Here is a 144,179-nt window from a genome sequence, read left to right as displayed (position 1 = left end):
GAGGTTCAGAAGGGCGCCTCAGTCCAAGCTTTGAGCTAGCAGGTCAGAGCCCATGTACTGTGCACATGTAAAATAAAGACAGACTTGGTGATGGGGTACCGGTGTCTCTGCAGTTATTTCAGTGGCGATAAGAGTGGGACCACTCCTCGACAACTACAGGGATAATTCCAGCAGAGTTGCTGATGGAGAGAAGACTCCGCACCAGGTTAGACACGATATTTCTGGACTGGTGCGGCTGAAATGGCAGCAGGAATACCAATGCAAGCCACATGAGTCCTCTAAGCAAGAGAAAGAGTTTATGCCAGGAGATTAGGTTTGCCAGAACCATGGAAATGGCCTGGCATGGGCACGAGGTGAGGTCAATACCTGTACCATAGGTGAGGTGGCCCTGAACAAACGTGTGGATCATCTGAAAGCTGCTACCGTGCAAACGAGGCAGGAGCAAAACACACTAGGTTCCCCAGAAAAGCTAGAAGGCCTGTCAGAAACCATAACTACAACCTGTCATAAACTACAACCACTCTAGTGTTGAGGACACCTCTGCGTCTGAGATGGATGCAGTCTCGATATTGTTACAGGCAGATGGAGAAGAGGAAAGTTGCCCGAGACGCTCTGGGCACAAGAGATGGAATACAATCTGGTGCAAGTTGCACACGTCTGAGTCAGCAGAAGTGGACCTGGGCTGAAAGTGTCCCAGGAACAGCTACAAGAGAAAAAACAAGCCGACATCCCCGGACTTAGGAGGGGAGTAGTGATTGGCACCTGGGCTAGGTGGATCACATTGACTGTGAGATCCTTGATTGGCCCTGGGTAACAACCCCAATCTGGGAGCCCTGGCTGACAGATACAAACAGGAGATTCAGAAGGTCTCCTCAGTCTAGGGACTGACTCTGAGCTGGCAGGTCAGAGCTCATGTACTCTGCACATATAAATAAAGGGTGACTTGGTGACAGGATACCTGCCTCTTGTGCAGTTATTTCAGTATGGGGAATCAAGGGTTATGGGTAAAAAGCAAGAACATGCAGTTGAGGACGATCAGATCAGCCATGAGCTCAATGAATGATGGAGCAGACACGATGGGCTGAATAACTTGGTTTTATAACCTACAGCTGTAGTTTTATATTAAAATAACCAATATTTATGACTAAATCTTTCCTTTTAGTTATTTTTACATTATAACACTCAAAAACTAGAAGTGGGCTATATACAAGCTTATTCAAATTTTTAGTTAACGGACCATTGAAGACACACCTGACAGTCAATGACACCATTTGTTCATGTTTAGTTTGAATAGTTTTGATTTGTGTGAAGTAAAAGCAACAAAAGTGGACTCTTGTTGGTAATTTATTAATTTGGGGCTGATTCAGTAAATTAATTAATGTAGTTACTAACACACCAATGATAAATAACTCTCAGAAATTTGCAAACCCTGATACATAGAATACAAACAGCAAAAGGATACTCAGCCCTTTGAGCATACTCTGCTATTCACTAAAACCATGCCTGACCTGATTGTGACTTTAACTTCACTTTCCTGTCTGTTCTCCATAACCCATGACTCCTTTTGTCAATCAAAAATCTGTTCGCCTCATCCTTGAAGATATTCAATTGCCCAACTTCCACAGTCTCCATGGAAGAGAATGCCAGAGATCAAAAACCCCAAGGGAGAAAAAAAAGCCTTCTTCTCAATCTTGAAATACAAAAAAGTTTTCTTATTCAGTTTGTGGATGTATGTACTTACTAGAGAAGGAGCAAAACTTGACCTTCCCTTGGGAAATAAGGCAGGACAACTGACTGAGATGTCATTGGGGGTGCACTTTGGGGCCGGTGATCATAATTCTATTAGTTTTAAAATAGTCATGGAAAAGAGTAATACTGATCTAAAAGTTAAAATTCTACATTGGAGGAAGGCCAATTTTGACAGTGTTAGGCAAGAACTTTCAAAAGTTGATTGGGGTGATTATTCACCGGTAAAGGGATGGCTGGAAAATGGGAAGCCTTAAAAAATGAGGTAACGAGAATCCAGAGACAGTATGTTCCTGTAAATTCGAAAAAGTAAGGCTGGTAGGTATAGGCAACCCTGGATGACTAGAAAAATTGATGTTCTGGTCAAGAAAAAAAAAAGAAGCATATGTCCTGTATTGACAGGAGAAATTGAGTGAATCCCTAGAAGATGTAAGGGCAGTAATAGTATACTCAAGAGGGAAATCAGGAGGGCAAAAAAGGGACATGAGATAGCTTTGGCAAATAGGGTTAAGGAGAATCCAAAGGGATTCTACAAATACATTAAGGAGAAAGGGGAAAGAATAGGGCCTCTTAATGATCAGCAAGGCTGCCTATGTGTGGAACCACAGGGTGAGATACGAAATTAACTTGGGGAATAAATAGCAATATCTTGAAAAGTGTCCATATTACAGAGGAGGTGGTGCTGGACATCTTAAATTGTATAAAGGTGCATAAGTCCCCAGGAACTGGTCGGGGGTGTACCCCAGAACTTCATGGGAAGCTAGGAATGTAATTACTGGACCCCTTGCTTAGATATTTGTATCATCAATAACTATGGGTGACGAGCTGGAGGTTGGCTAACGTGGTGCCACCATTTAAGAAAGTTGGTAAGGAACAGCCAGGGAACTATAAACTGGTGAGCCTGACATCAATGGTGGGCAAGTTGTTGGAGGGGATTCTGAGGGACAGGATTTGCATGCATTTGGAAAGGCAAGGACTGATTAAAGATAGTCGACATGGCTTTGAGAGTGGGAAAATCATGATTCACTAACTTTGAGGAAGTGACGAAGAGCATTGATAAAGGCAGAGCAGGGTGGACATAGTCTATATAGACTTCAGTAAGGCATTTAACAAGGTTCTGCATGGTAGACTGGCTTTAACAAGGTTAGATCATATGAATGCAGGGGGAACTAGCCATGTGATTACACAACTGGCTCCAAGGTTGGAGACAGAGGGTAGTGGTGGAGGGTTGTTTTTCAGACTGGAGGCCTGACACAACAGTGTGCCACAAGGATTGTTGCTGGATCTACTGCTTTTTGTCAATTATATCAATGATTTGGATGCGAATATAGAAGGAATGGTTAGTAAGTTTGCAGATGACACCAGAACTGGTGGTGTAGTGGGCAGCCAAGAAAGTTACCTCAGAGTACAAAGGCACCTTGATCAGATGGGCTGAGGAGTGGCAGATGGAGTTTAATTTAGTTTAGATAAACGTGGGGCGAATCAGGGCAGGGTATATACACTGAATGGTAAGATGCTGGGTGGTGTTGCCAAACAGAGACCTTGGGCTGCAGGTTGATAGTTCCTTGAAAGTAGAGTCACAGATAGACAGGATAGTGAAGAAGGTATTTGGTACACTTGCCTTTGTTCGTCAATGCATTGAGTGTAGGAGTTGGGAGGTCACGTTAAGTCTGTACAGGATATTGGTTAGGCCACCTTTGGAATGCTGTATTCAATTCCAGTGTCCCAGCTATAGGAAAGATATTGTGAAACTTGAAAGGGTTCAGAAGATATTTAGAAGGCTATTGCCAGAGTTGGAGGGTTTGAGCTATAGGGAGAGGCTGAATAGGCTGTGGCTGTTTTCCTTTGAGCTATAGAAGCTGAGGGGTAACCTTATAGAGGTTTATAAAATCATGAGGGGCATGGATATGGCGAACAGCCAAGGTCTTTTCCCCAGGGTAGGGGAGTCTAAAACTAGAGGGCATAGGTTTAAGATAATAGGGAAAGATATAGAAGGGAACTGAGGGGCAACGTTTTCACACAGAGGGTGGTGCATGGCTAGAATGAGCTGCCAGAGGAAGTGGTGGAGGCTGGTACAATTACAGCATTTGAACAGCATCTGGATGGGTACATGAATAGGAATGGTTGAGAGCAATATGGGCCAAATAGTAGCAAATGGGACTAGATTAATTTAGGATATCTGGTTGGCATGGACGAGTTGGACTGAAGGGTTTGTTTCCATGATGTACTTCTATAAGACTCTAAGTGATGAAAGTCCTGTTTTTTAAATGAGTTCCCTGGATCCAGACTGTCAAACCCCACGCAATGTTATGTTTCTCATTCTGCTAAATTCCAATGAGTTTAGGCTGATTCTGAGAAAGTCTATAGTCTTAAAACTTGTCTTTAAACCTTTAGACTAAAATATAATGCAGAATTAAAGGACACATTTACTGCACTAGAAAATAGACAGGCAGAAAGGCTCAGAAAAAGGCGGGGAGTCTCAAGGAATGCAGAAGATAGGGACATCTGGGCTCACCAAGTGATAACATTCACAGTTGTTCCCTTGTGAAATTAATGACCGTGTTTGATTCTGACCCTGAAATGAAACTCTGTGCCATCAAAAGCTTTGTAATTGACGGTCAGATGCTGTTAATTATAATGGATTCTTAATACCCCTTGCAAGTGGGGCACAGAGAGAGAGAAAAAAATCTTTGCTGTTACAAAACCCTGACTTGAGAGTTCAAAAGGACACTAGAGAGAGAGAGAGAGAGAGACCATTTTGGTGCTGAGGCTGTTGGAGCCAGTAGAAAATTAACTCTTGGTGCTTATCTGCTATGGATTGAAGTTAAATGCATTTTGGGACTTTATGATGATACTGAGTAACCATTAATTATTATTAAATACAAACTCTGCAAAAGGTAATATTGATGAAGCCTTAACTTACTTGCTGTTCTTGCAGACCACTCTACAGACCTTACTGACTGCCCCAGTACCAATTCTAACTAATCAGATCTTGTGTCTTATTTGAATTTGAATCACAACCCTGAAAACAAAGCATGTTTAATTCAAAGACTAATGAATCAGTTTGAATGCAACGTTATGGTAACATTCTCAGCCTCAGGTACAGAATGATTCAGTGCTTAAAAGGCAGGAGTTTGCTCCTACCTTAGAAATTATTCTTGGCCTAACATTGAAGAGGTTCCGGCACAATGTGTCAGAAAGCCATTTTGTGGTCAAAAGTTTGCCCTCCTTGCTAAGAAGCCGTTTTATAAAACAACTGTATCTGACATGTGAGCTGTGCAAGGTTACCTTACGAACTCTCCAATTAGCTCAGGCTGGTACCTCTTTATGATAGGAGTTTGTCTCACTAGCAGGCACCTAACTCGGCTGGGTGTGTTTTTCCCACCTGATGAATTGCTTAGGGCCTGTAGGAGTGATTAGTCAAGCACACACAGACCTGTCAATTAACTTTTCTTCCTCACGTGTTATCTGTGTAATTAAGAACATGCAATGTTTTTTTAAACTTTTGTATAAAGGAAGCCACTTTGTATCAGTACCTCGGAGTAGCCTGCTGGGGCACTTAAAGAGCTGGTACCCTACTCTCCTGGGTTATTAGAACCTAGTTAGTTTAGCTTATAAGTATCAGTGTTATGTTGTAACAGTGATGCTATTGGTAAATAAAGGGGATGACTAAAATTAAACTAATCAGTGTGTAAGAGGGATTTTTATTCCAGACTTGCAAAGAGTATGATCTCCGGGACGAACCTAGAGAGAGGCTTACAGGTCTGAGTCCATAAGGGATTCCATGGGCCCTCTCAAATCTGTACTTTAACAATCCTGTTTAACATTTCCTCATACATTAACTCTACATCTCAGCAATCATTTGAATGAATATTCTCTGAACTGTTTCCAGTACAAATAAATAGACTGAATGTTGCACAGTACGGCTTCACAAAGGCTCAACAGAGCCACATTCTGGAATAGTGGTGCTGGAAAAGCACAATAGTTCAGGCAGCATCCGAGAAGCAGCAAAATCGACGTTTTGGGCAAAAGCCCTTCATCAGGAATACAGGCCAAGTGCCTGAAGGGTGGAGACTCGGCCTGTATTCCTGATGAAGGGCTTTTGCCCGAAACATCGATTTTACTGCTCCTTGGATGCTGCCAGAACTGCTGTGCTTTTCCAGCACCACTCTCATCCAGAATCTGGTTTCCAGCATCTGCAGTCATTGTTTTTACTTCAACACTGCCACAGCAACACCTCTCTAATTTTACATTCAATTCTGTTCCAGTCAAGATCAACATTCCATTTCTGTTCAAAATATCTTGCTGTACCTATCTTGTGATTCATTTACCACAATAACTAAATCCCTCTGTTCCTCAGAGTTCTGCAAATTCTGTCCATTTAAAATAATTTGCTACATTGCTATTCTTCCTGTCAAATGGACAAGTGCATATATTTGAACATAAAATTGCAGTTGATTTTTTTTCTCAACTCTTGTAACATATCCCAATAGTCTCTTTATGTCCTCTTGACAATTTATTTTCCTACCTATCTTTGTGCCTTCAGCAAATGTAGTAGAACTACATTCTGTGCCTTCATATGTTCATTTATGAATACTTGAAACCTCAACATCGAATCCTGAGGCACTCCACAAGTTCGTTTGTCAACATGAAAATGGCCAATTTATCTCTATCCCCTCCCCCTTGTTAGCTAACCAATTATATCTCACCAGTACCTCAGCCCTCCCCAATCCTTGATTAACACCCAGTTCCTGACCCATTCCTTAGGCCTTGACCCCCCTCAATTCCTGACCTTTATTCCAATCTCTGGTCCCATCCCCTGACACCCTCCCCAGTCCCTGAACCCATTCTGATCAGCTGCAGTCCCAGACCCCATTCCCAGTCCCTGATACCCCTCCCTAATCCTTGACCCCCCCTCCTCCCAGGCCTTGATCCCCACCCCAGTCCTCAACCTCATTCCCAGTCCTGACTCCATTCCCCAGCCCCTGACATCATTATCAGTCCCTGACCACCTCCCTAATCCTTGACCTCCTCCTTCCAGGCCTTGACCCTCTTCCCCAGTCCTTGACCCTATTCCCAGTTCTGACTCCATTCTCCAGTCCCTGAGCCCCTCCCTAATCCATGACAACACTCCAAGGCTTGGAGTCGCCTCCCTAGTCCCTGGCACCATTCCCAATCTCCGATAGCATTCCCAGTCATGACTCTACTCCCCAGTCCCTGACAGCATTCCAAGTACCTAACCCTATTCCGAATTCCTGACCCCATTCCCAGACCCTGGCCTGCTCTCTAACCCTTAATCTCCAGTTCCTGACTCCTTAGTCCCAGACATCACTTTCCAGACCATTCCCAGTCCCAAACACCATCCCTAATCCTTGAGCCCCCCCCCCACCAGTCTCTGACACCATTCCTAGTCCCTGACAGCTTTCCCAGTCCTGAATCCATTCCCCAACCCCGACACCATTCCCAGTCCCTAACCGCATTCCCATACCCTGTCCTGCTCCCTAATCCTTAACTCTCCAGTTCCTGACTCCTTTGTCCCAGACATCATTTTCCAGACCTTGCCACCATTCCCAGTCTCAAACAGTAGCCCTAATCCTTGAGCCCCCACCACTAGTCCCTGGCACCATTCCTAGTCCCTGACAGCATTCCCAGTTCTAAATCCACTTCCCAGCCCGACACCATTCCCAGTCCGAAACAACACCATTCATAATCCTTGACGGCCCCACCAGTCTCCGATTCCATTCCCCAGTCCCTGAGAGCATGCCCAGTCCCTGACCCCATTCCCAGACACAATCCTGCTCCCTAATCCTTCACGGAGAAAGTGAGGTCTGCAGATGCTGGAGATCAGAGCTGAAAATGTGTTGCTGGAAAAGCGCAGCAGGTCAGGCAGCATCCAGGGATCAGGAGAATCGACGTTTCGGGCACGAGCCTTCCTGAAGAAGAGCTCATGCCCGAAACATCGATTCTCCTGCTCCTTGGATGCTGCCTGACCTGCTGCGCTTTTCCAGCAACACATTTTCAGCCCTAATCCTTCACACCCCAGTTCCTGTCTCCTTAGTCACTGACATAATTTTCCAGACCCTGACACCCTTCTCGTGCCCTGACCATCACTCATGTTTTGATATTCTGGTCCTTGATCACCCCACTCAGTCAATGGATCAGTGGTGCTGGAAGAGCACAGCAATTCAGGCAGCATCCAAGGACAGGCAAAATCAATGTTTCGGGCAAAAGCCTTTCATCAGGAATAAAGGCAGAGAGCCTGAAGCGTGGAGAGATAAGCTAGTGGAGGGTGGGGCTGGGGATAGAGTAGCATATAGTACAATGGGTGAGTGGGGGAGGAGATGAAGGTGATAGGTCAGGGAGGAGAGGGTGGAGTGGATAGGTGGAAAAGGAGCTGGGCAGGTCGGACAAGTCCGGACAAGTCAAGGGGACAGTGTTGAGCTGGAGGTTAGAAACTAGGATGAGGTGGGGGAAGGGGAAATGAGGAAGCTGTTGAAGTCCACATTGATGCCCTGGGGTTGAAGTGTTCCGAGGCGGAAGATGAGGCGTTCTTCTTCCATGCGTCTGTTGGTGAGGGAGCGGCGGTGAAGGAGGCCCAGGACCTCCATGTCCTCGGCAGAGTGGGAGGGGGAGTTGAAATGTTGGGCCACGGGGTGGTTTGGTTGATTGGTGCGGGTGTCTCGGAGATGTTCCCTAAAGCCCTCTGCTAGGAGGCGCCCAGTCTCCCCAATGTAGAGGAGACCGCATCGGGAGCAACGGATACAATAAATGATATTAATGGATGTGCAGGTAAAACTTTGATGGATGTGGAAGGCTCCTTTAGGGCCTTGGATGGAGGTGAGGGAGGAGGTGTGGGCACAGGTTTTACAGTTCCTGCGGTGGCAGGGGAAAGTGCCAGAATGGGAGGGTGGGTCGTAGGGGGGCGTGGATCTGACCAGGTAGTCACGGAGGGAACGGTCTTTGCGGAAGGCGGAGAGGGGTGGGGAGGGAAATATATCCCTGGTGGTGGGGTCTGTTTGGAGGTGCTGAGCCTCCTTCACCGCCGCTCCCTCACCACCAGACGCCTGGAGGAAGAACGCCTCATCTTCCGCCTCGGAACACTTCAACCCCAGGGCATCAATGTGGACTTCAACAGTTTCCTCATTTCCCCTTCCCCCACCTCATCCTAGTTTCTAACCTCCAGCTCAACACTGTCCCCTTGACTTGTCCGGACTTGTCCGACCTGCCGAGCTCCTTTTCCACCTATCCACTCCACCCTCTCCTCCCTGACCTATCACCTTCATCCCCTCCCCCACTCACCCATTGTACTCTATGCTACTCTATCCCCACCCCCACCCTCCCCTAGCTTATCTCTCCACGCTTCAGGCTCTCTGCCTTTATTCCTGATGAAGGGCTTTTGCCCGAAACGTCGATTTCGCTGCTTGTTGGATGCTGCCTGAATTGCTGTGCTCTTCCAGCACCACTAATCCAGAATCTGGTTTCCAGCGTCTGCAGTCATTGTTTTTACCACCACTCAGTCACTGACCCCTCCCCAGTCACTGACCCCTCCCCAGACCCTGACCCCTCCCCAGTCACTGGCCCCTCCCCAGACCCTGTGGCCCTCCCCAGACCCTGTGGCCCTCCCCAGTCCCTGACCCCTCCCCAGACCCTGACCCCCCCCAGTCACTGACCCCTCCCCAGACCCTGACCCCTCCCCAGTCACTGACCCCTCCCCAGTCCCTGACCCCTCCCCAGACCCTGACCCCTCCCCAGTCACTGGCCCCTCCCCAGACCCTGACCCCTCCCCAGACCCTGTGGCCCTCCCCAGTCCCTGACCCCTCCCCAGTCCCTGACCCCTCCCCAGTCACTGACCCCTCCCCAGTCCCTGACCCCTCCCCAGACCCTGACCCCTCCCCAGTCCCTGACCCCTCCCCAGACCCTGACCCCTCCCCAGTCACTGACCCCTCCCCAGTCCCTGACCCCTCCCCAGACCCTGTGGCCCTCCCCAGTCCCTGACCCCTCCCCAGACCCTGACCCCTCCCCAGACCCTGACCCCTCCCCAGTCCCTGACCCCTCCCCAGACCCTGTGGCCCTCCCCAGACCCTGACCCCTCCCCAGTCACTGACCCCTCCCCAGTCCCTGACCCCTCCCCAGACCCTGACCCCCCCCCCCAGACCCTGACCCCCCCCCCAGACCCTGACCCCCCCCCCCAGACCCTGACCCCCCCCCGGGTAACCCAGGTGTTGGGTTGTTTTCTGCCCCCCCGGGGTAGTGTCTGTCCTCTTGCCCCAGAGGCCCGGCCTGGAGAGACTCCTCCTCCTCCCCGACGATATCCGGACCCATCGGCGCGTCAGTTCCGGTTGACCTTCAGTGTTTCCGGGTCAGTGGCGGCAGTGTCCAGGGAAACGGCGAAACCGGAGTCAGGCTTGGGGCCTTGGGACGGGGATCAGCCGCCGTCCGCCGGGGAGGGAGGGACAGAGGGAGAGGGAGCCCGAGCCCGGTCCGTCTGAGGGGGGGAGGAGCGGGGACACCGCCCGGGGAGAGGGGACAACCCTGACTCGGGGCCCGGGGCAAGCCCGGATCGGGCCGGGCTCTGACGGACCGAGCACCGGCTCCATGAACGCAGAGCGGCGCCCGGCGCGGCGGAGTGATGCGGGGGAGGTGCACCCGGGGTCGGCCATGAACCGCCCGCTGTCCGCCGCCCACCGGCCGGGCCGTGGGAGCGCGGGGATGGGCCGGGGCCGGGGCCTGGGCCTGGGCCTGGGCCTGGGCCTCGGCCTGAACTCGCTGTTGCAGCAGCCCCTGAACCGGCAGCAGCTGAAGCGCCTGGAGGAGCACCGGTACCGGAGCGCCGGCTCTTCGCTGCTGGAGCCCGCCATGCAGGCCTGGTGGGAGTGGCTGGTCGGCCGCCTCCCGCTCTGGGTCGCTCCCAATCTCATCACCATCACCGGCCTGGCGCTCAATGTCTGCACCACCCTCATCCTCATGATGTACTGCCCGACCGCCACTGAACAGGTACGTACTGCAGACTCCACCACAAATGGCATACGCCGCTGCCTGCCTGCTAACCAATATCCAGGTGACCCTGCCAAACAGGTAAACCAATAGATGTAGCCCACTGCCTGATGACTGGGTTAGTAAGTGTGTACAATACTTGGAACTGGCTGTCAGAAACATAGATATCGAAGAGATACTTTAGCTCCTATAACCCATTTAGAATGTGGCTGATGTATATCCCATTCTAAATTAGTGGGTGGCACAGTGGTTAGCACTGCTGCCTCACAGCGCCAGAGACCCGGGTTCAATTCCCGCCTCAGGCGACTGACTGTGTGGAGTTTGCACGTTCTCCCCGTGTCTGCGTGGGTTTCCTCCGGGTGCTCCGGTTTCCTCCCACAGTCCAAACATGTGCAGGTCAGGTGAATTGGCCATGCTAAATTGCCCGTAGTGTTAGGTAAGGGGTAAATGTAGGGGTATGGGTGGGTTTCGCTTCGGCGGGTCGGTGTGGACTTGTTGGGCCAAAGGGCCTGTTTCCACACTGTAATGTAATGTAATCTAATATATCCTGTCATCCTTGGATCTATTTCCCTTTTGTACAGTAGGTTTGGTTAGTATAAACGTATCAAGATTCTAAAAATGAACCACAGATGTTGGAAATCTGAAGGTCAAATAGAAAATGCTGGAGAAACTCCGCAGGTTTGGCACCATCTGTAGTGAGAAAAAAAATGAATAGTTCAAGTCCAATGACCTATCAGCAGAAAGCAGAACTGAAAATGCTTGGAGTTGGGGCGGGAATAGAAGAATATATGAAGATGATGCCTGGAGAGAGAAAATAGGATATTCAAATATACATTGCTGATGAGAAACTGAGGAGGGATAATTGCTAGGAGGGTTCTGACGAGAAGCATAAATGGTTGAAAATTGGTTGGTGTGCTAGGCCCAGCCCGTTCATAGCAAGACTTAGTGGCTTGGGGAAAGTAACAAACAAGCAAGTGGGTGTGTGTATGTTCAGACGTTGTGAAACTCAATGTTGAGTCCTGAAGGCTTTAAAGTGCCTAGATGGAAGATGAGGTGGTGTTTCTCTAGCTTGTGCTGAGTCTCACTTGAGCACGAGTACATCTGCAGTAGGCCTGAGCTGGAAATGTTAGCTTGGAATACGGTGGTGTGTATCAGGCAACTGGAAGCTCAGGGTCATTTATACAGATAGTGCAGATGTTCTGCAAAGATGTCACCCAGGCAGCAATTCCAGAATGAAGTGCAGGTAAATGGCTGCTTCACTTGGGAGGTGTGTATGGGGCCTTGGTGATGAGGGAGGGGGTAAATAGGCAAGTGTTAGCCTTTCTGTGGTTGCATGGGAAGATGCCATGGAGGTGTTGGGAGTGGTTGAGGAATGGACCAGTGTCCAGATTGGAACAGTCTCCGTGCAATGTTGATAAGGGAGGGGAATGTTTGTCTGGTGGTAGCACACTGCTGGAGGTGGCAGAAATGGCAACTTTTATAATCCTTTCGATGCTAATAGGGTCGAAACTGAGGACTTGGGGGATCATTCAAACCGAGAAGGAAGAGATGAAGTGTGGGAATGCATTGATCAGCTGAAGAAATCCTTGATTGAAGAAAAATGGATATTTTTAAGGACTCAAATAGGAAAGGTTTGGAGGGATGTAGGTCAGGAGCAGGCAGATTGGACTAGTTTAGTTTGGGATTATGTTTAACACAGACTGGTTGCACTGAAGGGTCTGTTTCTGCTGTATGACTATGATTTTATGACTCTGTGGCGCCTTCAGAAGGTGGCTTCATCAGAATAGAAGCAACAGAGAAACTGGGAGAATGGAATGGAGTTGTTTCAGAAAGTTGTGTTGAGGATGTATTGTCAAGATAACTGTGGGAGTCATTGGGTTTGTAGTGGATATCAGTGGCCAGTCTATCCCTGGAAATGGAAACAGATATTGAGCGAGGGAAGGAAGGAGTTAGAAATAGTGCATGTGAAGGTAAGAATGGGGTGGAAATTAGAAGCAAGGTTGATAAATTGTTTCCAATTCCAGACAGGAGAGGGAAGCAGTACTGATGATGGTATCGATGCTGGAGATAGTGTTGTGAATGGGAGCCTGAGTAGGACTGGAACAAGGAATGTTCGATGATGCCCACAAAGAGGCAGGCACACCTGGGGCCCATGCAGGTATCCATGGCCACATCTTGATCAGGAGGAAGTGAGAGAAGTTAAAGGAGAAGTTGTTCAAAGTGAGGGTGTGCTCAGCCAAGCAGAGGAGGGTGGTGATGGATGAGAAAGTTCAAGCCTCCTGTCATGAAAACAGCAAAGAGCCCTCAGACTGTCCTGGACTTGTAGAGGGATTGCACTTCCATAATAAAGAGATGACGGCTGGTGCCAACAAACTGAAAATTTTGAATGCACGTAGAACGTTAGAAGGATCACAGATATAAGTTGGAATAGACTTGTTGAGGGGGACAACAATCGAGTCACAGTAGGAAAAAATAAGTTCTGTGGGGCAAGGACAGACTGAAACAATGATCAGTCCTGCTTGTTGATTTTGGGAAGGGGAGAATTGGGTTTTATGGGGCTGGGAGACTACATGGTGTGAAGCTCTGGGAGAAGAGGGAGGAGATTCCCAGATGAAGTGAGGTTAGTTGGCAATGGTCTCTTATCTGCAGTTAACCGGTTCATTGAGAACTGTCAATGTTACATCAGTCACTTTAATTTCTCTGCTCCCCTGACCCATTCAGTGGGTTGTGGACACATCTGTCTGATGTCACATGAAGGGATCGTGGTCGGGGAGGGGGCAGCAGGAGAGAGAAGGATTGTGCTCAGCCATCACAGATAGAGGTCAGTACACAACACCGCCCTTGTTAGCAGGCTTGGTAATAACGTCAGGGTTAGGTCTGAGAGTGCAGTAACTTTGGAGGGACATAGGTTAGAATGGATGAGGAATGCAAAGAAATTGAGGTCACTGTCTCAGTGAATAGTTTGAGTGAAGTTAAGCGACCATCTCCTATTTTTCATTCTGATGAAGGTTCGCTGGACTTGAAACTTTAGCTCTGATTCTCTGACTACAGATGCTGCCAGATGTGCTGAATTTCTCCAGCATTCTCTGGTTGTTTACAAATGATTAATTGGGCTCACAGTTTGAGATAGTGTGACCCACATTTCTGCTACACTTTGTGAAGGGAGTATTTCTTAATAACTTTCCTGAGTGACCAAACAAATTTTTATACCACTATTATCTGGTCATTATCACATTGTTGTTTGTGGGACCTTGCTGTATACACACCAATTCCTAAATGGTTTAATGTAAAAAGAAAAGTCAACTGCAGAGGTGTTTCAGTGACACTGTAAACTATTTTGAGATGCACAGTAATGGTGAAAAGTGCTGTGTGACTGTAATAATTAATCCTGTGCTGCATTCCTCCCAAATCTATTATTATCCTTTCACAATCATACACCAGCTGTAGTCTAACCAGGACTTTGTATAGCTGTACCAAAGTGACGACTTCTTTTGTTATAGCTATCTCAATTCTCCTTGAAGCATACTGAGTACTTGGCTTTGTGTCTCTTTTCTCCTAGTCTCCTGAGCATCCTATTATTAAATTCCTTCCAATTTATAATAATTCAAATCCTTTGAACCCAGTGCAGAAGGCGGTGATTTGTCCCATCGTGTGTGTACCAGCTCTTCAATGAACACTATGACCTCGTGCTAATCTCCTGCCTTTGCCCCATCAGTACATTTTAATTAGGGTGTAGGTGGATCCTTAAATACAATTTAACAATATTCCAATTAAGCTGCTTGATTCAAAATATATATGGTAAAATATATTGCTTGGCAGTGACAAAACAAATATGTGGCTCAGTGCTACTTATTCTGTTACATATGGCATTAATTTCATCACTTACAATCCTACCATTGAGCAGTTTACTGGACAGCATATTTAATTTTTAAGATCAGATGAAACATGTGTATGTCCTGTTAGATTTCATAATGTGTTTAATATAATTCTTGTTAATGAATAGATTGTGATAAATTATAAATGACTGACTCCTACTAAACTGTTTGGTAAAATATAAACTAAAGTACAGAGCTGTTGCCATTGAATCGGTTTGCTTTCACTTTCAAAGTGGTTTCATGTGTAGTGATTGGAGCTGTTAACCTGGTCCAATCAGGGAGCTGTGGCTGACAGACATAAACAGGAGTGTCAAAAGAACAAAAAGTGTCAGAGGTTCTGTTCTGTCTGAGAACTGGCATTGAGGGAGCTGGATCAGTGTCAAGTACTATACACTGTAAATAAAGGGTGACTTGGTGACAGGAAAGCAGTTTCTGTGGAGTTTTTTTCCATTCGGATCATCATTGGATTCTTAATTCCATATCTGTTTTGAATACATATTTCACCATCTGTAGTGGTGGGATTTGAACTTGGGATCCTGGTACTTTAGCTAAGGATTACTAGTCCAGTGATAATACCACTTGGTCATTGCCTTTCCTTTGTTAGAAATTACCTGGCGTTTATGTGTACTTGTGGATGCCACATTATAGGGAAGATATGAATGCATTGTTATGGACTAGGCCCGACCACTCAAAACATTCTTAAGCAGGCAGCCCAGACCATAACTTTGCAATTTGTTTCAGGAAGTACACAGTAAAAATTATCCGGAGTGAGCTAGCTGAGTTGACTACGAGATTTTAACACAGACAAAAATTAATTCACAAAATTACCCAATGAAACACAAAGAACAGAATAAAGAATCCCTACAGAACTCAGTCTATCCAAACTAGAGTTAAATGTGCTGTTCCAAATATGCACAACAGTCCCAGTCCCATAAACACAGTATAAAAAAGGGTCAGATGCTTACAGGTTGAAGTTTAGAAAGGCAGAAGAGAGAGTTTTCACACAGCTCACTGTTGAAGTCCCAACCAGTTCTGCACTGAACTAAACTGCTCACCTGGAGAGCTGATCCCTCTCCTTTCATTCTACAGGTCACTTTGAAAGCATGACCACTTTGGCCTGAAGTCTCATCTGTTTACATATAAACAAAAAGGCCCCTCAATGCCCTTTAATCTCTGTACCAAATAAGACTAATCGGCACCGAGAACAGTTTATTACCATTCTGAAAAAACCCAAGGGCACTGCATTCTTGAGAAAAGGAACCAGCTTTGTGACAGCATTCGAGAGAGAGTGCAAGTATGGTATGCAAGAATGCCTTCAGGAATGAGAAACTTCAGCTATGAGAATAGATTGAAGAGGCTGGGACTGTTCTCCTTGAGAGAAAGGAGGCTGACAGGAGGTTTGATCAAGGTTTTCAAAATCATGAACAGGCTGGATAGTGTAGGTAGGGAGAAGCTGCTCCCGTAAATAAAATGAACAAGAATGAGAGGCATAGGTTTAATGTGAAGTGCAAAAGAAGCTAGGGCGATGAGAAAAAAAACTTAGTCACATGACAGGTAGTTCAGGAATGGAATGCGCTGCCTGCAAGTGTGATGTAGCAGGTTCAATTAGGTATTCGAGACTGCATTGGAGAATTGTTGGGATAGAAATATTGTGTAAGGATGCCTGATTTGTACCTGGTGGATTTATATCCTTTCTTATTTTTGGACAGTGATAGGATTATTATAGAATCTCTGCAGTGTGGAAACAGGCTGTATGGCCCAACAAGTCCACACTGACTCTCAGAGCATTCCACCAGCTTCACTCTCTTCCCTATCCCTGTAACCCTGCATTTCCTTTAGCTAATTCACCTATCCTACACATCCCTACACAGTACAGGCAATTGAGCATGGCCAGTTCCCCATAACTTGCACATCTTTGGACTATGGGAGAAACCTGGAAGAAACCCACATAGACACGGAGAATGTGCAAACTCCACACAGACAGTCATCCGAGGCTGGAATTGGACCAGGGTCCTTGGTGCTGTGAGGCAGCAGTGATAACCGCTGAGCCACAATGCTCGAGTATTCCAGTCTTCCAGAATCTGCCTCCAGATTGGGATGGGAAGTTTGTTTTAGAGCCTCTGTTTACTTCCCTCTGTATATGGCTCATCCAGACTAAGTGACTTTTCTATTGATTTTATGACAAACCTTTTAACCACATCTATTTTATAGAATCCAATTGCCTTTCTACCAACCCCTAGCAATGATACTGACTGCATCCTCTTCTTTATTGACAATGAAGGCAGCTTTGTGAAGGCAGAGGCTCTAAATAGTTTGCTATTTAGATTTGTAATGAGCACAACCTTTTTGACTACCTTTTGTGTACAAGTTCATCAGAGATTTTTGGGTTCCCTACAAATTTCATCCTTCAATACATCGATGGAACACTCTGCTGACAGCATTGGGTTCTACCTGCAGCAAAATGGATCGCATCAATTCAAGAAAGCAGCTCACAACTGTCTTCTCGAGGGCAACTAGGGCAGGCAATAAATTCTGGCCCAGCCAGCAATGTCTATGTCCCATGAGTGAATAAACACATTATTCAGAACAACTAAAGAGAACACCATGATTAACAATACCAGCAGCACTCCATACAATGCTAGCATAAGGATTGTTGCATATGTATTAACCTATTAACATGCACAGTAATCTGTTAGTACAGACCTTATCATAAAGGTTAGTCAACTTAGCTCAGTATATCTCTGCAGGAGTTCTTCAGGGCAGTGTCCTAGGTTCAACCATCTTCTCCTTCAACTATCTCCTTCCATAAGGTCAGAAGTGGGGCTGTTCACTGTGCACTGTTCAGCAATATTCACCAATCCTCACGCTGAAGCACTCCATGTTCAAATGCAACAAAATGTAGGTAATATGCAGGCTTGGGCTGAAAACTGGCAAATAACAAATTGACAGCACACGAATAGCAGACCATCTCCAATAAGAGGCAATCTACCACCCCCCAACATTCAATATTGTTACCGTCACTAAAATTCCAGCACTGTCAACATCTGGAGGTTACCATTGACCAGAAATTTAACTGTACAAATTAAACACTGTAGTTACAAGAGCAGGTCGGTGGCTAGGAATGGTGTCTAGTGGCTCACCCCCTGCCTCCCCAAAGCCTGTTCACCACTACAAGGCACAAGTCAGGAGTGTGATGGAATACCTTTCACTTGCTTGGATGAGTGCAGCTCCAACAACACTCAAAAGAAACTTGATACTATCCAGGGTAATATAGCCCACTTGTTTGAGAGCACATCCTCAAACATGCACTCCTTCCACCACTGCAGAAATTCACCAAAGATCCTTTGACGGCATCTTCAAAACCCACAACTCCTTCCATCTAGAAAGATAAGGGCAGGAAATGCATGGAAGTATCATCACCTGTAGGTTCCTTTCCAAGCCACCCTGACTTGAAACTCTCTGACCATTCCTTCATTGTCACTGTGTCAAAATCCTGGAAGTCCCTGATATTGTGGATCTATCTATGGCAAATGGATTGCAGCGGTTCAAGTTACTTGCCATCACCTTCTGAAGGCCAACTAGATACTGGCAACAAATGCTGGTGCAGCTAGTGATGTCCATTTTTCATGAATGAATACTAAGTGTCTTGTACATCACCCCTCTGTTCTAACACCCCTATTAATAAAACCAAGAGTACTGCATGCTATATTTCTGTCTCCACATGTCTTGTCACCTTCAATGATCTGTGCTCAGACACACCCAGATCTCTCTGCTCTTGCAATTCTACCTTTCAGAATTCCTGCTTTTGGAATTCTACCTTTTATTTTGTGTTATCTTTCAATGTTCTTTCAGTCAAAGTCTATCACTTCTTGCATTAATCCTTACTGCCCACCCTGCCAAATTGTCAGCATCATTTTAGAGTTCCACACTGTGGACCTCATGTTTCACAACTCTTCCAAGTTTCATCTGCAAATTTTGTAATTGTCCCTTCGAAGCCCAGGTTAAGATCTTTAATATATGTCAGGAAAAGCAAATGCTCCAATACCAGATCCCCGGGGGAACTCCTCTACAAATCTCCCTCAAACCCATAAAATACCCAGTTTCTCCATTTCCTATCCCTCAGCCAATTTTACATCCATGTTGCTCCTGTCCCTTTTCTACTATATTGCGTAATCCTCAGAAGTATGTAGTGCACACTGTATCAGGTTAATCGATTTTATCTTCTAGCCATTATATAGACACGGTTATAAGGAGATCAGGCTTAGAACTAAATATTCAGGGGTATGAGAATTTCCCAAAGGAAGGGAAATGTATTAGGTTATGTTAGTACATGATAGAATGAGTACAATAGAGAGAAATAATTTAGGACTGGAAGGTATACAATCCATATGATTGAACATCAGAAATAATGAGGGGAAGAAGACACTGGTGGGAGTGGTCTATAGGTCTATGAGATGTGAGAAAAAGACAGTACTTTAATGATGCAGGACTAATCTTGTAAACTGGGAAAATTAGATTGGCAGAGAAAGCCGTACAGAAGAATTCATAGTTTTCTTGGGAGAGTATCCTGGAACAGTGTGTGTTTTGGGTTAAGCGAGGATTCAGGCTATTCTGGATCTGGCAATGTGTAACGAGGTCGGTTTAATAAATTATCTCGGTCAGAAATTCCCCAGGGAACAGTGACCGTAGCACTTGAGAGTGAGAAATCTTGGCCTGAAATAATTGTGCTAAACGTAGATGTTTAAGAAAATAGTCCATACCGAGAAACATATAAAATTATAAAAGAGATAGATAAGATAGAGGCAGGCAGGTTGTTTCCACTGGTGGGTGAGACTAGGACTGGGGACATGGCCTCAAGATTAGGGGGAGTAGATTTAGGACTGCTTTAGTAGAAGAGTAATGAACGTATAGAATTCTCTGCCCAAGGAAGTAGAGACCGCTTCATTAAATATATTCAAGACACAGTTGGATGGGGTTTGCATGGTAGGGGAATTAAGGGTTATGGGGATAATGGAGGTAGGAGGAGTTGAGATGATGGATAGATCAGCCATAATCTTAGTGAATGGTGGAGTAGGCTCGATGGGCCAAATGGAAACTTGTGCTTCTGTTACTACGAAACTATGAAATAACCCAGTGAGGAATATAGACCCTAGGAATGGGCCAAACTGGCAATTATTAACTAAGAAAGTTAAGGATAGTGTCGAACTGAATGAAAAGGCATACTTCAAGGCACAGTTTAGTGGCAACCAGAGAATTGGAAAAGCTTTAAATCCAACAAAGATAACCAAAAACAAAATGAGAAAAAACAAACCATGTAAACAGTTAAGTAAAAAAATGGGCAGTGAGCACTTTAAATATATAAAAAGGAAGAATGAGGCCAAAGTGAGCGGGAACCCCTTGGAAAATGAGACTGAGAAGCAATAATAGATTAGATTAGAGGACGGCACGGTGGCACAGTGGTTAGCACTGCTGCCTCACAGCGCCAGAGACCCGGGTTCAATTCCCGCCTCAGGCGACTGACTGTGTGGAGTTTGCACGTTCTCCCCGTGTCTGCGTGGGTTTCCTCCGGGTGCTCCGGTTTCCTCCCACAGTCCAAAGATGTGCAGGGCCAGGTGAATTGGCTGTGCTAAATTGCCCGTAGTGTTAGGTAAGGGGTAAATGTAGGGGTATGGGTGGGTTTCGCTTCGGCGGGTCGGTGTGGACTTGTTGGGCCGAAGGGCCTGTTTCCACACTGTAATGTAATCTAATCTAATAATCTAATAGGGAACCAGTAAATAGCAGAGGGGTTGATAAATACTTTGCGTCATTTTTCACCATAGTGGACATTGACAACATTCTTAAAAATGTTCTTAAAGAAGCTAAAGCGAAGGGGAGGAAATAAATATAGCTATCACTAGGAAAAAGTACCAAGGAAGTTAATGGGACTAATGGGTTGAGTCCTAAGATTTTAAAGGAAGTGGCTGCAAAAATAATAGATGCTCATCTTCCAAAAATGTTAGATGTGTGAAAAATTCCCAATCAACATCTTTATTCAAAAAATGAGACAAAAATCAGTAACTATAGACCAGTTAACTTCCCATCTGACATTGGAAATATGTCAGAGTCTGTTATGAAGGATGTAAAGTAAATTTAATGGAATCATGAGGGGGAAATGATGCCTGACAGATTTAATATCGTTCTTTTGAAGTAACAAGCAGGGTAGATAAAATAGAACAAGTTGGTGCAACATTTGGATTTCCAAAAGGCACTTGATGCGGTACCACATATAAGGCTATTTAATAAGTTAAGAACCCATAGTGTTATGGGTGGTTTGTTAGCATGGATAGAGGATTGGCTAACCAATGAAGAGTTGGGATAAGGGAGCATTTTCAAGATGACCGCTCCCATCCATGGACTCAATTTACACGTCTCATAGCCCTGGAAAGGCCGACAACAGGCAGAAGATACAGAAACTTGAGCATGTACCAGCAGGTTCAAGAATGGCTTCTTCTCTGTCATTATTAGACTGAGGAATGGACTGTCTAACTTCAAATAATGCTGATCTTGTTAATGTTGATCTTGCCTGGCGCACATCCTGTGCAGTGAAACCTGTATGCCTTACCCTATCCAAGTTGTTTTTTCACCTTATGATCTTTATGTCCTTGTTATGATCTGTCAACCCTGCTTTTCACTGTACTTGGTACATGTGGCAATAAATCAAATCAAAGTTTGGTCACCTGATCTAAGGACAGGTACAGGTCCAAGTAAACATCTGGGTGTGGAGGGACTTTGTTTAAAGTTGAGACTGAGTATGTTGGGCTTGGAGTTTAGAAGAATGGGAGAAGCTCTTATTGAAACCTACAATGTTTTAGGGGGTTTGAAAGGGAAGATGGATTGAAAAATATGCTGAGTGATCAGACATAGTAATTATCAATGGATATTTTTTGATTGGAGTAAAGTTGGTAGCAAGGTTTTCCAGGAGTTGGGATTGGGCCCTTGTTTTTACCAATATATTTTAATGATCAAATTGGTGAGCAAACATTTCGGTGCAGTCAAGTGAAAGGTGATGGTGTTTTTGTACCAAGGACATTGAAAAGCAATACAAAATAATGTAGGGGAATGGGTCTGGGTGGGTTGCGCTTCGGCGGGTCAGAGTGGACTTGTTGGGCCGAAGGGCCTGTTTCCACACTAAGTAATCTAAAAACAAATAGGGGGAACAGTTCTAAAAGGGGTGCAGGAGCACAGAGATCTGGGTGTATATGTACACAGATCATTGCAAGTTTTGAGAGAAAGCAGTAAGTAAAGCATACAGTATCCTTGGCTTTATTAATAGGGGCACAGAGTACAGACCTCAGCTGGAATATTATGTGCTGTTATGGGTACCACATAACAGGAAGGATATGAACATGTTGGAGAGAGTGCAGAAGCGGTTCACAGGAATGCTTCCAGAAATTAGGAGGTTCAGCTATGCAGATAGATTGAAGAAGTTGGAACTATTTTCCATGGAGAGTTCCTTGCCAGTCTCTCTATGACAACGAGACGTGTAAATTGAGACCATGGATGGAAGGTGTCTTCCTTGAAGAGCAGAAGGCTAAGATGAGATCTGGGGTTGAAAAATGTGATGCTGGAAAAACACGGCAGACCAGGCAGCATCCGAGGAGCAGGAGAATCGACGTTTCAGGCATAAGCCCTTCTTCAGGAATGGGCTCCTTCCTGAAGAAGGGGTTATACCCGAAACATCGATTCTCCTGCTCCTCGGATACTGCCTAGTCTGCTGTGTTTTTCCAGCATCACATTTTTCAACTCTAGTCTCCAGCGTCTGCAGTCCTCACTTTCTCCTAAGATGAGATCTGGTAAAAGTTTTCAAAATTATGAATGGGCTGAATAAAGTAGATAGGGAGAAACTGTTCCTGCTCATAAAAGGAGCAAGGGGGCATTGATTTGAAGTGATGTGCAAAAGAAGAAAGGGCGAAGATGTGTATTTGCTCTGGTGTGGGCAGGTTCGATTGTGACATTCAAGAGGGCGTTGGATGGTTATTTGGTTAGAAGTAGTATGCAGGGGTATGCAGTATGCAGGGGGGTGGGGGGAGTGATGTCAGGAGGTTGGCTCGAGCTATTGATCATTTAGATTAGATTAGATTACTTACAGTGTGGAAACAGGCCCTTCGGCCCAACAAGTCCACACCGACCCGCCGAAGCGCAACCCACCCATACCCCTACATTTACCCCTTACCTAACACTACGGACAATTTAGCATGGCCAATTCACCTGACTCTGCACATCTTTGGACTGTGGGAGGAAACCGGAGCACCCGGAGGAAACCCACGCAGACACGGGGAGAACATGCAAACTCCACACAGTCAGTCGCCTGTGCGACTGGAGCGGGTGGAGGCAAAAACACTTGTCATTCGGAGAGATATTGAGAGGTGGTTTCCCCTTGTGGGAGAGTCTAAGTAACTAATCTCAGTATGGGGTCACCCATTTAGGACAGATGATTATTTTCTAAGGGTAGTGAATTTTGAATTCTTTCCTGCTGAGGCCAAACTAGGCTAGGTCATCAAGTGTAATCAAAGTTCAGAGATTTTTGATCAATCAGGCCATCTAGACTATGGGAAAAAGGGATGGAAGCAGAGTTAAGATTAATCAGCCATGATCTTGTTAAATGGCAAGGCATATGCAATGGGCTGAATGACCTATGTCTGTCTTATGTTATATGATCTTCAAGGGCAGTCACTCTTCCTTTACCTGAATTCAGTTCTTCTGTCCTTTTTGCTATTAAATCTAATGAAGTCTGATGCTAGTGGTCTGTGCAGAATCCAGACTGAACATCAGTGAGAAGGTTGTTGGGAGAGCAAGTTTTCACCACTTTGCTGAGGTGATCAAGAGTAGACTGGAATAGTAATTGGCTAAATTTGCTTTTGTTGTCATGTGGATAAGACACGCTTCCCTGTTGTCATCTCCATGCGAACTGACTAGTTCGGCTAAGCGTGCTGCTATTTCTGAGTACATGTATTCCAATAATATCTCAGAATCACATAAATGTAGCTGGAATATTGTCAGGACTTGTAGGCTCTCTATGTCTAGAATGTCCTGACATGCTTTCAAATGTGGTGTGAATTAAATTGGTCCAAAACTGGCTTTTGTTATGGGGACTTCGGGAAGATGGTGAGGTAGACCTCCTTCCTGACAGTTGTAGCCACAGATGGTTCTGAAAGCTTCTGCCTTGTTATGTGGACTAATGCCAGATTTAGTTTTTACCACAATCCAATAACTCCACTTCTGATGCTAGCTTTTTACTCCAGATTAATTTAGCTAAACTTAAGGCTTCCCTGGTGTAATTTTCTGTCTCTGGTCCACAGGTCTGGGCAGACAATCACTGTGTTAGCCTATCTGCAAAGGGCAGATTGTTTTAGCTATCTAGGTTAGACTTGAATTGTAGGTGCTGAGATGGCTCAGGAGTGAAGGGTGTCCCCCAGCTTCTGTTAGAAGCAGCAGTCCTGCCCATTACTGTGGGAATATTGTTTGATTAGAGTTGGTTGGAGTCCTGCATAATAGACTTATCTGCATTTAACCCTCCAACAGAACTACAGGGTTTGACATTGCCAATGCAAATAGCTCTGACGGTACAGAGGAAACATCTTAATATAATCCATTACTCTTTTGAGCTGGTGGCATATCTGAGCCCAAGTATATTGTTGAGTGAAATTGTTTATTAAAAGACTGACCTACATCTCTGTAGCATCTGTCAGGACCATGACACATCCCAATGTGTTTCAATGCGATATGATCACTATCATAATAAGTTGTTATTTCTGTACATGGTGCTACTTGTGATCCAATGTGGTGTTCAGTTGATGCGACTTCACACTTGTCAGTGTGCTTGTTCTATGTGATTCTCTTCATCTATTCCTTGATTTTGTTCCTGGTGTGTGAGAGTGTCTGGTGTTGTGTTTGGGCTCATTTGATATTTTCTATGTTCTACAGGCACCTTTGTGGGCATACTTGGCCTGTGCTTTAGGCCTTTTCATCTACCAGTCTCTTGATGCTATAGATGGGAAGCAGGCGAGAAGAACCAATAGCAGTAGTCCTCTTGGAGAACTGTTTGACCATGGCTGTGATTCACTTTCCACAGGTAGGACCCCGCTTAACTGGTGGGTATCTTATCAGCTGAATATACCGAAACCTCTCCTGTGTGATTATTCCGGTTATTGTAACCAATGGCTTTAGAAGGCCATTTAATGCAGGCCCAGAAGTGGAATGGGAGTAGAAGGCATGAGCATAAAGTTGGTTGAGTGACTGGAAGTAGTAGTAGTGAACAGTTATTTTTCAGACTGGAGGAAGGTTTACAAGGGCTTCCCTAGGAATCGAGACTAGTGATACAGGAAACTAAGGAAAGAATAGTGATAGACCTTAAGGGGACATGGACTGGTGAAATGAGCAGACACTGGCAGATCAAATTTAATACAAGGAGGACTGAAGTGAAACATTTAGTAGGAAAAATGAAGGGCAATAAAGTAGTGGTTACAATTCTAAAAGGGACGCAGGAGCCAAGGGACCTGGGAGGGTATGTGCACAAGGTGCTAGAAGAAATTCAGAAGGATCTCTATCATTTTGTATCTTGGGCTTTATAACTAGAGGATATGTCCTTGAAGGAATAATGCTAAGAATCTAGGACGGATAGACATTATCAATCAATGAGTTCAAAAGAAACATATTAAGTGCAAAAGAGAAGAAAAACTCGTTTACTGGTATGAATAAAAGAAAATATAGAAACACATTGCAATGATTAGAGGAAGCATTGCAAGACCTGGGAAAAGTTCAGCAGTGTGGGATAAACAAAAGAGTAAACCGTCCCTGCAAAAGGGAAGAAATAGAAGCAGTCAAACCCATGAGCGATACAATTGTACTCGGAGGACAGGAACAAGCTGGCAAACACTTCAAATAATTGCCTACTTCATGCATTCAAAGGTGAAACTGTGAACTATCTCTTTTCCAAGCAGAGGACTTAGAATCCCAGACAAGCTCAAAACAGGATTGGCAATATTATATAGGATGTCTGACAGAATTACAAAAATTAAAAACACCGGAATTGTTAGTGTAGAAGGAGACCTTTAGCCTGTCATGCTTGCACTAACTCTTGGGGCATTTTGACTTGGTATCATTCTCCAGTTTTTACCCCATATCCTTGCACGTAGATAATTATTTGATTAGAAACAAATGCCCTTTAACTACCTCAGTTGAACCTGCCTCCAGGTATTGGATTCCCAGGCTCTAACTACTCACTGTGTGCAAAGATTTTCTCTCACAACACGATTGTTTCCTTTGCAGATTACTTGAAAACTGTACTTGCTCATTTCTTGATCCTTTTAAGAGTGGAAACTGTTTCTCCCTATTGACTCTGTCCAGACCCTTCATGAGTTTAGCTTAATGAATATATGAACAAGGAAAAAGAGTAGGCCACTTGGCCTTTTGAGTCTGCTCTGCAATTCAGTCAGATCGTGACAATCTGATTTTAGCCTCTGCTCTACATTCCTGCATACCCCTCAACGATCTTTTGTTCTCTTGGTCATAAAGAATCTATCAAACTCTGCTTTAAATATTTAAAGATTCAGCATCCACTGCCTCTTTGAGGAAAGGAATTCCAAAGCTCCTAAACCCTCAGATTTATTTTTCTTCATCTGTCTTAAAATGATCCTTCATTTTAAATTATGACTCTTTATTCTAGATTCTCTCACAAGAGGGATCACCTTATCCACATCCACCTGGTTAAGTCCACTCTGGATCCTATATATTTCAATTAAGTCACCTCTGACGTGTCTAAATTCAAGGGTACAGAAATTTTCTCAAAGCAAGCCACTTATTCTAGGTTTTATGAACTGCTTTCAACATATTAATGTATCGTGGTCTGTACACAATACAGCTTCCAAACTTCCATCAAATCTCCCCTCTGCCATCTCCACTCCAAGATAAACAGTCCCAACTTCTCCAGTTTATCTTCACAACTGAAGTTTCTCCGGAACCATTATTGACAACTTCATTCTGTCTAACGCATTCACGCCCAGAAGAGTGTTGTCCATAACTCTGCACTTACTCCAGTTGATGTAAAACTAATGTCCTATACATGCTCAGCATGATCTCTGTACATTTGTAATCTTTGCCCCTTAATAAAACTTAGAATAACATATACTCCAACTGTGTTCCCTACGGTGTGCTCCATACTTTACACACTCCAATTAGTTTTCTACCAAAATGCATCACTTCACCCCTATCTGCCCATTCAGCCAACTTGTCAATACCCTTTAGTTATAAACTCTCATCCTCCCAATCTACAATGCTTCCAAGTTTTGTATCATCTGCAAACTTTGAAGTTGTCTTCTGTGCACCAAGGATTAGATGATTCCTATTAACAGAAAAAACTAAGGTACCAATAATGATTCCAGTCCAGCTCTGTTCTTAGCTGAAAAATGTGTTGCTGGAAAAGCGCAGCAGGTCAGGCAGCATCCAAGGAACAGGAGAATCGATGTTTCAGGCATAAGCCCTTTTTCAGAAATGCCTGAAACGGTGATTCTCCTGCTCCTTGGATGCTGCCTGACCTGCTGCGCTTTTCCAGCAACACATTTTTCAGCTCTGATCTCCAGCATCTGCAGCCCTCACTTTTTCTCCCAGCTCTGTTTTTAACTCAGTCAGCTCCCTCACTTCATTATTGAATGTTCTTTTCTGCCATCTTTTCTAAACCTTATTTAAACCAATGATCTCTGTTTCCTAAATGTTCCACCATCGATACTTTATCTAATGGGTCCACCTTATTCCCAAGAACCAGGTCGAGCAATGCCTCCTTTCTCATTAGACTGGAAACAAATTGTTGTGGAAAATTCTCCTAGACTGGAAGTGCCATTGCTATGGGTTGTCATGTCTGGCTAACTTGGGTGAATATTTCTTTTCTTACTATTGCATTCCCAGTCAATATTTGGTTAATTAAAGTTCTTGATTATGACTACACTATAAGTTTGCAGTTCTGTTATTTCCTTACATACAAGTTGGTCACCTAACCAACAATGTAATTGCTTGTTATTTTTTTCTTAGCACTAGTCAAATCAGTTCTCTCTGGGGTATTCTCTTTCTCCAGCATTGCAATGTTCTCCTTAACCAGTAGTCACTTACCTTATCATTCCTGAACACCTCGTATTCAGGAAGGCAGTGTTTGCTGATACCAGCAACTCCTGGCAACTATGCAGGTGTGCTTGTTGGGAAATCACTGACATCATTGGGTGAGCTTTGTGTGATAGCATGTCAAAGTGCATTCCTGCTCATGCACAGGTAAGCATGTACATTTTTGAACTACGCTTCAGTGGTGGATAGGATGGGATCACCCCTGGAGTAAGGAAAGGAAGAGAGTCCAGAAACCAAGTTTGGCAGAGCAATAAGAAGGGCCCATGAACCAGGAGGTCATCTCTCCTTCTCCTGCCTTCCATGCTCCCTCACAATCTTTCTCTGTCTCTCACATACTCACTCTTATTTCTTCTCTCTTTTCTAATACAAATCGTTTCATCCATTATTTTGTGCACCCTGATATTTCTTCCTAATATTCACTTCTAGTTCTCACACTATTGCCAGTTTAATGTGAACTGTCTCTAATCGCGCTGACAAAAGTTTGGTCCTAACTTGTATTCATTTGCAACCCATCTAGTTTGTACAGGTTCCATTTCCCACCCTGCCCAGAGCTAGTTCCAGGATTTTGAAACCCTCTCTCCTGTACTATCTTTTCAGCCACAAATTCATCCATCTTGTGTTCCTCCTTTCTGTATTTAGTAGCATGTTGGAGTTTTTTATTTACTTGTGGGGTATGGGAATTGTTAGTTGGGCAAATAGTTATTGCCTATTCCTAATTGCCATGGGGTAGATGGTGTTGACTGTCATCTTGAACCACTAGAGTCCACAATGCCAAAAAGGAGGGAATTCCAGGATTTTGATCCAAAGCCCTGTTTTGCACCAAATCGGAGGAGCAGAAGAATGGAAGGACTGGACAATGCACCATGATGTTGAAATGGTCAAGGCTGTGTCTCACTGTCTTGGAATCAATGATCAATATGCCGAACCAGTGCAATGCTTGACACAGCCAAAACACTTCTTATTCTACTGCTATAGATTTATAAATTGGAGAAATTCTGATCACATAGAAATGACCCATACTGAACTCTGGTCATGTCTGGGCTGGTGTCAAGCCAAGTTGGGGGCTAGTGTCTGGTAGTCAGCCTTGTGTAGGGAGGTTACCCATTCCTCATTTAGTGTGCCTTTCATCCTTGTAAACTTGAAGGAATGTAAACCCAGTGGACATAATCACTCCTCATTGGGCAATTCTCTGATCTTGGGAGTCAGTCAAGTGAACATTGGTTAAGATCCCTATGGAGCAGGTACATTCTTCCTTATATAGAAATCAACACTGCACACGCTAATCGAGGCGTAACCCCGCCATTTATACACCAAAACATATAATTTCTTTACAAAACATATAAGTTCATTTGTAACAAAAGTGAGCCATTCACCTTCCTAATTGCTTGCTGTGTATGCATGTTTCATTTGTCTCTAGCTATTCAGAAGTAAATCTGCTTCATTATTTTTGCTGTCAGTGTGGATAATTTCACACTTTGTCCCGTTGTATTCTGTCTGGCATGTTCTTACCAATGCTCAACTGATCTGTCTCTACCTTCAGCCTGCTTGTAAACTATTGCAGTATCCAGTGATGTTATCAATGTCTCCATTTTCCCCCTTTACTGCAATGTTCCGAATTAACCTTTTTCATAGCACAGTGCTCCATTACAAAATCCCATATTCACTCAGTGGTTCCTTGGTATACTGATCAAGAAAACCATTTTGTGCGCATTCTATTAAGTGTTCTTAGTGCAACTGTGAGGCAAATTTATTTTATGTGGCTAATGATTAAAATCCTGTGATTACTTTTATTGCCTCTAATTTACTGAGTTTTACGCTCTGCCGTCCATGCGATTACTGTTTGGGGATTTTTACTGTACAGTTGTATATGGTAGAAATGACTAATAAAAGCTACTCTCCTCTACTCTAATAAACCGCTCCCACCAATGTCTCACGCCCATTGCTTAGGAGAGGCATGATTTTACCTTTTGATCTTACAACTGTCTTTATCATTTAATTTATTAGAGCAATTTCCTCTTATTTTGCCCAGCCTAAGTTAGTTGGAATATTTAGTTCTCAATCTTGGTCACTTTGCAAACTTTACTTTGAGATGTCTATTGGTCAAACCTTTCAATTTCAATATTTGTTATTAATTCATCTTATTTGTAGTGAATGCTTTGTATTTAGAGGGAAATGATTCTAGTCTAGGGTGGCACAGTGGTTAGCACTGCTGCCTCTCAGCGCCAGGGACCCGTGTTCACTTCCTGCCTCAGGCGACTGTGTGGAGTTTGCACGTTCTCCCCGTGTCTGCGTGGGTTTCCTCCGGGTGCTCCGGTTTCCACCCACAGTCCAAAGATGTGCAGGTCAGGTGAATTGGCCATGCTAACTTGCCCATAGTGTTAGGTGCATTAGTCAGGGGTAAATATAGGACAGGGGAACGGGTCTGGGTGGGTTAGTCTTTGGAGTATCAGTGTGGACTTGTTGGGCTGAAGGGCCTATTTTCCATTCTTTCTTTTTTCTGTTTAGCCCTGATGTGACTTTAATCTCTAATGCCTTAGTGTTCTTTTTATTTTTCTGTATTTTTAATTGTGAACTGCAATGCCTAACTTCAAGCCTAATGAGGCTGCCCTTTATACTCTGCATCATCTTGCTACATTGTCATCTTTATCTAACCTCTTCAAATCATCCATACTGTGAAGCACATTAGTGTCTAACATCAAGACCTCTGACTGTTCCTTGCACTCTGAGTGTTAAACCTTTGTGGGTGAAGGTCAGGTCAGGGAAGAACCTGCTTGATATCTTCACATCCATTCAGCTAACCCTAGTGGTCAAATTAAACAAAGATAATTAGATGGGCTGGAAGGTAAACTTTATTCCTTGCTGCTCCTCAATAGGTCTTACTTTAATCCTCGACTCTTTAACAGAACTGTTTGCGAGGCTGCCAGGCTGAGGAGCATTTTGCTGGACCATTTCTAGCTGCGGAAGATAGGTTTGATTCTCTGGTGCGTGATTTCAGAATAAGTAAACTTTGTTTACTTCCTTTCTCCAGTTTTTGTGGTTCTGGGGATCTGCATCGCTGTGCAGCTGGGAACAAACCCAGACTGGATGTTCTTCTGCTGTTTTGCTGGGGTCTTCATGTTCTACTGTGCACATTGGCAGACATACGTCTCCGGGACACTGCGCTTTGGGATGTGAGTATTAAAGGGGCATTCGGGAGATGATGAAGCACAACACCAGTGGGCGGCACGGTGGCACAGTGGTTAGCACTGCTGCCTCGCAGCACCAGAGACCCGGGTTCAATTCCCGCCTCAGGCGACTGACTGTGTGGAGTTTGCACGTTCTCCCCGTATCTGCGTGGGTTTCCTCCGGGTGCTCCGGTTTCCTCCCACACTCCAAAGATGTGCAGGTTAGGTGAATTGGCCATGTTAAATTGTCCGTAGTGTTAGGTAAGGGGTAAATGTAGGGGTATGGGTGGTTTGCGCTTCGGCGGGTCGGTGTGGACTTGTTGGGCCGAAGGGCCTGTTTCCACACTGTAAAGTAATCTAATCTAAAAAAACCTTAGTAAAGGATGAAAATGCAGTTCAACAAGAACGCTCTCCCTGTGGTGCCCTGTGGGAATGCACAGGCGGTCGGGTGGAGCGTGATGTGGTCTAATGGTCAGTGCCTGTGCTGCATATATAAACAATATTATCTCAGTTATCTTTTCGCATTTGTTCAGGTATGTAAAATCAGTTCACCGATCTTGAAGCAATGAATATGTACAAACACACATGAGCTTCAGCATGGGTGTAATTTTTAACTGTAGTAACCAGGTGATCTGATTTCTTTATTTCTAAGGAACCCAAGATTAAGGTTCAAAATCATTGTTTTAGATTCTGTCTCTGGTGGAGCTATTAGCTGCAGCCATTGTTAAGAACAAAGAAAACTTACAGCCCAGGAACAGGCCCTTCGGCCCTTCAAGCCTGTGCCAATCTAAATCCACTGTCTAAACCTATCGCCCTATTGCTAAGGATCTGTATCCTTGTGCTCCCCACATACTCATGCATTTGTCCACTTGCACCTTAAATTAATCTATCGTGCCTGCCTCTACCACCTCTGCTGGCAACGTGTTCCTGGCACTTACTGTCCTCTGTGTAAAGTATTTTCCGCATGTATCCCCCTTAAACTTTTCACCTCTCACCTTGAACGCATGACCTCTTATTATTGAATCCCTCACTCTGGGGGAAAAAGCTTATCTCTATCTACCCTGTCTATACCCTTCATGATTTTGTAGACCTCAATCAGGTCCCCCTTCAATCTCCTTTTTTCTAATGAAAACAATTCTAATCTACTCAACTTCTCTTCATAGCTAGCACCTTCCATACCAGGCAACATCCTCGTAAACCTTCTCTGCATCCTCTCCAAAGCATCCACATCCTTTTGGTAATGTGGCGACCAGAACTGTACACAGTATTCTAAATGTGGCCGAACCAATGTCTTGTACAATTTTAACATGACCTGCCTGCTCTTATTCTCAATACCCCATCTGATGAAGGCAAGCATACTATATGCCTCCTTGACCACTCTATCCACCTGTGCAGCCACCTTCAGGGTACAATGGACCTGAACTCCCAGATCTCTCTGCTCATCAACTTTTCCCAAGGCTCTTCCATTTACAGTCTAGTTCACTCTAGAATTAATTTCCCAAAACTCATCACCTCACATTTGCCTGGATTGAACTCCATCTGCCACTTCTCCGCCCAACCCTCCAGTCTGTCTATATTCTCCTGTATTATTTGAGTCTCCTATGCTTTCTGCTACTCCACCAATCTTTGTATCATCTGCAAACTTACTGATCAGGCCACCAGTGCCCTGTTCCAGATCATTTATGTATATTACAAACAACAGTAGCCCCAGCACTGACCCCTGTGGAACACCACTGGTCACCTTTCTCCATTTCGAGAAACTCCCTTCAACTACTACTCTCTGTGTCCTGTTGCTCAACCAGTTCTTTATCCACCTTGTTCCTTGAATAAGGACCTTCTGACAAGGAAATGAGTCTGCCTTGGAGAATTGTTCCACTGAGTGAAGTTAGTCTCAAACAGTACCTCTTTGCTACTTTGTTTTTGCCCTGTTTCTAGTATTTCATTGTTCTACAATTATTCTCTGACAGATGCGATGTCACAGAAGCTCAGCTGTGTATTATAGTTGCACAAGTTGTGACAGTGATTGTGGGGCCTTCACTGTGGAATATTATGGTAAACACTAGCTGTCTGGATGACTGCATGTGGACTACAACCAATCAGACTGCTGCTCTATCATGCACTTTAGCCAAGTAGAACCCTTAGACTTCTATCATTCGACAACAAACCATTAATCATTGAAAGTGCTGCAACGTCTACAGTGCAGAACAAGCATGCACATTCCTAAAGCTGCACTACATAACCAATCTTCGAATTGGCTGCTTTATATGAAGCACCATATTATACTGTCATTGGTCACTGTGCAGAGGGGAGGTAGTCTAGAATTTAGTAGGTTGTGGGATACCTATTTAAATGATAACATAAAAGCTAAAATGGATGGTTTCCCTTTATCACTGGTAGTGATGATCCTAGTTGGGATATTGTCTGTGAAGTGGTGACCATCACCAGGTTTTCAGTGACAGCAGCTACAGTTCAGGCAGGGTCTGGGGGAAAAAAACCTGCCTCACCCAGGAGTCACCTTCACAATTAGAGTCTGGTTAACTGGAAAGGTTTTGTAATATTGTCGCTGGACTAGTAATTCTATACTGTAGGGACCTAATTAATTGAGACCTCAGTAAAGTTCAGGGGCTGTGGGTTCAAATACAGCCATGGCAGATGGTGGAATTCGAATTCAATAAAATCTGGAATTAAAATTCTACTCAATTGTCATGAAACAATTGAGTATTCAGTATTAAAGTGATGGAAGGTGTTGTCAGCAGTGTGGAGAAAGTGGGGACTTGCAGATGCTGGAGACCAGAGTCAAACAGTGAGGTGTGGGAAAAGCGGAGCAGGGTGATCGACGTTTCAGGCATAAGCCCTTACGGAGGCTTGTCGGCCAAGTGGGCTGAGAGATAAATGAGAGGAGGCTGGGGCTGAGGGGATGGTAGCTGGAAAAGTGATAGGTATCTGAATGTGGGGATGAAAGTGATAGGATGGAGCAGATAGATGGGAAGGAAGATGGACAGGTTGGACTGTTCAAGAGGGTGGTGCTAAATAGGAAGATTGGGACTGGGATAAGGTGGGGGAGGAGAGGAACTGGGGAATCTGGTGAAATCCACATTGATCCCATATGGTTGGGGGATCCCAAGGCAGAAGATGAGGCGTTCTTCCCCCAGGTGTCGGGTGGTTAGAATTTGGCGATGGAAGAGGCCCAGGACCTGCATGTCTTTGGCAGAGGGAGTTAGTGTTGAGCCACACTGGTATTGATTGGTGAAGTTGTCCCAGAGATGTTCTCTGAAATGATCCACAAATTGGCATCCCCTCTACCCAATGTAGAGGAGACCACGTGGGTGCAACCGATGCAGTAGATGAGGTGTGTGGAAGTACAGGTGGATTTCTCAAGGATGTGGAAGGAGCCTTTAGGGCCTTGGACAGAAGTGTGAGTGCAGGTTTTGCTCTTGCGATGGCAGGGGAAGGTGAAGGGTGGGCTGGTGGAGCTGTGGATCTGATCAGGGAGTTGTGGAGGAATGCTCTCTCCAAAACACAGATGGGGTGGGGACGAAAACTGTCAGGTCCATGCCCCCCACCAACCCACAGGTGACAGTGACTGCCCTTGTTAGCAAGGATGCATTTGACCGAATGTGGCATCAAGGAGTCTTAGCAAAGTTGGGACCTAAGAACTGAGGTTGTGGGGAATTCTCCACAGTTTGCAGTCATGCCTGGCAGAAAGGAACTTAGTTATGGTTGTTGGAGGTCAGTCAACTTGGCTCCAAGTGTTCCTCAGTGTACTGCCTGAGGCCCAATCATCATCAGCTGCTTTGTCAATGACCTTCCCTCCATCATAAGGTTACATTGGGATGTTCAGTGATTGGGAGGTAGTGAGGACTGGAGAAGTCAGTGTCGATAAAGTGTGGCGCTGGAAAAAGCACAGCAGGTCAGGCAGCATCTGAGGAGCAAGAGAGTTGACTGGGGAGGGGGAAGGGGGCTTAGAAATAAATAGGGAGTTGGTGGGCTTGGGGGAAGGTAGTTGGGATGGTGGTAGGTGGGCGAGGGTAGGAGATCATTATGTTAGATCATTGGGAAGTGTGGAGCAGATAGGTGGGAAGGGAGATGGGCAGGAAGGTTGACCTGGCTGACCTTCCTATCCATCTTCTTTTCCGCCTGTCTGTTCCACACTGACCCATCACAATTACCTCCTACTTTCGCCCACCTATCGCGATCCCAGCTACTACTCTCCTAGCCCCACCACTCCCTATTTATTTCTCAGCCCTTTTTCCCCCTCCCCTGTACTGATGAAGAGTTAAGACCAAGACATCAGCTCTGTTGGTGCTCTGTTGCTGCCTGATCTGCTGTATTTTTTCCAGCACTATGCTTTGTTGACTCATGTTCACTGCACAGTTTTCAGCATCATTCTCCATTTTGCAGATACTGAAGCAATCAGTGTTCAAATGCAGTAAGACCTGGACAATATCCAGGTTTGGGTTACCAAATAGCAAGTAACATTCATGCCACACAAGTGTCAGGCAATCGCCATCTGCAACAAGAGAGAATCTAACCATTGTCCATGACATACAATGGCATCATCTCTGAACTCACTATCAACATCCTGAGTGTTACCATTGACCAGGAACTGAACTTGACTGGCCATATAAATAGCAGCTGTAAGAGCAGATCAGAGGTTAGGAATCTTGTAGCGAGTTACTTACATCCCAACTCCTTGTTTACCATCTACAAAGCACAAGTCAATAGTATGATGGAATATTCCCCACTTGTCTGGATGGGTGTCTCTCCAACAACACTCAAGAAGTTGACACCATCCAGAACAAAGCAGCCTGCTGGTTTGGAACAATATCTACATATATCCACTCCCTCCACCATGGACGCTCACTAGCTGCAGTGTGTGCCATCTCCAAGATGCACTGCAAAAGTTTACCAAGGCTCCTGAGAACCTTCCAAACCCACAATCACTTCATCTGCAAATAGAAGAGCACCATCGGTAAGTTCTCAAAGCCAATCATTATTCTGACTTGGAATTATATCACCGTTTCTTTATTGTTACTGGGTCAAAATCCTGGAACTTTGTCCCTAATGGTATTGTGGGTCTATCCACAGCAAGTGGACAGCAGCAGTTCAAAAAGACAGCTTTACCACCATCTTCTCAAGGACTGTTAAGAGATGGGCAATGAAATGCTAGGCTGAAGTGGGTACTGCAGATGCTTGAGATTAGAGTCCAGATTAGACTGGTGCTGGAAAAGCACAGCAGGTCAGGCAGCATCCAAGGAGCAGGCGAATCCATGTTTCAGGCAAAAGCCCTTCAGGAGTAAAATGCTAGCCCATTGATGCCTCCAACCGGTGAATGGATTAAAATAAATGAAAATTGACTTCAGCCTAAAAATTTAAAGATTGCTGCCACTACCCCAAGCTGAGTGTGCATCTCGTTAGTCAGAAGGTCAGAAGTCACATGATACCGGATTATAGTCCAACAGGTTTATATGAAATCACAAGATTTTGGAGTGCTGGTCCTTCCTCTGGTGAAGTAGAGGGAAGCGCACAGGCACAGAATTTATAGGTGGGGCGATCATTGCAAGATAAATTCTAGGTAATTAAGAGTGTTAAACAATAGTACAAGTGGTGTGAGTGAAGTGTCAACAGGCTGAATAACAAGTGAAGGAATGACCTATGATCTGAGTAATTAAGGCAGAGAGATAATTACAACAAATAAAAACTAACATGGTGCTAGGAGAAACCAAATAGGTACAACATGATAGGTATCAGAGTCATATGACGAGGGTCTAACCAAAGCAAAAAGATGGCCTCAACAGTGATCTTGGATTCGTGTTGTGCTACATGTAACCCCAGCATACTGTGTGGTGTTTGTAAAATCTTCCTTACTGATCCGTTTGGACACCATATCCTTTATAACCTCTCTACCTTTATTAGAGTGTAGAGTTTTGGAGTACTTGTTGCTTTGGTTAGACCCTCGTCATATGACTCTGATACCTATCATGTTGTACCTATTTGGTTTCTCCTAGCACCATGTTGGTTTTTATTTGTTGTAATTATCTCTCTGCCTTAATTACTCAAATCATAGGTCATTCCTTCACTTGTTATTCAGCCTGTTGACACTTCACTCACACCACTTGTACTATTGTTTAACACTCTTAATTACCTAGAATTTATATTGCAATGATCGCCCCACCTATAAATTCTATGCCTGTGCGCTTCTGTCCAGTTCACCCGGGGAAGCAGCAGTGCTCTGAGAGCTTACGATTTCATATAAACCTGGTGTCGTGTGATGTACGACTTTGTTCACCCTGCCCTACGCAGGCACTTCCACATAATGAGCTGCTCTTTGTGGTCAAAGAGAGGTCACACCAATAAATTGTAAATAAAGTTCTGAGAAAATAGAGCATTAGAGCGAGTACAAAGGGGTGTAGTGGAATGAGGTACTCTGCTGCTTTGGTGCATGATTGAACTGCAGTTTCATTGCTTGGCAATATGCTAATTACCAATGAGTGGCTCTAATACTGATTTCTGCTTTTCTCATCCAATCAGAATTGATGTGACTGAAGTGCAAATCTTCATAATTATCCTGTTTTTATTGGCTGCGAGTGGAGGAACTGCATTTTGGGAATCTATGGTAATTAATAGCATAATTGAATTCTTACCCTGGTTAACCAGGGTGTTGCAGGGGACAGAGGAGTTTGCCCTATCTAAGGGCTGTCCTATTCTTTCTCCTGTAGAGAATGCAAAGGGCATAAACTAAAGTTTGAAAAGCTGCTGTTTGCCCTCTAGTATCTGAATAATTGTCTCCTTAATGATCAAAATTTACCTGCAAATTCTTGCTAGTGTGTTCAATTACATTTTGTGGAGATTTATTTAAGACCTTTGTCCTGGATTCACTTAGACATAATTGATTGTTATAATTCCTTTTAGCATGCTCCATTTTAAGCAGTGTGTGTGTGTGCTCTGAACAGGTCGTCAAACTCTGCACAGTTCCTTCAAGGCATTGAGCCATGTGCCACTGTATCCTGTTCCTAGCGAGGCAAACCAAGGTAGCTCAAAAACTCCAGCTGAGATTGACTGACTGGTTCTTCTGGCTGGCATCCTGGTCCAGGCCAGCTTGTGGTTCTGGTGGGACTGTTTACGTTCCATAATGGGGCTAAATACTGTTCTATGTAATAAGATTACTGTTGCTAATCTTGGTATAAAACCTATTAAAAGAGGGTGTGAGTGACTCTTGGACCTGGGTCAACGCACGGCAAAACTAAAAATATTTAATGTCATAAACATGCCAGTCTCTGAGCTGACAGTGGAAGTGGTGGCGGTATGGAGTGCTGCTGGATTGAGGTCTCCCATCCTGTACAACCATTGTAACTATCCAGTACCAAAACTCTGAAAATGCCAAGGTACTTCTCAGTATGTTATCCGATAATTTGATGGAGTTACACAAGTGGGGTTAAGAGAAAGGGCTTACTGTCACCCCAGCCACTGCTTCATTGACCGACCTTCCTTTTTAAGTTTACAAGTGCGTGTACTTGTTGATGATTGGACAATACTCAAATTTCTCATTGAAAGGTGGAATAAGCTTTGGGGTTGAATGCCCTCCTCATTATTTGTTCCTATGCTCTGAGTCCTTGTGCTTTTCCCAGTTGAGCAATTTGCAGGTTCCTGTTATTTCTAGGTTAACGATTATCTTTGGTGACAGGCCTAACTCTGAAAGTACGCATAGTACCCAATGAATGTCCACTTTGAGTAAAACATTTAAGACTTGACTTATCCGTATATAGATCGTGCAGTGCAGTGTAAAGATTGATATGTTGGAAGCCTGGTTTCTCATGTGAAATCGTCAAATGAGTAGCATCAAGTACATTGAGCATGCTCATACAAGAACACAGAAGTCTTTGTCCTGTTCTGTTCATTAGACCTCTGTCAGGGGCTTATTGTGGAACTGCAAATCAAGACAGTTTTGACCCCAGACTCAATAACGCCTGGTTGGTGGGTCTGAGCTTCACATAGAGTAAGGCATACTGCAACTGATTACTTAACCTCTGTTAAAGATTAAAGATTTAAAGAAATCCTAAGGCAGGTGTGGTGTCATTGGAAATTATTTGCAAAGGAGCCATTGCCTTGAGAAAGCTAAGGGAAAGTGGGCTGTGGGGGTCAGCATCTACAGTTCCATCTGTTAGTGGTTTGTTCTGGATTTTGGCCCTGTCTCAGCTGCTGCATTGTGCAGTGGAAAGCTTTCACCTTCTCTCTGGCGAGCACTAGGCGGCACGGTGGCACAGTGGTTAGCACTGCTGCCTCACAGCGCCAGAGACCCGGGTTCAATTCCTGCCTCGGGCGACTGACTGTGTGGAGTTTGCACGTTCTCCCCATGTCTGCGTGGGTTTCCTCCGGGTGCTCTGGTTTCCTCCCACAGTCCAAAGATGTGCAGGGTCAGGTGAATTGGCCATGCTAAATTGCCCGTAGTGTTAGGTAAGGGGTAAATGTAGGGGTATGGGTGGGTTGCGCTTCGGCGGGGCGGTGTGGACTTGTTGGGCCGAAGGGCCTGTTTCCACACTGTAAGTAATCTAATCTAATCTAATCACTCAACCAGTATCATCCAATGTTCTCAAATCCTGGTTGCAGCAGTGTCCAGTGATTTGTACCATTTAATTCTACACACCCGAGTCTTTCAGCTGAAAAGGCACTAGAAGTTAGATGTCCATTGGTGCCACTAATACCTAGTTCTGAATCTATTGCTAAATGCATTCACTGAACCAATCTGATTACAACAACTATCAGTTAAAGGTTATAACTGGGGATAGCCAGGGTTCTGTCATCAGATGTTCAGTTAATAAACTTAACAGTTCGGTTCTGCACCTGGACTTGCTCCGATCTCATCCCTGACTCTCCTACCTCCTTGCTGTTCAATGGTACATGGAGGGTATCTAAAGCCTTAAGACATTATAGCTTTTGTTCAATGGCAGAAGGTTTCCTTCAGGCACTGAATGTGCATTCACTTTATTCCTCATATAAAGCACCTCCTGCTTGATGTTGTCCAGTCATGACCATGAGAAACGTGGGTATTTTAGTCTGGAAAAGAGGCATTCAGGAGGTGCTGTTAGAGGGTATTGAAAAGGCTGACATGGACTTTTCTCAATTAGACAAGGGAACCCTGGCTCCAACTAGCCAAGGTCAACTCTAGGAGTGGTCCCACAATATTTTTCTTCAAACAGAATGAGGACTGAGTAGTGGAAACAAAAGTCTTTGAAATAACTGGAGAGTTTGGCTTCTGTCAGTGGCCGAAACGGTTTGTTTAGCCTTCCGGTTGAAAGGGCTATGAGGGGGTTTGATGAGGCTTCTCGCATTGTTCTCTATTGCAGTCTGGGCAGTGAATCCCAGAAATGTTTTTGTCGTTCTTATTTTCTCTCTTTAATCTTTTTCTTTCTCTGAGAAGATCCCAGTGCTGGAAATTCAAGTTAAAATTGTGCCTGCTCTCCTTGTGGTAGCAGGTGGAATCTTCTCCTGCACTAACTACTTCACTGTCATCTTCACTGGCGGCATTGGCAAGAATGGCTCCACCATCGCTGTAAGTGACTGCAGCTCTCTGGGTGATTTGAGGGGTTGGGGTGGTTGTAAGAGGGGTGAAGGGTGTCAGACCAGCATGAGGTGATGTGTGAATAGGCTCGCTGACGCAGTGTCCCAACAGACAGATGACAAATCAGAAGACAGATTCAAGAGGGAAGGCTGTATTAGGGTGTGGATGTCAAGTGTATTTGGACTGTCCAGAAGGCCTTTGATAAGGTTTTAAGGTTTTAAAGTTTTAAAGCACATGAGATAGGCAGTAACATATAAACATTGATTGGAGTTGATTAGTGGAAAAGAAACAGTGTCTTTCAGAGTGATTAGTGGAATACCACAAGGGTCAGAACTTGGGGCCCATATATGAAGCAACCAAATGTAACATTTCCAAGTTTGCTGAAAGCATAAAACCAGGCAGGGTTGTGAGGTGGAAGCGAGGAGGCTTCAAACTGAGTTAGACAAGTTGAGTGAGTGGGCAAACTCATGGCAGATGCGGTACAACGTGCCAAATAAGTTATATACTTTGGTGTGGACATCCAAAAGACAGTATTATTCAAATAGTGATCTGTTGTGAAGTGTGACTGTATAAAGGGAACTGGGTGTCCTTGTACCTCAATCAATGAAAGTAGACTGGCAGGTGCAGCAAACAATTAGGAAGGCAAATGGTATATTGGTAGTCATGGTAAGAGGATTTCAGTTCAGAATTACAGGTGTTTTTCTGTAGTTTTCCATTGCTGTGACTGCGTCGGGATTATTACATGCAGTTTATGAAGGGGAAATCATGCTTGACTAATCTTCTGGAATATTTTGAGGATGTAACTCTGAAGATAGACAAGGGAGATCCAGTGGATGATGTAGTATACCTGGACTTTCAGAAAGCCTTTGATAAAATCCCACATAGGAGGTTAGTGAGCAAAATTAGGGCACATGGTATTAGGGGCAAAATACTGACATGAATTGAAAATTGGTTGGCTGACAGGAAACAGAGTAGTGATAAACGGCTCCCTTTCGGAATGGCAGGCGGTGACCAGTGGTGTGCTGTAGGGAACAGTGCTGGGACCGCAGCTTTTTACAATGGACATTAATGAAATAGATGAAGGTATTAAAAGTAATATTAGCAAATTTGCTGATGATACAAAGCTGGGTGGGAGGGTGAAATGTGAGGAGGATGTTAGGAGAATACAGGGTGACCTGGACAGGTTAGATGAGTGGACGGATGCATGGCAGATGCAGCTTAATGTGGATAAATGTGTGGTTATCCACTTTGGTGGCAAGAACAGGAAGGCAGATTACTACCTAAATGGAGTTAGGTTAGGTAAAGGGACAGTACAACGAGATCTAGGTGTTCTTGTACATCAGTCAATGAAAGCAAGCATGCAGGTACAGCAGGCAGTGAAGAAAGCTAATAGCATGCTGGCCTTCATAACAAGAGGAATTGAGTATAGAAGCAAAGAGGTCCTTCTGCAGCTGTACAGGGCCCTGGTGAGACCGCACCTGGAGTATTGTGTGCAGTTCTGGTCTCCAAATTTGAGGAAAGACATTCTGGCTATTGAGGGAGTGCAGCGTAGGTTCACGAGGTCAATTCCCGGAATGGCGGGACTATCTTACGCTGAAAGATTGGAGCGACTGGGCTTGTATACCCTTGAGTTTAGAAGGCTGAGAGGGGATCTGATTGAGACGTACAAGATTATTAAAGGATTGAACACTCTGGAGGCAGGAAGCATGTTTCCGCTGATGGGTGAGTCCCGAACCAGAGGACACAGTTTAAAAATAAGAGGTGGGCCACTTAGAACAGAGTTGAGGAGAAACGTCTTCACCCAGAGTGTGGTGGGTGTATGGAATGCTGTGCCCCAGAAGGCTGTGGAGGCCAAGTCTCTGGATACTTTCAAGAAAGAGTTGGATAGAGCTCTTAAGGATAGCGGAATCAAGGGTAATGGGGATAAGGCAGGAACAGGATACTGACTGAGGATGATCAGCCATGATCATAATGAATGGTGGTGCTGGCTCGAAGGGCAGAATGGCCTACTCCTGCACCTATTGTCTATTGGTGCCCACACCTAAGAGGGAGTGCAGCAGAGGTTCACCAGGCTGATTCTGGGGATGGGGGGAGAAGAAAGTTGAAATATGGCATTGAGATTGAGAATCAGCCATTGTCTTATTGAATTGTGGAACTGGCTTGAACGCTGAGTGGCCTATTGTTGCGATAATTTCTGTTTCTGTGACAGAAATGAGAGGGGGAAGAGCATTTGAGAAGATATTAATGAGTTGTTGGATCCATCAGAAGGTGAGATCAGACAGACCTAACTGATTCTGACGACTTCAGCAGGAGCACTGAGTGGCTGCTCTGTGGCTGTTTTATAATCAAGCAGTTCAGAGATAGAGTCGAGATTGTGGTGCTGGAAAAGCACAGCAGGTCAGGCAGCATCCGGGGAGCAGGAAAATGGGCTTTTCGGGCATAAGCCCTTCATCAGGAATCTGATGCTCAAGAAATGTTGATTCTTCTGCTCCTCGGATGCTGCCTGACTTGCTGTGCCTTCCCAGCACCACACGACTCTGATCTCCAGCATCTGCAGTCCTCACTTTTTCCTGGTTCGGAGGTGGGTGCCTCTGGAGCCAGTCGAACGTAAACCGGGGCCTTATGGTTGTGTCCCTACCTCTGAACCACGTTGTCTGGGTTCAAGTCCCACTTGCTCCAAAGATATGTAATAACATGACTGAACAGGTTGATTAGAAAATATATATTTATGAATTCCCTGCAAACCTGCAATGTTGTTTTGACCTACATCAAGTCATGAAATGGTCAGGGCTCCATTAAGCTTGGAACAGTGGCATTGTTACACCAAAGCATGACCAGGGTGAAGGAGGTGCAGAATGTGACATTTAGTGCTGCTATTATTCCTGTTTGGATTACAGAATCATACTGGAGAGAGACCCTGAAGAAAAAGGAGCTAAATTAGATAGAGCTGTACAGTTGTGAAGGAGCAGTGATGGAGGGCCAGAAAATGCTGGGAATGACAAAGTTAGTGGACGTCCGGAAGTGGTCTGTTCAAAATTTCTGACTGCACAATTAGTTCATTTCCTCAGTTATGTTTTACTGCAATGTCTAGATGTCTGATTGGAGTGTATCTTGTGTATTGAATAATTGTATCTGCTCTCTGCACAGGTATTTATATAGGATATGCAATGACACTGTTAGTAATGTATCATTGTATTTTACAGGGTACAAGTGTGCTGTCACCATTCCTACATATAGGCGCAGTTATAATACTGGCATTGATGATCTACAAGAAATCTACCAGCCGGCTTTTTGAGAATAATCCCTGCCTCTACATTCTTGCTTTTGGCTTTGTGTCTGCAAAAATAACCAATAAATTAGTGGTATGTATTCTTCACTGGAGGCAGTTGCTGTCCTCCCCCCACACACACCTTGACCTTAGTCTGCCTGACCAAATGAACTGATGCTCAAGAAGGCAATCCTGAATAATCACTGAAATGTTATCTATTGCTGATAGACTGCACATGGGCAGCTACTGTACTACTGTAAGGCAGTTGACCTATCCTCATTAACACCACTTCCCTACTCCCATGCCCCTGTCCCCCACCCCACCCAACATCTTAGAAATTGATTGCTTGGTAAAGGATCCAAGAACCTATTCCAATTGCCTGATGCTGAAGAAGTTGTGCTTAATTAATGGATGTATCAACAGCATCTTATTTGATGGTATTCTCAAAAGATTGTGGGTTCAGATTCCACTCCAGAGACTTAATGATTTAATCTAGGCTAACCCTCGAGTGCAGTACTTTCTGGGGTGCAGAATTTCAACTCTCCAGTGAATTTAAAGATCATGTGGAACCTACCTCAGAGTGGGGTGTTCTTCCAATATCCTGATTGATACTTATTCCTTAAACCAGGTAGTTTTCATTACCGCATTGTGACAGCTTCCCATGCACAAACTGCTAGATCTCCTACATTATAACACAATAATTGACTACACTTCAAAAGCATTTTACTGACTGTGAAGCACTTTGGTGAATTCTGAAAGGAAAGTTTTATAAGGTGCTGATCTGCGCCCCTTCATTTTGTACACTGGTCTCACTGACATATTATGAGTGGCTCAGTAGAAGTACAGGTGTTTACTTGTTCATCTCATGATGTTGCATTGCTAATGTTGGAACCAGCAACTGTTATTTTAAAGCCACTGCAGATCAAGTGAATAGATCCTTGCTTCTGATTTCAGGTGGCTCACATGACAAAAAGTGAGATGCATTTGCAGGACACAGCCTTTGTCGGGCCAGGACTCCTCTTCTTGGACCAGTACTTCAACAGTTTTATAAATGAGTACTTGGTGCTCTGGATTGCGTTGGTAAGTGAGCAGAGCCTCCTGACTAAACTGGAATTTCATTTCTCACTTCCAGATGCTTCTAAACTGGCTATAGATTCAAATTAGTACCACTGATTATCGCTATTTTCATCCTTCGTGTGATTTTCCACAGTAAATATAAAGTTTACTATTGAAGTCTGTGACGATCTTGTGACATTTGGATTGCCCCAGTTGTTAAATTGCTATTTAAAAATCGGCTAGAATAGCAATGATATAATCCGTTACGCAGTATAAGAATGGGCAACGGTTTGAAAAAAATATTACCAAGGCTATGATTTGGAAGGTCTGTGCTGTCTGGACTTGAGTGTGAAGCTTGAGAGAAGGATCAGCCAAAACAAAGTTGTGAAAAATCATCCTGGAGATAGGTGGATAGGGTCAGTTGGAGAGACCAAGGGAACCAATGAGCATTGACTTGGGGAATCTGGTGTCAGTGGGATATCTCTGCTCAGTATTTCTTGTTATAGGAAGCCCGATTCTGACTTAAACTTCAAAACTGTGCTTGCTGCTGTGTCAAGGAGATCTGGATTTACAAATGTATTTATGTTTTACGTTGCACCTGGGTCTGTATTCTTTTTCCAAGTGCCCAGAAAGCAGTTTGGCAAATGCTTACCTTCATTCAAAGAATAGGGATTCACGATTCGAAGGATGTTTCATAAAAGGAATATACAGGCTGATGTTTAGAATTTAGAATTTAGAAAGGGTGTTTAGAATTTCCATGCGACTGCAGGTTAGCAGATCCCAGAGTGCCTCAAGGCTTTTCTTCCTTTATTGTACAGTCGCATCATCCATAGTTGAGTGATGAGCAGTGTCACCAGCCAGCATGTGGCAGTGGATCAACCAACAATTAATGCTGTGGTAGTAGAACTCCGCATACTGTCATCCCTCAGTCTGACCCCAGACTCGCAAGACTCCTCACCTTGCATTTGAAGCAGTTATAGAACAGTACAGTACAGCACAGAGTCATAGAGATGTACAGCATGGAAACAGACCCTTCGGTCCAACCTGTCCATGCTGACCAGATATCCCAACCCAATCTAGTCCATTGAATCTGTTCCCTGCCTCTTCTCCATAAACCATAACAGTAATTGCCCTTGTTTAATCTATGCTAACCCGATACCAAAATTAACCACGAGAGATCAATAGCCTGGAGCACATTGACCAAAGTTCCCAGCTGACTCCCAGAACAAACCTCCGTCTCAGTCATCGGGCCTTCCTGCAGTCTCATTTGGGTGTGGGGTGGGATTGGTGGTTGATTGGACAGTGCCTGTGATGACCAGCTGGTCTGACGACAAAGTCTGTTTACTCTAGCTGTTGAGCTTGAACATATGTACGTTTTCTGTTGACCAGACCTTGTTAAAGATGCAACACAGCCAGCAGCTGCATGAAAATGCAGCCTCTCATCTGACAGACTCTAGTAATGCAGCATGCTTTAGGTTAAGTTCTGTTAGAGGCCCTCTCCATAACCTACCTGCATCATATAAAATGGAACTGCAGCTCTGTGCTGCTGGTTTGGCTGATGGTACTGAAGGTCAGGGTTTAGATCAGAGTGATGCTGGAAAAGCACAGCAGGCTTTTGCCCGAAACGTCGATTTTCCTGCTCCTCGGATGCTGCCTGACCTACTGTGCTTTTCCAGCATCACTCTGATCTAAACTCTGGTTTCTAGCATCTGTAGCCCTCACTTTCGCCTGGTACTGAAGGTCAGCATGGTGACATTTTTCCATGGGGCTGCTGAATAGACATTGAACCTAGTGAAGGGATGTTCCTTGATACCTCTATGATTACTGTTCTGCAAGATTCCTTTGTACTTGGCTTTTTTTAATGTCACAAGATTGTAGGTTCACACTTGTAGTCGTATCGATGAGGATCCTTGCTCTCAGCCATTTGGAACAGCATAGGGAGGCTGATCGAGGTACTGTCCAGTGACTAAGGAACCTCTGCTTTCATTTTCTCACTAATTTTTTTTCTCTCTTCTTTGGCCCGCAGGTCTGGTCTCTCTTTGACTTAATCCGCTACTCAGTGGGTGTTTGCAATCAGATCGCTTCCCACCTTCACATTAATATCTTCAAAATCAGCCCCTCCTCCTTCCCACCAGCCAACTTACAGGAACAGAATCATCACAAGTGACTTAACCATTGTGCTTGATATGAGAGACTGCAGCACATGATTGAGGGAATGTCCATAGAAAGATATGGAATTGGGAGAAAAAGTGAACAAGTTATTAACTTATGATTCAATCATTGTGTGCACTTTTTTATTTTGTTTTGGCCTCAGTTTCTGAATTAAGCCTAACACTCCTAAACTTAGACTGTGATGGGAAGGACTGACTTGCTACAGCATACATGTCTCCCTGTAACATTGGCAGCTCAGCAACAAACAGTATGTGTGTCTCCTTTGTACGGACTTGAACAAACACAAGATGCACTGTTGTGTTCAGTCTTTTCTTCAGGCCTTTTGGTCTGATGAAACCACTGACTGTCCACAGGTCTGTGGACAATGTTCCTGGTTTGGGAATGAGTTTAATTGTTCTCCTGGAACCTAACTATGTTTTGGAAAAGTCAGACAAGCCATATTGCAGGTGAGGCACTGCAGAAAGGGATTTTGTGCCAAGCTGGAACCTGACAGCAACGATCAGGTAATTGGACTACTGTGGAAATGGGAACTACGAAAACTTGGTTGTCTCAACTTTTACAGCCTAACAGGGTCATCTTGAAATTTAAAGGATGCGAATGAGGTGCAGAAATCTGTGATGCCCGAGGATTGAAAAGATTTTGCAATGCATTATTTATAATGTGCGTCCCAAATTCACCAATAACGCTGTCTTTGAGATGCTGCTGTTAACTGCTCCAACTGGACAGGGGTGAGTGATTGAAAGGAAGGGCCTAATTTTGGGCTGAACTGGCACTTTAAGGAGCAGAACCTTTGTAACATGTTTACTTTTTCCACTGTGCTTTATTGCTATGTTTTTTCACAATCTTTGTGTGTCAATTTTCATAAAAATAATGCTTTCAGTTTCAAAACTGGTTAACTGGATGATCCAGTAATCCTGTAACCTTCCACCCTGCCCTGAATAGATATGTTGCTCTAAAGGTCTGCCTACATGTTGATAACTAGTGATCAGAGCCCAAAGTACATTTCTGCTTTGAAATTCCATCAAAGGAATTAATTCATTACATTCACAGAGGAGCCTGCACTGAGCAGTCTTAACTTTTGAGGAATTCTTCAATAAATCAAATATTCTCATTCCTTGAAAGTAAGCGTAACATTTTAACCCCTGCAAACAGTTTTTGTGGTTGTATTGTTTTGTTTTTATTGTGGCTAAATATCACTGAAACTTGGACAATAACAAGCTGCCAGTGGACACTGAGCAGACACTTAAAATAACCTGGTCCTCTTCAACTGCTTATCCTAAGTCCTGTAGAATTATTCTTCATGTCAGTGAGCTTAAATGAAGGATATTTACCGTGTGAGATAAGTTAGTGCTTTTTGAAAAAAGTGACCCTCCATGATGTGAAGGTTTGTGGCAAGGAAGATTTTATCTATCTCAATATAAAAATGAGCTTGTCAGTCTTTACCTCACAGGTGGGTATATTAAGGCCTCAGTGCTTGACTATCAATTTGAAGGTAGCTCTGCAGATCCCAGTGCTGTGCCTCTGACACATGCTAGAATGGTATGAGGATAAGTGATGACAAGCTAAAGCCTGCAGTGAGATTCCAGGGCAATACCCAGGCTTTCCAGCCAATGAGAGGAAAACGTAGCAGCTGAAAGGCTTCAAATATTTAATCAGTGAAAGCTTCAACATTGTTTCTCACCTTCATTACACAGACAACAATGTGCAGCTCCTACAACCTGGCATGAGTAACTTGGTGTTTGCTTACTTCCAGAGTACTTCACACTTGTTTTGCTAATGAAGTGTGATGGGTTCTTATGTCAGTTGTCTGGACCTGCTGTTGTATAAGAGGACATTGCCACCCGTGCTTCAGTGCACAGCTAACGTTTTGTTTTCATCAGCATTGGTGCTGGAGTTTGCAGGTTTTAGTGTGTGAGCACTTTAGAAGAAACTGTGGGTTTGCCTATGTCAGCACAGATCGTTGCCTGTCGGCCACAGTATAGACGAAAGGTGCAATAAAGTTAACTTGTTTCTGCACATGCCTATGCTCAGTAAGAGCTTTGCCATATACCTGCTCTTGTGCTGATGAATCAGACCAGGAAAACTGGCAAGAGGTAGAAGCAAAATTACATTGCATCTCTGATCTAAACTTGCCAAGCTTTTGATATCAGTGAGTTTTGGTTGAACTAGAAAATTATGTAAACTCTTCATAACTACCACACAGTAACTGGAGAACACAAGTTTGTTCTTCCTGAATCCCCTGTGGACATTGATCCACACGAGTTTGATTTTTCCAGTAAGTACCTTCTGAGTTTAAACTAGATGGCTATATTTTCTCATGAAATAATTTTGATAAATGTGCATTTGCAAAGCATATACTTTTTTGCTTTTTGAGCTTTTGTTTGAGCATTTACTGCTCCCAGTATTGTGAATCATACAGGGCTGTGGCTGATTGATAGTATATGGTGTTGCATTAACCTGTGACTCTGAAGTTAAATGACTTGAGTTATCTTAGACATTTAAGATTTTCTGTTATTATGTGAATTAACATCTTAATACAGTCTAGATGCTGGGCACACAGCCAGTTCGTGTCAGTGTAAAGGTCCAAACTTGGCAAGAAACTAACATGAGTACCATTTACAATGGGTTGTCTTGAAATAACATTGAGCAGTTGCCAAGTAAGTATTATGGTTGGATTTCTGTCAGTATTTTGTAAACCCTGTGTGCAATGTGCCTGTGTCCTGAATTGTGTTCACATATATAGATGGGGATACAAGGGAGACAAATCTCTCTAAATGTGATAGGGTTCACTTTAATTAGTTGTTAGTAGTGAAACTGCACTCCTGACATCACAAACCCAGCCACAGCCTTGTGTCTCACCATATTTAATGTCAGATAAGAGTCATAAAATTTACCAAAGCATTTCTCTTTCCCTTGCTCTCTTTCTTGGGCTTAACTGTTCATGCATAAAGTATTGTAATTCAAAGAATCTGAGCTCTTATGCAACAGGAATGATTTAATGAAATGTTGTGTGACCGGTCCTGCAATACACCAGTTCGTTCACTTGGAGCAACTGAATATAATGGAAAATTAATTTGTTTTTGCAGAAATCTTGTTTGTTTTGTGAACAGATGGTTCTCATCTAATTTTGCCTTTTAGTGTAACTCTTGATTTTACTCCATGCTTAACTGTAATTTTCTGTTCTTTCTAAATAAAAGTAAATGCCAAGTGCTGGTGTAAATAAAAATTGTTCTATTCATGTTAAATGTATCTTGTGGCTACATTCTTTGCATTGTTATCTATCCCTAATCCACTTTCTGTTTCATCTTCCTCACTGATAAACTGCTTCTCTAACTCTGGGCTTGTGATGATTTCTCTCTCTGCAGTCATTGGCCAAGCTGGTGAGTTGTCAATTTTTTCTTTATTCCCTCCCCCCTCAATCACTACCAGAAATGTGTCTGAAATACAGTTTGGAATCTACAACCTGAACCTGATCTGGCTTCTAGATGACTCCAGTCCCACAGAAAGTGTTGAAAACGTAATGCCGTCAGTGGTGCTGGATATGGCTTTGCCAACACTGTAAATAATGTGGGTGGGCGAAATTAAACTGTTTGAAGCAATTGTCAGTTGGTTAAACTGCTTGATGGTACAAAAATATTTGGTGTGCCAACAGAGGATCTGTTTCCAGTGGACATCAACACGTCAGGTTGGCAATATAAATGAAGCCCCACAAATTTTGATATGGCCAAGCTGAAAAGGTTTGGAAACAGTTTCAGTGAAAATCAAAGTAGTGAGCCTGTTTTTTTCTTGTTTCATCATCCTGTCTCATTGCATCATCTTCAATATATTTCCACCTAGTTTTGTCATCTACAAAATTTGGATATATTACATCTTTCCCTGACACCCAAATTATTGATTTGTGAGCACAGAGTTTTGATCTTTGCAGTTCCCTCACAACCTGCCAACCTCCGCATGAGCCATTTACTCTCCATACTAAAACGAAGAACTGGGAATGCTGGAGGTTCATAACACAACCAAAATTGCTGGAGAAACTCAGCAGATCTCACAGCAGCTGGGGAGAGAAAACCCTTCCTGTAGTATAGATGTTGAATGTGGATTTGGTGATGGGGAGGTGGGATGGAGATGAGGAAAGGAGCAAATGGAGTGGGACCCCAGAGAGAAAGAAAATGTTAGGCAGACCGTGAAATGAGGCTCTAAACCAGGGAAGATCCAAACCTAGACAGGTGAGAGTGGGTGAAAGTGCCTTAGCTTACTGAAAACAGCTCTTGTCATGAAGGGACATTTGTGGTGGGGGTAGGGGGTTGGGGTCAGGAGGAGGGGGTTAATATAACTGCAAGGAGATGTTCACGTTCTAAAATTATTAAACTTAATGTGTTGCCAAACTCCTGAAGGTTGTAATGTCCCCAAGCACAAGGTGAGGTATTGCTTTTCTAGTGTCACTGACATACTGCAGCAGGCTGAGGCAAAAATAAATACATCAAAGTTAGGAGCAGGAGTAGTGCATTTGGCACCTTGACTCTGCTGCTGCTGCATTCAGTATGATCATAGTTAATCATTGACTTTAGTACCCTAATCCTGCCATTCCCCCATATCCCTTGTTTTGACTTCAATTACTTTCCATGACACTAAATTCACAATTCATCATTCTTTGGGTGAAGAAATTTTTTCTCAAAACATTTAGGGACAAGAGGTAAACCTCTGACTCCAGTTCTGGAATCTCTTCCCCCTCACCCCACAATCACGAACATCCTTCCTGCTCCAATCTGTTAAGTCTAGTAACAATTTTATCAGTCTCATGAGACCTCTCCTCCATCTTTCTAAATTCCAACGAATACAATCCTAATCAACTCCATCTGTCCTCATGTGGCAGTCCTGCTAACCCAGGAATACATTTCGTAAACTTGACTGCACTCCCTCAATAGCAATGACATCCTCAAGACAAGGAGACAGAAACTGCACACAATATTGCAGGTGGATGCAGTTTATTTGGACTTTCGGAAGAAATTAATGTGTAAAAATAAATTGCATGGGATTGGGGATAATTTACTGAGATGGAGAGAAAACTGGTTGGCAGACACGAAAGAAAGTGTTGGAATAAGTGGGTCTTTTTCCAAATGACAACCCTCCATGACTAGTGGGCACCATATGAATTGGTACTAGGATTCCAGCTATTCACAATATATGTTAATAATTTACATGAAGGATCTAAATGCAAGATCTCACCACTGTCTTGATTGCAGCAAAGCATCTTTGTTACTGAACTCGAATCCTCTCCCTATGAAGGCCAACATACGGCTGGCTGCCTTTACTGCCTGCTGCACCTGCGTGCTTACTTTCAGTGTCGAAAAGTGTGGCACTGGAAAAGCACAGCCTTTGCTGATGAAGGGCTTATGCCAAAAATGCTGATTCTCCTGCTCTTCGGATGCTGCCAGATGTGCTGTGCTTTTCCAGTGCTACACGTTTTGACCTTGACCTCCAGCATCTGCAGTCCTCTCTGTCTCCCGCTTATTTTCAGCGACAGACGTAAGAGGACATTTAAATAATAATCCGCCTTCCTATTTTTGCTACCAAAGTGGATGACCGCCCATTATACTCATTTCCCCACTCATTCAGCCTGTACAAATCACATTACGACATCCCTGCTGCGTCCTTGCACCCAGCTTTTGTGTCATTTACAAGTTTTGAGATCTTGCATTTAGATCCTTCATGTAAATCATTAACATATATTGTGAATAGCTGGAATCCTAGTACCAATTCATATGGTGCCCACTAGTCATGGAGGGTTGTCATTTGGAAAAAGACCCATTTATTCCAACACTTTCTTTCGTGTCTGCCAACCAGTTTTCTCTCCATCTCAGTAAATTATCCCCAATCCCATGCAATTTATTTTTACACATTAATTTCTTCCGAAAGTCCAAATAAACTGCATCCACTGGCTCCCCAGATCATCTCTACTGCTTAGATTCTCAAAGAATTCAAGTAGATTTGTTAAGTATGTCCCTTTTGTAAATCCATGCTGGCTGTGTCTGATTGTACCATTGTTTTCTAAGTGCTCTGCTATAAAATCCTTGATCATGGACTCCAGCATCCTCCCCACCACTGATGTCAAACTCATTAAAATTCCCTGTCTTTTTGTCTTTACCTTCCTTCTCAAATAATGGGGTTCTATTATCTACCTTCAGATCTGTAGGAACTATTCCAGAGTCAAAAGAATCTGAGATAATCATTTCCTATTCCTATAGTGCTCTGGTTTGTCGATTTTCAGGCTCTTGGGATTTATCAGCGTTTTGTCGCATTAATTTCTCCAACACCATTTCTCTACTAAAACAGATTTGATTCTGTTCCTCCCATAACTAAATCCTATGCATCATTTTGAATATATTGTGTTCTGCTTTGTGAAGACAAGCAAAATATGAATTTAGTTGATCTGCCATTTCTTTGTTTCCCATCATATATTATCCTGTTTCTGACTTAAGGGACTTACGTTTTCACCAATCTTTACCTCTTTACATACCTATAGAAACTTTTAGTCAGTTCTTCCCTGCAAACTTATTTATTCTCTTTTTTTATTTTTCTTAATCAACCCTTTGGTTCTCCTTTGGCTTCTCAACTGTTCTCAAATCTCCAGGTGCATTTTTTTCTTCGTGCTAATTTGGATGCCTCTCTTTGGTATCTAATCCCATCTCTAACTTCCCTTGTAAACCATTGTTTGACCACTGTTTCCTCTGAATTATTGTACCAGACAGAAAGAAACAAATTTTGTAGTTCACCCATTTGTTCTTGAATGTTTGTCAAGGAATACAGCAGTGTGTTGACTTGGCAGGCAAATGGAAGCTTGGGATTATTTTTATGTATAGAGCATAGGTGTTCGTCAAATGCCCAACCTGTGTTTCATCTTACCAATGCAGAGGCCAAGTTGTGAGCAGTGAATATTGTAGGCACGTATTGAGTGATGTTCAGGTAAGTCACTGCTTCACCTGGAAGCTGTGTCCGGGGCCTTGGATAGTGAGGAGGGAGGAGATGAATGGGCTAAATTGCACCTTCTGTGGTTGCGTGGGAAGGTGTTGGAGTGGAGGAGTAGAACAGGAATTTTCCAGAGTGATCGCTTGGCAATTGTAACAGGGCAGTGGAAGAGAAAATGTGTCCAGTGGTAGTATTCCTCCAGAGGTAGTTGCAAAGATGGCTAAGATGCTTTGAATGTGGATGCTGGCAGGGTGGAAAGTGAGGACAAGGGCAATCCTATTGTTGATATGCAAGTGAAGGAAGAAGTGTGGGAAATGATTTGGACTATGGCTAAGGGCCCTGTCAACCACGGTAGCAGGGAATCCTCAGTTGAGGGAAAAGGTGGACATTCCTGAGGCCCCTGTGCAGAAGGTGGTGTCATCATTGCAACACAATAACTCCGAAAATGGAATAAAGTCTTTACAGGACACAGTGTGAGGACGTGTAGTCCAGGTAACTGTGGGAGTCAGTGGGTTTATAGTGGATATTAGTGGCCAGCCTATCTCCAGAAATGGAAACAGAGATATCAAGGAAGGAGTCAAAGATGGACCGGATGAAGATGAGAGCAGGGTGGAAATTGGAAATGCAATTGATAACGTTTTCCATAATCCGAACAGGGTAGCGGTACTGATGATGTCATTAACGTAGTGGCGAAAGAGTTGCCGGGGAACCGCATTCTGACTGGAACGTGGAATGTTCCACGTACCCTCCAAAGAGACAGGTATAACTGGGGCCCATACAGATCCCCAAGGCCACACCTTTGACCTGAAATAATATTATAGGAGTTAAAGTAGAAATTGTTCAAGTAAGGATGAGCTTAGTCAGAAGGAGGAGGCGGCTGGTGGTGGTTGGGGACAGTTGAAGGAAGAAACAGGGAGTTCTGAGACCATCCTGATGGGGGAATGGATGTGTAAAGCAATCCACGGAGGAGGTGGATGGTGCTCGCAGGCCAGGGATTTTGAAATTGAGATAAAGCTTGAGAAGAATCCTAGATCTAGGTGGGAAAAGACTGGGCAAGGGCAGAAAAAAAGATCAAGTCGAGGTAGGAAGGAATGAGTTCTGTGGGGCAGGAACAGGCTGAAACAAACAGCACTACCTTTGAAATCATAGTCAAAAATGGATCTGAGAGCACGGAGTGCTGTCAGTTTAGATGGAGATAGGTTCGAATTGGTGAAGGAAGCAGAGTAATTAAGGTGACTTATCTCACATCGCCAGTTCTCAATGAACAAGGCGTAAGTGAGGACTGCAGATGCTGGAGATCAGAGTCAAGATTAGAGTGGTGCTGGGAAAGCACAGCCGGTCAGGCAGCATCCGAGGAGCAGGAAAATTTACGTTTTGGGCAAAAGCCTTTCATCAAGAACAAGGCTGGGAGCCTCTGGGGTGGAGAGATAAATGGGAGGGGAGTGGGGCTGGGGGGGAATGTAGCTGAGAGTGCGATAGGTGGATGGAGGTGAGGGTGAAGGTGATAGGTCGGAGAGGAGGGAGGAACAGATAGGTGGGGAGGAAGATTGACAGCAGGGAGGGTCATGAGTCCACTGATGCCATGGGGTTAATGGCTGAAGAGCTTCAGGGCAGAGGAGATGACCTGGGATTGTAGAGAGAGAGAGAAAGACCCAATGGCATCAATGTGAACTTCACCAGTTTCCTCATTTCCCCATCCCCCATCTTACCTGTTCCAACCTTCCAGCTCAGCACTGTCCACTTGATCTGTCCCACCTGTCTATCTTCCTTCCCACCTATCTGCTCCTCCCTCTTCTCTGACCTATCATCTTTACCCCTACCTCCATCCACGTACTGCATTCTCAGCGACCTTCTCCCCAGCCTCACCCCCCTCCCATTTCTCTCTCCATCCCCGATGCCCCAGCCTCATTCCTGATGAAGGACTTTTGCCTGAAACGTCGACTTTCCTGCTGCCTGATCTGCTGTGCCTTTCCAGCACCACTCTAATCTTGACTGAGTTCTCAATGAACAGTTGAGTGCAGGTGAAAAGCCAGGTAAAAGGAAGAGTGTGTCGGAGGTGGGTGAAGAGGTTTGTGGGACAGGGGGAGTATTCTTATCCAAATATTAGCTGGTCAAAGGGATAATACAAAGTGCTGAGTTTAGCATCAGACAGTGGAAGGTCAGAGAGACAAGTAAATAGTTAGCAAGAGATGGGTTTAGAAGGGACGGAATCAGAGGGAAGGGGAGAAGAGGAAGGTTCCTTTGGGCCATTTATTCTTTCTTTCTGTTGTCTTTCCATTTATCAGTCTTTAAATTAATCACTCACTACCAGTATGTTACTCTGTATCCCACATGCTGTAATTTTGTGGAATAACCTGTCTGAGACCTTTTTTAAAAGTGTTCAGAAAATCCAAATATACTGGTTTCCAGCACCGCCCCACCATTTCCACTCTGCTGGTCCAGAAGTGCTCTTATATACAACTGAATGCTTTTGTTCCATCACCAAATCACATGCAATTTTTCATCTTTTAACCCATCACCAGTAAATCAGCCAATGTTTCCAATTGAATAATCTATGTGCAAAGCCCTTTAGGGGCAATGCAAATAATCAAAGCTGAGGGAAAGGGGGAGGTGCCAAATCAAAATGGAGTTGGAAAGGGTCTACTCTGCTAGTAACATGCTCAAAATTCATAACAGGTTTGTTAAACCTAATTGATCTCCCCTTCCTAAATCCATTGCCCAATTGGATTATTATTAAACTATTATTCTAATATTTTCCCTCCTACTAAAGGCAGGCTAACAGTTCCCCATTCACACCCTCCTTTTAAATAGTCAGGTCATTTTGAACACGACTAAACTGCAGGTAGCATTCCAAAACTATGGATTTATTAGATAACACCAATGCATCAATTATTTCCATCACCATATCTTTCAACATTCTGGATGCAGAGGAGTCCTGAGGAGTAACATAATAAAATGGCTTCTAGGCTGCAATTAACACTGTGTTTAAAATGGATTTTCACCCTGCTAAAAGCTGTATTCCTGAGCTAAGTGAATTGAAGATTAGCAGACAATGCTCCCTTCACAGTATGGAGTTAACCAAGCTAGATTGGACATTACTAATCATCCTAGCTGGCCTTGTAGACGCAAGTGCAGAGATAAAACATGCAAAACAAATTTGGTTCCCAGGAAATACCATTGGGTTAACCTGCTGTCCATAAAGTCCGCTCTGTAATTTAGGCTGTACTGTTTCTTAAGAATCATATAAAAATGTCTTTGTTTTAAGCTTTTTTGTGCAGTTTATACAGCATACACAGAGGTGCTTAACCTCTGTGTTGCTGGGTAACCTATGCCCGGCGTCGTAATAAATTGTGAAATCTTGCTGAATCAGACCGAGCTGCTAGTGTTTATTTGACCGATCACGGAGCCGAGGGGCCCCTCCTGTGGTCCAGATTTACAGGGAGAAGAAGGATAGGTGGAAATAGAGCCCAGAGAGAGAGCGAGACTGTTAGACAAAGGGTTGAATAATAGTTAACCGAATAGTAAGGAGTAAATCTGACAGTGGGGACCACCAAATAACTGAAAATGGGTTGGCAGTGCTGAAAGCAGCCCATGTAATGATAGGCCTGGGGTATGACAAGTACACAGAACAAGGTGTCCAGGTTCCAAAATTATTGGACTCAATATTGAATCCTGAAGGTTGTAGGGTTCCAAAGCGGAAAATGAGATGGTGTTCTTCCAGCTTGTGCTGGGTTTCACTGGTGCACTGCAAACATACCCAAAACAGAAACTTGGGCCAAGGAACACGTGTCAAACAAAAATGACCCTAAGCTTCCTGTTGCTGCAATGCTCCCGTGAGGCTCAATGAAATCTGGAAGAACAGCATCTTCCTCTTGGGAATTCTGCAGTCTTCAGGTCTCAATCTCAAGTACAATAATTTTCCAACCTGAGCCACTTATTCCATGTCCTTGATCCACCCCACACCCTGTCATCACATTCTTTCAGCACAGCAATTAACTCATTTTCCACAGAACTCCATACAGTGTGGAAATAGGACATTAGGCCCAACGAGTCTATACCAACTCTCCGAAGAGCATCCCACCTCGACCCATTCCCTTACCCTGTAACCCTGCATTTCCCATGGCTAGTACACCTAACCTACATATCCTTGGACAGTATGGGTAATTTACCATGGCCAATCCACCTAACTTGCACATTCTTTGGACTGTGGGAGGAAACTACAGCACCAGGAGGAAAGGGAAGGTCCTCAATGAAAACTTTGCTTCAGTATTCACTAAGAGGGACATTGTCGTTTGTGAAATCAGTGTGAAACAGGATGATACGCTCGAACAGATTGAAGTTAAGAAGGAGGATGTGCTGGAAATATTGAAAAATATGAGGATAGGTAAGTCCCCTGGGCCAGACTGGATACCAGACAGGATTAGATTAGATTACAGTGTGGAAACAGGCCCTTCGGCCCAACAAATCCACACCGACCCGCCGAAGCGAAACCCACGCATACCCCTACATTTACCCCTTACCTAACACTACGGGCAATTTAGTATGGCCAATTCACCAGACCCTGCACATCTTTGGACTGTGGGAGGAAACCCACGCAGACACGGGGAGAACGTGCAAACTCCACACAGTCAGTCGCCTGAGGCAGGAATTGAACCCGGGTCTTTGGCGCTGTGAGGCAGCAGTGCTAACCACTGTGCCACCGTGCTGCCCACAGGATGCGAGGGAAGGGATTACTGCATCTTTGGTGATGATTTTTGCGTTCTCACTGTCCAATTGATCGGAGGGAGACAAATGTTACTCCTTTGTTCAAAAGGAATAGAGATAACCCTGAGAATTACAGACCAGTCAGTCTTACGTCAGTGGTGGACAAATTATTGGAGAGGATTCTGAGACAGGATTTATGATTACTTGGAAAAGCATAGTTTGATGAGAGATAGTCAGCATAACTTTGTGAGGGAAAGGTCATACCTCACAAGCCTTATTGGATTCTTTGAGGATGTCATAAAACACATTGATGAAGGTACAGCAGTAGATATAAATGGATTTTAGCAAGGTGTTTGATAAGGTTCCCCATGACAGACACATTCAAAAAGTAAGAAGGCATGGGATACAGGGTAATTTTGGCTTTCTGGATACAGAATTGGCTGGTTCATAGAAGACAGAGGGTAGTAGTGGATGGAAAGTATTCAGCCTGGAGCTTGGTGATCAGTGGTGTCCCACGGGGATCTGTTCTGGAACCTCTGCTCTTTGTGCTTTTTATAAATGACTTGGATGAGGAAGGATGGCTTAGTAAGTTTACAGATGATACAAAGGTTGGTGGAGTTGTGGATAGTGTCAAGGGCTGTTGTAGACTGCAACGGGACATTTACAGAATGCAGAACTGGGCTGAGAAGTAGCAGATGGAATTCAACCTGGAAAAGAGTGAAGTGATTCATTCTTGAAGATTGAATGGAATGCAGATTACAGGGTTAAAGCCATGATTCTTGACAGTGTGGGGGAACAGAGGGATCTTCGGGTCCACATCCATAGATCCCTCAAAGTTGCCACCCAAATCGATAAGATTATGAAGAAGGTGTATGATGTGCTGGCTTTCATTAGCGGGGGGGATTGAGTTTAAGAGCCACGAGGTTATGCTGCAGCTCTATAAAGCCCTGGTAAGACCACACTTGGAATATTGTGTTCAGTTCTGATTACCTCATTATAGGAAGGATGTGGAAGCTTTAGAGAGGGTGTAGAGGAGATTTACCAGGATGCTACATGGACTGGAGGGAATGTCTAATGAAGAAAGGCTGAGGGAGCTAGAGCTTTTCTCATTGGAGCGAAGAAGGATGAGAGGTGACTTGATTGTGGTATATAAGATGTTCAGAAGCATAGTTAAAGCGGATAGCCAGAGACTTTTCCCCAGGGTAAAAGGAGGAGGCATAACTTTAAGGTGATTAGAGGAAGGTTTAGGGGAGATGTCAGAGGTTGGTTCTTTACACAGAGAGTGGTGGATGCATGGAATTCACTGCCAGCAATGTAGTAGAGTCAGCGACATTCGGGACTTTTAAGTGACACTTGCATAGGCACACGGATGATAGTAAAATGTAGGGTATGTAGGTTAGTTTGATCTTACTGTAAGATAATAGATCAGCACAACATCAAGGACCAAAGGGCCTTTACTGTGCTGTAGTGTTCAATGTTCTGGTAGTGTGCCTCAGGGGTCGGTGCTGGGCCCATTGCTATTTGTTCTCTATATCAATGACTTGGATGAGAATGTACAAGGTATGATTAGTAAGTTTGCAGATGACACTAAAAGAGGTGGTATCGTGGACAGTGAGGAAGGTTCTCAGAAACTGCAGCAGGATCTGCAGCACGGTGGCACAGTGGTTAGCAGAGACCCGGGTTCAATTCCTGACTCAGGCGACTGACTGTGTGGAGTTTGCACATTCTCCCCGTGTCTGCGTGGGTTTCCTCTGGGTGCTCCGGTTTCCTCCCACAGTCCAAAGATGTGCAGGCCAGGTGAATTGGCCATGCTAAATTGTCCGTAGTGTTAGGTAAGGGGTAAACGTAGGGTTATGGGTGGGTTGCACTTCGGCGGGTCGGTGTGGACTTGTTGGGCCGAAGGGCCTGTTTCCACACTGTAAAGTAATATAATCTAATCTAAAGCTGGGGAAGTGGGCCGAGAAATGGCAAACGTAGTTTAATATCAATAAATGTGAGGCCTTGCATTTTGGAAAGTCAAACCAACATAAGGGTTTCATGGTGAATGATAGGGCCTTAAGGAGTGTACTGGAACAGAGGGACCTTGGAGTTCAGGTGTACAGTTCTCTGAAAGAGGAATCACAGGTAGACAGGGTAGTGAAGAAGGCTTTTGGCCCACTGGCCTTCATCAGTCAGGGCATTGAGTATAGAGATTGGGAAGTATGTTGGATATTGATGAGGCCGCACTTGGATATTGTGTTCACTTTTGATCACCTTGCTACAGGAAGGATGTTATTAAACTGGAAAGAATGAGAAGAAATTTACATGGATCTTTCCAGGACTCAAGGGTCTGAGTTATAGGGAGAGATTGGACAAGCTAGGACATTTTCTTTAGAGCATAGGAAACTGAGGGGGATCTTATAGAAGTGTATAAGATCATGAGAGGCATGGATAGGGTGAATGCACTCAGACATTTTCCCAGGGTTGGGGAATCGAGGACTAGAGGGCATCAGTTTAAGCTTAGAAGGGAAAGAATAAAAGGGAACCTGAGGGATGTTTTTACACAGAAGGTGATACACGTATGGAATGAGCTGCCAGTGGAAGTGGTTGAGGTGGGTACATTAACAACATTTAAAAGGCGTTTGGACAAAACAAGGATAGGAAAGGATTAGAAGGATATGGACCAAGTGCAGGGAAATGGGATTAGTATGGATGGACATTTTGGTCGGCATGGACTGGTTTGGACCAAAGGGTCTGTCTCTGTGCTGAAGGGGCTCTATGACTCTAAGGTAAGTATTCCTTGGGGAAAGGAAGCTGAGGGGACATCTAATAGAGATATTCAAAATCATGAAGGGTCTGGTCAGAATAGGTAAGGAGAAACTGTTCCTACTTATGTTGGGATCAACAGTGAGGAGGAATAGTGTTGAAGTAATTAGTAAAAGAAATGAAAGGGATACAGCCAAAAATGTTTCAATGCAATGAGTGGTTACGGTTTGGAATATCTTGCCAGATTGTGGAGACTGCTTCAATCAGAACACACAGAAGGGAATGGGCAGTACTGTGGTTCAGTGGTTAGCGCTCCTACCTCAGCACCAAGGACCCAGATTCGATTCCACCCTCGGGTGACTGTGTACAGAGTTTGCACATTCTTCCCATGTCTGCGTGGGTTTCCTCCGGGTACTCTAGTTTCTTTCCACAGTCCAAAGACATGTAAGTTATGTGGATTGTCTATGCTAAATTACTCAATGAGTTCAGCGTTGTGTAGGTTAGGTGGGTTAGCCATGGTAAATGCATAGTTACAGTGCTGGGGAATGGGGATGGATCTGGGTGGGATTCCCTTCAGAGGGCCAGTGTAGACTTGTTGGGCTGAATGGCCTGTTTCCTTACTGTAAGGATTCTATGGAATTAGGTTCTTATATGGAAAGAAGTGCAGGAATACAGGGAAAATACAGAGTATAGCACTAGGTGAATAGCTCATTCAATGAAGTGGTGCCACACCTGAATGGCTGAATGGCCTCTTGCACTGTAACAATTGAGACTTATACCTCATGATTTTTTGTAGATATAAAATAGTGTTGCATGTGATACAAGTGTGATAATATAGATGGAATGTAAAGATAGAATTACTAACAAGATGGCAAAATTAAATTGAGTTAGTTTTAATTTGATTAACAACTTCACCAACCAAATGGGCAAGCACAGAAAAGCTTAATCTTTACTGCTACAATTAACATGAAAGTAGATTTAAAATTAACCAGCATTTTAAAATATCAACTATAAACTCAGCTACTGTTACAAAGCCACATTTCGTAGAATGGTTTCCAAGCAGTGTATCTCCTGAATGCTGTCACATTAGCATAGATTGTAGAGATTTCCGTACTGTAGCCATCTCCTGTTGTTGCTATGTGGTGGGACAGAAAGACAACACATTACTGATCAATTGGAATACAAGCCACCCGTCTAAGATTCAATTATACTTCTCCCTGAAAGGACTGTTTGTAGACAACTCTATCCAGATCAATTAACTGGATTTACATTAGGTGCCTCAATGTTAGAAATTTTAGAATTAGAATTAGATTTTATTGTCACGCACACTCAAGTACAGGTCGACACAAGTACAGTGAATAGTGCACCTCCCATGTTTGCTTGTGAAGGATGTGACTGATCTACTTGTAAACCATCACAAGCAAATTCAGATTGTTAATCTGGTATTACGCACATGGAAGTTCTGCATTTGTAATGCAGCCAAGAAGTCACATCATAACTGTTTGGGGAGTAACAAACACGAGGTACAAAATTAAGAGTCATAATCTCAAAATTACTGCCCGAGCCACATGCAAATTAGCTTAGGGATAAGAGAGTTAGGGAAGTAAACACCTGGCTGAGGGAGTGGTGTGGGAAAGAGGGGTTCCATTTCATTGTGGCATTGACAGCGGTTTTGGAACTGGGGAAATATGTAATGGTGGGACAGTCTACACCTGAGGTTCTGGGACTAGGCCAGACCTGTGCCACATATAACAACAGTGACAGTGCCTCACACCTGATGACCAGGTTTTTTCCCGCGATGGAGAGCGACCGTAGCTTCCATCTGCCCAGTTTCTGCCTCACTTTACTGATACGCTCCTCCCAAGACTTGGCGCATGCCCCAGCCCCTCCGAACCAAATACCCAGCACCTTCAGGTAGTCAGTCCTGACGGTGAAGGGGATGGAGGATTGGTCGGCCCAGTTCCTGAAGAGCATGGCCTCGCTCTTGCCTCGGTTGACCTTGGCCCCTGAGGCCCGTTCGAACTGGTCACATATGCACATGAGTCTGTGCACGGACAGCGGATCCGAGCAGAAAACGGCGACGTCATCCATGTACAGGGAGGCCTTAACCTGCAGGCCCCCGCTGCCAGGAATAGTCACCCCTCTCAGGCTCGCATCCTTCCTGATGGACTCGGCAAATGGCTCTATGGAGCACATTAACAAGGCAGGAGAGAGAGGGCAGCCCTGCCTGACTCCAGATCTGACTGGGAAGCTATCTGATTCCCACCCGTTGATTGAGACTGCACTGACAATGTTGGTGTAGAGCAGTCTGATCCAATTGCAGATTCCCTCCCCAAAGCCCATTTTGGAGAGAACATCTCTCATATACGTGTGTGATATCCTGTCAAAGGCTTTCTCCTGGTCCAGGCTGATCAGGCAGGTGTCCAACCCTCTGTCCTGCACGTAGGTGATCGTATCCCTGAGGAGTGCGAGACTCTCAGTGATCTTCCTGCCCGGCACAGCACAGGTTTGGTCAGGGTGAATCACCGACCCCAGATCAGACCTGACCCAGCTGGCGATGACCTTTGACAAGATTTTGTAATCCGCATTCAATAGTGAGATTGGTCTCCAATTTCTGATTTCCTCCCTCTTCCCCTTCCGCTTACAGATGAGGGTGATGATGCCTTACCTCATGGATTCACTCATGGTACCTGCCAGAAACATACTGACATACACCTCCAGCAGGTCCTGGCCAATCAAGTCCCACAGAGCGGAATAGAGCTCGACCGGTAAGCCGTCGCTTCCAGGAGTTTTATTCTTTTCGAAGGATTCGAGGGCCTTGGTCAGCTCTTCCAGAGATAGCGGCTGGTCCAGCCTCTCCCGTGTTCTGTTATCTAAGACCTCTGTGATAGAGGACAGGAACGACTGGGAGGCCGCGCTGTCGGTCGGCTTCGCGTCATACAGACTGGCATAGAAGGATTTACTGATCCTCATGACGTCAGCCTGAGATGACGTTACCGAGCCATCTTCTTCCTTCAGGCTGCTGAGCACAGAGCTCTCTTTGTGCACCTTCTGGAAGAAGAAACGTGAGCACGTCTCGTCCTGCTCCACCGAGCGGACCCTGGACAAGAAGATTATCTTGGAGGCCTCCGAGGCAAAGAGCGAGGCTTGCTGGCCCTTCACCTCCTTGAGGTCCTCTGTGACATCCACCCCCATCGTCTGCAGCAGGAGCAGGTTCTGCCTACTTTCCTGGAGCTGGGACAGTTTTCCCCGCCCTCTCTCGCCTCCTGAACCGTTCTTGAGGATGAAGAACCTCTTGATGTTCCCTTTTACTGTTTCCCACCAGTCCGCTGGGGACTCAAAGAGGGGCTTCACGGTTCTCCAACCTGCGTAATCCCTCTTGAGCTCCTCAATGTTTCCCGGGGTCAACAGCTTGGTGTTCAGCTTCCACGTTCCCTTACCAGCCCGCTGCTCGTCCTGTAGGTGACAGTCGGCCAGCAGGAGGCAGTGGTCGGAGAAGAACACCGGCTTGACGTCGGTGGATCTGACCGAGAGCGTTCGGGACACAAACAGGTAATCTATCCTTGAGCGGATAGACCCGTCTGCCCATGACCAGGTGTATCTACGCTGCGCTCCGTCTGCAGGGGCGCTGAAGACGTCGTGCAGCTTGGCATCTTTTCCTGTGTCCATCAGGGCTCTGGACGTGGTGTCCAGTTTACTATCCCTCCCGCCGGATCGTCCATCTGCATCAATTATACAGTTGAAGTCTCTGGCCAGAATGACCGGCCTGGACGTAGCCAGCAACAGTGGAAGCTGCTGCAGGACGGCTAACCATTCACTCTTACCCACTGGGGAGCATTCCTGTACATGACGTCGGTGACCAGGAGGCGCCTGCCCACCACCTCCTTAACCTCGGAGATGGTGAAGTTGCCTCCTCTCAACAGGATACCCAGGCTGGAGGCGCAGCTATCGTTGCCCCCCGACCAAACTGACGGCCCATGGGCCCATAAGCTCGACCATCTCCTGTAGCTGCTGAGGTGCGGTATCCCACACTCCTGCAGAAACAGGACGTCGGCTTTAACGTTGGCCAGGAAGGCCATCGTAGAGACACATCGCGTAGCCGATTTAATGCTATGTACATTAATACTGGCAATTTTTATCCCCATTTTAACAGCTTATCAGGTTTCCAGTGTCCATTTGCTGTTGGTCCTGCCTCTCTGGGGTAGCTATCTGCATTCCTGTGGTGAACGCGAACTGCTGCACACTCGCAGGGCTGAGGTAGCTGGCTGGCTCCATGCTGCAGGCATTTCCCTGCTCTGGTGTCTTCAGGTCGGGCCCAGGGTTCACACAGTCCTGTTCTCTGTCTGACAGCGGGGCTGTCCGAAAATCGCTGCTCCCAGTTACGTGGAGCTGTGGGGTGATGGGTACCTCCTGGTTCTCACCGGGTGGGGGGTGGTCTTTACCAGTCCCCTCAGAGGGTTCATCGTTTCCTGTTTGGGGGGTGCTGCCCTCCATTCTCCCCGCGGCGCACTGTCTCTTACTCTGGTGACGACCCTCTTTATGCCCGTCCTCACCATCCGAAGAGCTGCCTGTATCCTCCTGGTGCAGGTGTCATTTCTCCCTTTGCTGGGTGGCCTTGGGGGCCTGGCCAGGTTTCCTCTTCCTGTTTTTTATAGGAATCCATTCCTCTGCCTCCTTGGTTTGCTCCTCCATTTCCTCCGTGTGTCCTGTGGGAGTTTGGATTGGTTGCTGCACCTCCCTGCTGGCTGCTGTCTGCTCCGCTCCATCCTTCTGGGTGCCCCCAGACACCGTTCTCCTGCTGTTTTGTGGTACCTTGCTGGCCTTTTGCGGGCCACGGCTCGTGTTGCCACCTCCGGCCATCTGCGTGTAGGTGGTGGCCCCTCGTCTTGGGCAGGCTTTGTACATGTGGCCCGCCTCTCCGCACAGATTACAGTTCTTGGCCTCTTTGCATTCCTCGGTCGGGTGACCCTCCTGCTTACAGTTTCGACAGATAGAGACCTTACAGTCCACCACCATGTGTCCCGACCTCCTGCAGGTTCAGCACACTTATGGCTGCCCTGCGTATGTCAGGTACCTGTGCTGTCGCAGTCACCCGGGCCATCTTCCACTTTATATGGAGATCAAAGATGGACCGGGTCCGAAGGGACTCGATGTACAAAGATCTGGGCAACGGGAGAAAAAAACACATCCAATGCCACCCTCACCCTGATGGCCACCTTTGTGTGTGGCTGCATCAAGCTGTGCGTGGATCCCCGGTACGCAAACACCAAGTGTCACTACGTTCTGAGGTTCTACCTGTCCCCGGTGTTGCGAAGGATGGGCCTGGCCTCGCTGCCGCAGAATGCTCCAAGTATTTGGACCGTTCCGTATCACCTGTCCTTCGTGAAGAAGTTTATGAAGAAAAACACCTTTGACCACAAGTCCATCAGGAAGTGGTCAGCACGTAGTGTCCTTGAGACCCTTCGGGAAAAGGAGAGGGTGGATCCTGTTGAGCGGTTCCCTGAGCAGACTGTCAAAGTCATTTGGCAGAATGCCTCATCGCCAGAACCTTCCAACAAGCACCAAGACATGGCTTGGCTGGTGGTGAGAAGGGCTCTGCCTGTGAGATCCTTTATGCACGCCCGGACTCTCTGCCGCACCGCACGCTGCCCTCGAAGCGGCTGTGGATGGGACAAGACTGTCACATACCTCCTTCTGGAATGTGCCTATGCAGAGGAAGTCTGGAGAGGAATGCAGTGGTATTTGTCGAGGTTCGTCCCGAGCAGCGCCGTGAAGCGGGACTCCGTGCTCTACGGCCTGTTCCCCGGGACGCACACCAAGACGAACATCAACTGTGCCTGGAGGATCATCAACTCAGTGAAGGACGCTCTCTGGGTGGTCCGAAACCTGCTGACCTTCCAGCTGAAGGAGCTGACCCGACTGAATGTTGCAGACTGGCACATTCCAAGGTCCAGGACTACGTGTTGAGGGACGCGCTGATGCTTGGGGCAGCTGCCGCCAAGGCGCGGTGGGGAAAGACCACTGTGTAACTTCTGCCTGCCAAAGAAGAACGGGGGCCCAATCAGTAAGTGGGCTCCGCTGATGCCTCAGCTAAATATATGGATAGTAAAGGTACAGACCTGTATGTATGAATGATTAATTCCAATCTCTGTATGTAAAGAAATGCAAGGTGCGCCTATGAATGGCACCACCAATTGTACAGATCATCAATATATTTTATGAATAAAGTATATTTTTGAAATAAAAAAAAGACAGTCTCCACCTGAACTGAGCTGGAACCAGTGTTCTAGTGAAAGGATAAATAGGGTGGTCACCAGCACTTTAAACAAGTGAGTCAGGAGGAAGGGAATGTGAAAACGACAGGAAGTATGATGGTAAATAAAAAGGAAAGCAGCAGGTGAGCATGTGTACAGGACGGTTTAACAACAAGGCAGACACTGGAAGAAGTAAAAAGGAAGGATAACTCAGGAGATATTATTAGAGATGTTTGAAATCATGAAGGTAAGAAAACTAGCATAAGGGCACTTTATTTGAATGCTCATAGCATTCGTAACAAGGTAGACGATTAACTGCACAAATCATTGCAAGTGAAAATGATTTCGCAGCCATTACAGAGAAATGGTTACAGGATGGTCACAACTGGAAGTTAAATCTCCAGGGGTATCAGACTATTCGGAAGGACAGACAGGAAGGTAAGGGAGTGGGTATAGCTCTGATATTCAAGGACGATATCAGGGCAGTGCTGAGAGATGATATAGGTTCCATGGAGTATAAGGTTGAATCCGTTTGAGAGGAAATTAGACATTCTAAGAAGAAAAAGTCACTGATAGGCATAGTCTATAGGCCACCAAATAATAATATCACATTGGGGTGGGCAATAGAAGATTGGGAAAACTTTAAAGGTCAACAAAAAGCCACAAAAAGAGCTATAAAAAAAAGTAAGATAGAACACGAGAAAAAACTAGCACAGAATATAAAGACAATTAAAAAAAAGTTTCTATCGATCTATAAAACAAAAAAAGAGTGGCTAAAGTGAATGTTGGTCCTTTAGAGGATGAGAAGGGGCATTTAGTTATGGAATATGATGAAATGGGTGAGCCTTGAACAAGTAGTTTGTATCAGTCTTCACGGTGAAGGACACTAATATCAGGCCAGTAATTGACAAAGAGACGAAGGTAGGTGAGGACCTGGAGACAACCATTATTACGGAAGAGGTAGTGTTGGGCAAGCTATTGGAGTGAAGTATAGACAAGTCTCCTGGCCCTGATGGAATGCACCCATCGGGAGCTAAAAGAGATGGCGGGAGAAACAGCAAGTACACTTGTGGTAATTTTCCAAAATTCGCTGGACTCTGGGGGGAGTCCCAGCAGGTTGGAAAACAGCAAATGTGACGTCACTATTCAGAAAGGGGGGTAGACAAAAGATGGGGAATTAATGACCAGTTAGCTTAACCTCTGTAGCAGGGAAGATGGTTGAGTCCATTATCAAGAAAGAGATACCGAGGCATCACGATAGAATTTGTCCCGTTGGGCAGTCGCAGCATGGGTTCATGAAGGGCAGGTCACGTGTAACTAATCTTTTGGAATTCTATGAAGACATTATGAGCAAGGTGGACAATGGGGATCCAGTGGATGTGGTGTACCTAGATTTCCAAAAGGCCTTCGATAAGGTGCCGCACAAGAGGCTGCTGCATAAGATAGAGATGCATAGCATTATGGGTAAAATATTAGCATGGATAGAGGGTTAGTTGACAAACAGGAAGCAAAGATTGGGGATAAATGAGTGCTATTCTGGCTGGCAATCAGTAACTAGTGGTGTGCCTCAGGGATCAGTGTTGGAACCACAATTTATATAGATGATTTGGAGTTGGGGACCACGTGTCATGTGTCAAAGTTTGCAAATGACACTAAGATGAATGACAGAGCAAAATGTGCAGAGGACTGTGAAACTTTGCAGAGGGACATAGATACATTGGGTGAGTGGGCAAAGGTCTGGCAGATGGAAGATAATGTTAACAAATGTGAAGTCATCCATTTTGGTAGCAGTAACAGTAAAAAGGATTATTACTTGAATGGTAAGAAGTTGCAGCATGCTGCTATGCAGAGGGATCTGGGTGACCTTATGCATGAATCACAGAGGATTGGTCTGCAGGTAAAACAAGTAATTAGGAAGGCAAATGGAATTTTGTCCTTAATTGCTGGTGCTGAGGAGGTCACACCTGGAGTACTGTGTGCAGATTTGGTCTTCTTACTTGAGAAAGGATGTACTGGCACTGCAGTTGGTGCAGAGGAAGTTCACTAGGTTGATTCTGGAGTTGAGGGGGTTGGCTTATGAGGAGAGACGGAGTAGACTGGGATTATATTCAATGGAATTCAGAAGAATGAGGGAGGATCCACTAGAACCATAAAATTATGAAGGGAATAGACAAGATAGAATTAGAGAGGATGTTTCCGCGGGCAGGTGAAACTAGGAGAAGACAGCATAGCTTCAAAATTACAGAGAGCAGATTTAGGACTGAATTGAGAAGCAGGTTCTTCACCCAGAGGGTTGTAAATCTATGGAATTCCTTGCCCAGTCAAGTAGTTGACACTACTCCAGTAAGTGTTTTTAAAGCTAAGATTTTATTTGAACAAGAAAGGAATTAAGGGATACGGTGAGAGGGCGGGTAAGTGGATCTGAGGTCACAAAAAGATTAGCCATGATTTTATTGAATTGTGGAGCAGGCTTGAAGGGCCAGATGGCCTACTCCTGCTCCTGGTTCTCATGTACAACAGTTGGGAATCTCCACACAGGTATCATGGTCTGACCTTCAACGTGAAGTTCTCAATCCAATGGAATCAAAGAAATTTGTCATGAAATTACAATATCAATTTGCCAAATATTCTCACCTTAAGTGTGATAGAAGCTTGATGCCCCACAACAGCAGGTGTGAGTAGTGACAGGAAATGAGAGCTAAAAGGCAGGTCCTGCGTGTGTCAGCAAGACCATTCGGCTCCGCTAGCTTTTGCAACATTAAATAGATCAAGGTTGATTCCTACCAAAGCTCCATTTACCACCTCTTTCAGTTGTGGTTAATAATTCAACAAAAATCAATCTTGGTAATGATTTCCATGACCACATGAAACAATAAACGCTTCCTGACATGCCCCTAAAATTTCCTATTTTAAAGTTCCGCTATCAGAGGAAATAGGTTTAAATAACTCAATTAGATAATCTCTTAATATTTCATATTCAAGGGAGTGCCTACCTTCCTAGGCTACATAAACTGTCTTCAAAATTTTACTTAGTATAATTTTAATTAATCTATGCTATAAACCTCAGATTAGAAATGGTTACCAAAACTGAACACAGGGTCTAGCCTGAGCTTGATATAACTGCAATACATCTTCTTCCCTTTGTATTCCAGCTTCCTAGAGAAAATTGAAACACGACGTAGGACATATAAATAATTTTTTATATCCATTCAGTGGTTTTGTATTTTCTGTACTTAATCCACTAAATCCCCTTTGTTCCTCGAAAGCTCACAGATTTTCACCATTTAGAAAGTGTTCTGATTTCTCTTTCCCAAGTCCAAAGTAGATTTCACACTCCCCACATTGATCCAGTCTGCTGCAATTTCAAAAAACGAAAGCGCTGCAGATGCTGTGAATCAGAAACAAAAATAAATTGCTGGAAAAGCTCAGCAGGTCTGGCAGCATCTGTGGAGAGAAATCAGAGTTAATGTTTCGATTCTGGTGATCTTCCTCGAAACTACAGTGTTGTTCACACACTCAATCTATTTACATCCCTTTACAACTTCCTGCTCACATTTCTACTCTTGACTGTGCCATTGGTAAATTTGGTTATACACCTCTCTATTCCTTCATCCAAGTTATAAAATTCAGAAGATTCATGTGACACATCCCTAGTCATGCCACCTGTTTGGGTATATAATTATCATGTTAATATTGTCTCTACTCCCTTACCTGCTCCTTACACAAATCAATGAATTATCTTTTGTTTTTGCTAAGAGACTGAAATGGATCCCTGTTGGAGGTCTTCTGATTACTCAAGTTACATTCCTTGAAACTCTTAATTATTTAATTTTTATTTAATTTATTTATTTAATTTAACTTATTTATTTAATTTAATTTATTTAATTTTTAATCAACCTGTTCAGTCGTCATGATGCATCATCATGGCAGGTGGGACTTAAACTTGTTTCTTTTGGTCTAAAGATAGGGACACTACCACTGCCCACTAGAATGCCAACATTTCCCTTATCTATCACCTATTCAAATAATTCAATTTTGTACAATAACTAAACATAACCTCTACAACTAAAGTTTTGTGATTTACATATGAAAGAAGTGAAACTATCATGGTATTCGAACAGATGAAAGACTCAACAAACAATCAAGGTATTTTTCAATGTATAATTTCAGTTACATCACACTGTAAACTATTGCTATAAACTCTGTGCCTTACAATTGTGTCCCCCACAACCACCTGATGAAGGAGCGTCGCTCTGAAAGCTCGTGCTTCCAATTAAACCTGTTGGATTATAACCTGGTGTTGTGTGATTTTTAACTTTCTACAACTATATGTCAGCTTTCTTCATTGGTTCATATTTATCTAAATGGTCAGTTATTCTGTCCTTACCAACAGGTTCGAGTAACTTGCTGTTATGATCCTAGCTGATGGCAATACAGGACTGAAGTCACATTCCAGAATGAGATCTGGTTTGGTAGATCATCAGTTTTATTCTTTTACTTCTTGTTTACCTTGAAGGGCAGTCACTGAACAAATTCACAAAAAGGCTGCCAATGTCCTTGCAACAAAATAAAAAGTTTATTTTGTAAAATGAAATAAAAATTCCATGATACAAGAACAAGTGGATCAAACTCATTACAAGTATCGGAAAGTAATAAGGATGTAATGCTGGTCAATTAGCTACAAGAACAATTTCTAGGAAATCCTGTTTGAAGCTCACTATTCAAAATGGCCACTGCTTGTAAAGGTGGTGGAGGCAGACACCTTCATAACATTTCAGAAGTATTTAGATGTACACTTGCCAACGCATACAAGACCACGGCCAAGTGCTGAATTGGATTACAATAGTTCGGTGGTTGTTTTTGACTGGCACAGAAGAGATGGGCTGAAGGGCCATTTTCTGTGCTGTAGATCTCTATGACTTTCTAATCTTTTTAACAAAAGGAAGTCAGATGTTCACAGAGCTGAAAAAAGTCAATTTTCCCTCTACTTTAGATCCCAAGTTCCCAAAATGTAATAACATAATACGAGCCTTCATCGTATTATGGTATTAGACTAAGTGACTTACAGTTTTATTTAACACCTAACCCTTCTTTAATAAAGCAGTGAGAATGGCAATTTTCCAATCAAAGAAGACAATTCTTGAATGGAAAAGTTTGGAAAAGCATGGAAATACATAACTTCCTTGCCTTTTTAGAAAACAACTTATTTCAGTTTCTGCCCTTGACTTATATTTTTATTCTCTCTATTTCTGCTAGGTGATCCTCAAACTTATTTGTGAAGACTGATACAAAGTAACCACTTAGTGAGTCTGCACATTTCTGCTTTCCAACTTGCATCTGTCATTAAGGGCATTCTTAATCACTCCATCTCTTAATATAGTTGTAGAAGTATTCTGTGTCGTTGATAAATAATTGCAAGCTTACTCTTGCTGTTTTGAGTTTCATTACTACTATTTTCTCTAAATCCCTTTGCGTTTCTTAAAAACCTCTCTCAATCTATAGGATCTCTGCTGTTCTTTGTTCTGATATAAAACAGAAATAAAATTTATAGAGTCTGCCACTTACCTTACTGAACAAGATTGTTTAATATAATTCTTGTCATGGGCAGATCTTATACTCCAATGGTACTTTTTTAAACATTATCCGCTTAAACATTAAAGTGTCATGACCAGATCTAGAAAGTTAATGGAATTAAGAAAGGCTAATAGAATTCTAGAATCATATCATCCCTACAGCTTGGGAGCAGTCGATTCAGCCCATCAAGTCCACACCAACCCTGCAAAGAGCATCCCTCCCAGATCCACTTCCTTAGCCCACTCCTGGAACCCTGCATTTACCATGGTTAACCCACCTGGCCTGCACATCCTTGGACGATATGGGCAATTTAGCATGGCCAATACACCTAATCTGTACATCTTTGGATTGTGGGAGGAAATCAGAACATCTGGAGGAAACCAATGGAGACACGGGGAGAATGTGCAAACTCCACACAGACAGTTGCCCGAGGTTGGAATCAAACCTGGGTCCCTGCCGCTGTGAGGCAGCAGTGCTAACCACTGAGCCACTGTGCCACCCCGCAGAATGCCGACTTTCATCCCAAGGACTAGAATACAAGGGAACAGAAGTCAGTGCTCCATAAGATACAGAAGCAGAAATTAGGCCATTCGGCCGACCGAGTGTGCTCTGCCATTCAATCATGGCTGATAAATTTCTCAATCCTATTCTCCCGTTTTCTCCCCGTAACCTTTGATCCCCTTGACAATCGAGAACCTATCTATGTCTTAAATATACTCAACCACCTGGCCTCCACACCATTCTATGCTAATGAATTCCACAGATTGACCACTCCGTAGCCAAAGACGTTTCTCCTATCTCAATTCTAAAAGGTCTTCCCTTTACTCTATACGTGTGCCCCCGGGTCAGAGTCTCTCATGCTAATGGAAACATCTTCCCAACATCCACTCTGTCCAGGCTGTACAGTATTCTGCAATTCGATTCCCCCTCATCCTTTTAAATTTCATCCAGTATAGACCTGAAGTCCTCATATGTTCCTCATATGTTAAGCTCAAAACGCATGGGAACAAACGACAAGCTGATTCGCCTGCAAAATCCCCAAACTGCCCAGGAAAATTTACTTGTAGGGACAACCATCAGAGAGAAGTTACCCCGAGATATAGGGTGGAAGAAACTGGCCTCCACTCGCAAGTTAGAATCCTATGATCTTACCAACAGGAGAGAACCAGCCTGTGACTGAGAAAAAGCAAAGAATTACAGATGCTGGAATATGAGAAACAAAAACAGACATTGCAGGAAAAACTCAGCAGATCTGGCAACATCTGTGGAGAGAAAGCAAAATTAACTTTCAGGTCCAGTGACCCTTCTTCAGAACTGATTGTAGTTGGGAATATGTTTGTCTACCTGTTAAAGAAAGGATTGTGAGGTGGGGGGAGGAGTAAATGATGGGTGGAGATGGAGCACAGACACACAGAGAAAACAAAACACAGTTTGGCAGACAAAGGAACAGGTAAAGGTCAGCCTGGGAGAATGAACAGCTGCTAATGGGGATCATTTGTGTTTGGCAAAGATGGGTAGCTTGTGGTAGCAGCCCTTGTGATTACAAGGCCTGATGTGTGGGGATTTGGGTAAGGAGATGGGGGAACTCAAGATCAATTTGAATAATTTTAGGGCTGGAGCACCTTCCCCAGGCCCCAGAAAGGAAGGGGTCTGAGGCTGTGAGCAAAGACACCTGTTTACAAAGCAAGCAGAAACTAGTGGTCCAGCAAGCATGTCTGAGGGCATGGAAACTAAGGGAGGGAGTGAGGCTTCAAAAATGAGGAGGGGGGGGGAGTATGGCAGAGAGAGAGAGAGAGGAACTATGGGAAGGGTCGGAGGAAGGAAGTGATACTCCAAAGTTGAGTCAGGAAAGGAGAGAGGAAGAGACAGTTCCTGAGGTGAACTGGGGCCGGGTGGTGAGCTTCATCGCCTTCGGGGCAGTGATGGGTGATCACCTGAAGACGGGGCTGCAGGGAGGGATGGAGAGACAGGAACCGTGGAAAGAAGGAACACTGAGGAGCTACTTGGACATGATTAGAGAAGCTGAGGCGATGCTGCCTGGAGAGAGGAATTGCTAGAATTGGATGAAGGGAGTGAGGAACTGTAAGAAAGGACTGCATAAACTAAGATTTTATTCCTGGGAATTAGAAGATTAAATGGTGATTTGGTTGAAGATTTTAAGATATCAAGATATCAATGAAAATATTTTCACTGTTTGAGGAATCTAGGATAGGGAGGTATAGTCTTAAGTTTAGAATGAAATTAGGGAAGTGTTTTACACAAAGGGTGACAGAAGTTTGGATCTCTCTTTCATGAATGGCAATGGATATGAAGTCAATCATTCATTTTAAGTCTAGAATTGATTGCTTTTGTTAACTAAAGGGATTAAGGGACACGTGTGGCATGGTGTTGGGTTGAAGAGCAGCCTTGATCTCACTGAATGAAGAACAGACTGAAAGAGTTAAATGTACACTTCTGTTCCCACACTCTCAGTTCATCCATTGCTTCGTAAGTTAGCAGTTATGATTACTTCCTGCCTCGTGCCTCCAAACTTATCCGACCCAAATTCAAAACCTTGCTTTGTAACTCACCCTTTTCCCTTCAAGCCACAGTACGCTGAATTCAATTATATTAGGGGCACTTGCTAATGTGGCTAGTTGGCTCTTTACAATCTCTCTTCCTTTTGTGAAAACTTCTACCCGACTTCCCAATCTCTGCAGTTTGTAGCTGAATTTCCAATGGGCACATCACACACTTTAAGCTTAATTTACTACTAATTGTTTTATTCTGCATGGTCCATTAATTAAGGTCAGGTTGGATGCACAGTAACAGGAGAATTCCCAGTTCTGTGATCCTGAACCAGATGTCCAGTCTGTGGGGGAGGGGCTAGAGTAGATGTTGAAGCAGTGACCTCATGAGTACCAAGGAAGCTGATAGGAGGGAAGGCTGACCGGAAAACCTGTCTTGGGAATCCGACACTATGTCCAAAGTTAAAAATAAGGAATAAACCACTAAATTTCCTTTCTCACCACTCAAAATATGTCCAGGTTTCTTCGTGTCACCTTATGCCACTCAACTCCTCCTCACTCTGAAAGCCAACCTATACTCTTCCATCCAGCACTCCCTTGGCTACTCCACCTAACTCATGAACCTTCATAGCTCCTATGACAAATTGGTACAAAATCATGTTAATACACATCTCCACTTAATTAACAACCACCAAGACAACTCACCTAGTACTTCCCATTGTCAGATCTCTTCCAGAGATGAAGGTCTATGAAATAAGAATTGAAGTGTCTGGTGCAAAACAACAGAGGACAGTGCAGCACAGAAACAAGGCCTTTGGCCCACCATGATGCCATTCTAAATTAATTACATCTGCCCACATTTGGTCTGTATCCCTCTATTCCCTATGTGTTCATATGTCTGTCTAAATGACTCTTAAGGATTACTATCTGCTTCTAACATACGCTGTGACAGTTTGTTCCAGGCACCTATCACGCTCTGTGTAAAAACCTTGCCCTGCACATTTCCCTTAAATTCTTCCCTCCTCACCGTAAACCAATGCCATTCTAGTATTTGACATTTCCATCCTGGGAAAGAGACTCTGACTATCCACCCATTTTCATACCTCTCAGAATTTTATATCAGGTCGCCCCCTCAGCCTCTGACGGTCTAGTGAAATCAATTAGAGTTTGTCTAAACTCTCCTTATACCTAATACACTCCTATCCAGGCAACTTTAGGTCAACGTCTTTTGCACTCTCTCCAAAGCCAGCACATCGTTCCCATAGTGTGGTGACCAGAACAGCACACAATACTCCAAATGTGGCCTAACTAGAATATTATGCAATATGACTTGTCAACTTTATTCTCAATGCCCCAACCAATGAAAGTAAGCATGCCATTCACCTTCCTTACCAACTTATCCATCAGTGTTGCTTTTTTGAGGGAGCTACAGATCGGCACACCAAGAGCCCTGTGTATATCAATACTCCAAAGGGTCTTGCCATTTGCTGTATACTTTCATTTTGCATTTGATCTCCCATGTCATAGTGTGAAAGGTTTAGAGACAGTAAAACTCTTAAAATGCATCAAGCACAGCTTTTTATGTCAGTACATTGAAGGCCCTACAAGACAGGGGTGGTCCTGGAGTTAACTTTAGGTAACAAAGCAGGGTAAGTGGTTGAAGTAGCAGTGATGGAGCATTCTGCAGACCACAATTATAACTGTTAGATTCATGATTGTTAAGAAAAAGGGCAAGAATGGACCTGAAATCAAAGTTCTAAACTGGGGGAAGTTTTACACAGAGCGTGATTTTAATAAGATCAGATATGATTTTGCCAGAGCAGACTGAGAGCAGATATTTCAGGTAAATCAGTCTCAGAACAGTGGGATGCATTCAAGAATGAAATAGTGAGTATAGAGCCAAAAAGTTCAAATAAAGAGGAAGTTCATCAACCTAACCCTGACCCTGTGAACCCCTGGATATTGAGGAATATACAAAGAAAAATGCAGATAGCAAGGGCTCAAAGTAGCAGGAGTACTAGAGAAGTAGACACTAACATTTTGAAACTACTCAAAGGGGTGTAAAACTTTGGAATTCGATAACCCAGAAGGTATTTCATCAGTGAAAATAGTTAAGGCTAAGATAGACAGTTTCTTGGTCAAGTTTCTTGGTCTTTGAGACCAGTGACCGTAATTCCATTAGTTTTAAAATAGCTACGGAAAAGGATAGATCTGGTCCACAAGTTAAAGTTCCAAACTGAGGAAAGGCCAATTTTCCTTAGACAGGAACTTTCAAAAGTTGATTGGGGGGTGAGGCTTTTTGCAAACAAAGGATTGTTTGGTAAGTTTGGTAAGTTTCCTCCCACAGTCCAAGGATTGTTTGGTAAGTGAGTTAATGAGGGTTCAGGGCTAGCATATTCCTGTTAGAGTTGAGGGTAAGGCTGGCAAGCATAGGGAATCCTGGATGACTAGAGTTACTGAGGACCTGGTCTTGAAAAGGGAGGCATATGACATGTATAGGCAGCTCAGATCAAGTGGATTCTTTGAGGAGTATAGAGGTATTGGAATACTCTTAACAGAGAAATCGGGAGGGCTAAAAGGGGAGATGAGATGGCATTGGCAGATAAGATAAAGGAGAATCCAAAGAGATTCTACAAGTAGATGAAGGGCAAAAGAGTGACTAGGAAGAGAATAGGGCCTTTTAAAGGTCAAAAAGGTCATCCATGTGCGGAGCCACAAGAGATGGGTGAGATTCTAAATGAATATTTCTCACCAGTATTTACCGTTGAGGAAGGTGTGGATGCTAAGGAACTTGGGGAAATAAATACTGATGTGTTGAGGAGTGTCCACATTGCAAACAGGAGGAACTGGAAGTCTTAAAACGCAAAAAGATAGAAAAATCTGCGGGACATGAAGAAGTGTATCCCAGGACTTTGTGGGAGGTTAGGTAGGAAACTGTGGGACCCCTAGTGATAGTGATATCATCGATAGCCACAGGTAAAGTGCCCAATGATCGGAGAGTGGCTTATCTTGTGCCATTATTTAAAAAACGCCTGAGAGTTACTGACCGCTGAGCCATCTGTGGTGGGTAGGTTGTTTGAGGGGATTCTGAGAGACAGGCCCTACAGACAGTTAGAGACATAGGGACCCAGATAGCCCACACGGAATTGGGCGTGGGAAATTTTGTTTTAGGAATTTGATTGATATTTTTGAAGAACATAGATGAGGGGGGTGCAGTAAACATTGTTTACATGGACTTTAGTAAGGTCTTTGACAAGGTACCACATGGTAGGTTGTTAAGTAAGGTTAAATCTCACGGGATCAGGGAGAGCTAGCCAACTGGCCTGTGACCAGTGGTGTGCCACAGGGATCGATGCTGGGTCCATCATCACTCATCACTTACATAAATGAGTTAGATGAGAATTTAGGAGGAATGGTTAGTAAATTAGCAGATGATATCAAGATTGGTGGTATAGTGGATAGTGAAGGATGTTATCTGGGAATGCAGCGAGATCTGGGTCAATGGGCTGAAGAATGGCAAATGAAGTTTAATTTAGGTAAGTGCAAGGTATTGCATTTTGGTAAAACAAACCAGGGCAGGACTTACACAGTCAATGGTAGGGCCCTGGGAAGTGTTATAGAACAGAGATCTAGGGGTACAAGCTCATAGATCCTTGAAAATTGAGTCAGAGTGGTGAAGATATCTAGCTTTCATCACTCGGGCATTGAGTATAAGAGATGGGATGTGTTGTTGCAGCTGTACAAGACATTGGTGAGGCCAGATTTGGAGTACTGCGTGCATTTCTGATCATCCTACTATTAACCTAGAAAGAGTGTAGAGAAGATTTACTAAGATGCTACATGGATTGGCAGGTTTGGGTTATAAGGGGAGATTGGATAGCCTGGGACTTTTTACCCTGGAGCGTAGGAGAGTGAGGGCTGAACTTATTGAGGTATATAAAGTCATGTGAGGTATAGATGATGTAGCTAGCGGATAGCTTTTCCCCATGGTAGGGGAGTCTAAAACTAGAGGGCATACGTTTAGGTGAGAGGAGAGAGATATATAAAGGTCCAGAGGGGCAATTTTTTTCAGAGGGTGGTGAGTGACTGGAACGGGCTGCGAGAAGTGGTACTGGAGTGCAATTTTGTCATGTAAGAAACATTTAGACAGGTACATGGATGGGATAGGTATGGAGAGATATGTCCAAATGCACACAAATGGTACTAGTTTAAATTGTGAAAACTGGGCGCACGGGCAAGATGGGCTGAAGGGCCTGTTTTCCTGCAGTAGACCTCCATGACTATGGTGAGAATACAGCGGTAAGGCAGAGAATCAGCCTTCATCGTACTGAACAGCAGACAAGATTTCATTCAGAATTACAGAAATGTTACGGCGCAGAAGACCATTCGACTTTTTGTGTTTGCACCAACTCCCTGAATGGACGTGACAACTTAGTGCCCTCTCCCATCTTTCTCTGTACTCTTGCATATTCAGAATTTTCAAGTAATAATCTAATACTCTCTTGGGTGCCTCAGTTTAACCTGGCTCCACCATACTTCCAGACATGCTTCACTTGTTGTGTGAATGTCTGGTTATAATCTCTAATCACAAGAATAAAATAATTAGAAATATACAGCAGATCCATGGGGTGGGAAAGAGATAGACAGATACAGAGATAGAGGTCTTCCTCATATTCTTTCAGCACATTTTGTCAATTTCAGGTTTACAGATGTTTGCAGTGGAATTTGTTAATCTGATGAATAAATTGTCACAATTTGTTCTTTGCCACTTCACAAAAGGTTTACTTTCTCATTAGAAAAGCACTTCTCATATCTAGTCAATCAATCAATCAGCAACAGTTACCTACAGTGACAGACTCTTGAAAATGCCACCGTCGTCTTAGATTATGAACGAAACACAGCAAGTAGAATGAAGCACTTTTAATAATAAATTTTCAAATAGGAACTATATAGACACATGACAGATAAGAAACAGTCGGCCTTTCAGGGAAAAAATAGGGCTGCTAATGGGTATGCAGTTGAAGAGTCTCCTTCTGTCCTGTACCATCTGTTTTTCACATTGAGACTGGAGAGAGTGCACAATGTAAAGGTCTGAATGCAATCACCTTGTTTAAAATGTCAGAGTATTACTTACAGTATCCATTAAAATCCTTTTCTGAAAGAGGGCCATCTCCTTGCGAAGTTCACTCTGTACAGCCGACTGTTGTTCTGTGTGACTCTTCTCCAATTCCTCTAAATTCTGAGAGGAATAAGAAAGGACTTACAATTTCATCATCCATAACATGGCATAAACTGTGGAATAATCATTCATCAGTCAGTACAGAATAGATTTAAATTCAAATTCAGCCAATCAGTTTAAATTATGCCCCAGAGACCAAAATCCAATTGAATTTGGTGTTTTGATGACATCAAACCAATGAAATGATCTGATGTTTTAGGATATAAAACTGGACATTTTGAATAGCTAGAAGGAGAACAGCAAAGCGCAGCCAAGCAAGTACTAACTGGCTGCCAGCAGAATAGCTTGCTGAAAGGTACCTGTCCAAAATAAATTTCTGCAGAGGAATACTGAAGCAACCTAGAAAAATCTACAGAGAAAGTTCAACATCTGAAGATGATAACTGGTTTAGAAACTGATTTGCCATAAATTTAAGAGGGAAATATTGGACCAGTATTGTAGAGTGGGAGGTAAAAGATAGGTTTAAGAGAAAGGAGCTGTAAACAGTTGTTTTAATGATCTCTTCCGATTTAAAGAATAAAATCGTTAATAGTGAGATCTGGGATAGCTCTTTTCCTCTTGAAATTTAACAGATTACGGCGTGAGGTGAGTTTCTCTGTGTGTCGGGTTTTAAATTAGCAAAGGGGTTTACCACGTGTTGTAACAGTATAAACATTGATGTGGTATTATACAAAATAATTCCCAATGTTTCAGCAAACATTTCCGAGTCACCCAATTTTTCAACGTTTACCTTCAGAAACTGTTCATATAGCTGCTTAATACTTTTCAGCCTTTGTCCCTGGACTACTCTCATCTGCTGGAAAAGCTTCTGTTGCTGCCGAAAAAGGTTCTGTAGAAGAAACAATTGGAACGGGCCTTTATTCAGTTTTATCTCCTCTCAATGGTCCTCTTCCCTCTCTTACAAAGCAATATGTTCTGAGCTTCCGTTCAGTGCTACACCTACCTCTGAGACCACCTTGTGATAGAGTACCGAGCTCTGGGACATTGTTTGTCAGAAGTCCACATTGGAACCAACGACATAGGAAGGGAAAAGGTTGAGATTTTGAAGGGAGATTACAGGGAGTTAGGCAGAAATTTAAAAAGGAGGTCCTCGAGTGTAGTAATATCTGGATTACTCCCAGTGCTATGAGCTAGTGAGGGCAGGAATAGGAGGATAGAGCAGATGAATGCATGGCTGAGGAGCTGTTGAAGGGAGAATGATTCACATTTTTTGATCACTGGAATCTCTTTTGGGGTAGAAGTGACCAATACAAGAAGGACAGATTGCACCTAAATTGGAAGGGGACTAATATACGGGCAGGGAAATTTGCTAGAGCTGCTCAGGAGAATTAAACTAGTAAGGGGGGGGTGAGACCCAGGGAGATAGTGAGGAAAGAGATCAATCTGAGACTGGTACAGTTGAGAACAGAGACTAGTCAAACAGTCAGAGCAGACAGGGACAAGGTAGGATTAATAAATTAAGCTGCATTTATTTAAAATGCAAGGGGCCTAACAGGGTAGGCAGATGAACTCAGGACATGGTTAGCAACATGGGACTGGGATATCATAGCAATTACAGAAACATGGCTCAGGGATGGGCAGGACTGGCAGCTTAATGTTCCAGGATACAAATGCTACAGGAAGGATAGAAAGGGAGGCAAGAGGGAAGATATTCCTGAAAATGCATCCAGGGAAGTTATTTGGGTGGAACTGAGAAATAAGAAAGAGATGATCACCTTATTGGGATTGTATTATAGACCCCCTAATAGTCAGAGGGAAATTGAGAAACAAACCTGTAAGGAGATCTCAGTTATCTGTAAGAATAATAGGGTGGTTATGGTCAGGGATTTTAACTTTCCAAACATAGACTGGGACTGCCATAGTGTTAAAGGTTTATATGGAGAGGAATTTGTTAAGTGTGTACAAGACAGTTTTCTGATTCAGTATGTGGATGTACCTACTAGAGAAGTTGATCTACTCTTGGGAAATAAGGCAGGGCAGGTGACTGGGCAGGTCAGTGGGGAGCACTTTGAGGCCAGCAACCATAATTCTATTAGATTTAAAATAGTGATGGAAAAGGATAGACCAGATCTAAAAGTTGAAGTTCTAAATTGGAGAAAAGCCAATTTTGACGGTATTAGGCAAGAACTTTCAAAAGCTGATTGGGGGCAGATGTTCGCAGGTAAAGGGACAGCTAGAAAATGGGAAGCCTACAAAAATGAGATAATAAGAGTCCAGAGAAAGTATATGCTGGTGAAAAGAAAGGCTGGTAGGTATAGGGAATGCTGGATGAAATTGAGGGTTTGGTTAAGAAAAAGAAAGAGGCATATATAATGTATAGACAGGATAGACCGAGTGAATCCTTTAGAGTATAAAGGAAATAGGAGTATACTTAAGAAGGAAATCAGGAGGGCAAAAAGGGGAGATGATATAGCTTTGGCAAATAGAATTAAGGAGAATCCAAAGGGTTTTTACAAATACATTAAGGACAAAAGGATAACTAGGGAAAGAATAGGGCCCCTCAAAGATCAGCAAGGCAGTCTTTGTGTGGAGCCGCAGAAAATGGGGGAGATACTAAATGAGTATTTTGCATCAGTATTTACTGTGGAAAAGGATATGGAAGATATAGACTGTAGGGAAATAGATGGTGATATCTTGCAAAATTTTCAGATTACAGAGGAGGAAGTGCTGGATGTCTTGAAACGGGTAAAGGTGGATAAATCCCCAGGACCTAATCAGGTGTACCTGAGAACTCTGTGGGAAGCTAGAGAAGTGATTGCTGAGTTATTTGCATCATTGATAGTCACAGGTGAGGTGCCGGAAGACTGGACGTTGGCAAACGTGGTGCCACTGTTTAAGAACGGTGGTAAGGACAAGCCAGGGAACTATAGACCAGTGAGCCTGACCTCGGTGGTGGGCAAGTTGTTGGAGGGAATCCTGAGAGACAGGATGTAGATGCATTTGGAAAGGCAAGGACTGATTAGGGATAGTCAACATGGCTTTGTGCGTGGGAAATCATGTCTCTCAATTGATTGAGTTTTTTTGAAGTAACAAAGAGGATTGATGATGGCCGAGCGGTCGATGTGATCTGTACGGACTTACTAAGGCATTTGACAAGATTCCCCATGGGAGACTGATTAGCAAGGTTAGATCTCATGGAATATGGGGAGAACTTGCCATTTGGATACAGAACTGGCTCAAAGGTAGAAGACAGAGGGTGGTGGTGGAGGGTTGTTTTTCAGACTGGAGGCTTGTGACCAGTAGAGTGCCACAAGGATCGGTGCTGGGCCCTCTACTTTTTGTCATTTACATAAATGATTTGGATGCGAGCATAAGCGGTACAGTTAGTAAGTTTGCAGATGACACAAAAATTGGAGGTGTAGTGGACAGCGAAGAGGGTTTCCTCAGATTACAACAGGATCTGGACCAGATGGGCCAATGGGCTGAGAAGTGGCAGATGGATTTTAATTCTGATAAATGAGAGGTGCTGCATTTTGGGAAAGCAATTCTTAGCAGGACTTATACACTTAATGGTAAGGTCCTAGGGAGTGTTGCTGAACAAAGAGACCTTGGAGTGCAGATTCATAGCTCCTTGAAAGTGGAGTCACAGGTAAATAGGATAGTGAAGAAGGCGTTTGGTCAGAGTATTGAGTACAGGAGTTGGGAGGTCATGTTGCGCCTGTACAGGACATTGGTTAGGCCATATTGGAATATTGCATGCAATTCTGGTCTCCTTCCAATCGGAAAGATGTTGTGAAACTTCAAAGGGTTCAGAAAAGATTTACATGGATGTTACCAGGGTTGGAGGATTTGAACTATAGAGAGAGGCTGAACAGGCTGGGGCTGTTTTCCTTGGAGCGTCAGGGGCTGAGGGGTGACCTTATAGAGGTTTACAAAATTATGAGGGGCATGGATAGGATAAATAGACAAGGTATTTTCCCTGGGGTCGGGGAGTCCAGAAATGTAGGGCATAGGTTTAGGGTGAAAGGCGAAAGATATAAAAGAGACCTAAGGGGCAACCTTTTCACTCAGAGGGTGGTATGTGTATGGAATGAGCTGCCAGAGGAAGTGGTGGAGGCTGGTACAATTGCAACATTTAAGAGGCATTTGGATGGGTATATGAATAGGAAAGGTTTGGAGGGATATGGGTCAGGTGCTGGTGGGTCGGACTAGATTGGGTTGGGATATCTGGTCGGCATGGACAGATTGGACCAAAAGGTCTATTTCCATGCTGTACATCTCTATAACACCAGCCCACTGCAGACGCTCCATTCATTCCACATATCTATGTAGTGCTGTTATTCATTGTCATATGTTATGGTATTTCAAGTGCTCATCCAAATAACTTTTAAAGGTTGTAAGGTTTCTGGCCTCCACTATCTTCCCAGGCAGTGCATTCCAGATTCCCACCACCCTCTGAGTGAAGAAGCTTTTTCTCAAATTCCCTCTGAATCTCCTACCGTTACCCTAAAACCATGCCCTCTCGTGATTGACCCCTGAACCAAGGGGAACAGTTGCTCTCTGATGGGTAACTTCGATGTTTATAAAATCATGGGGGGCATGGATAGGGTAAATAGATAAGGGCTCTTCTCCAGAGTGGGGAATCCAAAGACTAGAGAGCATAGGTTAAAGTTGAGAGAGGAAAGATTTAAAAGGGATCGAAGGTGCAACGTTTTCATATAGAGGGTGGTGCGTGTATGGAATGAACTGCCAGAGGAAGTGGTGGAGGCTGGTACAATTACAACATCTAAAAGGTATGTGGATGGGTATATGAACAGGAAGGGTTTAGAGGGATATGGGCCAAATGCTGGCAAATGGGACTAGATTTATTTAGGAAAACTGGTTGGCATGGACAGGTTGGACCAAAGTGTCTGTTTCCATGCTTTACATCTCTTTGACTTTATATCTCTATGACTCTACTCACCCTGTCCATACCCCTAATAATCTTATACACCTCAATCATGTTACCCCTCAGTCTTCCTGCTCGAAAGAAAACAATCCAAGCCTATGTACTTTCTCCTTATAACTCAATTGCTCCATCCTAAACACATCCTGGTGAACCTCCTCCGTTTCCCCTCTAGTGCTATTACATCTTCCTATAGTGAGGTGACCAGAACTGCATTAGTACTCCAGCTGGGGCCTGACCAACACTCTGTATAACTCCAACATTACCTCCTTGCTCTTATACTCAATGCCATGACTGATGAAGTGTCCCATATGCCTTCTTAACTATCCTATTCTCATACTCTGCGGACTTCAGGGATCAGTGAATAATTACCCTAAGACCCCTCTGTTCCTGTATCCATTGTTCTGCTATTCATTAAATTCTCCCTCATCTTGTTTCTTCTTCCAAAGTGCATCACCTCGCACTTATCAGGGTTAAATACCATTTGTCACTGCTCTGCCCATCTGACCAACCCATTTCTATTTTCCTGTAACCTACAACCATCTTCTTCACTATTAAACACCTTACCAATCTTGGTGTCGTCTGCAACCCACTAAACATTGCTCTCACATTTTCATCTATGTCATTTATGTATATAACAAACAATCAGGGTCCCAGTACTGATGCTTGTGGTATACTGGTCTCCAGTCACTTGAATAGCCTTCTACCATTACCACTAAGCCAATTTCTGATCCATCTCTCCAAACTTCCCTCAATTCCATCTGCTTTAACTTTCTCAATCAGTCTCCCATGTGGTACGTTGTCATATAAACTACATCAACTGAACCTCTCTCATCTACACACTTGATCAAATTTTCGAAAAATTCTCTGACAAAGTCATGCTGACTATCCCTAATTAACCCATGCTTTCTGAAATAGATTTTAATCATCCTCTTGAGAATTTTCTCCAATAGTTTCCCTATCATTGACTTTATAAGGAAACATCTCTAAAATATCACCGATGGCTCCACCATATCATTGCACAGTGAATACTATAATTTAAATAAAACCTTACCACACAAGCATTTCAGATCACTTCACTTTATGAACCTACAACCATTTTAAGTTTTGTCATACTGTGATCATTTGATGAACAACTTCAAAGAGTCACAGTCATCAGAGTTATTTGATTCTGATCAAGTAGATTGGGTGAAGAATGTTTTGCACAAAACTAAATAACTTTCCTTTATTCATTCACAGGATGAGGGTGTCACTGGCTAGGCAAAGTTAAAAATCACACAACACCAGGTTATAGTCCAACAGGTTTAAATGGAAGCACACTAGCTTTCGGAGTGACGCTCCCTCATCAGGTGATAGTGGAGGGCTCAGGTACAATTTCAGTTACATCACACTGTAATTTTTTGCTATAAATTCTGTGTTACGATCAAGCCCTCCACTATCACCTGATGAAGGAGCGTCGCTCCGAAAGCTAGTGTGCTTCCAATTAAACCTGTTGGACTAGAACCTGGTGTTGTGATTTTTTTAACTTTGTACATCCCAGTCCAACACTGGCATCTCCAAATACTGGCTAGGCAGTATTTATTGCCCATCCCTAATTGCCCAGAGGGCAATTAAGAGTCAACTGCATTGCCGTGGGTTCACATGTAGAGCAGACCAGGTAAGAATGAAAGTTTCCTTCCCTAAAGAACTTTAGTGAACCAGATTGGTTTTTCTGACAATAAACAAGGGATTCATGGTCATCATTAGACTCTTCAAGTCCAGATATTCATTGAATTCAAATTCCACTATCTGCTGTGGCAAGATGTAAACTTGGGTCCCCAGAACATTACCTGTGTCCCTGAATTGGCAGTCCAGCAATAATACCACTCCCATAAGGCCATTCCCATACACCGGGCTCCCCATACCCTCGTGGCACATCTCTGATTATTTTATATATGGTTCTGCTCTTCAATGCATTTGTTCAGGGTAATTCAATTGCTAGGATACTTTGTGAGCAGGGACAGGCACCCTGGACTGGACCAGTGTGCACATCAGGGATTCTCACTTTGCAGGGTAAGTGAGGGTAGACATTTTAGGCCTAAGGAAATTTACAAGATCTCCCAGTGCTGTAGCACATAGGGGCAGCTAATTAACTAAACTGATTAAAGCAGGTTCTTGTAGCAGGACTGGCCTTAAAGGTGTAAAAGCAAGGGCTAAAGTGTTCCCAGCATGGAGTGCAAACAGCAGAGAGTGAAAACGCGGCAAGCGGGGAAGAAAGGTATTCTTTTTCTGGCCATTTTTGAGCGGGGCTGCCTTGTAGTCAAAAGGGCTATAGGTATGTCTAAGGTGCAGGCCTAGGTGAATAATGGGCTTTCTGCTAGGAGAAAGTGAGGTCTGCAAATGCTGGAGATCAAAGTTGAAACTTTATTGCTGGAACAGCACAGCAGGTCAGGCAGCATCCAGGGAACAGGAGATTCGACGTTTCGGGCACAGGCCCTTCTTCAGGAATGAGCAGAGAGTATTCAGCAGGAGAAGATAAAAGGTAGGGAGGAGGGACTTGGAGGAGGGGCGTTGGAAATGTGATAGGTGGAAAGAGGTCAAGGTGAGGGTGATAGGTCGGAGTAGGATGGAGGCGGAGAGGTCAAGAAGAAGACTGCAGGTCAGGAAGGCAGTGCCGGGCTGGAGGGATCCGGCTGAGACAAGGTGGGGGGAGGGGGGATGAAGAAACTGGTGAAGTCCAAGTTCATCCCCTGCGGTTGGAGGGTTCCCAGTCGGAAGATAAGACGCTCCTCCTCCGACCGTCGGGTTGTTGTGGTTTGGCGGTGGATGAGTCCAATGACCTGCATATCCTTGGTGGAGTGGGAGGGGGAGTTGAAATGCTGTGCTACAGGTTGGTTGGGTTGGTTCGTCCGGGTGGCCCAGAGACCTGTAGCACAGCATTTCAACTCCCCCTCCCACTCCACCGAGGATATGCAGGTCATTGGACTCATCCACCGCCAAACCACAACAACCCGACGGTCGGAGGAGGAGCGTCTTATCTTCCGACTGGGAACCCTCCAACCGCAGGGGATGAACTTGGACTTCACCAGTTTCTTCATCCCCCCTCCCCCCACCTTGTCTCAGCCGGATCCCTCCAGCCCGGCACCGCCTTCCTGACCTGCAGTCTTCTTCTTGACCTCTCCGCCTCCATCCTACTCCGACCTATCACCCTCACCTTGACCTCTTTCCACCTATCACATTTCCAACGCCCCTCCTCCAAGTCCCTCCTCCCTACCTTTTATCTTCTCCTGCTGAACACTCTCTGCTCATTCCTGAAGAAGGGCCTGTGCCCGAAACGTCGAATCTCCTGTTCCCTGGATGCTGCCTGACCTGCTGTGCTGTTCCAGCAATAAAGTTTCAGCTTTCTGCTCCCCGCCATCCACAACAAGGTAAGGGCAAGAAAAGACCTTTTCTTTAACCTATGTCTGCTTGTTGTTAAGAGGGCAGAGATGGCAATCAGTCAAGTGGTATTCGTCTTCTGTATGATGTGGGCAGTCAGGAGCAGTTGAGTGTTCCTGACGACTAGGTCTGCAGAAAATGTGTCCAGATGCGGCTCCCTTCAGACTACACGGATCGACTGGAGCAGCAACTGAATGCATTGAGGAGCACACAAGAAGTACAGAGTGTGATAGGTAATAGTTTCAGCAAGATAGCCACACTGCAGGTTCAATGTGGGAGATGGGTGAGCGCAAGGACAGGTAGGCAGGTAGTGCAGGAGTGTCCTATGGCTATCCCCCACTCAAACAAGTTTTGGATACTGTTGGGGAAGATTGTCTCTCAGAAGAAAATAGTAGCAGCGGTCTTTGGTACCATGACAGGATCTGCTGTGAACCAGAATATGGCAAAGTCCATATCCTAGTCAGCAGCATAGATAGGCATTTCTGTGGCTGTGAGTAAGATACCAGAATGGTATGTTATCTCCTGATGCCAGGGTCAAGAACATCTGAGTGGCTGCAGTAATTTCTCAAAGGGGAGCACGAGTAAGCAGAGGTCATTGTACATATTGGTACCAACAGCATGGGGAGAAAAAGGGATGAGGGCATGCAGAGTGAATATTGGGTGAAAGGCAGTAGTTAAGAAAAAAACAGGACTTCCAGGGTAGTAATCTTGGATTACTTCCAGGGTGACATGCTAATGAGAATATGAATAGGAGAACAGGCCAGATGAATGCATGGCTGAGGAGCTGGTGCAGGGAGCAGAGATTCAGATTTTTAGATCATTGGGATGTCTTCTGGGACAGATGTGGCCTGTACATGAGGGATGGGTTGGATGTGAACTGGAGGGGAAACAAGGTCCTGAAGTGGAGATTTGCTACAGCTACTCAGGAGTCTTTAAATTAGTCTGACAGTGGTCAGACCCTAAACAGTAGTGAGACAAGACAGAAGATTGATGCTGGTACAGAAGTTAAAGGGAGCAAGAGCATAAGGCAGGCAGGAGCATGGCAGAGACCAAGGGAAGACTGATGAATGAAATTGCATTTCAATGCAAGAGGCCTGACAGGTAAAGCATATGAACACAGGGCATGGATGGGAACTTGGGGATGGGATAAATTAGCTAATCCAGAAATATAGCTGAGGGAAGGACAGACTGGCAACTCACAGTTCAGGGATGCAGATGCCATAGGAAGGATGAAGGGGAGACACGAGAGGAGGAGGCGTGGCTCAGGTACATGGCTGTACTTAGAGAGGATATTCCTGAGGGATCGTCCAATGAAGTTGTATGGGTGGAACTGACAAATAAGAAGGGGGATGATCACTTCGATGGGAGTGTACCACAGGCGCCCCAATAGTCAATGGGAAATCGAGGAGCAAATATGTAGGGAGATCGCAGGTAGTTGTAAGATGGAGACGAAGATGCTGGGGAAATGGATGAAGTCCTTACAGGAAGCAGAGGTAACTATCGGAATTGGTGGGTTTGTAGGGGATATTGGTGGCTAGCCAATCCCAAGAAATGGAAACAGAGATGGCAAGAAGGGAAAGGAGGAGTCAGCGATGGACCAGGTGAAGGTGAGAGCTGGGTGAAAATTGGATGCAAAATTGATAAAAGTTTACAATTCTGAATGAGAAGGGAGCAGAACCAATGATGTCATCCATGCATCCTCACACCCTGATTCATGTTGGGGCAGAGAGAGGGGTGGGGGTGGGGGGAAGGGAGAGGGAGCATAGAGGGAAGACCAGGGAGGTGGAGGGGAGCGAAGAGGGCAAGGAGGGATGAGAGACAGGAAAGGAAGGGGAATGAAGGGGTGTATGAAGGGAGGGAAGGGGGGAGGTGGAGCAGATGGAGGGTTGGGGGAGAAAGGATGGGAGATACTGGGGGAGAGGGAACGGGGAAAGAGGGTAGGGCAGAGATGAAGAGGAAAGGGGGAGGCGGAGAGGAGGGGGAGTGTACGGCATATAGAAGGACAGCAAAGACAGGGAAGGCAGAGGGTGGGGGACAGGGAAGGAGAGAAAGGGTGGGAGGGAGGAGGGGAGATAGAGGAAAAGAGGAGAGGATAGAGACGGGGGAGAGAGGGAGGGGTGGGTCAGGAAGCAGGACAGAAAAGGGGTGTGGGGAAAGGAGAAGGAAAGTTGGGGGGAAGGTGTGGGCGGGAGTTGTCAGTAGCCCTCAACTTGTATTCATCTGTGAGGGATTGGATTTAAGCAAGGGAGTGGCCACGAAATGCCACACTCAACAAAAAAACAGAGAACATTACAGCACAGGAACAGGCCCTTCGGCCTTCCAAGCCTGTGCCGATCCAGATCCTCTATCTAGACCTGTCACCTATTTTCTTAGGGTCTGTATCGTTCTGCTCCCTGCCCATTCATGTATCTGTCTAGGTACATTTTAAATGATGCTATCATGCCCGCCTCTACCACCTCCACTGGCAACGCATTCCAGGCACCCACCACCCTCTGTGTAAAGAACTTTCCAAGCATTATCTCCCCTAAACTTTTCCCCTCTCACTTTGAACTTGTGACCCCTAGTAATTCAGTCCCCAACTTTGGGGAAAAAAGCTTCTTGCGATCCACTCTGTCTATACTCCTCATGATTTTGTAGACCTCAATCAGGTTTCCCTCCTCAACCTCCATCTTTCTAATGAAATTAATCCTAATCTACTCAACCTCTCTTCGTAGCTAGCGTCCTCCATGCCAGGCAACATCCTGGTGAACCTCCTCTGTACCCTTTCCAAACAATCCACATTGTTTTGGTAATGTGGCGACCAGAACTGTACGCAGTATTCTAAATGTGGCCGAATCAACCACCCTGTGCCTTGCTTTCAAACTCCATGCAATCATTCTCCTCGAAACTCCCACCCTGCTGGATGCCCCCAAACATCATATCCTGAATGTCCTTTTCATGGCCTGCAGGTTTCTCTCCTGTAACCCCTCCCATTTTCAGTCTGACAAAGCCCAGCCCACAGAACCAGACTGCATCTCTATGTGGCCAAAAAGCTCTCCTTGCCAAAAAACATAGCTAAAAACAAGAGCCAACTTAAAACTAGAATAAAGCTCTTACAAAAATGCAAATAAAGTACAGATCACAACAAACTGGAGGAGGCGATGGTCTACAGGTATTATGACTAGACGATTAATCTAGAGACCTAGATAATGTTCCGGGACCCAGGTTCGAATTGGTGGAATTTAAAATCAATAAAAATCTGGAATTGATAACAACCATGAAACCTCTGCTGATTGTCATAAAAAAATTCATCTGTTTCGTTATGTCCTTTAGGGAAGGAAACAGCCATCCTCATCTGGTCTGGCCTACATGTGACTCCTGACCCGCAGCAATATGGTTGACTCTTACTGCCCTCTGGACAAACAATGGTCAGTGACACTCCCATCCCATGAATGAGTAAAAAATGTAAAAGATAAAACAGGAACAACAAAGGATGACTGAAAACAGTCCAAAATCACCACAAAAATAAACTTGCAAGGGACATCAGAATCAACTCAAAACACAAGTTACAATTACACGAGGAAGTAGAGTCATCTGGAGAAATGTGGGTTGCTTAAAAACTGATGCTGGTATTGTAAGGTAGACAAGAAAATGCTGGAGATATTGGATCGTACCTTTCATCAGAACGCGCAGTAAACAAAGCTGAGAACATGCCAGAAATCCCAAGAAAACTAAGACTGAAGTATGAATAGGCACCCACCAAAATGAATTGCTGTGCTCTTCCAGCACCACTGATCTAGAACCCACCAAAATTAGCTTTATCAAAAGAAAAAAGTCAATAGTAACACGTAATAGTGACAAATTTACAGAACTAGATGTTAAGTAAATACATGAGAACATTGCAGATACCTTAACTATAATCTTCTAAATTTCTCTCAATTTGATAACCATATCTTCAGTTCAGAAAATTACACTTATCACTGCTAATTAAGAAAGGTGAGAAAGGGTAACTGAGGAATTACAGATCAGTTATCTTAAAATCAGTTGCTGGGAAACCACTAAAGTCTACAATTAAGAATATGGCAAATTCTCAGCTAATCAGTGTGAGACAGCATGAATTTGTAATGGGCAGATAATACTTCAAATATCAGACTAAATGTTTTTGAAGTGGTGACTCAAGTAGTTGACAGGGGAATACATACAGTTATTACATACATGGATGTCCAGGAATCAGAGAAGATGTGTTACAAGGCAGAATGAGTGTCTGCAAGTTCTCTAAATAAGCACCTTGACTTAGTGCCATTGTAAAGACTGTATCTTTCTGTATTTTTGATTATGAACTGAAATGGGAAAAGGACTGTTTCAAAAAACAATGATTGTGGAAGAGATTGCTGCACTAAACAAACTACCAGCACCATTGAAAGTGCTGCTTACACTATTGTTTGTTCAAAACAGTGAGGGATATTTCGTGGCAGACAAGGAGAATGTACAAAAAGGGATTCAACAGGCAACAGGTAGACATCAGTCTGTGGGATTGTGATTAGCTATCAGTGACAATGACTTTCTGCCTGCCTGATTGGCTCCCAGGTGACTGAACAGATTAGGAATGTAAACAAGATAATCAGAAGCCTTCGGAATCTGGAACGGAAGCTGCTGTCTTGGTCTCTGCAGTAAGAAACATCTGAAGCCTGAAGAAAACCAGTTTATTTTCCTTCATCAGTTGCTGCAAGCTGTTGCTTTTAAACAATACGTCAGAGACCTTAAATGTTGCGAACCAGTTGCTTTTTGTAGTACCTGGTGAACAGCAAGTCCTGGCAAGCCAAAAAAGTCACCCCTGCAAACCCTGTGAACAGGGATCACTGAACTGCCTTCCCAGTTTTCCCTTCAGTCATAACACAAATGATTTTTTATGCCCATCTGTTCGTATTGGGAGAGTTTTATAAAGGGTTTAGAGTTTTAACTATTAGGGTTGTATGGGCAGTAGTTCATAATTCTTTACCTGTAACTAGAATTGAGTTATTTGCAATGAATAGTATTTCTTATTAAGTACAGAAACGAGTCCCATCCATGCTTTCTGCCAACCTGGTTCTAAAACAGAGGTAAAATGGGGAATTTTGAGTACCTGGAACCATACAGAATACTCGACTGAGGCATAACAAGTACTTTATACAAGTCCGATGTAAAACCCTTTGCTTTTGCATTCTATACTGCTACCAATAAAGCCCAGGATATTATATGGTATATTAGTTGCTCTTCACCTCTCCCACAACCTTCAATGATCTGTGCTCATATGCAGCCAGGTCCCTCTGCTCCTGCACCACTTATACAATTGTACACCTTATATTGACTGTCCATTTTCTTTCTGTCAAAATGCATCATCCCATAATTATTTGCACTGAACGTCATATGCCATCTATCCACCCATTCCACCAACTTTTCTAAGTCCTTCTGACATCTTACCATGCTTCCAAGTTTTGTATTGTTTGCAAACTTTGAAATTCTCCCCTACAACCCAGATTTAGACGTTAATGTATATAAGGAAGAGCAAGGATTCCAAAATTAACCCCTGAAGTACTCTACTATAAACATTCCTTTAGCTCCCCCCAAAAAAAACATAAACCATAACTCCCTATTTCCTATCACCCAGCCAACTTTGCAACACATTGCTGCTGTCCCTTTTGTTTCATGAACTACAACTTTCTCACAAGTCTGTTGTGTGGCGTCCCTTCGGAAGGCTGTAGTAGCCTTGAAGCAAATGTATTGTTTATTTTCCAGAACAAAATATGGACTGCAAGTACTAATTTACTTGGAAAGATTATGCAAAATAGAATGGTGTTGTCTGGAATTTAAAGGATAAGGGATCATTCTTTATGAAATGAGGGAAAATAGAAACTATTAACTCTGGTTGGAAAGTCTAGGATTGGGAGCATTGTGTTCAAATTAGAACTAGGAGTGAAGCTAAAAATCAATTTAATCTTCAGAGGGTGATATAAGTTTGGAACTTTATTCCACAATGACAATTGAACCTAACCTAACTTTTATTTTTAAGAATGATATTGACAAGATATTTGGTAATCAAGAGTACTAAATGAATAAGATAAAGAAGAATCTAGAGTTTGGTTACCGAACAACACAATTTCATTTAACGACAAAACAGGGTGCAAAAGCGTGATGGCCTCTTCCTGTTCTTATGCCCCCTCCCCTGCCAATTTAAGCTTATCCCGGTGCTAATATGACAATTGTCTAGCTATCACCATTGTTAACAGCTAATCTGAGAATGCAACTTCTTAAAAAAAGGTTTTGTGATTTACACATGAAAGAAGTGAAACTATCATGGTATTCCAACAGATGAAAGGCTTAACAATCAATTTTTCAATGTATAATTTCAGTTACATCACACTGTAAATTTTTGCTATAAATTCTGTGTGTTAGGATTGAGCCCTCCACTATCACCTGATGAAGGAGCGACGCTCCGAAAGCTAGTGTGCTTCCAATTAAACCTGTTGGACTATAACCTGGTGTTGTGCGATTTTAAACTAATATGAAGGACAGCGAATGAACAAACTTTGAAACAACTGTGTTAGACAGTGGAGTTCAAACTGTAAAAAGTATCATGCAGAGTTTTGTTCACTTATCTAATCATGAGAGACTCATCAAAAAACCGAAAGAACTGAGGATGCTGGAAATCAGGAACAAAAATAGAAATTGCTGGAAACTCCAGCAGAGTCTTTTTCTTGGAAACTCAGCAGGTCTGGTAGCATCTGTGGAGAGAAATCAAGTTCATGCTTTGAGTACATTGACCCTTCTTCAGAACTACCAATTCTGTTTTTGTTTATTAGCAACTCATGCTGCATTCAGTCCTACATAACATCCGAAATAAATTTTGCTCATACACAGATTGGTAGATTAAACAGAAGATAAAAAAATATTATTCAAGATAATGTTTAGACACTTACTTCTATTTTCTCTTCTTGGTCCTTGGCCTTCTGAATGTCTTTCTCCCACTGCTGAAAGATTCCAGTAAACTGCTTACAGTAATCATCAGTCAGCTTTTGCCTACGGAAATAAAAGCACGTAGGAATAAAGATAATTGCATAGTCAATGTCAGCTACTCAGTGGAAAACAGCATCCATTACTATCAACACCATTCACCATCACCGCATCCATCAGAAGCAGTCACAGATCAGGTACTTGTATAAAAATCGGCACCTTCAGAGGAACAAAAAGACTCAAGAGACAGACTAAACTGATAAATCTTATGCTGCACTAGAGCTTTGAAACAATATTTTATTCTGATTAGCAGATACTTGAAAAGGTAATAATTTAGAAATAACTCCGAGGTATTCCCAATTCTTTTTAAAAGGCGAGACAGATGTTATGATATTGGTACCAGTCGATATTAGCATTCAGACTACCTCCCAGTAATTCTATAGTCGTGCTCTTTACAAGATGCACAAAAATACTTCCTTCAACTAATGTATTTCTGACCTTCAACCTCCAGGCAGGCAATGCTGCATTTCTTGTTGGAGCATGCATTAGGCTAGTACATGTGAACAATGTCCCCGATTAACATTGATGGTTCACTGTCTTAACACACAGAAATAACACCAATGAAATTAATTAGCAGAATAGTAGATAATGAACACTTGATTTTTCAAGATTCCAAAACAATAGAAGTTCAACTCCTGCCAAGCTTTTAGCATCTCCTGTGGATTGATTAAAATCTGCTCAGAAGACAGTTCGTAGAGTCTTTACAGTTAGCCATAGGTTCAATAGGGAATCAGAGTATTCACAATGCCCCCCTGATTAATAATTTGTTTTTAAACCCAAGTGGGACAGATGAAAATACCTGCTTACATGCCAAAAATAAAAAATCTAGATGAAGAGATTGTTATAATCTGATACAGGACAGATTAGCTATGCACTTTCTTAAAGCCACGAAATAGCTTTTTCTAAATTATTCAGAAAGAAATTTGCTTTATTGTTGCATGCGATTCCCACCTTTTGAATTCAAAACTAATTGGGGAAAAATGCAATAGTCTTCTCCATAAGAACCATTAGCCAGTTTCCTCAAGACATTGTCTCTGTTACCATCACTAATGTGCAACATATAAAAGGTAGAACTAAGAAAATGGTATTTAACGTATTTCTCTAACTATTCTTATTTTCTTGCTCTCTTTCTTCCTGGTATATTAACTAAAAAGAATGTAATACTGGCTTGATCGCACACTTTGAAGCTTCTTCTGGTGTATCTCCCCAATGTTGCATTAGCTTACTCACATTCCCAAGGCTTTCAAATTTATTTTGTATGCATATTTTTATTCATTACATTAACACATACATATCAGTTCCTATTTCTCTATGTTATATTTATGTTATATTTGTTTGCCATCATCTACCAAACAAACAATTGAAAACCTTTATTGAACCGCATTCTTTGTTTCTGGTGCTCTCTCAATTTAGCAGCATTGGTAAATTTGACAGATACTTTCTGAATTCAGATCACTGAAAAAAGACGTTGTAAAACTTGAAAAGGTTCAGAAAAGATTTACAAGGATGTTGCCAGGGTTGGAGGGTTTGAGCTATAGGGAGACACGGAATAGTCTGGGGTTATTTTCCCTGCAGCCTCAGAAACTGAGGGGTGACCTTATAGAGGTTTATAAAATCATGATAGTCTAAATAAACAAGGTCATTTTCCCTGGGGTTGGGGAGTGCAAAACTAGAGGGCATAGGTTTAGAGTGAGAGGGGGAAGATGTAAAAAGGACCAAAGGGGCAATTCTTTTCATACAGAGGGTGTTGTGTGTGTGCAATGAGTTGCCAGACAAAGTGGTGGAGGCTAATATAATTACAGCATTTAAAAGCATCTGGATGGGTAAATGACTAGGAAGGATTTTGAGGGATATGGGCCAGGTGCTAGCAAATAGGACTGGATTAACTTAGGATATCTGGTTGACTTGGACAAGTTGGTCTGAAGGGTCTGTTTCTGTGCTGTACATCTCTATGACATTATGAATCGGAACCAAAGATCTGTTATTTCAAACTGTAAAGATTTCCTTAAGGCTTAACACTGAGAACTGTGAAAAATTTAAAATGTTTCAATTACATTTTATATAAAGGTGGTTTCTCTGTAGTAAAGAAAATAAATGCAGCACCATGTTAGTGCCACTGTGAAAAGGCCTACCTGACTCTGATCAGATGAATCATTTAACTCTCAACACAGGAGTGAGATGTTTTTTTCATAAATGTAACCCTTATTTCAGGAAGAAGTGTCATACAGTTTCTTTGCCTTACATGTTATTTCGATTGAGAGTGTTTTATTAGAAATGATACCTCCTCCTTCTTTTTCCTTTGCAGCAGTTCAAAGCAAATAAGGGTTATGGCTGAGGCCAGGTGCTAAGGTTTCTACAGCAAACCTCCAGGCAGTGCTCAAGTAGGATTTACAGTACTTTCCACGAGTATCCAATTTCATGTAAAAACGTCATGATCACAAATGTCAGTTCTAAATAACTGCTACTTGCAACACTCAAAATTTAGCAACCCCTTACTGTTCGGAGGTAAATTCTATACATGCAAGAACCTGAGATGTTCCTATGTGGTGCTGTTTTGACTTGTATTCATGCTAACTTTAGTTACCTTAGTTAGGTAGATTGCAGCTGTGATGGGAGACATACAGTCCATCATTGTGGCATGTCAGTCAAGGAGAGCTGCAGTTGTAGTTCCAGTGTACAGATATTAATCAGCACACGACTTCTCTGATTACCTGAACAGAGGTTGTGTTCAGTTCACAAGAAGCTTAAATTTGTAAGTGAGATATGGTGTTGTGTTGGGTGTGAGAAAAAAAAAGATTTGGAATTCATCCAAACCAAAAAAGTATTATCAAATGTTAGTAGATTATACAGGTCATGAGGGTCATAGATAGGATGAATAGCCAAGATCTTTTTCCTCGGGTGGGGGAGTCCACGACGAGACGGTATGTTTAAGGTGAGAGGGGAAAGGTTTAAAAAAAGACCTGACGGGTAACTTCTTCATGCAGAGGGTGGTGCATGTGTGGAACAAGCTGCCAGAGGAAGTGGTGGAGGTGTGTACAGTTTCAACATTTAAAAGGCATCTGGATGGGTATATGAATAGGAGGGGTTTAGAGGATTATGGCCAGATGATGGCAAATGGGACTAGGTCAGATTGGGAAGTATGGTCAGTGCACATGAATTGAACCTAAGGGTCTGTTTCCAAGTTCTATGATTCTACTTTCGGAGGTCTTCGAATAGGTACCTTTACTTGAAATGGTCGTGTACATTTAATATTTCAAACTGAGTTAGTTTACTGAATGGTCCCAGCAGCAAGGCTGGGAATCATACATGCTGGCAGAATATGCAGATCCCTTGTAAACTCAGTTTGAAAGCAAGTGTGAAGCATTTAAATGTCTTCCACCTGTAGCCATGCACGGTTTTCCTTAATAAGCGTCACACAAACACTGATACATGAAGCCAGATGAGTGAGCCTGCTTTTAATAATGCTGGGACATCAAAAAACAAAAGCAAACCTTTAATATGATGTACATCCTTCATTAGCGGCAAGAGCTTACATGTTTCAGGCTGTAATACAATGGAAGTGTCAGCTCTGACAACAGGAGTGAATTCCATAGCATTTCGTTCACCCTGGAACATTTCAAAATAAGCCTGAATCAGATCATTCCTGTTGTGATAGCATTCTGACAAGATCCTCAAGCCTGATACTGAGCCCAGCCACCCTGTGTAACTAGGACACTCTGTGGTTCTGCATATTCCTCTTCGGCCTTACCTGCTTCCTCTTCCACAACTTACACCTCCTCTTCCTCTGACCAAGTATCTTTCCAGGGCTCATTGTCTTGAAGATCCACACATTAGGGTCATTTATGGAGTGCACAGCAAACCAACATAATAATTCAGACCCTACCACAGATATTTGTGTTTTAAAGGACACCGCCCAACCAGTCAGGCAGTGAAACAACATCTTCAGAAGCCTGATGGATCACTCAATAGTTGTCCTATCAAGCAGCCTGGTTCAGTTACAGTGCCTCTGTCACAAGCTCTCATAGAAGAGTCAATAGCTATCTTTTCAAAGGATATCTCTTGGCTCCTAGGATTCATTCATGGAGTTTGGGGAATGGAGCAAAAAACAGCAGCTGCTTGGAGCATCAGAGGATGTAGTAGTTATGGCATCTGCCAGAATAGCGAGCATGTGCATGTTGGAAGCTTTTGATATGGCCACCGACAAATTGAACACTTAGGGAGTAGAAATACTTTCTGAATGTTGATGAATTAACTGATCACTGCGTGTTAATGGCTATATCAGAGGAATCAATGATACCTAGTATGGAATAATTCAGTAGTGAAGTCAAAATCAACTCTGTTCCTGAGAGAAACAAACAAAAAGAATGCTGGAAAAATTCAGCAGGTGGTGGCAGCGTCTATGGACAGAAAAACAGATTAATGTTTCGAATCTGGTATGACTACTACAGCAGGCCATCAGTCAGACTGACATAAAATGTTAATTCTGTTTCTCCATAGACGCTGTCAGACCTGCTGAGTTTCTCCACCATTCTTTATGTTTGTTTTAGATTTCCAGAAACTGCAGTATTTTGCTCTGGGAAACTGCAACTACCTAGAATTTAATATATAAGCCAGTTCTGGCAAATAGGGCATCATCTATCATCAAGATGCAGTGTGCAGCAGTTCACGAGATTCCACCAAGGTCCGCAATCAATCCTTCGAAGGTGCCAGAAGGGAATAAGTTTAAAACATAGTGAATTTGACAGTTACTGGCAGGCATAGTGAGCAATGCTGTGAACTATGAGGTCTTTAGCACAAATCTCTGTAACAACCTACCTAGAGAACTATACTTTCTTGCAGCAATGATTCTCAGTCATCTCAAGGTAACTCTTTCCTCAGCAATCCAAACATACATCCTAAACTGGGGTGAGACCGCTATGTCCTTCCTGCCTGTCATCCCTCTCCTCTGGCCCCCTGTCTGACAGCTGTGCCCCATTGTGAATTGCTGACTTCTTTGTGTTCACGTTGTAATGATTGCAGATGGTGGTGATACTGAACAAGTCAAATCTTAGAGTGAAACCTGACTTGGCAGATCATATGTTTATTTGTAACGTGAAACTCACAAAAGGTTCTTTGATTAAAAAAAAACACAAGTCATTGTACAAAATAAATAATCAAAGATACACATATGAAAATTTAGAAAGATCACAACATAAACCTTAAAAAAATAGATTCAACTCTTTTCCTAGCAATATCCTTTACAGGAGTAACGTATCACTCCTACATCAACTCTTCAACTTTTTAGTTAACTGACAAGATATATGATCCTATCCCAGTTTAACATCAGGCTTGATAGATTATATTTTGATTTTCTTTATTTGATAAAGTTGTCTTTCACTGAAACACAAACACAGTGTAGATTTAGTTTTAAAAATAAAAGTTTACCAGATTAAAAAAAAAGAAAAAAACAGGTTATTCATGTATAACACAATTTGAAAGGTTTGAAAACATATGGCAAATATACAACCCATCTATCACAAAAACTATCATGAGTTTTCTCTTCTATCAAATCTATAGGTTTAATCTGTTTCTTTCAATTCCCAGAGAGTTTGCTTGCCTCTTCCTTGGTCAGTCAATAACTGAGCTTAAGACTTTCTCAACTTTAAATAATTCCTTCAGCATTGTAACTAAACACTTCTGGTCTGGAACTTTCATAGTCAAAGAGTCAAACAGACCCTCCAGCCTAAGCTGGTCCAGGCTGACCAAAATGTCAATCCATGCTAACTCCACTTCCCTGTACTTGGCTCGTATCCTTCTAAACCTTTCCTATCCTCGTATTTGTCCAAATATCTTTTAAATATTGTTAATGTACATGCCACAACCACTACCACTGACAGCTCATCCCATATGCATACCATACTCCATGTAATAATGTTGCCTCTCAGATTCCCTTTTATTCTTACCCTTCTAACCTTAAACTGATTCCCTTTCTAATCCTCGATTCTGCAACCCTGAGAAAAAGACTGAATGCATTCATCCTATCCATGCCTCTTATGATCTTATACACCTCTATAAGACCCCCTCAGTCTCCTAGCTCTCAAGAAAAATGTCCTAGCTTGTCCAACCTCTCCCTATAACTCAGACTCTTGAGTCCACGCAATGTCCTTGTAAATTTCTTCTGCACTCTTTCCAGTTTAATAACATCCTTCCTATAGCAAGATGACCAAAACTGAACACATTACTCCAAGTGCAGCCTCACCAACGTCCTGTACAACGGCAACAAAAATTCCCAATCTCTATACTCAATGCCCTGACTGATGAAGGCCAGTGTGCCAACAGCCTTCTTCACTGCCGTCTACCTGTGACTCCACTTTCTGAGAACTGTTCACCTGAGCTCCAAGGTGTCTCTGTTCCACTACACTCCTTAAGGCCCTACATTCACCATAAATCTCCTTGATTTGACTTTGCAAAATGCAAGACCTCACATTTATCTATATTAAAATTCATTTGCCATTTCTCAGCTGATCAAGGTCGTGCTGCAAATTCTGAGAACCTTCCTCACTGTCCACAATACCGCCTATTTTAGTGTCATCTGCAAACTTACTAATCGTGCCTTGAACATTCTTGTCCAAATCACTGATATAGATAACAAATAGCAATGGGCCCAGCACCGAACCAGAGGTACACCACTAGCCACAGGCCTCCAGCCCGACAAGCAACCTTCCATTATTACCCTCTGCTTTCTACCACCAAGCCAATTGTGTATCCAATTTGCCAGTTCCTCCTAGATCCTATGCAATCTAACCTTCCAGATCAGCCTACCATGCGGAACCTTATCAAAGGCCTTACTGAGATCCTTATAGACTAGGTCTACCCGCCCTGACCTCATCAACCTTCCTAGTCACCTCATCAAAGAAGTCTAACAAATGTGTAAGGCATGATCTCTCATACACAAAGCCATGCAGACTACTCCTAATCAAACCCTGTCTTTCCAAATGCATGTACATCTTACTCCTCATCATCTTCTCAAGGTACTTACCTACCACAAATGTTAAGCTTACTTGTCTATACTTCGCAGGTATTTCTTTGCAGCCCTTCATATGTAATGCCGCAACATTCACTACCCTCCTGTCTTCCAGGACCTCACCCGTGGCTAACCATGATGCAAACATATCAGCCAGGGCTCCGCAATTTCTTCTCTAGCCACTTGCCTGGGTTTGGCCCATTGCCCTGTAAACCTTGCCTATTCATATACCTGTCCAAATGTCTTTTAAATGTTGTAACTGCACTGCATCCTCCACTTCCTCTGGCAGTTCATTCCATATGTGCAAACCCCTCTGTGTGAAAAAGTTGCCCTTCAGGTTCCTTTTTAATCTTTCCTCTCCAGTTTTGAATTCCCCAACCTAGGGAAAAGACATTTGCTATTCATTTTATTCATGTCCCCTATGATTTTACAATCGTGAAGTATGATCATCCCTTCCCACTGACATTATTTCAAGCCAGGCCAAACTAAGAAAGGTGGATGGGGGTGGAAACTCACAGAAAAATGACACAAATTCCAATCAGATTTAATTTCTGAAACGGGATAACCAATGTGGAACAGGTATAGTGCTGCACCCCAGAATAAAGGAAACAGGGATAAGAATTCTTGCATTTTTCCCAAGTGACTTGTCATCCAACATTGAACAAAATGCAATCTTTGAACATAGATGCCAGATTGGGTCTGTGGCAGATGGTGAACTAACAAGAGGGAAAACAAACACACTTAACCTCATCCTCACCAATCTACCTACTGCAGATGCATTTGTCTGTGACAGTATTGGTAACAGTGACAAGTGCACAATCCTTGGGAAGATGAAATCCCATCTTCATCTTGTTGTATGGCACTATCACTGTGCTAAATTAGGAAGACTCTGAACAGATCTAACAATTCAAAATTGGGCATCCATGAATCCCCGACGGCTACTAACAATAGACTTGTACTTCAACACAACTTACAACTTTACTGCCCAGCTTATCTCCCACTCTATCAGTGCTATCAAGCCAGGGGATCAACCTTGGTTCAACAGAGAATGCAAGAGGGCAAGCCAGAAACTGCTCTAGGCATACCCAAAAATGAGATGACCACCTGGTGAAGCTACCAAACAGGACTCCTTGCATGCCAAACAGCATAGGCAGCAAGTAATAAGCAGAACTAAGCAATCCCACAACCAACAGATCAGATCTAATCTCTGTCGTTCTCAGTACATTTGTGCAAAAGGTAAGACTGAAGCATGTGCAACAATCTTCAGCTAGTATCCCCAGCATCACAGATGCCAATCTTCAGCCAATTCAATTCTCTCCATGTGATATCAAGAAATCATTGGAGGCACTGCATACTGCAAAGGCTACGGCCCTGACGACATTCTGGCAATGGTACTGAAGACCTGTGCTCCACAACTTGCTTCACCCCTAGCCAAGCTGCTCCAGTGCAACTGCAATATTAGCATGTACCTGAGAATGTAGAAAATTATCTAGATATGTCCCATACATAAAATTCAGCAAAGTGAAGGCAGGAGTAATCAACAGTGTTGTGAAGCAGCACCTATTCAGCGATGCCCAGTTTCCACCATGCCACTGAGCTCCTGACCTCATTACAGCCTTGGTTCAAATATGGAGGGGAGCCAAGGGTGACAGCCATTGACATAAAGGTTGCATTTAGCGGAGTGTGACATCAAAGAGCCCTAATAAACTGGAATCAATAGGAATCAAGTAAAGCCCTCTGCTGATTGGAGTCATACCTGGCACATGGGAAGATTGTTGTGGTTATTGGAGGTCCGTCATTTCAGCTCCAGGACATTTCTGCAGGACTTCCTCAGGGTAGTGTTCTAGGCCCAACCACCTTCAGCCATTTCTCTCTCTTATAAGTTTGGAAGTGTTCGCTGATGATTGCACAATATTCAGCACCACTCATGACGACTCTGACACTGAAACAGTCCATGTTCAAATGTAACAATGTCTGGACAATATCCAGGCTTGGGCTTACTAGTGACAAGTAACATTTACACCATATAAATGCCAGGCAATAAACATTTCCAATAAGACTGAATATAACTGTCATCTCATGACATTCAATAGCATTACTATCATTTAATGCTCCACTATTGACATCTAGGGGGATTACTATTGACCAGAAACTCAACTTGGCTCACCAAATAATAATACAATGGCTATTAAAGCAGATCAAAGGCCAGGAGTATTCAACAAGTAACTCACCTCATGACTCACAAAGCCTTTCTACCATCTACAAGGCACAACTCTGGAGTGTGATGGAATATTCTCCACTTGCCTGAATGCGCATACCTCCAACAACACTCAAGAAACTGGACACTATTCAGGACAAAGCAGCCCGTTTGATTGGCAATGCATTCACAAATATCCACTCCCATCATCACCAATGCTCAGTCGCTGCAATGTGTACTATCTAGATGAAACACTGCAGAAATTCACTCAAGATTCTTGGCAGCACATACTAAACTCATGCCCACTTTCATCTAGAAGGCAAGACCAGCAGATACTTGGGAACACCAACACTTACAAGTTTCCCTCTAAGCACTCACTATCCTTACTTGGGGATATATCACTATTCCTTCAATATCGCTGACTCAAATTACTGGAATTCTCGAACAGTATTGGGGTTCTACCCACAACATATGGATTGCAGTGGTTCAAGAAGTCAGTTCACTACCACCTTAAGGGCAACTAGGGATGATTAATAAATGCTGGCCAGCCAGCAATGCCCATATCCCATAAGTGAATAAAAATTGTTCTGCTCAGGATTGAAGTTGAGATTTACAAATAATCTTGTTGGAGAGTACAGTGCGATCTACAGAGCTTACTGTTAGTAGAGAGATCCAAAATGTTTCCAGTATTAACAATAAAATGTCAATCACTTAAAATAGGAGTTTATTACTGCAAGAACATCTATAGGCAAAGTGTCAAATAAAAGAATTGCGCAGAAATGACAGGCCAGAGGTGGAAGGTACTTTTAGTGAGGCAGTGAAATTAGTTCAGCCACATCTAATCATCATAATATGCAGGAGCAGGAACAGGCCATTCAGTCTATCCAGTCTGCTCATCCATTCAACAAGTCATGGCTGATTTGACATTCTTCAAATCCACTTTCCTATTCTCCATAACTCCCAATTCTCTCATTTCTGCTTTGAAAATATGTAATGATCCAGCCCGCTGTGGTAAAGAATTCTCCAGATTCAGTTATCTCAGCCCCAGGATATCTCTGCACAGGGTTTTCAGGGTAGTTTCCTAGCCACAATTAAATACAATAATATCTGGACAATATCCAGGCTTGAGCTGAAAAGTGAAGGGCTTTTGCCCGAAACGTTGATTTTCTTGCTCCTCGGATGCTGCCTGACCTGCTGTGCTTTTCCAGCACCACTCTAATCTTGACTCTAATCTCCAGCATTTGCTGTACCCACTTCAGCCTCGTTGAGTTGAAAACTGCCAGCTAAGATTCGCACTACACAAATGCCAGGCAATGACCATCTCTAATAAGAGACAATCTAACCACTGCCTCTTGGCATTCAAGGGCATCACTATCACTGAATCCCTCACTATCAACATCCTGGGGGTTACCACTGACTTGAAGCTGAACTGCATTACTTATATAAGTACTGTGGCTACAAAAGCAAATCAGAGGCTAGGAATCCCACAAGTATTCACCTCCTGACTCCCCAGAGGTTGTCCTCCATCTATAAGGCGCAAGTCAGAAGTATGATTGAACAGTCACTACTTTCCTGAATAAGAGCAGTTCCAATAAAACTCAAGAAGCTTGACATCACGCAGTACAAAGCTGCCCATGATTCTCACCATATCCACAAACATTTGCTCCAAAACTCAGCAACAACAGTATAATACAACCTAATAAAAGCAATGCACACATATAGCAAGGCTCCTTAGATAGCATCTTACAAACCGATGACCACTATCTAGGAGGACATGATCAGTAGATAAACTGAACACATGCAAGATCCCCTCCAAGCCACTCACCATATTGACAGGAAAATATATCTCCCTTCCTTCAGTGTTGTTGGGTCAAACCATCAATAGTAAGTGGAATTTTTCTCAAAAATTCACTCACGGCATGTGGGTGTCATTACCCATCCTTAGTTGCCTTCTTGAACCACGCCAATCTATTTGGAAAACAGAGAGCACTGAACTGCAAAGAGTTTCATCTATGTGTATAAAATCTGATCCCAGACTGCAGTGGTTTAAGACGGCAGTTCAACACCACCTTCTCAAGGGCTACCACGGATGGGTAATAAATGCTGGGCCAGCCAATGATACCCCCAAGCCATGAATGAATGAAAGAGAACCAACTCAAGGACCCACATCCATTTTATTCTCCTAAACTACTAACACTGTCTGCTCTGTGTACTTCCTACTCATTCATTAGGGACTCCTCACCATCCCTCCTGCCAATATATGTCCACAACTATTTTTGCATCCGTTTGAATCATTCTCAATCCCTCCCTTTTTCTCACTGCAGGAAAAACTGGTCCACTTCTTGGCTCATATCTCAAGGACACCAGGACTGACCCATTTATAATATCCAGATTGCTTGCAGTTGGCCTGCAGTTTTAAACATGGCCAATCCAGTGTGTAATTGGACAAGTTCATTGATTGAGTGTGGCAGTACTTCCATAGGATGTGCATATCCATGTCAGCATAAAACCAATGGGTTTCACGGGCGGCACGGTGGCACAGTGGTTAACCACTGCCTCACAGCGCCAGAAATCCGGGTTCATTGCCTGCCTCAGGCGACTGACTGTGTGGAGTTTGCACATTCTCACCGTGTCTGTGTGGGTTTCCTCCGGGTGCTCCGGTTTCCTCCCACAGTCCAAAAATGTGCAGGTTAGGTGAATTGGCCACGCTAAATTGCCCATAGTGTTAGGTGAAGGGAAAAATGTAGGGGAAAGGGTCTGGGTGGGTTGCGCTTCGGTGGGTCGGTGTGGACTTGTTGGGCTGAAGGGCCTGTTTCTACACTGTAAGTAATCTAATCTAATTTAATTTCAATATGAGTCGATATGTGAGATACGTGGCATCCAGCATCTCCAAATTCAAGTAGTGAAGGACTTAAGTGCTGTCTGGCTTGGTGTTGAGGCTGGTAGTTTGTCAAGCTAGAGTTGTGGGAACGCACCGTCAAGGAGGATGGTGGCTATGCAGCATACAGGGACACTGTGCAGTAAAAGCAGGGACATGATAACCAGGACAAGTAATCAGCAAGTTGCTAATGCCAGGAACAGACTATTTTATCAGTGAAGAATCTGTATTGTCTAGTTACTTGGTGGAAGAGAGAATCAGAAGTGGGTTGTAAAAAGGAGAAGTTGGGTCTGTAATGAGATGTAAAAGTGTGGACACACTACTGTTGCTACTCACGAATGTGATTCTGAAGTCACCATTAAAGGTTTGGAGGAAACTCGAGAAAATTTATCTCTATGTTGAGAATCTGATTTCTTAAATCATTCTCTCCCTATTTTTCACCAAACTCTTCATTACTTTTGCCCTCCAGAGAGGGTAAAATTCTGCATTATTGTAGTTTCAAATAATAAGCCTGGCCATCTAAACAACCTCAGATTTCACCATTTGCCATTCCTGTTGCTTACTGAGAATATCAATTCTATCAGAAGTCTGAATTGTTTCTGATAATGTTGTAATATTGATTCTCAAAATGTACAGGAGGATGCACTGTCATCTATATGAAAGAGCCATAGACATTTTACAGCACAGAAGACCACTCAGCCCATAAACCTGTGTTGACTGGATGAGAGTTATCCATTCTACTACCAGTTTCCAGTTTTTGATTCGTATCTCAAGAGGTTACAGCATTCCAAGTTTCTAAATGTGTAGAGTTTTAGCATCTACCATCTTTCAGGTAGCGAGTACCAAACCTTGACTACATTTTTTTATTCACTCATAAGAAATGGGCATTCCTGGCTCAGCCCAGCATTTATTATTCTTCAGTAATTGCCTTGAGAAGGCGGTAGGGAACCACCTCTTGAACCATAGGTACACTCACAGGGGTGTTAGGGAGGGAGTTTCAGGAATTTGACTCAGCAACAGTGACATAATTCCAAGTCAAGATGGTGTTCAGCTTGGATGGGCATTTGCTGGTGGATCTTGTTTCCAATGCCTTGGTTGACGCCAAGTGGTCCATTTGATTTTGTTCTTTTCATCAATAGCAATTAAGTGGCTTGGCAAACCTTTTCAAAGGGCATTTAAGAGTCACCCACATTGTTATGAATCTGGAGTCAAATGTAGGCCAGACCAGGTAGGAAGACAGATTTTCCTTCCCTAAAGAACATCAGTGAACAAAAAGAGTTTTTATAACAATTGACAATGGTTTCATGGGTCACCATTTAATATACCGGCCACTACAGCGGACAGCTGAAACTGACAACCGGAAGCGGCAGGGACAGGCCACTATAAATGCCAGAGGAAACACCTTCACAGGAGGCTCCCAAGCACTGAGGATGTCACCTAGACAGGGGACGAAACGTTTGCAACAAAAACTTCCAGCTCGGCGAACAGAACCACAACAACTAGCTTTTAATCCCAGATTTATTAACTGAATTCACATTCCACCATCCGTCTTGGTGGGATTCAAACCATTGTCCCCAGAGCATACTCCAGTGACAACATGACATCATTCCCACCCCTATTCTCTTGATGAAATCATTACTCCTCTTTTATTACTGGAGGAAGAGAATGAGGGGAGAAAATACTGGATTGACTTCAGAATACTCTGTCTGACGCAAAGATAGTTAACTAATCCCATCTGTGGAAGTCCTAAATCTGAGCAATATAAGTCTACAGTCTTGATTGACCTATCCTGACTAGCTCACTGATGAAACCAAAGGAGATACATTTACACTAGTGTTAGGATTTTACTCACTCTGCTCCAAGTAAGTGTTCTAAAAGATAGCCCTAACTCAATGAACAGTATTCAACTGTACAGTTAGTTCCCAATGTTATCTCTACATAAACTCTGAGGAATAAAAAACAGGTCTAAAGTTTACCAACTGCCCACCTGCAGCAAATTCTCTAAATTTAGGTAAACATGTTTGAAGAGGTTTCGCATCTCAGGGAGCACACAAAAACTTTGCTGAGAAACAAATCAAATATGTTGGAAAACCTCAGCAGTTCAGGCAGCATCTGTGGAGAGAAACAGAATTATCTTTCAAGTTCACAACCTCATACCTTTTTTTGTTATCATTTCAGATTTATAGCACCTGCTGTATTTTGCCTTTGCACTAGCAACTATGATTACGTGGATTCCTAGCAGTTTTGCTTGGAGGCAGCTAAACATAATGAACCCTACTGACATCAGGTATCTAACTCAAAGAAATCTAGTTAAACTAGTTTAATAGTGTTGTAACATCTCCTATACAATCACACTTAACTGCAGAAAGTTCTGGCTTTGATTAGAGTTTCCTTGAGATCAGAACTATGTGGTAGAGCATTGAAACAGTGGGATATGTTCCTAATCCAAGCACAGAATAAAACAAGTGGCATAAAGAGATGTGGGCTAATTCCTTTCTTTATAACAGTTCTACATACATTTAGAATTTTTATACAAATTTGCAGGATGAATGAACAAGTACTGAAATAGATCTTTGGATTACCTTTCTTGTTGTTGCACCTTCCACACTTGTTCTATCTTTTGGTTGCTGGTCTTTAATGATGATTTCGTGTACACCTCCAGTCGTTTCTTCTTAGCCAGGATAGCTTTATTAATATCAGCTGCACAGGAATGAACAAGAAGCGAGAAAAATTGCAAAACCAACTTGTCTACTAATATACTTTAACAAGTTTGTTTTGAACTCCCACCCCCAGATGAAAGTTCCCAAAAGTGCCTCAAATTTGAGTTACTTGTCAATATCAGCATTGTTCTTAATTCAAGGGCAGGGTTAGCTACTGATTATATTCATCTTAATTCCCAGTTCTTTACCCCAGTTATGAGGAACAGTATCAAACAATCATTATATAGAACATTTAAACAGATTTTTATGGCCAGCCAGGCTGTGTCAGCGTTTACTTTCCGCACAATTAAATGGTTCTGATCACATTTATCTGCCCTGCTCCAATAACTTTCCTTTATCCATCTATCCTTGAATTTGGATGTGAATTCACAGCCCTGTAAAGAAACTTACACATTTCATTCACATCATTGGTTCAACATTCTAGGCCCCCATTCTGCTGGAAACTGTTAGCTTCTTTCCATACTATCAACTATCAAACCTTTTTATCACTTGAAACACTTTGATCATCTCACCCAGTATTGTTCAAATCAGAAAGACCAAGTTTCTTTATATTTGCATTTCCCCATTCCAGGCAACACTGTATTGAACCTGCACTGTGCACACTCTATAGACTCAACATCTTTCCTATCAAATAGAGCCTAGAACTGCAGTACTGTAAGAATCTTAACAGCGTTTTACATGTACCTCTTAAGTTTTAAATTGTATAGCTTGCACAATTTTGTAGATTACACTTTAAAATGCGCACTGATGAGCAAAGATCTGCTGAAGGAGAAGGGGTATCTCAGTTTAACCTGTAGCTTGTGAGCATTGTCAGTCTGTAAATCCCGGTAACTTAGTTTTATTAGCTGAATTTATCCGTAAAATGAGACAGTTAAAAAGAAAGTATAGCCTGAATTTTTGCAAAGTGTGTTTTTAATGCTTCTGCCTCATTTATATAATAATCCTAAAGTACTTTGATCTGTTTATACTGGCAATATGAGATATATGCAATTTAATAGGAATATTCATTTCAATGTTACTTGTGAAAATATCTACATAAAGTCTGAAGCAAAGGAAATAAAGCTCAGGCACTTCAACCCCAAGGCATAGTATTTTCTGTTTTATGATTTAATTGGTAAAAAGCAACCACAAAAAAGGTCACCACTACTTCTTTTAAAAAAATCTCAGAATATCAAGCCAAATATACTCAGCAAGTGTGGACCCCCACTCATGTTAAATAAGCTGAGTATATTTTATACTTGATTAGATGATTAATGGCGTGTATGATGTTAATTAAAAGTAAGACTTGAATATTAAAAATATTTGCCTTTCCACCTTGGATATTTGGCACAGAATTGCAGCAAAAGCTGATATGCTTTTTGAGCTCAACGAGCTCTTTTATATATGATTCAGATAGCTGCCTATAAAGGTTTGGAAGTTTTATTGGTAAATTATTAAATACTCCAAAGGACAAGATGTTTCCAGGCTGGATGTAAGGAATAACTGTCAAGATTGAACAGTGGAAATGGATAACTAATTTATTTCATAGGATTAGTTCTTATGTGCCAGGGTATAGTAGGCCACATACCAAGTACAGGTAAATGGATTAGTGCAGTTTGGTGTTTGTTGGTTGGCATAAAGATGGTGGGCCAAAGGGTCTGTTTTTCTGCTGTGTGACTCTATGATTGAATGTTTTCCACCTGAGGAAGGATTTATCTATTCTCACCTCAGGTCAAATTCTCAAAATTTCTTTCTAACCATTTTGATATTGTGGCCTTTAAGTACATAATTTGGAGTGGATCACAAGATTAAGGTTGATATAACCTCACTAAAATAGATTTATGAATTTTGCTTTCTGTATTCAGGTGTCAGTCGTGCTCATCTGGGCTTTGATTTCCTGTAGGAGAAAGTGAGGACTGCAGATGCTGGAGATCAGAGCTTAAAAATGTGTTGCTGGAAAAGCGCAGCAGGTCAGGCAGCATCAAAGGAACAGGAGAATCGACGTTTCGGGCATAAGCCCTTCTTCAGGAATGAGGAGGGTGTGCAAAGCAGGCTAAGATAAAAGGTAGGGAGGAGGGACTTGGGGGAGGGGCGTTAAGAATACGATAGGTGGAAGGAGGTTAAGGTGAGGGTGATAGGCCGGAGAGGGGGTGGGGGCGGAGAGGTTGGAAAGAAGATTGCAGGTCAAGAAGGCGGTGCTGAGTCTGAGGGTTGGGACTGAGAAAAGGTGGGGGGAGGGGAAATGAGAAAGCTGGAGAAATTTGCATTCATCCCTTGATTTCCTGTACTTTTTCTTCTAATTATATCCTTGGTGATTCGGAGTTGGAAAGAAAGTCAGCTCGTGTTAGGGAGGAGAATCATAAGACTTAGTTGTGGGGCTAGCATCTGATACATGTTAAACTCTGGCTCATCTTTTGAACAGCTGCTTTAATACACAAGTGTTTATAGGCATTCTACAAATGCTCACAGTTCTTGTTTTTCATCATTTGGAATACTATCACTTATAACTTTTGACAAGCATGTGGTGACTATTCCTATTCTGCAAGAATGAAATAAAAATAAATGGAAAGCATCGTGGTAATCTCTTTAAAGCTCAATAACAATGACTCAATTAATTCTTCTGAAATCAAGTGACTTCAATTTTAATTAAGATCACATTCTGTTTCTCCATTTGTAACCAAAACACATCATTGTTTAAAAAAAGCAACTACTATGGATGTTGAAAGTAATACTTGAAGTTATCAGTAAGTCTGGCAGTATCTGATGAGAAGGAAGGAGAGTTAACACTTCAAGTTAATGTTTTTTTGTTAGAACAATTCTGATGAAAATTCATCAACCTGAAACAAAATAATGGGCAAACTTTTACTGGATGGGGACAAGACTGCTTGTGTGCGAACCCCCACGCCTATCTTAAAAGTCAGTCACTTTACAATCGAGGAAAATACATCAGCCTCATAATACAACGTGGGTGGTTTAACAAAGGACAGAGTGCAATTTTTGTCCCTCAGTGACAAGATTTCTCAGCAGTTCCTGCAGTGCCCATAATGCTAGAGGTTGGCAGTGAATACAACTGAAACTGTAGCAGTCTCAGGATGAAGGCGCCAATGGATCCTGGACTGGAAGTAAGACAGACCATGTCAGGGGCATTGGGCAAGGAGGGCATGATCATTTTAGGAAGGGACAAAGGGGTGCAGAGGTGGGTATTAAAATCCAGGATGGGAGGAAGGAAGTGCTATCTTCGGGGGGAGTGTCTCCAATATGCAACTGGCATTCCTGAAGATCGTTTCTTGGCCTTTTAAAAGAAAATAGGCTGTGTAGACCCAACCACACCAATTGTATAGAATGGACAGCATACTATTGAGATAACCGAGCCTTTAACAAGCTCAACTGACCCTTTATTATTTATTTAAAATGACACAGGTTGACAATGTCAGCGCACATTCACCCCACCCCTGATTATAGGGATGTGCTCAGGGATGGATGGGAGGATGGTTAGCTTGACACCTGGGACAGCAGTATATACAATCCGATCCATTGTTTCTTTCTCCATGCAAGCTACCTGACTTGCACTGTACGTCTAGCATTTTATGCCTTTTTTTAAAATGCCATGTTATATATAATAGGAGCTTTTGGTAGAATATTCAAGTGCAAAATAAAAGCACTTACCTCCAAACCGTTCAAGCATGGTGGCCACATCACCACTAAAACCATAAGATAAGAGCAATTAATTCACATCTAATCATCAGTACTGACTATTCAGATCAAACATCATCAGTTAACTGTGGTCTTCATCGGTTGTATGCTCAAATTTGTTCACAGGATTAAAGCAAAGCTAAAAGTGAATTACTTTCGGGGAGACTAATGGGTAGGGGAATTCTGAATATACGATGACAATAATGTTGACAAACCATGAAGCTGAACATCAATAGGAAACATATGAAATGGCATTTAAGGAAGTATAATAAAAATATTGCTAAACATAAGAACAAACACTAAGGAGATTCTGTGAATCAGTATCGACACAGATGAAAAGTTCAGGGTAAGAAAGATTCATACACTAAAAACACAGACCACAGGGGAGGGCAAGACTAAGGAGCACAAAAAGAATGGGAGAAATGGCAAAAACAAATTAAAATGCAAAGGTGAAGTACAAAAATATACCAGAAAATATTATAAATTTGTAGACTGCACTTTAAATGACAAATGAATTTCAACACCAAGTGCTAATTAATACATTTTGGGGGGAAAAAGTAGTTAGTAAAAATTTAAATATGGCCGACAAACACAGAAATCTTAGACTACAAATAAATCATAAACAGTGTGGTAGATGAATAAAACTATAAAAAGCAAAGCAAATGCTCAAACTAATTTCTAGAATTAGTTTTGGTTAGGATTGGAAAGTAGAGAGATTGTGTGAAATCTGTACTGAATCTTGGTTAGACCTGTAATGAAAGTTCACAATATACTATCATTGTTTAGTAACTTGGATTCTAAAGAGGAAGAGGGTGGCATGGTGGCTCAGCAGTTAGCACTTCTGCCTCGCAGCGCCAGGGATCCAGGTTAGACTCTGCCCTCGTGCAACTGTCTGTGTGGAGCTTTGCACATTCTCCCCTTATCTGCGTGGATTTGCTCCAGGTGCTCTGGTTTCCTCCCACAGTCCAAAGATGTGCATATTGGGCAATATTGGTCATGCTAAATTACCACATATATAACCTTATAAATAAATCAGACTAGTTGTTTTAGTCTCAACTACATATCATGACACTGAGGTATTTGCTGCCATGGGGATGGTCAAGGATCTGCATCAGGGATTCTAGAAGGATCTTATGGAAAGGGGAAAACCACCGGCAGTGTAATTTTCTGTGTCCCACTCCATTACAGTGAAAACACCTGAGGCCTCTCACCTCCTGTCCACCCTCTTGGGCTTCTTTAACAGGTGGTAATTTCTTACCAGTGTTCTCTACTCATTCGTTCATTGTGAAGGATCTCCTCTTCTCCGAACTTCTATCCCTCACAGGATGAAATTCTGGCCAGAAGCTGGTCTTTGCACCAAAATGTACTCATTTGCTAATTCTGCTGCCCTTCTCATTTCCTGAACTTTCTGTCCTTCCACATGAATTCTTACCATCTCTGGAAGTGAGTTTTTAAACTCCTCCAGCAGAATAATCTCTCATAGAGCCTCAAAGGTCTTATCTATTTTTAAAGCATGCACCTATCAATCAAAATGACTATGTTTAATTCTTTTGAACTCAACCTACACTACGAACGAACGAGTAGAGAACACTGGTAAGAAATTACCACCTGTTAAAGAAGTCTGACTGGTTCCTTCTTTGTGTTTCTGAACCGCTGTCTATATGCTTCTGGTACCAATTCATAAGCACTCAAAATAACCTGTTTAATCTCTTCATCATCTCTTGATGCCTTATCTGATAGTGCGGCAAATATCTCACTAAGCATCCAACGAGCAGCCTGAACTGCTGTGCTCTTCCAGCACCACTGATCCAGAATCTGGTTTCCAGCATCTGCAGTCATTGTTTTTACCAAATATCTCACTAACTCTGCTGACCAGTTTAGTTTGAACTAGCATTACCCGTAAATCCTCGGACTATTCCGTCTGCCTCGCAAATTTTTCAAATGAAATAAAGAAGGCTCCAACATCTTTCACACCAGAATGCGGAGAGTTTTGACATATTTGTAAACATCATTACTTTCTTTTTAATTCTGCATCCTGTTAACTTAACTTTGCAGACAAAATAGCAACTTCAAGTTCAAATGCTCTCTCTTTTTGTCTCTCCCTTTATTCTCTCTCTCTCTCTGCTCAGCTAAGAACCTTCTTTCTTTTTTTCTTTTCTCTCTCTGTTAATCTTGTAACTCCATTTTCCTCAATTGTAGTTTAAGTTTTCCTACCTCTACTGCCCTTGTCTGTTTCTCTGACACACCTAAGTGCTTGAGTAACTCCCTTACAATTTCAGCTTTACTTTCGTCCTTGGTTAAACCTAAATCTAACTTATTTGCTTATTCTAAAAGTATGGCCTATTTCTTACCTTCTAAACTTTCTTGGCAAATTTGAGAATCATCTTCAAATCCAAGATCCTCTTTAGCAATTTTAAGAGCCATTTCTCTCACTTTTAGTTTAATCAACCACAACTCAATGAAATTAAACAAATTGTCTCAGCTTTGTTTTATTTAAAGATCTAGGATACTAACCTGCAAGTGTTTAAAGCTGCTAGGACTTTTTACACCCACAAATCTATTCAAATCTGTCTAGACCAGTTCAAATCCTGGATGAGCCCCCAAATTGTTACAACAGGGGTAACCCCCCTCTGCTAATGTAAACCAGCAACACAGAAAAGATTTACCCCATGCAGTAATCTATTCAAATTCGGGAGGCCAAGAACTACCTAAAGTGAAAATTAACAACTTTATTTCTTAAAGTTTAACACAGAATGCTTAACTAACAACTATTTACAACTCCTTTCTCTAATCTACCTTCACAACAATACACATAAGGTGAAAATGACCACTGTGAGAGATGTGAATCTGGATATGGAAGTTTGGTTGCTTTGCACTGAATGAGAATAAAGACCATCGGGAGTTAGTCCTAATTGTAGCTTAGTGTAATCAATTTCAGAAAGGAAGTCAGGGGTAAGTACAAGAAATAGATAACGATTTACAGTCCATTCTGAAATTTAGGTTTCAGTGAAAAAGGAGGTCTTAGCTTCTCTCAGTTCTGTGTCATCCTGTAACCTTTACACTGAGAACCATACTGACATGCAGTGTTGAAAATAGTGATGTAAAGTTTGAACAGAATTGTATCTGAGTATTAAAAAGATTTTTTCCCCATGGCTAATAAATGGGGGCATTCAGGGTTAGTGTTGCCGGGGTTGGAATGGGTGAGTAGGGAAAGGTTGTTGACAATAATGAGAGTGGTATTGAAGGTAAGGAATTTGATATCTATTGTGAACCTCATTTATGTAGCAGGGGATTTCAGAATGGGCAGAAGACCTGGATTTGAGGGGTTGTTTACAAATGAAGCTATTTGTTAACTGCTCCCTCATCCACAAATCAATGACAAAGGTCCTCAGCCTGTCAACATTATCTCAGATAGCTGAACAGCTTGAACTGTGAACAAAACAGAGACGGACTAGTCAGGCCAGAACAGAAACCAGATTTGCACCAACCAAAACATTTTCTCATTCACTTCTTTGTGAACTCAGTTCACAGTTGTCAGTAAAGTGATGGAAGGGGTAACCAAACAATGCTATCAAGTCGCACTTGCTTAGTAATAACCTGCTCACTAACATCCAGTTTGGGTTCTGTAGGGATTAGAACGAGGTCAGCCAGGTGGACCTTACAGAATGAATTCCCTGACTGGGGAATTAACCTGGTCCAATCAGGGAGTCCTGGCTGACATATATAAACAGGAATGACAGAGGTTCTTGAAGCCAGCTCTGAGCTTGCTAGATCAGTGTTATCTACTATACATGTGTGAATAAAGGGTAACTTGTGATTGGATACCAGCCTTCATGGAGTTATTTCAGGTTCTGCCAGGGTCACTCAGCTCCTGACCCCATTACACCCTTGGTTCAAACATGGACAAAAGAACTAAATTTCAGCGGGGAGGTGAGTGTGACTGTCCTTGACATCATGACCACATTTGCTGGAATGCAGCATTGAGAAACCATAAAGGAATGAGGGGGAAATCTCTCTGATGGTTGGAGTTATATCGGTTACAAAGAAGAGGGTTGTTGGAGGTCTGATATTTCTGCTCCAGGATATCTCTGCAGGAGTTCCTCAGGGTAGTCCTTGGTCCAATCATTTTCAACTTCATCAATGACCTTCTCTCCATCCTAAAGTCAGATGCAGGAATGTTCACTGATGATCGTATTATTCAGTTCCCAGACCATGTCCAAACGCAGCCAAACCTGGACAATATCTAGGCTTGGTCTGATAAATGGCAAGTAACATTTGCACCACATAAATACCATGCAACGGCCATCTCCAGCAAGACAGCAGCTGACCATCATCCCTTTACATTTAAGAAACTGGAGGTGGACACTATCGTAAGTATAGGAGTAGTACACAGAGGAGATTTTTATCTGCCAAGGGGACATCTAAGCCCATAACTATGCCGAGGTCTCAAAGTCCAGTTGAAGCTTAAGAGACAAAACTGTTACAAGAATAGATTTGTGGGTAATTTTCCATCATGTATGGTGACAGGAGCAATGTATAAATTAAATCCATCACCAGAGGTCATAGTAATACTGCAAACAGATGTTAGGGTATACGAAACTCTACTTACGAATGAGGATACCTCAAGAGAGATGTTTGGCATGTTCAGGAAGCAGATCCCAAATTAAGTAACAGACAGTTCACACTAAAGCGGAGGCTGAGGGGGTTCCAGAGTGCTATTACATTAAAATCAGATGTCTGATGAGTGCAGGCATTGGCACAGACCTGCAGATGAAGAATGGACGTTCATCCAAGGGCCTGCAAAATTTGCCCAAACATTGCATATCTCAAAAAAAACCTGGGTGGCTACCACAACCATGAGCATCTCCTCCAGGGATGAAAAGGTAAGAAACAGTGAAAATAAAATCCGAGAGAGACAAAATATCTTGCAACATGCATGCTGCAATGTTCACATATTCTCACATTCAGATGATCAGACATCCCAAAAGACCTTCTGGACACATAGCCAAAGTATTCACCAGGCTGGACACTGACATCACAGCACTTAGTGAAGTTTGTTTCAATTGACAAAGTGTGGAGCTGATTGTACACTTTTCTGATCAGGCATAGTCAAAGTTGACATCCTCTTAACTGTTAAAATTACAATTAAAAACTCAATTTTCAGCAATTCACAATCTTCTGTTTGCTTTTTCAGATCGACTTTTATCTAAACAGGAAAACCAGTTTGTCATCACTATCAGCATACGTGATACCAAGAAAGATGAGATTCTGCATGGCCTTGCACTTGAAGTTGACTCCAGGGATAAGAAGAAGGATTTTAATGGAAGAGTTGGCCAGGAGCAATGACAAGGTGTCTACACTATCATTCCTTAGCCAACCTTACTTCTCATGATTGACTTCCCCAGGTATTCTGTACTGAGCAGGAATTCAACATTACTATAATTGTATATTCCTGCAGAAAGTCAAATTAAAGAGCACCTGGAGACATTCATGCTTAAAGCACTGGAACCTTCTGAATTAGATTCTGCTGTAAACTGGTAGGACACATCAATAGTGGTGGGATTGTGATGCCAAGAAATAGCCTAACTCATGATTTTTACCTCGAAGATGGAAGTTTGAGGCTGCTTCACTCTCTACAATTGCTGCTAGACATGCTGAATATTTGTAGCATTTTCTGTTTTAAAAGCAGCTCATTGTAATTTTTTTTATTGAGGTAGCAATTATCTTTGGTTTTATTATCAGGGTAACATCAACCTTGGTCCTAAATAAATTAAAATTCACTGCTCATCAGCAATGCCAATAGCAACCTCAATGCAATATAAACATTTACATATCCCGGTAGATTATCTCAAGTGATGCTATTATCAACAAGTATATGCACAATTGATTGCTCCTTTGGCCGCCTCTCAAAGCATGTCTGGCAAAACCATTCACCATGCATTGTTACTACAATTCAAGTATATAAAGCAATTATCATCATCACTCTCTTGTGTGTGTAAGAATAACCAGTTCTGTACAAAAATCAAATCCAAATACCATTTCTATCAACAGCCTCTTTAATCCATGTGGTATTTAATTAGTACTTTAAGTGTGATGTGACTTTAAAAAAACCCAACATTCAGATCAGATTGTACCCAGCTTCATCATGTGACCAGAGTTCACAGTTCTGACAATGGGTCAACTGAACTCAAAAAGTTAACTGACGCTACTAGACCTGCGATGTTTCTCCTTCATACTTATTTTTGTTTCAGATTCTACAGTCACTCTGCGTTGCAGCAGTGGACACAAGTTGTGTGTGTGATACTGTGTGTGCCAGTTTAGCTGCAGGCACATCCACCAGAGATTTTCAAGTAAACAGACACCATACTTCACATTACATAGTGATAGCACAAGAACATCATTATAATGTTGTCAGGAGTAGGATTATCATTAGATAGTGTGCTGGTGGGGTTTGCTCCTTAGACCAAAAGCAAAACAAAGGTGATACAGCTTGAAAACCAAACATGGAATCAGCAAACAAGATGCACCAACAATTCAGGAATTCCCAAAATTCAGAAAACAGAAAATAATCAGCACTGAAAAGAGAACAGAAGAACATCTTCTCAACAAACTATAAAGTGACAAGAAAAGGCAAAAAAGCAAAGAGCACAGTAGGAATTGTATTGAAGGCATCGTTATAATAATAGGATTACAGATTTCTGCATATCCATAGTATTCCCCCAACATGATCTAGAAGGTTAGGGATCTCCTATCCAAGTTCATACCTTTTAATTAAAGAATGCAGCTCAGCTTCATAGACCATGCAGCTGCATAACTGGTTGGGTAAGTTTTGAAAATACTCACAGCAGTTGAAAATGAGGGTTACACAGCATCAATACTAATCTGAAGCCAATCAAAAAGATCCTACAAAGATATGGAGAGTTCCAGATTATCAGCAACGTTTAAGAGTCAATTTTATGATTCATGTCCTACAGTCAAGAAAACCCCATAGGAATTGATACATCAACTTATCAGGGCAACAAATACAGCTTTTCAGACACTGAATTGTCAGAGCAGATAACTGAATTAGTGAGTGCCTGAAAATCTATGAAAGCATCAAAAAGACCACTTGAAAAAACAACCATAGCATTCATTTCCCGCTAGCAGATGGTAGAAAATGCAAACCGGACAACAGCATCTGCAGGCACTAGGACACTAACAGTATTAAGTTAAAAATCACACAATACCAGGTTATAGTCCAACAGGTTTAATTGGAAGCACACTAGCTTTCGGAGCGACGCTCCTTCATCAGGTGATAGTGGAGGGCTCGATCGTAACACAGAATTTATAGCAAAAATTTGCAGTGTGATGTAACTGAAATTATACATTGAAAAATTGATTGTCTGTTAAGCCTTTCATCTGTTAGAATACAGTGATAGTTTCACTTCTTTCATGTGTAAATCACAAAACCCTTTTTTTAAAAAAGTTGCATTCTCGGGTTAGCTGTTAACAATGGTGATAGCTAGACAATATGTTGAAGGTGTTAGCCCCCTGTGTTCTCTGTCTATGCCATGATGTTTAGATTGATTCTAATCTAAAAAGGGAGATAACAGAGTTTTACATAAATTTATGCAGTTTTTGAGCTCAGAGTTCTACATGAATGCATACAGTTTTTGAGCAAAGTGCAATGTAACTCTGCAAGTACAAATTCACCCCACAAAATATATGTGTGCATGTGGGTCTTTGTCTGTCTGTGTGTGTGTGTGTCCGTCTGGGGTGGGGGTTGTGAGTGTGAGAAAGTGTGTGCGTGTGTGTAGTGAGTGCAGAGTGTCTTAAGTCTGTGAGGGGGTGCATGTGTCTATAAGGGTGTGTGGGTGTCTGTGTGCACGTCTGTGTGTACCTGTGTCCATGTGTATGTGAGAGTGTGTGTGTGTAGGAATATCTGTGTTTGTGTGTAGTGCAATGGTGATCACCTGTAATGTGACATGAACCCAAGGTCCCGGTTGAGGCCCTCCCTATGGGTACCGAACTTAGCTATCAGCCTCTGCTCGGCCACTTTCCTCTGCTGCCTATCCCAAAGTCCACCTTGGATGATGGTCACCCGAAGGTCCGAGGCCGAATGTCCTGGACCACTGAAGTGTTCCCCAACTGGGAGGGAACCCTCCTGTCTGTTGATTGGCGGTGCCCATCCAAATCATGACTAACAGTACTGGCACTGTAACAAGATCACAAAAAGCGAGCAAGCTATATTGCAAGGGCAGACTATTGCTCCATTGCAAAGCTGTCTCACATTCCAAAATGTATGCAAGGTGTGCAATGGGCTCACTTATGTAAGAAATTGGGCTCCGAAGACTCATCCGCCAGCGACAGCAGGGCATGACCAAACTAAAAACAGATGCAGAAGTATGATAGCAGCATCGAGAGACCAGAGACCAATTAAACATAACCAATACATAAAGTCCACAGCAAGGCAGGCCCAAAATAGAATAACTGTCAACCAGAGGCTGAACAGGTTTTCCATACATTGTATCTGTGGCACATTGGGTGCAGGCAAAGTCAGGACATTAGGAGCTGGAGCCACAATGAATATAATTTGTCCAAATAAAAGCTGGCAGACACAAACAGAAACCATGACTACACACAGCAAATGTAAGTATCTTTCCATATCCTACTGCAATCATTTGAATTCAATCATACAAGTAACACCCGCTTAATGTACTGCATACAATCGGCCATCCACTGCTTGCATTGGCACAGTCACAGAGTAATGCAGCTGCAGCAAATCAACATGGAAGGGAGAACAAAAGAACAGAGTATTGTTTGAATGGAGAAATATTTGCAGAAAGCTGCAACACACTGCTATAGGAACTTATTATTAAATTGGAAAAGATCACAGAAAAGATTTACAAGGACGTTACAGTACTGGAGTTATAAGGAGAGGCTGGATGCAGCATAGGAAGTTGCGGAGTGACCTTATAGAGATTTATAAAATCAAGAGGGGTATGGATAAGGTGAATTGCAAAGGTCTTTTCCCCGGGATAGGAGAGTTCAAAACTAGCAGGCATAATTTTAAGGCGGGAGGGGAAAGATTTAAAAGGGACCAGAGGGGCAACTTTTTCACACAGGGTGGATTGTACATGGAATGAACTGCCAGAGGAAACAGACACAGAGGATACGAGCAGGAGGAGGCCATTCAGTGCTTCGAGCCAGCTCTGCCATTCATCACAAACATGGCTGATCATCCAACTCAACAGCCTAATCCTGCTTTCGCCCCATAACCTTTAATCCCATTCGCCCCAAGTGCTATATCTAGCTGCCTCTTGAATACATTCAATGTTTTGGCATCAACTACTTCCTGTGATAATGAATTCCATCAGCTCACCACTTCTTCGTTCAAGAAATATCTCCTCAACTCAGTCCTAAATTGTCCACCCTGAATCCTCAGAGCATCCTTCCTCAGAAAAAGAGACTAAACCTGCACACAGAATCATCGGTTGGCCTTACCAAGGCGCTGTATAACTGCAAAAACACATCCCTGCTCCTGGACTCAAAACCTCTCACAATTAAGGCTAACATACCATTTGCCTTCTTTACCACCTGCTGCACCTGCATGCCTACCTTCAGTGACTTGTGCACAAGGACACCCAGATCCTGTTGCACACTCCCTTCTCCAAATTTACAGCCATTCAGGTAGTAATCTGCCTTCTTGTTTTTGCTTCCAAAGTGAATAACCTCACATTTATCCAAATTATACTGCATCTGCAATTGATATGCCCACTCACTCAACCTGCCCAGATCATGCTGAAGGGTCTCTGCGGGTAGATGCAGGTACAGTCACAATATTTAAAAGGTATTTGGACAGGTACATGAATAGGAAAGGTTTAGAGGGATACAGGGCCAGACGCAGGCAAATGGGGCTAGTTTAGTTTGGAAAACCTGGTCAGCATGGACGATTTGGACTAAAGGGTCTTTTTCTATGCTGTATGACTCCATGACTCTACTTGAGGGTACTTACGCATAAAACACAGAGAACTAATATACAGGCGCAGCAGGTAATCAGGAAGGTTCATGGAATATTGGCCCTTATTTCAGGGGGAAGTTTCCTAAAGAAGGGCTCATGCCTGAAACGTCGATTCTCCTGCTCCTTGGATGCTGCCTGACCTGCTGCGCTTTTCCAGCAACACATTTTCAGCCCTTATTTCAGGGGGTTTGGAGTGTAAGAGCAGGGAAGTGTTACTGCAACTGCACAAAGTGAGGCCATTTCTGAAGTACAGTGAGCAGTACTGGCTCCCTTATTTAAGGAAAAATATAACTTCATTGCAGGCATTTCACAGAAGGTACACTTGGATGATCCTCGGTATGGAGAGTTGTTTTATGAGCAAAGGCTAAACAGGTTTGGACTCTACTCATTGGAATTTAGAAAATTGATCGATGATCACATTGAAACAGATAGGATTCTTAACTGACTTGATATGTTCAATGCTGAGAGGATGTTTCCTGTTATGGTGGGGGTGTAGGACTAGAGGGAAGAGGTCAGAATAAAGGAGAGCCAATTTAAGACTTAAATGAGGAGGTTTTTTTTCTCTCAGGGGGTTGACAGTCTTTGGAACTCCTTGCCATAGAGAGCTATGGGAGCGCAGTCCTTTTGTACATTTAAGGCTGAGATAAATAGATTCATAATCAGTACAGGAGTGAAGGGTTACGGGGAAAGAATGAGAAAGTGGAGGTGAGGAATATCGGAGCAGCCATGATCCTATTGATTGGTGGAGCAGGCTTGAGGGGTCAAATAGCCTACTCCTGTTCCTATTTCCTATAGTGTCAATGTCTTAAACCACAAACATTTTCCTGATAGACAGGAGCGGATCACCAGTGCGCACCAGCAGTGTGTAAGAGCCTTGACTGAGCCTTGTGGACGCATAAAACACAGAGAACTAATATACAGGCGCAGCAGGTAATCAGGAAGGTTCATGGAATATTGGCCCTTATTTCAGGGGGAAGTTTCCTAAAGAAGGGCTCATGCCTGAAACGTCGATTCTCCTGCTCCTTGGATGCTGCCTGACCTGCTGCGCTTTTCCAGCAACACATTTTCAGCCCTTATTTCAGGGGGTTTGGAGTGTAAGAGCAGGGAAGTGTTACTGCAACTGCACAAAGTCCACAAGGTCACCAATGTATGCATGGCAGAAGAAGCCAATAATACCTGTTCTGAGACAGTCCAGGATTTACAATAAGCATGTTTCTGAGAACTTCGATGCCAATAAGAACTTTGACAAGGCAATGCTGTATTGCACCTCAGAGAAGATACAATTGAATTTGGCCCTCCTAAGCGTAACCACCTTCAATCAAAAAACAGCAAATGATTCACAGCTTTTTTTTTGAAGATGGTCTGAAAGGTCAGGCACAATGGTAGTGTTCTGTCTCTGGACCAGGAAGCCTAGGTTCAAGTCTCACGTAGAGGTGCATCATAACATGCTTTAAAAGGTGGCTTCGGGTCATTTGTAGTATAGCAATATGTCCTACATTTGAGGAGTTGGGAGTGTGGTGCTGGAAAAGCATAGCAGGTCAGGCAGCATCCGAAGAGCAGAAGAATCAACATTTTGGGCATAAGCCCTTCATCAGGAAGTCTACATTTAAGTCAGGAGGCCTGTGTTCAAGACACACCTGTTCTGATGTCGAAAATATCTTGAAGGATGACCTGTCATAATAATAGAGGTACCAGGTATTCCAGGATGCTTCTTGGCCTTACTGACATAAGCTCAGGATCTTGAGGTGTTATTTTTAAAGAAAAACAATTGTTTCTGCTCAAGGCTCTCCACCAGGACATACAGTCACAATTACAACATGATAAGCTTCGAGTGGACAAGACATCAGTGCAGTTCAGCTGAGTGGTCTGAGACACGGAGCTCTAGCTTCAATGGAGGTAGTATTCAATTCCCACTGCTACTATAGTTTCAGGAGGTTCTTCTTCTGAAAAGAGGGCTTGTGTGACACAGCTGTCATGTCTCTACCTCTGGGCCAGAAGGATTGGGTTCAAATCCACCTGTTCCACAAGTGTAATTAATATGTCTGATTAGGTTAATTAAAAATATCTCCAGCAGATTATCTGTTGGCCAGGGATCAACAGTGACACTGAAAAGTTAGTGTGCAGATGCGAGACATGCCAGAGCCAACAGCCATAGCAAAATGGAGAGCCTTGACTCCTGTTAGTCCTTGATCCAAAATTGCTACTGATCCATTCACCATCAATAGAGACTACTCTATCTATCTTAGACATTGATTGTTTCTTCAAATTTGCAGTTGTCAGCAACATAAAGAATATATCAAGTGTGACAAATTGAGTGTCATATTCAGGTCCAACATGGAGTAGCACAGCACTGGATCAGGTTCTGGGAAAAGAAGCCAGGCAAGTGTTTGATGTGCCAATGAGGGAGCATTTTAGTGATCGCAACCACAATGTGGTATGGTTCAAATTTGTTCTGGATTAGGAAAAAGATGGCCTGCAAAAGACAACTTTGGATCAGTGGAAGGCTGATTTTATTAAAATAAAGCAGGATCTGGCCACAGTTGACTGGGAACTCCTTGTTAGTAATTCTACAGCAGAGCACCTGGGGCATTCAAAAAGGAACTGGGGACCGCACTGGTCCAACATGTACCCTTCAGAGGGAAATGTAGGACCAATATGTTTGGTCAAGACTGGACGAGAAAGAAGAGTAGGGCTATTAGCAACTCCAAAGAGAGAAATTTAGCTGCGAACCTCGAGGAAGACATCAAGTGCAAGAGGGAACTTAAAAAAGCAATTTGAAGAGCAAAAGGGGGCATGAAAAAGGACTTGCGAACAGGATGAGGAAGAATTCCAAGATATTTTATAAACACATTAAAGGGAAGAGGTTAACCAAGTAAAGAATACAGCTCAGTAAGGACCAAGGAGGAAACTTGTGTATGAAGCCATAAGATATTGGAAGAGTGTTGAATGAATGCCTCTCTTTGGTTTTCACTCTGGAAAAGGAGAACATAGGTACAGAATTCAGAAAAGGGTCTGTGAGGAACTTGCACAGTTTGACATCGGAAATGGAGATGTTTTGGAGGCTCTGTCAGGCTGAAACACAATGTAGGCTCCAATCCCCTGGCCAGATGAATTGCATCCCATCCCACTGTGGGAGGCGAGGCAGGAAATTGCAGGGTCTCTGACACAAATTTTTAATTCCTCTCTGGCCACAGGGGAAATGCCAGAGGACTGGAGGACAGCTAATGTGGTTTCACTTTTTAAGAAGGGTGTTAGAGATGAACCAGGAAATTACAGACAGGTGAGTCTCACATCAGTGTTAGGGAAGCTACTGGAGAAAATTCTGAAGAAGCGAATTAATACCCACTTGGAAATGCACGGGTTAGTTAGAGATAGTCAGCACGGCTTTGTTAGAAAGAGGTCATGCCTAACAAATTTGTTAGAATTTTTTGAAAATGTGATCAAGTGTATGGATGAGGGAAAAAGTGAGGTCTGCAGATGCTGGAGATCAAAGTTGAAACTTTATTGCTGGAACAGCACAGCAGGTCAGGCAGCATCCAGGGAACAGGAGATTCGACGTTTCGGGCACAGGCCTGAAGAAACGTCGAATCTCCTGATCCCTGGATGCTGCCTGACCTGCTGTGCTGTTCCAGCAATAAAGTTTCAACTATGGATGAGGGAAGTTCAGTTGATACAGTTTATATGGATTTTAGCAAAGCTTTTGACAAGGTCCTTCTGACTGAGAAGGTTAAAGCACATGGAACGGAGGTAAGCTTGGCAAGTAGATCAGAAACTGGCTTAGTAATAGGACACAAAGGGTAGTGGTAGAAGGCTGTTTGAGTGACTGGTGGTCGGTGTCCAGCTGTGTACCACAAGGATCAGTACTGGGATCCTTATTATTTGTTATATACATAAATTATAAAGATAAAAATGTGGGCGGAATGTAAAGCAAATTTCCAGATGGGCACCCAAATTAGTAGAGTGGTTAGTAGTGAAGCAGATGGTTGTAGGTTACAGGAAGAGACAGATGCATTGCTCAAATGGGCAGACCAGTGGCAAATGGAATTTAACCCTGATAAGTGCGAGGTAATGGAAAAAGAAATGAGTTGAGGGAGGATCTAATGAATGACAGGACACTGAGTAGCTTACAGAAACAGAGGGATCTTAGGGAAATTATTCAGATTCCTTAAGTCAGTGGAGCATGGGAATAGAATAGTTAAGAAGGCATACAAGACACTTAACTTACATCAGTCATGGCATACAATATAGAGTATATGAGCAAGGAGGTAATGTTAGAGTTGTACAGAGCGTTGTTCAGGCCACAACTGGAGTACTGTGTACAGTTCTGGTTGCCTCACTGCAGGAAAGATGTAGAGAAGATTCACCAGGATGTTGTCTGGGATGATGAAATTGAGCTATAAGGACAGAAGAGATTGTTTTGTTTAGAGCAAAGAAGACTGAGGGGGAACATGATTGAGGTGTATAAGATTATGAGAAGTATGGAATGGGTGAATAGAGAGCAGCTGTCCCCCTTCATTGTGGGGTCAATCATGAGAGGGCATAGTTTTAGGGTAAGGGGCAGAATATTCAGAAGGGATTTGGGAATAAAAGCTTTCAATTAGAGGGTGGTGTGAATCTGGAATGCACTGCCTGGGAAGGTAGTGGAGGCCGGAAATCTTAGAAACGTGAGAAAATATTTGGACAAGCAGTTCAAATATCATAATATTCCTGGATATAGGACAAGTGCAGGAAACTGGGACTAGCGCACTTTTAGTGGTAGTTATAATCATTGCAGACGCAATGATTTTCAGCTCTGCATGAATCTATGAATCATTACCTTAGATTAAAAGGTCACTGACCAAAGCATCTGCACTTTCATCTCACTCATCTTGAAGTGTAAGAGAACAAAAACAAGGTTTTTGTGTTACTCTGTTATGCCTCAGAGTTGCCCCTCTGGATATGAAGTTACCATTTTCAGCAGAGATCATGTGCAGAAACCATTTTGTTAAGCTGCAAACTATAGGAGTTCTCTTATAAAGCCACAGTTCAGTTCCCGTGTATTTCTTTGCCTTGTTTGACCACCAAATCTAGAGTCATATAGTCAGAGTGATCTCACTTTATAAGAAAATCGTGCAATATCAGCATCATTTAAACTAATGGGCCGGAAGTGTGTTATAGCCAACACAGGTCAGGAAGGTTTGTGTTTTACAAACATCAGTCTAAATTTGGCAACCATGTTATGGTCAACTTGTGTTGTAGAAACACGTGCTGTAGGAGAACCACCCGGTTCCTAAATTCTCCAAGTGCAGGATTCATGTTTTAACAAACAAGACAGGATGCAGATGATGCATGCCTTGTACACAGGTATGGAACTATCTCAGTTCAAGTTCTTTATGTGGCATAAATTCATGGGAGTTGAAAATTTTAAACACTACTAAAATCTCAAACTGTAATTCAACCATTCATACAAAATATCTGACTACTGGGGATTCATCTGAAAGATTCTTCCCAACTCAAAGTGCATTACAATTCAGAGATGGTAAGGGCAGGATCCCATGTTAGACATGTTACTGGATAAGTATGTAAAATGTTCATATTTTAAGATCAAGCCCTGCTGTGTAATTATGTACCTTATTTTAGCTGGAGAATATGGGGCTACTACAACTGACAGTTTGAAGGTTAGGGTGGGTGTAAGAAGGGAGAAGAAAATAAATTTAGGCAAGGCTACTGTTCCTAATATTCATCCCATGGCAACTGCTAGAAATGCATGCAGGAATGTCAAGGAACTATAGCACATGGCTTCACTGCTATGTTCCTCCTCTATAAAGTCTGTTGGTACTCAACATCACTCAAGTAAGTAAAAGATCCCTCAGGTGAAGTATCATATTTGTGTTCTGGAATCGAGGCAATATCAAAGCAAATAGGAGGAACTGAAAATTGCAAACTGAAGCCTGAAAATACATTGTACTTTGTCCATAGTTCTAAGTAAGTGGCAAGCCTATAAATTAATAATTCCGCCCAATGAAGTAATGTCAACAGCCGACTTCCTACAATCAAACAACATCAACCGATATATAGCAACAGTCAGCTAAGATAATCAGCGTGTGGTAAAAATATCCTCATAATACAGTTTCTGTGCACAAACAGTAATTTATTTTATTTTGAGGAAATAAGAGCCTTGAAAGTAATGTATTGCCTCTAAATATCATACTTAAAATTAATATCCTCACTATACATGCACTAGTAAAAGACATGATGCATATATTTAAAGTCATCATTTTTGAACAAGATGCTTTTAGTAGCACTAACCTATCATCTATTTATAAATAGTTAAATGTGGAAAATGCTTATGTGAGTGAAGCTAGCATTACTGTGCACCATGTGCTGCCTGCTCCTGACTGTCACTAATCCTGTAAGCTTGTATGCTTCCAGTAGCATTCCAAATATGCATATTTCAATCATTTGGAGCAGGCAATGGCTGTGCTCCACATGCAACGCTTCACAAGATTAGAGTCAAATACTTCTGACATAAAGACTTCTCTTGTATGGTTTGCACTGGATGTGTTGCCAGAACGGAGGGTTACCTTTTAATGATTATAAATCAGAAAATAAATTCAACAAACAAAGTGATTCCACTTAAGGAATTAGATGAATAGTTGACAACTGACAACCATATGAGAACATAAATGAGCAGCAGTAACTGAAAACAACCCTTAGCATATTACAACATATAAATTGGGAAAACAAGTTGACTATAGCGCCCTCAAGTGCCAGGATCTCAGGTACAACTGTGAATGTTTTATTCCACCTCACTTCCAGTTTATTACAGTACTATGATTATAAAATTTTGCATTGACCATAGAATGCTAAGTGCCTCAATTACATTCCATTCAGATTACAGCACAGATCTGTGCAAGCAACCACTCTTTACTAGAACAACCCATTCCTAACCGCCTTTCCACAAGCTCCCCATGTATTTTCCTCAGCTTCAAATATTTATTCCATTTTCCTTTGAAAGATTAACTGGTCTCCATCTCAATCACTCTGGTGACAAAACATTTCAACATGCAACAACCTTCAGGGTAATGGAATCTCACCTGCCCTTGTTTTATTGACAGATGCACACTGGTGACTCAGGAAGCACAGGGAAGGAGAAAAGGAATGGCATTGTCTCAAATAGTTATTACAGTACTGCAGATAGAGAATGTCAGAGAAAGGCTGAAGATTTGACATATTTAGTTCGAGTTCAGAAACAACAAAAGTATCATAACACCACAGCATTGAGTCTACAGTCGCCCAACTCCTGGGAAAGATATAGAGGAGCTAATTTGCAAACAAAGTACAAGTAATGATAGTGGAACACTTTTAATTATCCTAACATAAACTGGGATGGAAGTACAGATGGGAAACCGTGTCTGAAGTGTATTCAGTAGAATTTTCTTGATCAGCATGTTTCTGGTCAAATTAGGAAGGAGGCACTACTTAATCAGGGAACCTTTAGTCAGGGATCATAATATCAAATCTAAGTTACCACAGAAAAGTATAAGAACAATGTGCAAGCGGGCATCAGAGCCGCCCTGCTTTTTCCACGGGACTATGCCTACATCAGGAAACTATAAGAATTCATTTTGTGTTTTAAACAGCAGTCGCAGCTTTAAACCCACAGAACTCAGCAGCTGCCGGTCCGCCCACGTGACCGGGAGATAGGAGACAGAGGACAGATCAAATCCACACTAGACCAACACTACCCATGACTCATAGACCAAAACTCCGGAATTAATTAATATGGAAACCCATCTCCTAATCACATCAAGAGACTGACTGAAACACACCCATACCCATCGATACGGAACCAGCCTGACACAAAGGACAGGCTTCCACCAGACAGGAACAGACAGACCAATACACACCAACACCCCAAGGGAACTTATATGAATGAGCTTTTCTATGAGGTAGCAGAGAAAGTTGATGAGGCGAGTGGAGAAAATGTGATATACATGGACTTCCAATACAGATTTGATAAAGTTCCATACAATGGACTTGTTGGCCATAAAATAACAAATCAATGGCTGCATGGATACTAAACCCTCTAACTGTGGTCCCCTGTAGCACAGGTGCTAGTCTTCATTCAATTTCATTCATCCCATGAAATGATCAAAAACACTGGGTACAACATTGTCTGGAATGCTGATAGCCATAGTTATAGAGTCATAGAGATGTACAGCACGGAAACAGACCATTCGGTCCAACCTGTCCAAGCCGACCAGATATCCCAACCCAATCTAGTCCCACCTGCCAGCACCTGGCCCGTATCTCTCCAAACCTTTCCTATTCATACACCCATCCAAATGCCTCTTAAATGTTGCAATTGTACCAGCCTCCACCACTTCCTCTGGCAGCTCATTCCATACACATACCACCCTCTGCGTGAAAAGGTTGCCCCTGAGGTCTCTTTTATATCTTTCGCCTTTCACCCTAAACCTATGCCCTCTAGTTCTGGACTCCCCGATTCCAGGGAAAAGACTTTGTCTATTTATCCTATCCATGCCCCTCATAATTTTGTAAACCTCTATAAGGTCACCCCTCAGCCTCCGACGCTCCAGGGAAAACAGCACCAGCCTGTTCAGCCTCTCCCTATAGCTCAAATCCTCCAACCCTGGCAACATCCTTGTAAATCTTTTCTGAATCCTTTCAAGTTTCACAACATCTTTACGATTGGAAGGAGACCAGAATTGCACACAATGTCCTGTACAGCCGCAACATGACCTCCCAACTCCTGTACTCAATACTCTGACCAATAAAAGAAAGCATACCAAATGCCTTCTTCACTATCCTATCTACCTGCGACTCCACTTTCAAGGAGCTATGAACCTGCATTCCAAGGTCTCTTTGTTCAGCAACACTCCATAGGACCTTACCATTAAGTGTATAAGTCCTGTCACTTCTCAGCCCATTGGTCCATCTGGTCCAGATCCTGTTGTAATCTGAGGTAACCCTCTTCGCTGTCCACTACACCTCCAATTTTAGTGTCATCTGCAAACTTACTAACTGTACCTCTTAGGTTCGCATCCAAATCATTTATGTAAATGACAAAAAGTAGAGGACCCAGCACCAAACCTTGTGGCACTCCACTGGTCACAGGCCTCCAGTCTGAAAATCAACCCTCCACCACCACCCTCTGTCTTCTACCTTTGAGCCAGTTCTGTATCCAAATGGCAAGTTCTCCCCGTATTCCATGAGATCTAACCTTGCTAATCAGTCTCCCATGAGGAACCTTGTCGAATGCCTTACAGAAGTCCATATAGATCACATCTACCGCTCTGCCTTCATCAATCCTCTTTGTTACTTCTTCAAAAAACTCAATCAAGTTTGTGAGACATGATTTCCCACGCACAAAGCCATGTTGACTATCCCTAATCAGTCCTTGCCTTTCCAAATACATGTACATCCTGTCCCTCAGGATTCCCTCCAACAACTTGCCCACCACCAAGGTCAGGCTCACTGGTCTATAGTTCCCTGGCTTGTCTTTACCGCCCTTCTTAAACAGTGGCACCACGTTAGCCAACCTCCAGTCTTCCAGCATCTCACCTGTGACTATCGATGATACAAATATCTCAGTAAGAGGCCCAGCAATCACTTCCCTAGCTTCCCACAGAGTTCTAGGGCACACCGGATCAGGTCCTGGGGATTTATCCACCTTTAACCATTTCAAGACATCCAGCACTTCCTCCTCTGTAATATGGACATTTTGCAAGATGTCACCATCTATTTCCCTACAGTCTATATCTTCCATATCCTTTTCCACAGTAAATACTGATGCAAAATACTCGTTTAGTATCTCCCCCATTTTCTGCAGCTCCACACAAAGGCACCCTCTGAGACATCCTTGATCCTGGCACCAGGGAAGCAACACACTATTCTGCTTCGTTGCTGCTGGCCAAAGAAACGCCTGTCTGTACCTTGGACTAACGACTCCCCTAACACAATTGATCTCTTGGACCCGGCACACCCCTTGTTGCATTAGAGCCAGCCTCAAAACCAAAAACTTGCCTGTTCATGCTACATTCCCCTGAGAATCCATCACCTCCTACAGCTCTGAGACATATGCTTGAGAACTTGCTCCACCTAGAGTTAAGCTTTCCAGCACCACTACAACACTGGTATTTACCCAACAATGTGAAAAATGGTACATTCTCTCCACAAAAAAAACAGAATATATCCAATCAAGCCAATTATCATTCTACTCTCCATTCCAAAATGAAGGAACTGTCACTGATAGAACTAATAAGTGATACTTATTCAGCAATAGGTTGATCACGGAAACTTAGTTTGGCTTCTCCAGGAGTTCAGCTCCTGTCATCTTTAAAGTCAATGGGAATCAGTGGAAACTTTCCATTAGATAGCTAACAGCTAGTCATAGCTAACACAAAGGAAGATGGTTGTGATTGCTGAAAGTCAATCAAAACAGCTCTGACACATTAATTCCTTGGCCTAACTATCTTACACTGTTTCATCAATATTTTCCCTGTATTATCAATTCACAAGTAGAGGTGTTCACTGATAATTGCACAACGTCCAGTTTCATTTGCAACTCGTCAGATGTAGTGAAGCAATCCATCCCTGGGCACATGTGGGCTGACAAAATAGCAAATAACATTCAGGCTACGAAAGTTGTGATCAATGACCACCTCCAACAAGAGAGAATCTAAGCATTTTAATTCAAGGTAATGACATTTAATGGCATTTTATCATTGGTTTCCACTCTTGGGTATAGGCATTGACCGGAACCAACCATATAGATACTGCTGTTCCAAGAGAGTGGGTCAGAGCAATTCTCGTGCACAACTCAGCCACGGATTGCCCAAAGCTGGATTGACCGTTACTTACAAGTCAGTAGTGTGATGAAAAACTCTGTTTGTCCGGATGAGTGCAACTCCCAACAACAATCAAGAAGTTTGATACAAGCCAAGACAAAGCTGCTCACTTTATCAGTATCCCGCCCACCAGCTTAAGCACTCACTCTGTCCACTGCCAGGATATAATGGCAATAGCTTTCTGGATCTGCACTAATTTGTTTCCACACACAGGGCGGAGGTTTCCACTGTTGATGTGGGTGTCACCTGCAGCCAGAAAGCTGGTGAAAGAACCATTCACCCTTAAGGAAGGCCTGGCATAGCCTCTGCCAATCAGGCAGTTGTGTGGACACCAGCAAGCCTTCCTCTGGAATGAGGTCTGCCAGAGCCAAAGCCCTGCTTCTCCAGGAGCTACCAGCTGATCAGATGGAACAGAAATGCTTCTCCCAGATCTTCCAACGAAACCTGCAATATCACCCCCATTCCTCACAATCCATTGACATCCTACCAGCTTTGTGATTTCCACATCCAGTTCCCTACCATCAGTTGTAGACATTTTCTTCCAACAGCCTTCATCTAGCTGGTCAGAGGATTAGATAGATAGACAGTGAAATTCTTTCTCCTAGGATGATGACGTCAGCTTGTAGAGGGGGCTTAGCTACAAATTGAGGGGTGATAGATTTAGGACACATTCAGAGGCAGGTTCTTTACTCAGAGAGTGGTAAGAGCGTGGATTGCCCTGCCTGCCAATGTAGTTAACTCAGCCACATTAGGGGCATTTAAACAATCCTTAGATAAGCACAGGGATGATGACAGGTCAGCATAACATCGAGGGCTGAAGAGCCTATTCTGCACTGTATTGTTCTATGATTGCTGAGAAACGATAAAAATAAAAATCAAACTAACTTTTGCCAGATCTCTGAATTCTCTGTAACCCTGGGTCCTAGTTGCTATATTTATGTTCTCCCCACTTACCTGTAAATATCAGGGAATTAAAGGTGAGTAGGACAAGTCAGGAAATTTCAGAAACAAATCAGAAATGACTGCTGCGTGCCAAGGCAGGCTGGTTAGGAGTTGGGCTCAAATTCTCCAGGCTTTCATTTCAGCTGTTTTATTCAATATTACATCTTCAAGCACATTACCTCAGCCATTCCACTTACCCAAACCATGCCAATTCATGTCAACAAATGCCCCCACCTTCCAGTCTAACATACCAAGTTGTAATAAGTCTCTATTACAGACTTCATTGTATTATCCATGAAATCCCTGTAAGTATTTAATTCCTTATAAGAACAAACATTTGCATACTCAGCCCACTTCAAAGATAGCTAATGTTTTAATGATCTCCTGGAGTGGTCAATCGAACTGTGTATCCCACTATGATAATCACAAGTTATGGAAGTAACCAAGCAGTTATACAGCTATAATGACACTTCTTGTCAACAAACATCTACTGCAATTGCTAGAAAAAATATTCTTTTACAGCCACAGGCAGGCAGTCTTTTCAGCAGGAAGTAAATAACCTGACAGCTAAAAAGGTCTACTCATCGAACTTATCTGCCTTTCACAAGCATTTACATTTCCACCATGAAGTTCTGAAATATACATTTTGCAGTCACTCACTGAGTGAAAATGGACTCTTCTTGTCTTGCCCATTGAGTTTGAACAGGCAAGCTGATTTACATGTCTGTGTGCATCATGCGCCACCTCTGGCTAAAATGGTGTGTGCTGGAAATGGAGTCCTATCTTGCATTTTTAACTCCTAAAATCTCTGTGATTCCATGAAATTTCAGTTTTATGTCTCTATAACATTTAAATTTCTACTGATCTTTTTTATGGCTTTATTAGCTTCAGGAAATAATGGAAGGGTTTAAACAGGAAAGGTTTTACCAAAACAAAGTTCAGTAGCATCACTACCAAAGAACTCCAATGCACTAAAAAATGACACCATATTTATTTCTGCAAGTTGTATTAAAAACCAAATAATTCCTCTCTTTTGTTTCACAAAAAACATGAGAATTTCTATTAACTTGCACCTTTCTCTTCTTCCTCTTCATACTTGAATTCAGCAGGATAAACATACAATTCATACTGTGTCATATACAAAATGAATACTGCTCAGATTATCATACCCCACATTAATGTCATCCATTTCATCTTCCTGATCAGTCACTGCACTGGATGCCAACCGTTTCCTCCCAAGCTGCATCGTGGCCTCCTCTATAAACAGAAAATATCCATACATAGCGATGCTAAACTTTTCACTTTCAGCCTTATGGCGTGAAACCACAAGGTGACATTATTAATGTGTTAGGTTGCATATTTCACTTAAAACAAATCGCCCAAGTTAGAATCAAGGTACAACATTTTATCTTAGGGACCTCCAGCAATGTACTTGATCATCAAGCAGAGTTTTTTAAATAACATAGATAGAACATAAATAAATGTGCAGTTTTGTTCAGGTTATGTGGGTCTAACTGACAATGATAAATTCTGTGCATTCTAACTCTCAAAAGGTCAAATGGATGACTGAATAATTCTACTGTATCATGAGGTCTTGCATCAGAGAAGAGTCAATTCAAATGCTCATGTTGTGCAAAATCCCAGCTAATTACATAGACATTTTGTCACAAGATCCTTGGTATTTTGTGTGGTATTGATGCTAATATGTCTGCAGATTCTAAATTAGCTGAATCCACATCTGATTTGCTGCCAGTAAGCAGCTTGGATCAAGATCAGAGACACTTATTAGTATACAATGAAAATTCTGACCAGATATCCAAATCAACACTATTCCAGCAGAGGGTGGATTCATTGGATGTTTTAATATTCAAGTAAATCTCAAATACAATGCTGCTGCCTTCCTGCATTTGACTAAAAAAAAAGACTTAAAAACATCAACAAAATGTGTAGAATCAGCCCATTAAGTCTGTTCTGTCATTAAGAGGGGTCATGGCAGATCTGATAATCTCTAATTCAACTTTCCTGTGTTTTCCCATAACCATTTATTCCCTTCCTGATTAAAATATGTCTGTTAGCCTTGAATATAGTTAATGACCCAACCTCTACTACTCTTTGAGGTAAATAATTCCATAGTTTCACTCCCCTCAGAGAAGAAATTTGTCCTCACCCATGTCTTAAATGGGCAAGCTCTTATTCTAAGATTATGCTCTCTGGTTCTAGATGTTCTCACAAAGGGAAACGACCTATCTAACAAGTCCCGCAAGATTCTTCAGCAAACCAAAACCAAAATTGCTGAGAAACTCAGCAGGTCTGGCAGCATCTGCAAATAGAAAACCGAACAAACATTTCAAGTTCAGTAAAAAGATGGAAATTATGCTGATGACTGGGTGGGGGCAGAACCAAAAGACAACAAAAAGGAACAAAAAGCTTGTTGATCGTAAACTAGGGAAGAAGAGAAGCTAGGCAAAAGTGAGAACTGCAGATGCTGGAAACCAGAGTTTAGATCAGAGTGGTGCTGGAAAAGCACAGCAGGTCAGGCAGCATCCGAGGAGCAGGAAAATTGACGTTTCAGGCAAAAGCCCTTCATCAGGAATAGAGTCAGGAAGCCTCCAGGGTGGAGAGACAAATGGAAGGGGGGGGGGGGGGGGATGGGGCTGGGGAGAAGGTAGCAAAGAGTATAGTGGGTGAGTGGGGAGAGGATGAAGGTGATAGGTCAGGGGGGAGTGGATAGGTGGGAGGGGAGATTGGCAGGTGGGACAGGTCATGAGGACAGTGCTGAGCTGGAAGGTTGGAACTGAGGTAAGGTGGGGGAAGGGGAAACGAGGAAACTGGTGAAATCCACATTGATGCCCTGGGGTTGAAGTGTTCCGAGGCGGAAGATGAGGCGTTCTTCCTCCAGGCGTCGGGTGGTGATGGATCGGTGGTGGAGGCGGCCCAGGACCTGCATGTCCTTGGCAGAGTGGGTGGGGGAGTTGAAATGTTGGGCCACGGGGTGGTGGGACTGATTGGTGTGGGTGTCCCGGAGATGTTCCCTAAAGCGCTCTGCAAGAAGGCGTCCAGTCTCCCCAACGTAGAGGAGACCGCATCGGGAGCAATGGATACAATAAATGACATTGGTGGATGTGCAGATGAAACTTTGATGGATGTGGAAGGCTCCTTTGGTGCTTTGGATGGAGGTGAGGGAGGAGGTGTGGTTTTTCAATTCCTGCGGTGGCAGGGGAGGGTGCCAGGATGGGTGGGTGGGTTGTTGGGGGGTGTGGACCTGGGCAGGTAGTCACAGAGGGAACGGTCTTTGTGGAAAGCGGAAAGGGGTGGGGAGGGAAATATATCTCTGGCGGTGGGGTCTGTTTGGAGGTGGCGGAAATGTCGGCGGATGATGTGGTTTATGCGAAGGTTGTTAGGGTGGAAGGTGAGCACCAGGGGGGTCTGTCCTTGTTACAGTTGGAGGGGTGGGGTCTGAGGGCGGAGGTGCAGGATGTGGACGAGATGCGTTGGAGGGCATCTTCAATCACATGGGAAGGGAAATTGCGATCTCTAAAGGAGGCCGCCATCTGGTGTGTTCTATGGTGGAACTGCTCCTCCAGGGAGCAGATACAGCGGAGGCAAAGGAATTGGGAATACGGGATGGCATTTTTGCAAGAGGTAGGGTGGGAAGAGGTGTAATCCAGGTAGCTGTGGGAGTTGGTGGGTTTGTAAAAAATGTCAGTGTCAAGTCGGTCGTCATTAATGGAGATGGAGAGGTCCAGGAAGGGGAGGGAGGTATCAGAGATGGTCCAGGTAAATTTAAGGTCAGGGTGGAATGTGTTGGTGAAGTTGATCAACTGCTCAACCTCCTCACGGGAGCACGGGGTGGCGCCAATGCAGTCATCAATGTAGTGGAGGAAGAGGTGGGGAGTGGTGCCGGTGTAATTACGGAAGATGGACTGTTCTACGTAACCAACAAAAAGGCAGGCATAGCTGGGGCTCATACAGGTGGCCATGGCTACCCCTTTGGTCTGGAGGAAGTGGAAGGATTCGAAGGAGAAATTGTTAAGGGTGAGGACCAGTTCAGCTAAACGAATGAGAGTATCGGTGGAAGGGTACTGTTGGGGACGTTGGGAGAGGAAAAAACGGAGGGCTTGGAGGCCCTGGTCATGGCGGATGGAGGTGTAGAGGGATTGGATATCCATGGTGAAGATGAAGGGTTGGGGGCCAGGGAAACAGAAGTATTGGAGGAGGTGGAGGGCGTGGGTGGTGTCTCGAACGTATGTGGGGAGTTCCTGAACTAGGGGGGATAGGACAGTATTGAGGTAGGTGGAGATGAGTTTGGTGGGTCAGGAGTAGGCTGAGACAATGGGTCGGCCGGGGTGGTCAGGCTTGTTGATTTTGGGAAGGAGGTAGAATCGGGCGGTGCGGGGTTCCCGGACTACAAGGTTGGAAGCTGTGGGTGGGAGATGTCCTGAGGTGAAGAGGTTGTGTATGGTCTGAGAGATGATGGTTTGGTGATGGGGGGTGGGGTCATGGTTGAGAGGGCGGTAGGAAGAGGTGTCCTCGAGTTGGCATCTGGCTTCAGTGGTGTAGAGGTCAGTGCGCCAAACTACCACTGCACCCCTTTTATCTGCTGGCTTGATGATGAAGTTGGGTTTGGAGCAGAGGGAGTGGAAGGCTGTGCATTGCGAGGGTGAGAGGTTGGAGTGGGGGTGGGCGGTAGACAGTTTGAGGCGGCTAATGTCTCGGCGGCAGTTGGAAATGAAGAGGTCGAGGGTGGGTAATAGCTGAAAAATGTGTTGCTGGAAAAGTGCAGCAGATCAGGCAGCATCAAAGGAGCAGGTGAATCGACGTTTCAGGCATAAGCCCTTCTTCAGGAATGAGGAGGGTGTGCCAAGCAGGCTAAGATAAAATGTAGGGAGGAGGGACTTGGGGGAGGGGCATTGGGAATGCGATAGGTGGAAGGAGGTTAAGGTGAGGGTGATAGGCCGGAGAGGGGTTGGGGGCGGAGAGGTCGGGAAGAAGATTGCAGGTCAAGAAGGGGGTGCTGTGTCCGAAGGTTGGGACTGAGATAAGGTGGGGGGAGGGGAAATGAGGAAGGTGGAGAAATCTGTATTCATCCCTTGTGGTTGGAGGGTTCCTAAGTGGAAGATGAGGCGCTCTTCCTCCAGGAGTTGTGTTGCCATGGTCTGGCGATGGCATGTCCTGGGTGGAGTGGGAGGGGGAGTTAAAGGGTTCAGCCACGGGGCGGTTCGGTTGGTTGATGCGGGTGTCCCAGAGGTGTTCTCTGAAACGTTCCGCAAGTAGGCGGTCTGTCTCCCCAATGTATAGGAGGCCATATCGGGTGCAGTGGATGCAGTAAATGATGTGTGTGGAGGTGCAGGTGAATTTGTGATGGATATGGAAGGATCCCTTGGGGCCTTGGAGGGAAGTGAGTGGGGAGGTGTGGGCGCAAGTTGGCCTCCTCCATCGCCAGACCATAGCAACACTACGTAAAAACAATGACTGCAGATGCTGGAAACCAGATTCTGGATCAGTGGTGCTGGAAGAGCACAGCAGTTCAGGCAGCATCCGAGGAGCTTTGAAATCGACGTTTCGGGCAAAAGCCCTTCATCAGGAATAAAGGCAGTGAGCCTGAAGCGTGGAGAGATAAGCTCGGGGAGGGTGGGGGTGGGAGGAGAGTAGCATAGAGTACAATGGGTGAGTAGGGGAGGAGATAAAGGTGATAGGTCAGGGAGGAGAGGGTGGAGTGGATATGTGGAGTTGCAGTGGGAGAGGGACTCCCTGAGATTCTTGTAGAGAGAGGAGGAAAACTTCTTCAAGGCAGGCATCCTTGTACTCTATGCTACTCTCTCCCCACCCCCACCCTTCCCTAGCTTATCTCTCCACACTTCAGGCTCACTGCCTTTATTCCTGATGAAGGGCTTTTGCCCGAAACGTCGATTTCGCTGCTCCTCGGATGCTGCCTGAACTGCTGTGCTCTTCCAGCACCACTGATCCAGAATCCATAGCAACACGACGCCTGGAGGAAGAGCGCCTCATCTTCCGCTTAGGAAGCCTCCAACCACAAGGGATGAATGCAGATTTCTCCAGCTCCCTCATTTCCCCTCCCCCCACTTTTTCTCAGTCCCAACCCTCGGACTCAGCACCGCCTTCTTGACCTCAGTGTCCATAAGATCAAAAGTCATATGAGCAGAATTAGGTAAAAACAATGACTGCAGATGCTGGAAACCAGAGTCTAGATTAGAGTGGTGCTGAAAAAGCACAGCAGTTCAGGCAGCATCCGAGGAGCAGTAAAATCGACGTTTCGGGCAAAAGCCCTTCATCAGGAATACGCTTTTGCCCGAAACGTCGATTTAACTGCTCCTCGGATGCTGCCTGAACTGCTGTGCTTTTCCAGCACCACTCTAATCTAGAGTATGAGCAGAATTAGGCCATTCAGCCCTTGACTCTGGTCTGCCCAATGGCTGATGTGTTTCTCAATCCCATTCTCCTCCCAATGACCTTTGATACCCTTACCAATAAAGAACTGATCTATCGATCTATCTTAAATACACACAATGATTTGCTCTCCACAGCCCCGGCAGCAATAAGTTCTACAAATTAACCACCCTCTGGCTGAAGAAATTCCTCCTCAATTCAGTTTTAAAGGGTCGCCCCTTCATTCGAAGGCTGTGCCCTTGGGTTCTAGTCTCTCCTACTACTGGAAACATCTTCTCCATGTCAACTCTACCCAGACCTCTCAGTATCTTTAAGTTTTAATCAAATCCCTCTCATCCTTCTAAACTCCATCGACCCAGATGACAAACCCTCCAACCTGGAGATCATTCTTGTAAACCTCCTCTCGGACCCCAGGGCATTCTTCCTTAGATAAGGGACCCAAAACTGCTTACATTATTCCAAATGTGGTCTGACTTATACAGCTTCAGCAGTATATCTATGCTCTCATATTCTAGCCCTCTTGAAATGAATGCTAACTCAAATTACATATTAACCTTAAAGGAATCCTGAACTAGGATTCCCAAGTTCCTTTGTGCTTCAGATTACCAAAGCGTTTCCTTGTTTATAAAATAGGCTATGCTTCTATTCTTCCCATCAAAGTGTATTACCTCACATTTTTTCACATTGCATTCCATCTACTACTACTTTGCTTACTCTTCCAGCCTATCAAGTCCTTCTGCAGCCTCCCTGCCTTCTCAACATTACTTGTCCCTCCAGCTATTTTTGTGTCATCTGCAAATTTAGCAACAATGCCCTCAGTTCCTTCTCCCAGATCATTAATATATAACACAAATGCTTGTGGTTCCAATACAGACCCCTGCAGAACTCTACTAGTCACCAGCTGCCAACCTTAAAAAGGCCCTTTTATCCCTATTCTCTGCCTTCTGCCAGTCAGACAATCCATTCTCCACGCCAGAACCTTGTCCCTAACACCATGAGCTCTTATCTTACTTAGTAGCCTCCTGTGCAGCACTTTGTCATAGGCCTTGTGGAAACCCAAACAGATCGCTTCCACTGGCTCTCCTTTTTTTAACTTGTTTGTTACCTCCTCAAAGAAGTTTAACAGGGTATGTTATGTGGAAGATAAAAGAATTGGTAAGGGCAGAAGTGTGGGAAATGGGTTGGACATGGCTGAAGGTCCTGTCA

General features: G+C 43.3%; 2 protein-coding genes across 4 annotated transcripts; one reads left to right on the top strand and one right to left on the bottom strand.

The window, feature by feature from the left end:
- Positions 1-10,272: 10,272 nt before the first annotated feature.
- LOC122563337 (choline/ethanolaminephosphotransferase 1-like) lies at positions 10,273-50,209 on the top strand. Of its 2 annotated transcripts, none has more exons than XM_087973774.1 (8): positions 10,273-10,740; positions 24,579-24,726; positions 30,793-30,934; positions 32,896-32,980; positions 40,347-40,478; positions 43,691-43,849; positions 44,710-44,835; positions 46,838-50,209. In XM_087973774.1, the coding sequence occupies exons 1-8, from the start codon at positions 10,342-10,344 to the stop codon at positions 46,976-46,978; spliced, it is 1,332 nt and encodes a 443-aa protein (XP_087829900.1). In that variant the 5' UTR covers positions 10,273-10,341; the 3' UTR covers positions 46,979-50,209. The 2 variants fall into 2 exon arrangements, with proteins under 2 accessions (XP_087829900.1, XP_043573024.1); XM_043717089.2 differs by lacking the exon at positions 32,896-32,980 and adding an exon at positions 37,460-37,544 and having other exon boundaries at positions 10,278-10,740.
- Positions 50,210-62,272: 12,063 nt separating this feature from the next.
- sycp3 (synaptonemal complex protein 3) lies at positions 62,273-137,817 on the bottom strand. 2 transcript variants are annotated; one of them, XM_087973826.1, is made up of 7 exons: positions 137,735-137,817; positions 114,744-114,778; positions 110,961-111,078; positions 96,207-96,306; positions 81,700-81,798; positions 80,865-80,969; positions 62,273-62,530 (listed from the first exon to the last, which is right to left on the bottom strand). In XM_087973826.1, exons 1-7 carry the CDS (start codon positions 137,809-137,811, stop codon positions 62,477-62,479), a joined length of 588 nt encoding a protein of 195 aa, XP_087829952.1. In that variant the 5' UTR covers positions 137,812-137,817; the 3' UTR covers positions 62,273-62,476. The 2 variants fall into 2 exon arrangements, with proteins under 2 accessions (XP_087829952.1, XP_043572235.2); XM_043716300.2 differs by lacking the exon at positions 81,700-81,798.
- Between the last annotated feature and the right edge of the window lie 6,362 nt (positions 137,818-144,179).

Source organism: Chiloscyllium plagiosum, unplaced genomic scaffold (genome assembly GCF_037043375.1).
Source record: "Chiloscyllium plagiosum isolate Xiang-an unplaced genomic scaffold, Cpla_swu_hap1 HiC_scaffold_26, whole genome shotgun sequence".
NCBI lineage: Eukaryota > Metazoa > Chordata > Chondrichthyes > Orectolobiformes > Hemiscylliidae > Chiloscyllium > Chiloscyllium plagiosum.
Note: the sequence above shows the minus strand (reverse complement) of the source record. Positions and strands in the feature narration are given on the sequence as shown.

Excerpts from the sequence above, each read along its gene's own strand:
- LOC122563337 (XM_087973774.1), top strand. The coding sequence starts at position 10,342 with ATGAACGCAGAGCGGCGCCCGGCGCGGCGGAGTGATGCGGGGGAGGTG. Across the intron at positions 43,850-44,709 it reads AAATAACCAATAAATTAGTG|GTGGCTCACATGACAAAAAG; the intron begins GTATGTATTCTT and ends TTCTGATTTCAG. Across the intron at positions 44,836-46,837 it reads TGGTGCTCTGGATTGCGTTG|GTCTGGTCTCTCTTTGACTT; the intron begins GTAAGTGAGCAG and ends TTTGGCCCGCAG.
- sycp3 (XM_087973826.1), bottom strand. The coding sequence starts at position 137,811 with ATGCAGCTTGGGAGGAAACGGTTGGCATCCAGTGCAGTGACTGATCAG. Across the intron at positions 111,079-114,743 it reads CATGCTTGAACGGTTTGGAG|CTGATATTAATAAAGCTATC; the intron begins GTAAGTGCTTTT and ends ATTCCTGTGCAG. Across the intron at positions 81,799-96,206 it reads ACCAAGAAGAGAAAATAGAA|AACCTTTTTCGGCAGCAACA; the intron begins GTAAGTGTCTAA and ends TTTCTTCTACAG.